General features: G+C 36.9%; 1 protein-coding gene across 2 annotated transcripts; it reads right to left on the bottom strand.

Annotated features, from left to right (window-relative positions):
- Positions 1-51,725: 51,725 nt before the first annotated feature.
- Positions 51,726-118,273, bottom strand: lrfn5a (leucine rich repeat and fibronectin type III domain containing 5a). 2 transcript variants are annotated; one of them, XM_059520008.1, is made up of 4 exons: positions 117,494-118,273; positions 70,134-70,236; positions 63,819-65,214; positions 51,726-53,370 (listed from the first exon to the last, which is right to left on the bottom strand). In XM_059520008.1, the coding sequence occupies exons 3-4, from the start codon at positions 65,204-65,206 to the stop codon at positions 52,386-52,388; spliced, it is 2,373 nt and encodes a 790-aa protein (XP_059375991.1). In that variant the 5' UTR covers positions 65,207-65,214; positions 70,134-70,236; positions 117,494-118,273; the 3' UTR covers positions 51,726-52,385. The 2 variants fall into 2 exon arrangements, with proteins under 2 accessions (XP_059375991.1, XP_059375990.1); XM_059520007.1 differs by lacking the exon at positions 70,134-70,236.
- Positions 118,274-144,179: the final 25,906 nt, after the last annotated feature.

The raw sequence follows: 144,179 nt of genomic DNA, 5'->3' as shown, positions 1-144,179 counted from the left end.
TGTGTCATTTCACCATTTTTTTTTTACACTTTTTACAAATGAATGCTTAAGTAGGCATTCACAAAATTATATTTTTAAATATTCATGTAATATTTAGCATGACAATATTAGCACTATTTACCAGTCAGAAATGTGATAAAAATGAGCTAATAATAAATGCAAAGAAAACAGAAGAGATTGTATTCGACCCAAAATGTATAGGTGACCATCGTCAAGTTAATTATATTATCCAGTCACAGACCTATAAGTATTTGGGCATTCACGTACATGGAAAGCACAAATTGAATGGGGTTGCACTCGTCTACAACAGATATTGTATTTCTTATGAAGGTATGTCGCTATGGAGTAAACAAGAATCTTATGGTGCTGTTTTATAAAGCTGTTTTATAAAGTATTGTTAGTTTTGGTATCACAGTATGGTTTGGTAACCTGTCAGCACAGTTTAAATATAAGTTGATGCAACTGTTATTGACAGCATGGAGAATAGTTGGGCATGACAAACATTTTAACATTTATGTAAGGAATGAGTTCTCAACCAGATAAAGAGGATTTTCGGGGGGATCATACTCATTTATTGTATTTACAGTATAAACTGCTTCCTTCTGGTAGAAGATATAGAATCCCAATGTGTGAGTTAAATTGATATAAGAATTATATTGTAACTGTATTGATGTGTTTATTTAACAAGATTTTATCTTGATCTTATTTTGAGGTTATCTTTTTATCATTGTTTTTATTGTTATTATTATCTGTTTATTATATGTCTGCAGCAACATGTAGTTCACAACAATTTTCAACTCAAGGACAATAAAGTATACTATTACTACTACTATTATATTTTATATTCAATATAATGTGAGTGCATGTATATATATATATATATATATATATATATATATATATATATATATATATATATATATATATTTAATTAAGAATAAGGTAAATCCTGAAAAAATACCTCAGTGCCTGATGGAGCCTTGTGTATACATCAGTAGCACAAGTGAGAGACCTTGGTAGTGAGAACTTTAGTTAGTGACTGTTTCCCTATGTGGTGCATGCAGAGATATAATGAGGGGGAGGCTTTAAGCAGCAGAGCCCTTGGCACGTTATACTCTGAACTGAGAATGTACTCTGCCTTCACACTGGTTCACACAGAGAGGTCTCTCTGCTTTCGCAAGCACAGATGCTTGTTTGTCTCCTTCAAGTCCAGCGGTTTGCATCTATGTCTCCTGCCACATATGCCCACCTACTGAGGGCCACCAGAGGGTGCAGGGAAAATCCACCGCCTCCACACAATTAAAGAGACATAATTAGAGTAAAGGGAGGTGATGGCGAAGGAAACAAATATTGATGATGACAGTGTTATTCCTTGAGATGACCAAATACACCAACTGTCTGCTGCTTTGCCCATAAACATATTCCTTATTATATATCAGTCTTAAACAGTGGGGCAATTAGAACAGTCTGTGCAACATATGCAGCACAAAACAGAAATCAGATAAAATATTAACAAACAATAAACATTATTTATTTAAAAAATAATATATATATATATATATATACATACCATCTAGATGCCTTTTGCTTTAATGATTTTGTGATTTTGCTACAAGGTAGAAGCTCATTTAAAACATATAGCATACAACATGTATTATGCATGCAGGCTTTTGTAAAAGCATTTTACATACTGCATATTTGTGTGTGTGTGTGTGTGTGTGTGTGTGTTTTAAAACAATATTATTCATAGCATTTTATTACTTTTATTTAGCAATTATCCATTAAATTATTCAAAGGTAACATTAAATATATTATAATAATTCAAAAGACTTCTATTTCAAATAGAGAAAGGCTACTCCAACCAAACGGCGGCACATGGTGGTGGAGGAGGTGCGCAACCAGGAGGAAGCAGCCAGGTGTGTCAAGGCTGTCTCCCAAGCCCAGCAAGGCCGCTGGATGAAGAGGGATGGCGTGGAGAGGAGAAAAATCACATGGAGTGAGATGTGGGGTATGGAGGCTAAGGTTCATCATCAGGGCCACATACGACGTCCTGCCCTCACCAACCAACCTACATCTCTGGTATGGAGAGGACCCAGCCTGTCCCCTGTGTGCAGCCCCAGCAACCCTCAAACACATCCTGGTGGGTTGCAAGACAAGACTAACTCAAGGAAGGTACACCTGGCACCACAACCAAGTGCTGAGGTGTTTGGCTGCCGAACTTGAGAACAAGAGGGTAACCACCAACGCCACGCCTCTAAATGCCCAAACTACCATCCCACGGAGAACAACCTTCATGCGGGAAGGGGAGAAACAGTGGACTAAGGCATCACTCCCAGACTCTGGCCCACTGAACGCAGCCCGGGATTGGGAAATGCGGGTAGACCTTAACCAGAGGCTCACCTTCCCACCCAAAATTGCAGCAACCAACCTGCGCCCAGACCTTGTCCTTTGGTCCAAGTCCTGCCGGCGTGTCTTCATCGTTGAAATGACTGTCCCATGGGAGGATGCCATCGACGAGGCATTCGAGCAGAAGAGGCTGCGATATGCCAACTTAGCAGCTGAAGCAGAGGGGCGGGGCTGGAACGTGAAGGTTTGGCCAGTGGAGGTGGGATGCAGAGGTTTTGTAGCCAGCTCTACCACAAGGCTCTTGAAGGAAGTAGGGATCAGAGGGCAGTCCCAACGGAGGGCAATCAAAGAACTTGCCACTGCAGCGGAACGGAGCAGTCACTGGCTGTGGCTGAAACGTATGGATGCAACATGAGCTGCCAAATGATTGCACGGTGCCACCACCGTGGGACACACACCCGGGTCTGATCAACCCGTGGTGGGCCAACCCCGGCAGAGGGTGTCTTGTGATAAGTGGTCGAAACACCCAATGAGGTCTGGCACACAACTGAAGATGTGTCGCACTGGTGGCACCATGAGATCTGTGCCAAATTTCACCCCACCCAAGATGACATCCCCATTCAATTGTTGTGCTGAAAGTTAGGGATCTTTAACAACCAGTCCTACTAAGAATCCTTAAATTATTCAAAAGTAACATTAAATATATTTTAATAATTCAAAAGACTTCTATTTCAAATAAATGCTGTTCTTTTGAGTTTTCTAGTCTGCAAAGAATCCTAAAAACAAGTATAATTTTCTATCAAAATATTAAGCAGTACAACCTTTTGCAATATCGATAATAAGAAACATTTTTGAGAACCAGATCTAGTTCTTGATTTGTTAAAAATCTCTCTCTCTCACACACACACACACGTGCGCACACACACACACACACACACACACGCAAAACGTGCAAAACTCCGCATTTGAACATTTGGCAAATACTTAAACTAATAACAAAACATACTTACAGTAGCTGATTCAGAAGCACCAGATTGTCATTGCAAAGTCAAAATTACCTCCTCCTCTAGGTTCAAGAAATCATTGTCCATTAACTGCATTGCTATTCTGTTGAAAGTAATCTTAAAGATTCCTAAATGCATCTACTTTTGCAAGGCCAAATAAAGGGCTTTTGCTTTCGTTTAGATACACACAGCATCTCCCTGACATGAGTGCTTTAGCACTAACTGTGGTTACTGAAAACATGCCTTCTTTCTTTGTGTGAACATTTGGGTGGTATTACGCAAATATTTCCACATAGTGACGTAGACGTGGGGGCGTGTTTGAATGAGCCGTTTTAGGGGGAGTGGCAGTCTTAACTTTGATAAAGAATATCTCTTTGGATTTGAGACTTTAGTCATTGCAACTTTAAAGATCTTCTTCATGCACCTAGAGCTTGTAACACTCCTAAGAGAAAGGAAAAATGAAAATTGCAAAACTGACTAAATCTAGTCTTTCCTAGCTATTAATGATGTACTGTATGCTGCTACTCTAAATATACAGGCATAAACAAGCTGGGAAAATATTGCTTGGTTGATAACAAATGCAGTCTTACCTAATCAAAGGCCTGTGTAGGTTGGAAATAATTTCTTCTTTGCCAACACCTCATGAACAGCATTTCACTCTTATAAATGTGCCATCACCTGTGACATGCCGTCATAATTTTGGCTTCCTTCCTTCACTATGTTTCATAACAAATTCATTATCTTAATTAAACCAACAAATGAAGGAAAATGCTGTAATAAGATATGAGGAAATATGAGTGAGTTATATAAGAGATGTAGCAAACTAGGAGGTTTGCTGCATGGTCCATTGATCTCATGTGGCGCTTGAGCGTGCTGCTTCTGTCCCTGAAGTTTTTTACTACAATAATGTTACATCACCAGGTCAAAGAAACAGCAGGAATGACTGCTGTGTAAGTGTTCACAGTGACCCCAGGAGCACTGATGCTTCCTTCATACTGTCTAAGCCATCAAGGGACACGAAAGTTTTCTTCTAAACTTTGTTTTCATGACAAGGATTTTTCTAAAAAGAGAAATTATTTTTCCTTTGCATTTTTTTTTAAGTTTTCCATATAAACATTGTAAAAATGATCCCCCTTCACAAGGATCCACCAAAACTACTAAAAATGATGCAATATGCATGCCAGGCCAGTAGCTTGCGATATCACTTTGTAAAGAACCACTATGTGCCTGTACATTATGTGCCTATGCATACCTATAGAGTGAACACATAATTCACATACACATATTACACATATTTCGTAATTTACACAGAGACAATAATGATGTAATTTCAAAAACTAGCTCTTTGAAACCCGTTTTTAAATTGCAGGCAGGAGTCATATAGCACCTTTGTACTTCGGACGTACCGAGTTCGAGTCCCGGCTCGTGGACTCTTCCCGATCCTGCCTCCCTCTCTTTCTCCCGCTTCGCTTCCTGTCTACATACTGTCCTATCATTATAAAGGCAAAATGCCAAAAAAACATCTTTAGGGACCAGTTCCAACTACTAACTAGTTGATTATTAGCATGCATACTACTAGCATATAGGCTTTTTATTAGTACTTATATATTCTGCATGACTATATTCTACTTCCTTAATTATAACCAATACCTAAACTTAACAACCACCTACTATTAATAAGTGGCAAATTAGAAGTTTATCAGGGCAAAATCCATAGTTACTAGTTAGTTAATAGTGAGAACTGGACCTTACCATAAAGTTTGACTAGTTTTGTGTTTTCAGGCCTCCAAAACAGGCCGTTGACGGATAAATGAATGGCCAAAACGCATAGAAGTTTTCCTTTTTTGTACAAAATGGTATCATGTATACACCCCAAAGAATGGGAGAAGGAAAGAGAGAGATTAATTTTTTTTTTTGGAACCTGAAAAACAACTAAAACAAAAACAACACATTTGCATTACTTTAATTGGTGTTAAAATATGTTTTTAAATTAAAAACACAGAAGAAAACAGTAATATTGTTAAATATTATTACAATTTAAAACAACTGTTTATATTATGATAATGTAGTTCATTCACATAATGCAAAGCTGAATTTTCAGCAGCCATTACTCCATAATTTAATTCTAATGTATTGTTTTCTTGATTGTGTCGTAGCTAGATAAATCAACTTTTAAAGTGGAGGAGATCATGCTTCCCATATGGATGTCTAATATAAAACCTGGGTCCTGCTGTAACCTGTCACATATATCTATCAGTATTGTATTTGACAGCATATACAGTCAGAAATCTTGCTTTCAATATTTTGTCACTCTTGGACAACATTCTACATCTTTGATTCCAGCTGGTCAGGCATTGCTTCCGTGAAAGAAAGAAAAAAGGTCAGAGAAGTGCTTCTATTTATTATTTAGTGTATGCTATTAGAAAACTTGCCCTAGTCCTCTCTGTAAATAATTGATGAACTGTTGTATAAGTTACAGTTAGCAGATTACCACCACTGGCATCGAACAGAGAAAGCCATAATGCTTTTATGGGGCTTAATTTCCACTGGATTATACATAATAGCTTCTTTTTTCAAGTAATTGAATTGAAGGATTTAACGGTAGCTCAAACTCCTGATTTCACATGAGTCTCTATGCAGATCAGTTAATTGTGACACAAAGGACAAATAGGGCAAAGCTTCATTCCAGATTCATGCTCAATTTAATCGAGAATTTTTTTTCTGTAACTTAAATAAAAAACAATTTTTGCCGATGTCAATATTTTTTAATTTTTAATGGTAATGTATTAAAAGTAGATTTCCTCCAGACTTACCTGCCCGAGGCGAATGAAATTTTAAATAAGCTCATGCATTATGCTTCCAATATCTCCACTCTCATTAATATTCATGATGCTCTATTGCACATGAACAAAGACGTTGACACTGCTTGGGAAAACTAGTCATAACTGAGCTGCAATTGTCACATTCAGAAAGTTAAATGGTAAATGTTGCATTTAGAGCCACAGGGTTTGCCGAGAGCATGGTAATAAACATCATATTACTCAATAAATCTGTTATGTTATGCCATAACTTAGTAAAAGTGTTAGCTGATTTATCTTGCCCCAGCTGACCTCACAGCCGTCAATCAAGATAAATTAGTTTTTCTCTTATTCCCCACTATATTTTAACCATTAACCATTTTTTTTTTTCACAACCTATGTAGTTTTGAGGGGGAAACTATTTGCAATAAGGGAATGGGGCAATTGAGATTTCAGCGTCCTAAAGAAACAAGGCTCTGATGCACTAATTTAAATGTCATGAGTCTCTTAACCCCGATGCGTCAGCCCTCAAGACTCGATGGGACATCGTCCCTCTCTGTGACATTTCATTGTCTGTTTGTGTCATGTGCAGGGTGAAATATCAGCACTAAAAATAGCCCGAATAAGAAGTGGACAGCTCTCAATAAGCATGCTCATTTCAAATTTAGCACGATTACCACATTTTAGGAGGAAAATGTATTATCATGCAATTATTAATTGTATTAAATGAACAGTTCACCAAAAAATAATTACTTGGCCATCAAAGATATAGAAGTTTTTTTTTTTATTAGAACACATTTGGAGAACTGTATTACATCACTTGTTCATTATTGGAACCTATGCATTGAATGGGTGCCATTAGAGTCAAACAGCTGATGAAAAAAATAATAATTATAATAATCCACACAAATTCAGTCCATCAATTAATATCTTGTGAAGAGCAAAACTGTTTTGTAAATAAAATAAAATAAATAAATAAATTATTAACACGTCTTAACTTTAAACCACTGTGTCTGACCAAAATACAAGTCCATAACCCACAATAACACTCCCTCCATTAACATCCCCTGTTCTTACATTCGAAACAAACAAAATCCACCAACATATGTGACCCTGGACCACAAAAAAAAAAAGTCTTATGTCACTGGGGTATATTTGTAGCAAAAGCCAAAAATATATTGTATGGGTCAAAATTATAGATTTTTCTTTTATGCCAAAAATCATTAGGATATTAAATTAAATTAAATTAAAAATTAAACTAAATTAAATTTATCAGACGCTTTTATCCAAAGCGACTTACAGTGCATTCGGGCTATCAATTTTATCTATCATGTGTTCCCGGGAAATCGAACCCCCAACCTTACGCTTGATAAAGCAATGCTCTACCAATTGAGCTACAGGAACACTAATAATATAATATAATATAATATAATATAATATAATATAATATAATATAATATAATATAATATAATATAATATAATATAATATAATATAATATAATATAATATAATATAATATAATATAATATAATATAATTAATATACATCAAGATATATTTTGTAAATTTCCTACCGTAAATATATTAAAACTTAATAATAATAATAAAATCAGTAATATGCATTGCTAAGAAATTCATTTGAACTATTTTAAGGTGATTTTCTCAATATTCTTTTGCACCCTCAGATTACAGATTTCAAATAATGGTATCTCGGCCAAATATTGCCTTATCTTTAAAAACCATACATCAATGGAAATCTTATTTATTTCAGATGATGTATAAATCTCAATTTCGAAAAAAAAGTTACCCTTATGACTTGTTTTGTGGTTCGGGGTCACATATTTGTTTAGAAAGGTTTAGGACTGTTTTCACTTGTAAAGAATGCTTAATCTGTGCATATTTCTCTCCTGATTCAGAAAAGATGACTTTTTCACAGGAGAAAGCAATATAATGGATAATATGGATTATTAAGATGTTTTTATCAGCTGTTTGGGCTCTCATTCTGATGGCATCCATTCACTGCAGATGATTCACTGGTAAGCAAGTGATGTAATGCTAAATTTCTCAAAATCTGATCAGATTAAGAAACAAATTTATCTACATCTTGGATGTCATGGAGGTGAGTACATTTTCAGCAAATTTGGATGAACTGTTCATTTAAAGTTCTAATGACATTTATTTATTTGTTTGTTTGTTTGTTCCTGCTTATTTTACACTAAAACCTAATATATATATATATATATATATATATATATATATATATATATATATATATATATATATATATATATAAGCATTTTCCAACTTTTAAGTTTCTAAACTAATTTTTTACGTAGTGTAATAGTCATTTTTACCGTAAAAGAAATTATATTTTTGTGACATGACCCGTTTAAATTAAGTTCAATCATCTTATAACTTCCCAACATCATCTTGTACAAGAAGTGCTAGGCTAGACACTTTTCTTGGCACAGAGATTGTCAGAGCTGCCCACACACACACACACACACACACACACACACACACACACACACACACACACACACACACACGCACACACACACACACACACACACACACACACACACACACAATTTCCTCCTATGTTGCCTTTGTAAATTTATACGCTCATCAGGGATACAATATTCTCACACAAAGTCCAAAATAACTCACTGGCATAACACATTAGAGCTTGCTCATGGGAAGGACAGTCATGTGTTGCTAATTTGGGGTCTTAATATGAGGTCTTGCTGATGATGCTGCAGGAACTGAAGGCTATAGGGAAATGGTGTGAATGAAGCGTTTCCAACTCACTTGCTGAGCAGAACTATAGCTCATTTGCAGTTTTCTGAGTATAAATGATGTGGCTTCAATATTAGGTGTTTGGAGAAGACAGCTGGTGACTGGGCAATGTGCATGTGTCATGAAGGAAGAAAGAATGAAGAGAATTCATCCCACATGCTTTAGTGAAACAAAAATGTTACCATGTTGTATCATGTGTGGGTGTGAGTTTGATTAAACCTTCCCAAAAAAAGGTAAAAATCATAATCATGTTCATAAAATTGCATACAAAATCAGCACTGACCTGACAACTTAATTAAGAGACATTATTTCCCAAGCATGCATGGTTATGCTTAGTGCATAGAGTATTTTTGAAAAACCAAAAGGCCTTATCTTCATCCTCCAAACTGTTCTTATTCCCTTTGAGGGTTTCCTCTAATGGAGTATTGCTTGAAAGCTGTCCAAACTTGTACAAATTGATTTTGCTTCAAGTAAGTATAAATGTCTGTATTAAAAGTAGATTATGTAACTCTATGAAGAACTGCAGATGTGCATTATTCGAAGACGTCCTGTAAGTGGATTTAAATAGATTGCTAAAATAGCTCCATTAATCATAAAGCCAAATATTATTTAGGTTAAAAACAGCACAGAGCCCAGGCAGCACTTGTTCGCCAATAAATCTCAACGATAATGCACTTGGTTCAAACCCAGAAGCTGTTCTCATCATTTCAGCATACAGCCCTTGTTAGTGGGCTATGTTTCTAATCAAGAATTTGATTTGATTTTCACAACAAAAAACATTTAAAAAAAAAAACAAAAAAAAAAACAAACAAACAAAAACAAACAAACAGTGTTATACATTTCACAAAAAGAATGTGATGGACAATTGCCGAAAAACCCTCAAGGGGCTTAATTAGTGGCAATCTCCATAGGAACAATTATATTTAACAAATTAAAAACATATTGTAAAACAATGTAAAATTGGATTTAAAGCACAAACCCATACGGAAAATTCAAACAACTTAGTAACAATAATTTTACTCTCTGTTTAAACTGTTCTTTAGAAACCTCAACAAATGATGGGGGAAGACTATTCCATACCTTTGACCCTCTGTATAATATACTAAACTGTGTTTGAGTCGTACGAGAGTAGGGAGGCCTAATAAGACGACTACTACGAGTCGGATACTGATGAAATTCATTATTAAGAATAAAAATATTACAAAAATGCTGAGGAAATAACTTTTTTATAGAGCTATAAACGAATAAAGCAATTTGAAGCTGATTCACTTGGTAAACACTAAGAATACTTGCCTGAGCAAACAGTGATTGGGAGGGGTGTCTACTATTTACACAAAATATTATTCTTAAAGCTCGCTTCTGAAGTCGAAAAATAGATTCTAGTTTAGTTGGGTGGGTACTAGCCCAAGCAACATTACAGTAATTGATATATGGATACAACATTGAATAATACAACATAATTGCAACTTTTTTGTTAATCAAATGCCGTATTTTTCCTAATATACCGACCACTTTGGCTATTTTTGTACTTATGGCACTAATTTGAGGTTTCCAAGATAAAGAGTCATCTAGTATAACGCCGAGGAAACAAGCAGATCTAACATTGTTAATGGAGATATTATCAATTTGAATTTTCATTGAAGATTTAAATGTGTTAGACTTAATACCAAACAATATGTAACTTGTTTTTTTTATGTTAAGTGACAATTTGTTGGACTTGAACCAAGTAGATAACTTGTCAAGTTCTTCATTAACTACTTTTATTAAGATTTCTGGATTTTTATGGGAATAAAATACACTTGTATCGTCTGCAAATAAAATTTTAGAAAGTTTATCTGAGACATTAGGGAGGTCATTAACATATAATAAAAATAACAAGGGACCCAAGATGGAACCCTGCGGTAAGCCGCACTGAAGGAGAAGGAAAGGGGATTCTGTCCCATTATAATTAACAGATTGATATCGGTCTGAAAGATAATTGGTGAACCAGAGTAGTGACTTGTTTCGTATACCATAATGTGAAAGTTTTTTTAACAGGATGGAATGGTCAACGGTATCAAATGCCTTTGAAAGATCCAGAAAAATACCTATAGTGTTTTCATTTCTATCTTTTGCTTTATATATCTCAGTCAAAAAATGGACAAGTGCCATGTAAGTGGAATGTTGTTTCCTAAAACCATACTGGTGTGCATATAAAATATTATTTTTGTCCAGATGTTTAATTAATCTTGAGTAAACAAGTTTTTCGAGAACTTTGGACAGGGCTGGTAACACAGAAATTGGTCTATAATTGTTAAAAATAGCATGGTCATCTTCTTTATAAACTGGTGTAATTTTCGCCATTTTCAACTCTACAGGTACAATTCCTTGGTCTAGGGAAAGATTATAAATATAAAGTAATGGTTTAATGATATCGGGATAAATTGCTTTTAATATTTTACTGTCAATCATATCATGTCCTGGTGAACAGTCTTTTAAATTGATAATTATATCTCTAATCTCATCCTCGGTAACAGAAGTAAAGTTAAAATCCTCAGACACTGGAAAATTCATGTATTCTAGTGGTCCAAAATGACTAGGTGGAATTTTAGAAGCCAATGTTGGACCTACATCAGAGAAAAAGACATTAAATCTTTTGGCAATTTGTTGCGGATCTGAAACAATAGAATCGTCAATCTTAAATTCATTTGGTAAATGCTTTTTAGAATGTGTTTTATTAAGAATACAGTTAATGGTTCTCCATAAAGAAGATGCATTATTTTTATATTCGACCAATTTCCTATTGTAATAATGGGTTTTTGCTCCTCTTATGACATGATTTAATCTGTTTCTATATTTTTTGAATTGCAATAGATGAAATGGAGTAGGACAAAGAATGTATTTTTTATATAATTTATTTTTGATTTTCATGGACTTTATGATAACTGGAGTTATCCACGGTTTGGACAATTTGCGCTTCAAAGGCACTGATTGGAGAGGAAAACACGAGTTGTAAACCTGAGTAACATTTTTTATAAACAATGAAAAGGCCTTCTGGGTATCTACTTTTTGATAAATTTCACTCCATGATATTTGCCTTACAGCGTGTCTGAAATTTATCAAATTTCTTTCACTAAAAATTCGTCTATATTTAACGTTTTGTATAGGGGGGCAATTTTCAGTCTCATCAGCAGTGATCAAAAATATGGGACAGTGATCAGCCACATCAATGCACAGGACACCGGATTTCATAGTCTTATTATACACATTAGTAAAAATATTATCTATACGAGTTGCTGAGGTATTAGTCACTCTGGTGGGAACTGAAATCATAGGATTAAAGCTATAAGAAGACAAAGTATCAGTAAATTCTTGAATTAACATATTTCCCTGACTATTTTCAATATTAATGTTAAAGTCACCCATTATGTAACAATTTTTCCTTTCATTAGAAATGATGTCCAGTACATTTGAGATGTCTGTAATAAATGCAGAGAGGTCACAATTAGGTGGTCTATAGATACATAAAATTATTGCTAATTTAGTTTCTACTGCTACTACTTCCGAAGAAGAATTAAAAAGCTTTTCAAAGTCACATCTTTCTTTATAATGTAGACTAGAATTGATAAACAGAGAAACCCCTCCACTCACCCTTCCCTCTCTACATCTAAAAATATGTTTGTAATCTTCTAAATGAAAATTCCCAGCTGTTTTGTCAGTCAGCCATGTTTCAGTAAGCCCTATCACATTAAAGGTATAATTTAGATTTTCAAGGCAAGTGGATAAACCCTCAAAGTTTTTAGACAAACTACGAACATTAATATGAAGGAAAGAAAGATATTTTTCAGTACTAAGAGAATTTGTCAGAGTTTTGAAAGTACTTTCACAATAGTATTCAGAGGTGCCAAAATAATTCTGTTGTAGTTGAAGAATATTATTTTGGTCTGGATCAGGAGAAATCATCATGCATGTGGACTAGATCAAAATAAATTGACATGCATGTACAATGAGAGGAATTATTTGAGCTTCACTGGTAGTTGCCATCTGATGTTATTGACGGGGTTTAACTATGAGCCGATCATAGCTAATAACAGCCAAGTTTTTTCCCTCTCTCTGGCCTCCTTCATAGCTGGAAACAGTTCGGCCCTCTTCTTCCTAATGCGATCAGAAAAATCTTCATTAACATAGACACCAGTGTTTTTGAGATGAGCTTTCGCCTTTGTGAGAATAAGTTCTTTGTCCTTGTAACGTAGAAATTTTACAACAATTGGTCTTGGTTTTGTGGTTATTTGCTGTTTCAAGTTTCCAATACGATGAGCTCTTTCAATTTCAATACATTTCGGATCAATTTTAAGCTTGTCATTAAAAAATTCCCTCACCTTCTTCTCAGAGTCTGGCCACGATTCAAATGCGTTATCCTGGGTTAAGCCATCAATTATCAGATTATTTCTGCGACTCTGGTTATCAAGGGAATCAATTTTTAAGGCAAGATCTTTCTCTTCAGAGTTAGTGCACAGTGAGGACAGTTGCTGCAATTGAGATTCAAATGAATCCACCTTCTTCTCCATTGCCCTAAGATCGTCAATTTGAGCTTGGGAGAACTGAAGGCTGGTCTTCACTTCCTGCACATCTTTAATGATCCCATCAATTCTGGTATTTACAGAATCCAGCATTGTTTTTGTAAAAGACAAGAAGCTTGATTCTTGTCTATCGAGCATATTAGTGTAAAATTTCCTTTGTTCTTCCAACATATCTTTCAAAATGTCCATAGTAACAAAGTCTTCTTCATTGTGAAGAGCTTTCTTACTGCTACTTCGTGACATGATTACCTGTTTTGTTGGATTATTGTGGATTGGAGAAAGGCCAGAGGCCTGGCCAGGTGATCCACTCAGGCAAGATCACTCAATAGGAAGAAGGCCCAGGCTGATTAGGATCCGTCAAATATCAGCTCTTTCAAAAACCATCCAGTTCTTTAAGTTCAGTAATCCTGTGTTTCAATAATCAAGGATTCAAGTGTTTCAAGAATTCAATAATCCTGTGTTTGTCGCAAAAAACTTCAGACTTCCACTTACTCTCCACCCATGGAGAATGACACCATATAAGCAGGTTCATGTAGAATCTTCAACACAGACACTTCAGAGCACTGAAAATCCATCATTAACAAAGTTCTACCCACTGTATCCCATCACTTGTGTTGTTTTATAAGATAAAAGTCTGCAGACTAAATCTGTAAATTCAAAGCACTGAAGAGTGCTTGTTAAAATAACGTGATGACACTTTCAGATCTTTTCAGTCTCAAGCGGCATGTCTATAGACTAGCTGTAGTCTGTCTGATCGTTATCATATATTGCACACAAAAATGTCAAACTTTTTTTATTTAAATAAATCAGTCTGCCTGGAAACAAAGTTATGTTTATGAGGTGCCAGTATTCCGTGGAAGAACTGTTCGCTGGATTAGGCAAAGTTTGTCAGGTTAGTGGCACATCACTTGGCTGGTCCCATAGTTTATCATAATGAACACTGTTAGCTATTCTCTGTTTCTCTTCAAGGCACCATTATTTATCTTTCCTTTTGTTATCCCTCATTCTGCTGGAGGTTGTCATGGAAATCGAACCAGACAAAGCTGCCAGACTGGGGTCCAGTGAAGGATTGTGGGAGCCTGAGGTTGAGCTCAAAGGAAATAAGCATCAGCAACATGACTGTGAGAGATGAATCTAAGATTTATTCTGGGAATCCCTCTGATGACAGTCATAATGGGCACACCAAGGAAGTGTGAAGCTGTTTTAATGGATGTATCGATCATTCCAACATAAATATATATGGAAAAAAAAAAAAAAAATGCAGACACATTTACCTAGGTCAGACAAAATTTTTAAGCAAATGTAAAAATTGGTTGAATGAGTGAGGAATTTCAGAATTTTTTTTTTTTTTTCCACACAGAGTCTCACAGAGTAATTGAATTAGCCCAAAATACATAAATAATAAAAAGTGGCATGTGACCAACATTATTTACATAAATATATACATATACAATGAAGTAGTTCCTGTGGCTCAGTGATAGAGCATTGTGTTAGCAGTGCTAAAGGTTGTGGGTTCAATTCCCAGGGAACACACCTACTGGTAAAAAAAAAATGCATAGCCTGAATGCACGGTAAGTCACTTGCATCTGCTAAATGTAAATATACATTAAATTAAATAATAATAATAAAAATTAGAAGCTTAAAGTAGAATCAAACCTCATTTTCTACAATACCTTCAATTCCATTCGTATTCAGTTCAGTTTAAATTCACTTTCTTTAGATTTTGTTTGTGGCTGTCAACAGTCACATCCCTGTGTAGGGAAGATGAGCTTTTTGATCAACTTTCATCATTAGACATCAATAACATCTAATTGCTTGAATTGCTAAATCTGCTCACATATAAATGCAGAGTAACCATATTTTCTGCATTTAAAAATATCACATTTTCCAGTGTACCACAGGCTACCGCAAATCACAAACGATATTCAGAAGCACCACTAAAGTGCATACATATCCCTTAGATGCCTCAAATGGCTCGGTAAATGTATGGTGAAGCTTGTAATAACAGTAATGAATGTTTTGAGTCAAAGTGGTCTGAAGTTCTGGTGGATAATAGCACCAGCTGCAGACAGCAGGGATTCTGGGTACAAAGATGTCTGTGATGAGCTTTTTTCTTCTGTGTTCTTCTAAGTTTTTAGTTAATGCAATAATTCAATCCATAAATAACTTTTAATTTGAAGAAAAGCCAAGTCGACACTTCAAAACTTCAGAACAAACATTCATAATCCTGTTGTAAACATAAAAAGTATAAAATCTGCAGGTTGAAAAGAAGGCTCTATTGTGGTTATAATGATGTGAAAAACGTGAGGCATAAATGGATAATCATTGCAAGTCATTAAGCACAGTTCAGACATTGCATTCATTTGATATCAGTACAAAAATCAGCTTTAAAAATCATGCAGTGTGACCCCGGAGAGCTTTTATTTCACTTTATTTGAATGCAGATTTGTCCGGGGATGGAAAATTCCATCACCGATTCATCTCGTTGATCCATGCACATTAATTAGGCACACTTGAGCTGAGCGCTGACTCCATTTTTTGCATCTCAACACCTTGTTTTGTAGACCAAAACTATAGTGCTATTCATGTAGCTCATAAGAGCAAGTTAGTGATTCAGATACATAATAAAACTCGTATTTAATGACTTATTTAATGAAAAGTATTGGCCTTGGAGAAGCAAATGCTTTGTAGTGCACTACAAGCATATTATATGTCAATATACGTCATACTAAAGCTTGTGGGTCTTTCTTTAAATATTAAGCGATTTTATAAAGACTGTACAAATTATTCTCAGTAAAACACCTGTAGTCGTGCTGTTTAAGTCCATTTTAACAAGCCCCCCGAGGGTATAAATTATTTGTAATACTACTATTCTAACTCAGAACTGCAGTTATGAACTTCATTTGGCAGTCATGGGGTTTTAACAGACCTTTGTGATTTAAACTGCAGGTTTGCATGCAGTATAAACCTTTCCGCAGGGGCTTGTCATGGTGCAGGGAGTATGTTTTTAACCTTCTTTTAGGTCTTCTATTGAAGTGGGATTATAAATGTAAGTTTGCTTGGTGTGAAATCTGTGCATGTTGCATTGCTTCCATTCAGTTAAAAGTCTTCACAAGACAATACTGTACATACTGTACTTTAACATGAAGACTTACGTGGTCATTTACAAGGAAATGACCGGGGATGTGGTCTGCATATCTGCTCTTAACTAATAAGAGGCCTTGTCATTGTAGATCTGCTCTCATAAAGTAATATCATTAAAATTGCATTAAGCCTCAGCTGCTTCTTTTAGACCTGTTTTGACATAATGTGATAGAACAGAGTACCATATTTTCCTGTTTCATGTATTTCCTGTATATCTTTTCACCCATCTGTCTATCGTTCGCTCTATTTATCATTCTAACATTCACTCTATCATCTGTCTGTCTGTCTGTTTGTCCCAATGTCCATTCATCGTGTCTGTCTATCCATCCATCCATCCATCGCTGTCTGTCTGTACTGTTAATTGCTATGCTAATGCTAATGCTGCTGAATATAAAACAGAAGACAGACTAATTTTAATACTCATGCTGCTTACAAGACAAAATCGAGGATTTGCATTTGAAGACAGTGTGTTTGTTTTCCCATCTACACGGTAATTAATGTTATGCTTTTTGAATTTCTAATTACTGTGATTTTCTCTGGCAGAGCGCAGAGAGAACTCTCTGACAGCTATCAGCATGTGCATTTTGGGAGGAAGGAGAATTTTTTGTTGTCATAGATCCAGAGAACATATACTGCATGCATAGACAAAAGATTGACAAACTTTTTGTCCGTTTTTTATCTATGTGCTGTTCGTAAGGGAATGCAGCTTGTTTGTTTAAGTGTTAAAAGAACTGGCAGGAAATCTTAGGTATTGAACATAATGGTGAAATACATCTGTCTTGAGAAGTCTTGAGAAAATATGAAGTTGTAATTATAAGATTCATCACATACATTGATAATAATGAGAAATGTTTCTTGAACACAAAATCAGCATATAAGAATGAATCGTTTTCTTAATAATTAAATATTTCACAGAATTTCTGAATGACACTGAAGACTGGAGTTATGTTGGTGAAAATTCAGCTTTGCATCAAGAATAAATTATATTTTAAAACATTTAAACTGAAAGCGTTTATGTAAAATTGTAATAATATTTCACAATATTTCAGTTTTTACTGTATTTTTGATCAACTAAACCCAGCTATGGTGAGCATAAGAAACGTCTTTATTTCTAAACAGTAGAGTGTATTAAATATAAATAAATACATTAATTACAGTATATACTGTATTCCTACTTTGAGAAATGACATGGGAAACACGTTTCTCATAGGTGAGCTAAAAAAAAAAATAGTTTATACATTTTACAATATTCAGTCTACTGTGTGCATTTTCTAATACCTTCACATGCAGGTGTTACATGCTTTACCTCACTAATAGTCTCCTTAATCAGAACATGGAACATGGCCTACTTGAGAAGTGAACAGGAACTGGATCAAGCCTCTAATAAGGAACCATGTTTGTGCCGTGGAGTGGCAATTGTTCACCATCCATCCCAGCCATGTCTTCACCTGCAGATTCTCCTGCCATTACAGGCCATTAATCTTCAGCAGGAGGTGCAGTGATCTTGAGCTAAATATAGCCATGAGTCTGTGGGTTTGTGCAGAGTTGCTGAATGACTGATCATTGGTTGTAGGATTTTTCCTCTGAAAGCTACACTTCTCTTTCTCTTATTCGGCCCATGGATCAGGCTTATGTTCAGGGCTTTCCTTATTTTCAAGTATGGCACATGGGATGATAGCCTTCACATCTTGTGGAGGGTGATTAAATTAGATAGTTGGATGTGTGAATGCTTCTGACATGTTTTATCGCTTTTTTCCAATAATGGTTTATGATTGATTTTAGTTCGTTATTGATAGTTCTTTCTTTCTATCTGTACTGTATTGTATGTATGTATATTTTTCTAAAATGTTTATATTTTTTCCTGTGATGAGATGTTGAGCTGTTTTTTTCTTCTTCTTCTATGCAATACAAATAAAATGCATTATTATAAATAGGTAATTAAGATGGACAAACCATTTTCATTTTTTCTTAATCATTTTTTTAGGTTCAGGTTTGTTAATCATATGTTTAGGTTCAGTAATTTCACTTGAAATGATGTTTTCATAGGAGCCTGATAAAAAATAAAATATAAATATATATAAAAAAAGAAATTTTCAAATGGACTTTAAGGTTTTTGCATCTTGTTTTCAATATATTATCCAAAATATTGTGTTTATTTGTTTTCTTTGAAAGATACAAAACATGTAGAATTAATTACTATAGCAATAGGTAATTAAGATGGACAAACCATTATCAGTTTCATCAATAATTTGGTAAAAAAAAATATGTATTTGTAGTAAGTTGCTGTATACCGTATATTCATACAATTTACGAAAATAAGTAAAATAAAAGGTAATTTTCCTTAACTAGTTTGAAAAATATATTAACATTTTTATACAATTAAAAAAAGGAAATGTAAAAATATATTTCCTTTCTTTCACATTTAATTGGATGGTTTTACAAACAGTGGGATAATTTATAGAATTTTCATCAGATCATCAATTAGTGTGTTTCCTATTAGAGATGCTATGTGTTTTCTTTATGGACTCTTTGTACTTCATCTAACATCCAGAACCACCTCTAGCATGCTCAAGCAACAACCTACCATTTTCAGAATATACTGTAAGCCCTATTTTAGCTAAGAGCTCTAGCTTGATTAGTTTATTGAAATTGTTTTACTGTTCTAGGAACTCACATTGAGAGCTGCCTGCTTTTGCACTCAGACATAAAATGTAAAGCTAATGGAAGGGCTATCAGATGTCAGAGGGTTTTAACCTGCCTGCTTCAGTCACCAGGGAACTGATTGTTATATTAATACAAAGCCGATTAAGTCTCCACCACTGGCCCCTCATGTAAAAAAAAAACCTGCCTGGCTTCAATGGCACCCTGATGTGATAGTATTACAGATGTATGCTGACCAGACCTTTGCTGTTTGTCTCTCTCTCTGTCTCATCTTTTCTCATTCTGTCTTCTGTCAAGGTCAGGTCTGTAGCTTGACACCTCTGCAGATCTTCCCGTCATCCACATGGGCCTTATTACAGAAACTGACATAACATGACAGAAAAGCTTTTTTTTTTTTTGACAAAATCAAAGCACTAGAATATGGAACAGGTAATAGAAAGTCATCAGATGGAAAGATCTGCATATATTAACACTGAAAAAACTGGCAAATCAGTGCATATATCGAATATCATATGATCTCATTCATGGCATTTGGTTTTGGCATGTGGAAAATTTAAATGCCAAATAGGACACTGTGTGAACCTGCGGAAATAGTTCTGGAGGGCAACTAACATTTGAAAAGTAATATTGTTGTAATTGTAATATTTTGCCATGCAATATTACTGTTATAGTGAAGTATCAGTATATTATTACAATTTAAAATATCTATTTTAAGTTACACTTTATTTTAAGTTGTCCTTGTTACAGTGTAATTATACATTTAAGAACTGATTAATATGAATTACTACAAACACGATATGCTTACTATACGGTAAGGTTTAGGGTTTGGATTAGCACTGCATGTAATTATGCATAATTTATTGTTATTATGATAGTAAGTACACGTAACGTGTAACAAGGACACCTTAAAATAAAGTGTTACCCTATTTTCAATATTCAGTGTCTCCGTGTCACATGATCCTGGTCATTATGCTGATTTGGTTCTTAAGAGACCTTTATTATTATCATCATCATCATCATCATTATTATTATTATCAATGTTAATCTATTAATCTGTCTATCTATCTATATGGAGGGAGAGAGAGAGAGAGCGAGAGAGAGAGAGAGAGAGAGAGAGAGAGAGATGTATGAAATAACTGTTAATATTTCAAATATTTCAAGCCTTTTAGACCATTCTTTGGAACTCTGGACCCTGTGCGACTGTTTGTACAGTATGACCCATACAATGTCCCAGCCCTGATGACAACAACAACCCTTGTATTCTTGGCATTGTACACACTGTTTACCAAGGACCTTTTTTATTTTTATTTTACTTTTTTTTTTGCAAAACAGGACACAGGCAACTCATAAAGTTAATAGTTAAAGGTGATTTGAGAGACAAACCACATTGGAAAGCATCTCTTTCCAACATGCACCCACTCACTTGTAGGACCTTCTTTCACTGTTCATTAACCTACTTTCATATGCACATCCATTCAGAAAAGCAATCTCAGGCCAAGATGGGAGAAAGAAAGGCGATTTCTTTGAAGGTCTGCTCTCAGTCTGAAGGTGGATGATTTTGCACACAATGCTCAAATCTCTGTGCTCCAGTGCCGCTGAATTAAATTCTGGAATCAGATGTTTTTATTTGAAACGAGCCTGTGCCCTCTGAAGATAAGAATGGACTTTTTCTTTCTTTCTAGTTCACTAGTCATGTGAACAGAAGATTAAGCTGTGTGTGAACAGTGTTTGTTGTCGAGTTAACTTTTAAAGAATTCTTGTGGGGAGTTTGCAATTAATTTGCACATGCATTTTATCTTAATTTAGCACCAATTTACGGAAAGAATTATGCAAATCATGCACCGACACTAACACACCCCAAAATTTAGAGCTGAATACAATTTGCACGGTGCAATTCCCAGTATCATAGGAGTACATTGTGAAGGATCACAGTCTGCCAGAATGATTGCCAGCATCTCTCCAATGCACAAAGTGCACTCAAATACACCACACATCTGGATATATGCCTGGTTATGTTGTCTTCTCCATCATTTGATCATCATTTGGTAAATCACTCTCACCATAATCATTATAAAATGTACATAAACATCTCTTTTAAATAAAATCATGTTTACCGCCTGCTTTCCGTGTGCTGTAACAGCATGGCATTAATTGCACGAGGACAAAAGCAATGAGTTTTGTGAGTACATTTTATAATGAGCCTAATTTACATATGAGTCGCGTTTACGCTAAATAATGACAGTAACTTAATTTACATATGGTGAGGCACTATTTCAGGGCATTTAGCACCTGGTTAAGTTAGACTGCGGCATGTTAGTAAACAAGACAAGAACATTTTTGTGCTAAAACAGTGCATACAAATGTTATTTAAGGGGGCATTTGCACAAAACCATTTTCAACAAAAATCTTTTTATGCGTTTTTGCTGTCCATTCTCTAAAGTGAGAATCTAAAGGGGTCTCTAAAGTGGTTAAATATGAGATATTATTAGTTTTGGGTAAATCTAACGGACAGTCTCATTAATCTATTATTCATTCAAGAGTTAATAGTTTGGCTGATGGCAAAATACCATCATGCTATATATTGTGTAACATTAATGCTGTATATCAGAGCGCTGCCTTTGTACTTTTGACTGAATTATCTAGCAATTTTTATGATGACTGTTGTTGTTGTTTATTGAATAATAGTTTTCAATGGTAAATGGTGTGTGTGTGTTTGTAATAGTGTTTTTAGTTACATTGACGAGATGGCGACAAGAGATAGTGACTGTTTTCGTGAGTGAGTCAGCATTGAAGACTTTTATATTGAAAGAGACTAAACGCTGTTGTAAAATAGGTTGTTATTTTTACTTTCAACAACAACTTGTAAGACGAAGTCAACAAATGCACTGAGCAGCATTGTCATCAGAAATAACCCTTAACAGATGAAAAAAAGAGTACAACAAAGATATTGCTTTTCTCCGCAGGCATTCAAACTGTTTCATTGTGAATATGAGATTGAGCTGTTGTATCAGATCTATTTCTTCTTAATTACTTTTAAAGTGATGTTTTGGAATTAGTAATGGAGGCTTGGGCTCAGATGTCAACTTGAGATTTGAATCTGTGGCAGAAGGAAGCAGTTCCACCCAAAAGAGGTATTTAAAAGACACTCCGTTGTTGTTTCATATGAATTTACACACTTTTTCCATTGAACTGTTGTATAAGTACAATTTCACACTCGTAGCCATGCACTATGGCTGTATATCAGCACTAGGTGATCACAGCCTTGCTGATATAAAACCATATCAAACTGCTACTCAAGTGATATTGCTCATATATACATATTAGTTTAATTAATTTGAATTATTATTAGTATTTATTTTTTTCAACAGAAATATTGGCAGCTGGCAGAAATAAAAAGTTTTCTATATTTTATTTCAGTTTAAATTTATTTTATTTCAGGTAATCAGTATGATTGTTTATTTATTTGTTTATTTTTGTTATAGGTTTAGCCAACTATAATAACCCTGGTACAACAAATGCGGTGCAGCTGTTTCATTAAAACATCAGGTTTCCATGTTTGCAATTAAAGATTGACGACTTGGAAATGTAATTTGTGCATCTACACAGACAAAAAACTGTCTGTTTATAAGAGAGCACGTAAACCGAAGCAGGTGTATTGATTATCTTTAATTTCTTAGTGTTAGTAGGAACATCTAGGGAAATAAGAAAATTCTTTAATGTGTTCCAGATCAATATGCTAATTATATTCCATTTGACATTCTATTAGGCGGCTATCAGTAGCCTTATGTAATGCACTCTACACTCCTCTAAATGACTGACCTTTCTTTTATGTCATTTATTGATCTTTTTAGCTGCAAGATGGCCAACAGAATCACATTTTCTGCTCATTTTTTTCCACCTCCCACTTATATTAATGTGTTTTGGTTTGAAGAGCCTCAATCAAGGAGTTAGAAACCAGCGTATGTTAACCCCAGCATTCACAAAGTACATAATAAACTGTAGAGTTATACAACAAGAAAGGACTATTGACAATGAATGAGAAGATGCAGTTGGTGGCTGAAAAGCCATTGACAGATGCCATTGATTGATTCCAGCACTTCCTGGCCTTGCGATCAAGTATCTGACCATGGGTGCAGTACTATGCCGTTAAGTGAGCGCTGCAAACCCGATGCTGTTGGAAATGCGACCCTTCCATGGCGCAACACGACCAAACTGAACATAATACCTCTGCGTCAAACACGGCCCAGATTACAGCAGGATCTTTAGAGATTCAATCATGTTTGCTAAAGGGCTGTGAGCAGAATGCACTAGATAAATCACAGAGAATATGATCCTGCAAAGACACACTCAAGGACAGCCGGCCACTTAATTATATGCATATCATTTTGTTTTAATGGTAGGCAGCAAAGTGTTTAAACTGTTTGCATTTTAATAGCATCTGTGTTGGAAGAGAAGATGAGCTGGAATGAATATCAGAGCGGTCTATTTTACAGCCCGTTCCTCAGGGGACATCCTCAGCCCAGCGGTATTTGTCATGCTCTGTATGGAGTTAGAGACTTTAAAATATGGAGCCAACTTCATTTGGGAGGGTTTATCCTTCAACTGAAATTGAATCATAGCGGCGCTTGTAGTAATGTAATCCACAGGTGTAAGCAGTATCATCTAACACCAAGCCTGAACAAACAACTTTTTTTGGTAACACTTCATAATATCTTAAATATTATAGTGCTGAATAGCTCAGCATTTTCAGTCCAATGTTCTGCCCTGAGTACTATACATATTCAATATACATATGAAGAATAATGATTTGCTAAACTTAATATAATTAAATTTGTTTATTATTATAATTAAGTGTTTATAATTATTTCATATATCATTAAGTGTTTATTTCCTTCCTTAATTTCATGATAAAATTAGATGTATAAATATAAAGCAAAATTATAAAATATAATTACATATAAAATATGCATTGTATGCATAATTTTCATATTTTTAATGGCATTATAATTGTGTTTTAACAAATGATAATATTGATTAAAAAAATAAAATAAAAAGTATTATAATTCTGAACAGCTCTGATGTAGTCCTGATGTATATTTAGGGATATTCATATAAAATATACAAACATAATGACTTAAAATATGTAAATTAATGTTTAATAATGATAAACATATATTATTAATATTATTATGTCATACATTATTAAAATTATTATTAAAAGTATTTATGACAAGTTATTTTCTTATTTTTATGAATTGTATTAAATCATTTTATATATTACAATATCATATTGATAGTATAAAAAATGAATAATACAAAATTAATAAAAGCTTTAAAGCATTTCCAGATTTTGCTGTGTAAAAAGCAATTACATAACTCTAACCATTAGAGCCACCACACTGATATACAAACTGCAGTATGAATATTGCAAGGAGATTATTGCAAAAGTAATTTCAATAGGGGCCATTATTTCTGTTATTCAGATACAATACAGCTTTTTCTTACTCACTGTTACATATGTCCTCAGTTATAAATAATGACCTTTATTTTCTCAAACACATCTCTTTTTTGTCAAGGTAATTCAAGCATCAAACCATTTACAATTTTTTTTTTTTTTTTTTACAAATTATGATATTTAAAATAATGTTAGTAAACAATTATGCTATCATATGCAATGTTGTCCATTGTCTGAATTTATTATGGTAGAAGCTACTTATATTAATAAACAATTTAATTGATGTTTGGATACAGATATGCATGTGTATGTCTCTGTTTATTTTTGATTATAGAATGTTGAATTTGTCTTTTCATAAACTTTCTGAATTGAATTATGATTTGTCAGTTTTTTTTAGCTGCTTATATTTAATTCAAAGCAGAATATGGGTCAAACTACTTTTATGTAATTATATTGTGTTGGTTTTTATTTATTTAGTACATAAACTTAATTGATGTGAAGACTCTTTTCATCAAAGACCAATTAGAAATGTAAACATTTTTAGTCAAAGACTGTACTGTTCAAAACTGTAAATATATAAATAAGTATTTTTACCCATTATATATTGTACTTTATGAAAATGGTGCTGTATTTCCATTTCTAAATTCTGAAAAACTCTTGTGTGCTGACCTTCGTCTATCATGCTCCTGGCATTTTATATTTTAGGCCATCATGATATAAAAGAAGAGGTGACTATAAATTATCTCTTGACCATGGGAGAAATTAAACTAAAAGCCAGCAGGAGAGCAGCAACAGCAACTCTCATTGCTCCTTAGTATCACAAGAGCAAATTATTTTTAAATTATTCAAAATACTGAAACAACAAAAGGCTGGCTCATCCCAACTCAGTGTTTCTGATACTAGATACTGCAGTCTATCAGGTCAATGACAAATTGCTAATAATTTGCATCGTCAACCTGTGCTGCAGAGCAAGAAGCTGGTTATAAGACAACTAAGCTGCAGTCACCTATAATTAGGCACTGGCAGTTCTTTTTTGTGTGTGGAGTTGAAATAGTGTTTTTTTAAGCGGCGAATAAAAGAATAATTGGACTTTGTATAATGAATATGTTGTGAAGTGAGTCTGTTAGTAGGTGGATGAGAGTGGGTGTACAGGGCTTTTGGCTTTAAATTGAATATCTACAAACGCAGCACATGTGATCGTTAGAATGAAGGCCGCAGAATATATTCGGATTTTAATTGATTCTGGACTCAAATGAGCTGAGCTGTGAGACAGAGTTTCAGGGCTCACTGATGTGTAGATTGTGTTCTCACTGCAGCTGCAATGGATTTACAGATAGTACTTTATAGGAATACAGTCCACTTTTTTTGTCACAAGATCAATTGGATATGTTATAAACTATTATCTAACATGACATTAACCTATAATTCAAAGCTGTTATAAACAGATCCTACAAATAGTGATTTTGGCCTGTCCCACCTGAGAGGTCTTGACCACCTTGACTGTAACTAAATATTAAAGGAATAATTCACACAAATTGAACATTTGCTGAAAATATACTCAATCTCAGGGCATCCTAGATGTAGATGTAGATATATTTGTTCATCAAAACAGAGAAATTATATCATTTACTCTCCAATGGATCCTCTGCAGTTAATGGTTAACATCAGAATGAGAGTCCAAGCAGCTGATAAAAACACCACAAAAATCCATAAACTCTGTAAGCAAAAAATCATGTCATCTATACATAACACTTCTTTCTACAGTGAAAAGATATGAGAAATATGCAGTTTTGCAAGTAAAAACAGTTCTAAACAAAAATGTTGTTGGATTTTGATGTGAAAGGCTTTTCCTTTGAGGAAGCATTATTATGGATTAAGGCTCATTGGTTTTGACCAGAAAAGAGAATTTAAGGATGAAAACATCTTAAAGATAGACATGTTTTTTTTCCAAACATGCAGTTTTTCACGTCATAATATGTTAATTGATAGACTGTAGTCAAATGGATTACGTGTGGATTATTTTGATGTTTTCATCAGCTGTTTGGAGAGCGTTCTGCCGGCACCCATTCACTGCAGAGGATCCACTGGTGAGCAAGTGATGTAATGCTAAAATTCTCCACATTTGTTCCAATAAAATGGATGGCCTAAGGGTGCATAAATATGTAAACATTATTAATAAATCAATACATTAAACATTAAACGAATCAAAATTAAGAGTTAAATACTTTATTTTATTTTATTTATTTTTTGCTAAGATAGAAAATTACAACTACACAAATATTGGTTTTAAACCAGATTTAGGCTATAAACAAAATGCAAAAAGAACAACAATTGTTTCTATCTGTATTATAATTGAATGTATGTAGAAATTAAAGCAGCTCACAAAAGTTGTTTTATGAGATTGTGTTGTATATGGCCTCCTGAGATGTACCCTCAAAGTTTCCTAAAGCAACTTCTTTCACTGAAACTTTGTTGAAAAAGAGAAAAATGAGCTGAAAATGCTTCATTATTTTTAAGAGCCCATACCATATTCATGCAAAGTGCCAGTTGGCTTGTGCAGTGATGTGCCAATCACTGACCATTGACCTTTTCCTCCCACACACATACACACTTACTCTCACCATGTGCTTAAGTTACTGACAGTGATAATTAGGCATTCACAATGCCTACTTGCCAATATAAACGTTGTCCTTATTGTAATAAATGTTATAAAAGAACTGTATAACCCAAAACAGCTGCTCTAACTATTCATCGTAAAATAGTATTCTGCATAGGACAGAATGACAAATTCTGAGTGATGATCATTGCTTTATCAGTGTCCTTAATAAATCATATGAACACCTGCTGTATTTTCAGACTGAATGTGATGGAGTATTTCTCAAGACGCAAACAAGATTATATATCACAGATCAATGTTATCATATGAAATACAATGAATTAAGACCAGCGTGCAACTTATTGTGTTCATAGAGCCCAAAACACAAGAAAAGTAACACTATGAGCAATATTTGCTTTGCTATCATCACTCTAATTCTTGTTTTGATGAAAGTTGTTATTATTATTTTAAGACTGACATATTACTGAGAGTGTTTAGTGGAAGCAATAATCACAGAGATGCTTTGTCAAATGTCATTGAAGCATTGAGAAGCAACACTGGATATCAATGAGGTGTTTCATCTAAAGGCCAACCATTACAGTATACAAGCTCCTTAAATGTTGCTATTGTTAGAAAAGCAGAGGCCTACCGAGGCACAGTAAGTGCTCTACCGAGGGTCACTTACCACATTTAGCCAAGCAGGAGATAGAATCTCCTGTAATATAGATCATCTATATTTATAAGCTCCATTAATACTAATATAACCAAAAATCAGGTTTATATTTTTAGAGCAGGACCCTGGAATTTAAACCCGGGTTATTGCACCGGAGAATGACACCTGTCATCACGGCGTAATAAGAACGAGCTTTAATAATTAATAGAGAAAGGTAAAATGTACTCACCCTTCACTGATATGGAATACATGAATGAGTGATGAGCTCCTTTCTCGCCTGTCCTTTCCTGTAGGACAAAGGTATACACATCATTTCAAATATTGGCTTTAATAACATCATTTTGATTATTATTGCCTCATTATTCTGCTTTACAGGCATCTCATGTTTTCATGAAGTTTTATAAAACAGCTCAAATAAAGATATCTGCAATACATTTCAGCTCTACTGCTACACTGTAATGCAAACTGTTCTCGGTTTCACACACACACACAATAAAAAAAAATAAATAAATAAAGGATGAGACACAGACCATCCTCATTCAATAAATGTCTTCAAATGACAGCTCAGAGATTAAAGGTCTAAGTAGTGAGGTTTAACATTATTTCCTATTAAAAGCACTGCAGGAAAACATTTTTATTTTTATATTCTATTTAATGTTTGGTTTGTTTTTGGATGAATGGTTGGATATGGCACTTCTGAACTCCTCCTAGAAACGCATTTGCATTTTTCTAGAGGAAGAAACACAGAGTGCATTTAAAACAATGGAATGGAATTCCATTACCATTACCATGGAGAAATGGAATTTAATTACCATTAGCTATTCATTTATTTGCTTTTCAAATCATTGGATAAAAATAAAATGTTAATTTTTCATCTACTACATGGACATTTGCATGACAGCATTGATAAAGTTTAGTAAGCATTTTCAGTAACAGATTCAGTCAGTTCATTGAGTCAAAGAATCGTCAAACCAGTAATGTGAGAGAAAATAATTTATTAAAAGAATGGGCTCAAATGGGTTATATGTTAATTAAACTAACTGTACTGCTCTCCTCAAGCTGTGTTTGTTTTTGTGACAACTAGACATGCAATTTATTTATTTATTTATTATTTCACCACAGACTTACATTCCCAACTCAGAGAAAAGATAATTTATTATGCCGTATTGCTGAACATTCAGTGCCACAGAAAACGTCTCGGTTACGTCTGTAACCTTGGTTCCCCGAGAAGGGAACGAAACGATGCGTCGATAACGCCTTGGGAACGCATACTGCGTGAGTGCGTATGAAGCATCCATGTCAACTAGTCCAATGGCGAGAGTAAGCGTAAGGAGTGACGTCATGACCAGGAATTGATAAAACCCCAACCGGAGCAACCGGTATTAGCTTCGACAGTGCCTCAGCAAGTCGATCACAGAAATGAAGGAATTATGGCAGGGAGACGTACTGTCTCGTTCCTTTCTCGGGGAACCAAGGTTACAGACGTAACCAAGACGTTCCCCATCGAGGGAGAGACGATGCGTCAATAACGCCTTGGAAACGAGAATACCCAATCCGCCATAATTACAAGTACCAGCCAGAAAGAACTAAGAATTCTTTCCTCAAGAATTAAAAAAGCTGACACCCGAATGTGAGTGGCGAGGACCAGCCTGCCGCATCACAGACATCCTGAAGAGAGGCCCCAGATAATAAGGCTCTAGAGGCCGCCATACTCCTAGTAGAATGAGCCCTGACCCCCAAAGGGCACGGTAGGTCAGAAGACTCATAGGCAAGATGGATAGCCCCAACTATCCACTTACTAAGTGTCTGTTTAGTGGCAGGAAGACCTAAACATTTCCTGGTCCGATGATGCAAACGGGGGAGGACAGAAAGCCTTAGGGACATATCCCTGCTTAGGGTAGAGAAATGCTTTGACCATCCCAGGTGCAAATTCAAGGCAGGTGGGAGAAACCGAGAGAGCCTGAAGGTCTCCGACTCTTTTAAGGGACGAAATAGCAAGAAGAAAAGTAGTCTTAAATGAGAGAAACTTCTCAGAGACTGAATCTAGGGGTTCAAAAGGAGCCCTAGAAAGGCCTTCTAAAACTATAGCAAGGTCCCAGGCCGGCACTCTAGTACGAGTTGCAGGTCTCAGCCTCAAGGTTCCACGAAGGAAACGAGAGATAAGAGGGTCTCGACCTAGAGATGCACCACACACCGGGGCGTGGAAAGCCGAAATGGCCGCCACGTAAACCTTTAAGGTGGATGGACATAGACCAGAAGTGAAGCGGTCTTGTAAAAACTCAAGAACTGAGCCAACAGAGCAGCGGACAGGGCCACACTGATGTTGGTAACACCAAGAAGAAAAAACATTCCATTTGAGTCTATAAAGTTTCCTTGTAGCTGTAGCTCTGGAGCTAAGAATGGTCTTCACAACCTCAGTTGAGAGACCACTCTCTATGAGTTGCGCCCCCTCAGAGGCCACACCCAAAGCTTCCAAATCTCTGGCCAGGGGTGAAATATAGTGCCCCCGGCCTGAGATAGAAGGTCTTTCCTGATCGGGATCTCCAAGGGAGGACTGTCGAGGAGATGAATCAGGTCCGCAAACCAGATTCGACTCGGCCAGTGTGGAGCTACGAGAAGTAGACTTACTCTGTCCTGACGGACTCTCTCCAGGACTCCTGGGAGCAGAGCAACAGGGGGAAAGGCGTACAGACGTAGCCTCGGCCACATCTGTACCATAGCGTCCAACCCCAGGGGGGCTGGATGAGTAAGGGAGAACCATAGTGGAGGGTGCGTCGTGTAATGAGACGCAAACAGATCCACTTCTGCTTGGCCATATAAATTCCCATATGAGCTCCACCACCTCGGGGTGAAGCCTCCATTCCCCTGGCCTCAGCACCTTCCTCGACAGGGTGTCTGCTCCAATATTCTGAGTCCCTGGTATATACACTGCCCTCAGAGAGCGTAATTTCCCCAGGGACCACAGTAGGATCTGGTGCGCTAATTTGCAGAGTGGGCGCGAGCGCAGACCCCCCCGATGGTTGATGTAAGGGACCACCTATGTATTGTCTGTGCAGACTAGCACATGATGGTCCCTCAGGTCTGGCAGGAAGTGCCTCAAAGCTTTGAAGACAGCCATCATCACCAGGCAGTTGATGTGCCAGGAGTGATGATGGCTCTCCCACAGACCCTGAGCTGAGCGGCCTTCCATTACAGCTCCCCAGCAGGTAAGGGAAGCATCTGTCTAGATAGTAACCCGATGACAAAGAGCTCCCAATACCGGACCCGGGGACAGGAACCAGTGTTCTCTCCATATGACCAAGGCGCGGAGACACCGCCACGTGATCTTGATCGTATAAAGTGGGTTTCCCCTTGGGGAGAACCCTCTGGTCCTGAGCCACCACTGTAAAGGTCTCATGCCCAGCAGGCCAAAGGGGATCACATTGTATGCTGCTGCCATGAGACCCAACAATCTCTCGAACTGTTTCACAGTGCGTGACTGGCCTAGCTTTAGCTCTGATGTGGCTGTGAGGATATTGGCTATACGAGCGGGTGAAAGAGTGGCTTGCATCATGACCGAATCCCATACCACCCCAAGAAAAGTGGTCCTCTGTAATGGAGATAGCACACTCTTCTTGGTATTGAGCCTCAAACCCAACTTCTGCATATGAGCGAGGAAGACATCTCGATGCCGGACCTCCAACTGTTCTGATTCCACTAAAATCAACCAGTCGTCCAAGTAATTCAGAATATGTATGCCCTGCAGCCTGAGTGGGACCAGAGCTGCATCTACGCACTTCATGAATGTGCGGGGTGAGAGAGCTAGACCGAAGGGAAGTACCCGATACTGGTATTCTTTTCCCCCTGAAAGAAAACCTTAGGAACTTCCTGTGCTGAGGGAGGATGGAGATATGGAAGTACGCATCTTTTAGGTCTATCGTGACGAACCAGTCCTCGGATCTGATTTGAGTCACGATCTATTTGAGTGTCAGCATCTTGAATTTAAATTTCTGAACTGTACGATTCAACACACGAAAATCTAAAATGGGACGCAGCCCTCCATCCTTTTTTGGAACAATGAAATAACGGCTGTAAAAACCCAATGCCCTGTCGGGAGGATACACCTGCTCTATAGCATTTTTCGCTAAAAGAGATTTTACTTCTTGCTCCATGACCAGAGCCTGCTCGAGATGCACTACTGTGAGCAACACTCCGTTGTAGCGTGGGGATGAGAACCGAACTGGATTCTGTAACCCTTCTCATACTATCTGCAGGACCCATTGAGATATATTTGGCAGACTTTTCTATTCTGTCAGACATTCTACTAAGGGAACCAGCCTCTCGAGGCTGGCCTCTGGTGCAATTTGAACAGCTAGTTCGGGGACCTGAAGCCGAAGCGCAGGAACCACCCGAGCTAACTGCTCTTGAACCCCCCTCAGAGGGAGCGAGCCTGACACAGCATCTGGGAGACACAACGCCAGAGACCCGCTGGAGACCGCTGCGCCCCGAGGCACCAAAGGTGGCGGGGTTGGCAGAACGGCCCCGTGAGAGCACCGAGACGGGACGGGCACCGTATACTGAGGTGTACACCGCACCGTCTCGGTTGGGGCTGCCCTCATAGGTCTGACCCATTTGGCGTCAGGACCTTTTCTTCTGAGCCGAAGCTTTCTTAGCGAGAAGAACGGTCCTCAGATCCGGCTCCTGCTTCGATTGCTTTGGCTGTGAGTGCTGGCTCGGTCCCCGTGATTTTTGAGGAGGAGCGCGAGACACAACACTCTCTTTTTGAAACACACGATATGAGGAGCATGATGGCTGGGGCTGCATTGCTCGTCCAGCAGCCTCAGGAGGATTAGATCGGCGAGGGAGAAAACTTTTAAAAGCTTCAGATTGCTTCTTATTTTCTAGAAATCTTTCAACCATTTCATTCACAGTATCACCAAACAGACCTTCATGAGAAATGGGAGCGTCTAAAAGAAAAGATCTATCTTTATCTTTAATATCTGAAAGATTAAGCCAAAGGTGTCTTTCTGTAGAAACCAAAGCAGCCATAGATCTACCAATAGCACGTGCTGTTTCTTTAGTCGCCCTAAGTGATAAATCCGTAGCCCGACGAAGTTCACGAATTTCGTCACGGCTGACTCCCTCACTGTTATCTAAATCCCCCAGCAGCTCAGCCTGATAAGCCTGAAGCAAAGCCACCGAGTGAAGGCAAGCTCCAGCCTGACCTGCTGCTGTGTAAGCTTTACCCACTAAATTAGATGTGATCTTTAAAGGCTTTGTGGGCAAAGTCGGGTTCTTAATAGATGATGCTGAACCAGTGGAAAGATAGCTCGCGAGCGTCTGTTCCGCCCGGGGCATCACTTCATTACCATAGTCTTTCAGCCCTCTTATATCAGAATAAATGCGCACTAGAGGGTTGAAAAGACGTGACGAATATGGCTTATTCCACGATCTAGACAGCTCACTGTGAAGATCAGGAAAAAATGGAAGACCCCGTGATGTAGGTGACGTATTAGAAGGCAGAAAACGCTCGTCTAATTTGCTTTTAGGACGAGCGCTCTGTTTGTCAGATAGCCAAGATATATGTAACTTATCTACAGCTCGTGTTAATACATCAACCAACTCCTCATATGCTGGGGAAAGAGATGGCGAATCCTCTTCCCCCCTGATTGTGTCACCTTCAATGCCCGTTACATCTAACTCCTCGGAGCTAGAGCAACGAAGCATTGGGCTCTCCCCCCGGGCGGAAGAAGCCGCAAGGCGGGCTTCCGACACCGGAGATCGAGCTATGGATCTCCCAGGTAAGGAAGGAGAAAGAGCCCTCGGACCCATCTCCAACCCCGCTGAGAGATCCATTTGCGAACCCCAGGAATGCATTCTCCGTTCTGCCTTGGCAGAAGCGGGTCCTGTACCCTGAGGAGCGCGAGGCTCGTCGCTCTTCTCATCAAAGAGTGACAAGCGGGAGCTGATACCGCATGCTCCGCTCCCAAACAAACTACACAAAGCTTTTGTGTATCCCCACCCGTTAAATAACGTGGCAAGGGAGAAACACACTGTTTGAATAGTTGTTTCGCCATGATATGAACTTGTACAAGACAACAGTAAATATGACAGACAGGTTTGACACAGATCGCTTGCTGAGGCACAGAAAGCTAACACCGGTTGCTCTGGTTGGGGTTTTTATCAATTCCTGGTCGTGACGTCACTCCTGACGCTCACTCTCGCCATTGGACTAGTTGACATGGATGCTTCAGACGCACTCACGCAGTATGCGTTCCCAAGGCGTTATCAACGCATCGCCTCCCTTGATGGGGAACACTGGCATAACCTATATGATATTCAAAAATGTAGGCCTATAAATGTAGGCCAAATTTATTTAGTTTTATACCGTTATTTCGGTCAACCCTTAATATAGTGTTGCTTTTAACATGGAATTTTAATGAATCTTTATGCTCTTTTTCTATACAACGACAGTTAATTATGAAAAAAAAATATGAAAAAAAAGCACCAGAAAAGCTTCTGAAGCAATACGATATTCAAGTAATTTCTTCGAACATAGGTTGCCTATAACTGTTCTGTAGAGAAGAATGAAAGTTGGCTTACATTTCACCACTGGTAGATATAGTAGGTTCAGTTTTTTTTTTCTATTTAATTTGTATCCTGAAAAGAATTTATCATTTAACCTGAAAGCTTTGGCTGGTGGTGTAAAAGTGGTGCATTAGAATTCACCGCACGTTTATTCTGTTTAAATGGATAGCTATTAAATGAACTGTCGCATTGTTCATTTTCACTCCTCTCGAAAAGTGAATGGGGCCACATTGTTGAGTTTTGTTTGGTGACAGAACAGAAACCATCAAATATTAGCTTGCCAACACTTATCTTCAGGTACTTTTATCACAAGCAGTAGCATTTAATGAGAGAGGAAAATTTGTTTCAACTGTGTGGCAGACATGAGTGATTTAATTTCAGATAATACACAGCTGGGATACTGCTGTAATCAACACCAAACACAAACATGGCCACAGAGCTCAGCGATTTTCCTAAACTGCTTTCTGATTCAAAGGGTCTCGACGCAGTGTTCACTGCTCCCCACATTGCAGGGCATATCTGCAGAAGTTTTATTCACCTGACAAAGCTTGTTCCTTTGAAACGCTGGTAATATCATGAAACAAAGACTCTGAGTCTTGAATAGGGATGGGAAGGGTTAAGGTTTTAACGGTATTACTACTCTTACCGATACTGCTTAACGGTCCGGTACTTTAACTGTATTATTTTCGGTACTTCGTGTTGTGTTACTTTGTGTTGTGTTAGGCAGTCAAAAACTTTGCTTTTCTCCGTCTGCACATAATGCACTTCTGAAAGATGCTTTGACCAATTGCTTGTGTTTCCGCCCTTACATGCAAAAATTTTGTTGCACTTATGACAACCAGCGTTGTCTGCATTAACTCTAGAAGTATAACCACACTTTGGAACGTTTTGCTGTCTCCGCCATCGTCACTCTTTGTATTAATTAGGGATGCGTATCGTTAAGGTTTTAACGGTATTACTACTCTTACCGATACTGCTTAACGGTCCGGTACTTTAACGGTATTATTTTCGGTACTTCGTGTTGTGTTACTTTGTGTTGTGTTAGGCAGTTGAAAACTTTGCATTTCTCCGTCTGCACATTAATGCACTTCTGAAAGATGATTTGACAGATTGCTTGTGTTTCCGCCCTTACATGCAAAAATTTTGTTGCACTTATGACAACCAGCATTGTCTGCATCAACTCTAGAAGTATAACCACACTTTGGAACGTTTTGCTGTCTACGCCATCGTCACTCTTTGTATTAAGAAGGAGTTTTCGTACTGTAAGGGGTCGGTCACATATCGCATCTAAAAACGCGTGGAAAACGCTAGGCACGCCGATTTCTGATTTTTTCCCCCCAAAGCCTTCGGCCACTTGCGCTCCTGAGGAGTCTGCCGTTGCTAAGCAACCATGACCTGCTCTCTCCATGAAGACGCGGAAATTTCAGCAATGGATAAATGGATTTGCAGCACTAAAAACTGCTTGCAGTAGCACTTCAGCTGTTCCTTCATCTTGGATGAGCTTTCAACGTTGTTACGGAAAAGGTGAGGAAGTTACATGACCTGCGGTGCGCTTGTGAACATTCTGAAAAGTTGAGATGTTTTTAACTCGATGCGGTGCGGACGCGCCTGGAAAAAACGAGCTTGTTGCACCGCGTGCGCGTCGCAACCGCGTCGCTTCCATTATGAGCGTGCATACCGCGCGCCTACATTTGAAATAATGAACTTGAGCGTGCAAAAGACGTGATATGTGAACGGCCCCTTATGCGTGTGTGTGCGCCGCGCTCGTTCTTGTTGTGTGTGTGTGTGTGTGACTGACAGACAGCCTCCGCGAAGCGCATGAGAGATCTCGCAGATTTCACAGACAAACGTCTTAATATGATCGCAAATTAGAAATGTTTGGTAAGATAAAATGTGCACGATAACATTATTAAGCAAATATCTTCGCCATCATCACTCCTTATTATTAAGCGGGAGTTTTCATACTGTTATGTATGGAGGAATTATTGAGTCAGATTTTAAACTAAATGTCTAAAACTAAAAGCCTTAAACCAAATATAAAAATCTAAATTTGAAACTTAAAGTCCAAGTCGAAAATTAATTTGGTATTTAGGATTGGGCATTTGGTATTTAGGATAGGGCATTTGGTATTTAGGATTGGGCATTTGGTATTTATGATAGGGCATTTTGTAATTAGGATTGGGCATTTTCTATTTAGGGTTGGGCATTTGGTCATTTAGCCATTTAGGATTTAGGATTGGGCATTTGGGGATTTAGGATTGGGAATTTGGGGATTTAGGATTGGGCATTTGAGGATTGAGGAGTGTATGCAAATTAGGAGGCGTGGCCCAAATACTGGAGGCTGGGTTTGAAATGGCTGGTGCGCAGAGGCACCTTATGGACAGCAGAGGGAGCTCCCAGTCTTAAGGAGCACACTGTAATGAAAGTAATGTAATTGTAATGTAATTCTGTTTCTGTAATGAAACCGAGCGAGTGAGCGGCTTGAGCGAGGACTGTGTGATAACTTCAATTTAATGACAGCTTTGTAACATATGTGGCCTCAAACACAAAGTCACCAGTGAAAGGAGGGCTATCGGTCTGACGACGAGAAAGCAGCAGACAGTGCAGCAGGTAAGATGTTAACATTAGCTACTAGTTATATAAGCTGATATTGCTAACATGCTTTAGTAGGGTATTATTATATTGGGACATGCTGTTTTGTTTTTTAAACTGCGGTTAACCCCTCTGACATTAGTAGATACACTCCTTTCACATTGCCACTAGATGGTCTTGTTTCTGCATGGTTTCATAATTTAGCCCTGGGGCCATTTTAATACTGGGTTTCGGTACCCATCCCTAGTCTTGAATAGCAAAGTTTGTCCATTTTTATAAAATTATATATAGGGATGGCGTTTTTGCACATTAATTTAATTACTGAAATATAATGCGACTAAAATATCTGAATGCATTTAACTCACCCACCCAGCTCACTCAGTGAATTATCCTACCCAGACAACACACCTTTCCAGCTTATGTCAGGCAGTCCAATTTTATATTTGCTGAAAACAGTTGTTTAATATTTTTTTCTAGAAACAATGATATAAAAAAAACTATTTGATGAATGTAAAGTGAAAAGTAAACAGCTTCTATTTGAAAAAGAAATCTTTATGAATATATTTACTGTCATGTTTGGCCAGTTTAATGCTTCCATGCTGAATAAAATTATTAATTGGTAGAGAAAATTAAGTCAATCAATATCAATAAATCAATAAATCAATCTTATTAACCCCAAATGTTTAAATGATGGTTTATATGCCTTTTCTTTTTTTAAGGCAAACTTTGTTTTATGTTAAAATGGTGGGCAACTGATCAGTGAATTTCAATATCTTATATATATGAGATATCAATCACAATCATATTGTTCCTGATGGTGTGTGAAAGAGTGTCTGGCTGAGCATAAGCACTTTGTTTAGGCATTACACTGAAGATGACCAAACGCCCCGTCAAATTCACTACACAGAGCAGATCAGAGCGTACCTTTCTTGTTGAATCCTTTCTTACATTCTTGAAAACTTTCACTCAATGAAAAATGACAAAGTCAATGACAATTTTTTTTTGATTGGTTTACCCCATGCAACATTTAATTTAACATTAAATGTTCATAAAAGTGCCTTCTGTATATTAAAATTAAAAAGGAGGAGGTCCAACCAGATATATTAGTTAATGGTGAAAAATTACAAATTGTACCAGATTTTAAGTATCTTGGATTGTAGTTCCTACAGTTTGTAGGGGATTATACTTTATATCTCTTAAATTTGTGGGGATTTTATTGTACATGTTATTATACTGATTGTTGTACATGTTATACATGTTGTCATTTGTTTTGGTATTCTCCTGCCCAGGGACAGCAGATGAAATTTAGCTCTGTAGCTACAGTAATTCTGTAGCAGTTTTTTGACTGTGCAGTGTCCATGTCAAATAATGAATTCAACAAAATAAGTAAATAAAACGTAATAATCCTTGTTTAAAATTACATGATGAGCACATTTGTGCACATAAAGTATGTATGATGTGGTGATACAGTACATTCTCCTTTAATTGGGTGCTAATGGAATATGCAAATGCCCAACTACAGTGTAAAATAAAAAGCCTATGTTTGTGAATTGAAACCTTTATGCTTTTATTTGAACATATCCACTTTGAGACTTATTCATACAGTCTATTAAAGTCATTGTTAATGAGGAAGCCATTTAATGGCAAAAAGTCACATTTAGGTTGGTTTTAGAACAGGACAAATGGACAATTATATTCAGTATAATGGACCTCTGGGGTTTCATTGAAAGCCATTACACTGGCTGAAGCAGCTCTGAGCTCCTAAAACTGAAGAGAAGGAGTCATTTGCATAATGCACACCTGCAGATCTTTTTTAATTTGTTTCAAAGTGCTTACTACCCCAAAAATACAACTTTTGAATGTAAAAGGGCTTTCCAAAAAAAAATTTCTCAAAGCTATGATTGAACCCAATTACTTATTAATAAGGCTCTTTTACAGCAACATTCTAACTGTGAATGGGAATTTTGTGTTCCCGTCACATCTTGTGATGATGAGCTTTGCTAAACAGACCCTCCCCATCCTTGAAGTTCTGAGAAACACAGAATAAATGATTTGAGGCCACTCAACAGGATTGTATCTCAAAGACTGCGAGAGAAAGTGACAGATCTATCATAATGAGATGTCCCTCTACAGTAGACTCCAGACCAAAATAGCATTCTTCCTGCCTTTGAGAGCCTCTTTCAAAAAGATGAAATAAGACATTTTAATTCATGTTTACATGGTACATGACATAATTTAGAAACTAATTACATTTCAGTATCAATTAACATTAAACAATGTTAAAATATCCTTTAAACTACCCTTTATTCCATCAACCATACCTTACAATGTGTATTTAATTTTATTGAATTTTACCAGTGTTGTGTCAGATTGCATTTATTTATTAGTTTTTTGTTTGTTTGTTTGTTTGTTTGTTTGTAGTTTATTTCTTATTACAATTTTTTTATTATTTTATATTTCATAATTTTTTATAATTTGTTTGTTTGTTTTGTTTTGAGAAATCTATGGAAGCCCACTTCTGCCACAAAATAATTAATAAATAAATGAATTAATACATTTGCAATTTTTTTATCTTACAATTTAGACTTTTTTTCACATCTCACAATTCTAATTTTTGTTTCTGCCACAGAACAAAAAATTTTAAAGGGTTATTGACCCTTTGCATGGAGTTTGATTGATGGGTGATCTGACCAGTCATAACACCAAGTCTTTATGTTGTGGTGGAAACATGCTTCCATATGAATCAGACTTGCTTTAAAGGGGTGCTATTATGCTTTTTCACCTTTTCAACTTTAGTTAGTCTATAATGTCTTGCATGCTTTTTAAAACATTTTCCTCCCTCCTTTGTCCTCCTCGTCCCCCTCCTTCATCAACTCTAACAGCTGACGACTTTGCCACGTTCTTCAAAATTAAAACCATTAGTGCACAACTTTCCCTGCCACAATCTGTCAAGCATATCTTACCAGCCAACATATACTTATTTACATCCTTCTCTTCACTGTCTGAGGCAGAAGTCTCCAAACTAATAATTTCTAATCATCCTACTACTTGTCCTCTTGATCCTATTCTATCTTATCTCCTTCAGTCCATTTCTCCTGCGGTTGTACCTGCACTCACTCACATCATTAATAATCTCTTCACACTGGTGTTTTCCTCTCAGCATTTGGACAGGCTTGTATAACCCCACTACTTAAGATGCCCACCCTTAACCTATCGCTTTTAGAGATCTACAGACCAGTTTCCCTTCTTCCTTTCATTGCAAAAACACTTGAACGAGTTGTGTTCAACCAAGTCTCTGCCTTTCTCACACAGAACAACCTTCTCGACAGCAACCAGTCTGGTTTCAGAAGTGGATTTTCAACTGAGACTGCCTTACTCTCAGTTGTTGAAGCCCTAAGACTGGCAAGAGCTAATTCCAAATTTTCAGTACTTATCTTGCTGTATCTGTCCGCTGCTTTTGACATGGTTAACCACCAGATCCTCCTGTCAACCATATTGGCAAAGGGCATCTCAGTAACCGCACTCCATGGTTTGAGTCTTACCACTCAGATAAGTCCTTCAAAGTGTCTTGGAGAGGTTAGGCTTACAAGTCGCAACATTTAACTATGGGGGTTCCTCAGGGCTCAGTTCTTGGACCACTTCTTTTCTCTGTATAAATGGCATCACTCATATCACTGCTATGCTGATGACACTCAACTCTACCTCTCATTCCACCCTGATGATCCAACGATAGCTGCTTGATCTCAGCTTGTCTAACAGACATTTCTTGCTGGATAAAGGACCATAACCTTACACTCAAACTTACCAAGACAGAACTGTTTGTGGTTCCAGCAAACCCATCGTTTCATCATCCAGTTAGGAACATAAAAACCAAAAACAGCCAGAAACCTTGGAGTTGTGATTGAGGATCTTTGGATGTTATTTGATTTTGATACTTTTTTTTAATAATCAGACCACATTGGTAAAACTGCCTGGTCCTGCAGACTTGCTTTATTCAACATCAAGGAGATCAGGGCCTTTCTTTCGGAACATACAGCACAACTCCTTGTTCAAGCTCTTGTTCTGTCCAGGCAGGAATATCGCAATGCTCTCTTGGCAGGTCTTCGAGACAGTTCTATCAAACCTTTACAATTAATCCAGAACGTGGCAGCAAGATTACTTTTCAATGAGCCAAAAACAATGCAAGTCACACCTCTGTTTATCAAGTTGCACTGGCTACTAATAGCTGCTTGCATAAAATTCAAGGCACATGCGCGTAATTTGCACGGGGGTTACGGGGGTCATGACCCCCCCAAAAATCAGATCCAGCTAATATAACCCCCCCCCAATATCATCACATCATTCAGATTAAAATAGATATGAAATATTCAGAATGAATACTTTTGTTCATTTTCTTTATTAATTTAATTTGCCAGCAAGAAAGATAGTATCATATTTTAAATAATCTGTAATGTACCCCCCGCCCACCGCACCGATTTGGTATTACCAAAGTCTCTGGTATTACCCAACCCGCTTTCTGTACCAAGTTTGTTCACTATTTTGCGCAGTCGATGGGATGAATGGTTGGAGAAAGCTGACGGAAAGATGAAAAGGACACTGAAAGGCAGCCAGACAACGATTTTTTATTGTTTGTCGACACCAGCCAAAAAAAAAGAAAAAAGAAAAAAAAAAGAAAAATGAAAAATCCTGACCAAACGGAGGTACCCTTAAGTTAGCTGTTAAGTTAGCTCAGCGTTTCTCAAAGTGTGGGGAATAGAAACATGACAAACAGGTTTTGTGCCCATCTTTTAAATTCCGTTATTTATTGACCATACACTCAAAACAAAGACACATTTAAATGTAAGCCTTGACGTTACTTAACCTCTTCACACGTAAGTTTAAAGGTATTTCAAGGCTACCGTTATTGATCGTAGTATCGCTTTATGGTTCCCATGGAGACGCGCCATTCATTGCTTGTCACACCGTAGCCACAATAGTGCTGAATGACTGATGATCTGCTTTTATTTCCTTTTTTATTCAAAATTTCACAAATGTGTTAGCTATAGCAGGATATATCTGATATTCCGATTGTCAAATATGTGCAAGTGGATGTGTTTTGTTGTTCAAACACCTTTATAACGATCGCATTACTTGAGCTGTATGCGCAACGTATTTTAGGTATCTATCTTATTAAAATACCTAAAAAAATACGTACATTATTAGGAATTTACCACCTCTGGTTCAATTTGAGATTATTTTTATTTTTGTTTGTTTGTTTGTTTTTTTGTTGTTCTTTTTGCATGGATTTTGCAAAGTGTCAAAATGAATCAAAGCACAACTAGGTTAATGTTAGTCCACACTTGTATTGATGTTATCAGAAGCTAAATGCAAACACAATTATTATTATTTTTTAATCTAATTTTGAGTCTTATTTCATGCAAAGTGATAATATAATTGCACTTTCATTTTCTTTATTTGAAATTTTTTAATGCTGTTATTTGATGTTAAGTTTTTAAAATGTGATGTTAATAAAATACATTTTAACAGTTAAACTTAAAGCCTAGTTTATTAACATTTTGTTGGGGTGATTGGGGACAGGTGGGGCTCGGAACCCTTTCCTACCTCTGAAGTGGGGAATGGCAGAAAAGTTTGAGAAACACTGAGTTAGCTGATGATTTGTTTTGTTAACTGGAGTTGGCTGGCTAGATGTTCGTTTGCCAGTGTCCTATGAGGTAAAGCCAGAGGGTGCCAGGGACTGTGTAGAACCAATGTCACTGAATTGTAACTGCTGTTTGCTCCAATACAGTCACCCGTTTTGGGGGGGATTGCATAATTAAATTATGCAAATTAGCATGTTACCTTTTACACAAGAAAATAATACAATAAATTAATAAATAAATAAATATGCCGCGAGTTTAACCCCCCCAATGGTAGACCCAAAGTTACGCCCTTGTCAAGGCATGAATGTTCGCCTACAAAACCATCATTGGCCCTGCTCCCATTTACCTAAATACATTAATTCAGACTTATGTGTCTTCTATAAGCTCACGTTTTGCAAGTGAACGTTGCTTTATTGTGACATCCCAAAGAGGCACAAAATCACTTTCACAGTAGACTGTAGACTTTTTCATTAACTGTTCCCTCCTGGTGGAATGACCTGCCCAACCCAATCTGAGTAGCTGAGTCCTTAGCCCTGTTCAAGAATTGGCTAAATACACATATCTTCCATCATTATTTGACCCTCTAACTCTAGCACTCTCTATATTAAATCTATACTTAGAAAATAAACTTCTAACACTAGCTTGCTCTATTCTTTTCTAGTCTATCTGTTTTATTTTATTATATAATAAATAAATAAAAAAACTTGCTACTGTACGTATACTGCATTAAGCTTACTGAGACATGTTATAGCACTTGCATATCATTGCTCTTTTGTTGATTTTGATTACTTCCATTGCCCTCTTTTGTAAGTCGCTTTGTATAAAAGTGTCTGCTAAATGACTGAATGTAATTGTAAATGTTAAAACATACAGATGTTTTAGATTTACCATGATAATACTAAGTTCACTTGTATCTGCAAAGCAAGTAGCCTTCCAACCTTTCATTCATTTGCACTCTGCATTGGAAAATTTACTATGACTTAATCTTTCAAAGCGTTCTCTAATCTATTGTATGCATTTACATGTATTCTGGCATGTTGACAGAAATCTGACACAGCAGGCAATAGTAAAATAATAAACATCAAGAAATTTCTGTCTACCCAAGTCATCACATTTAAAATGAGGTAGTCACAGTTAAAAGTGTTTTAAACTTCCAGAAAAACGATGACTGCATCTCTCATAACATTGCACTGAATTAAACCTTTTTTTTTTTTTTGCTGCAGCGAAATAATTATAATAATTATAATAATAATTGCTATTGCTATTCATTGATTTTCATTACATGTGAAATGTGTATTTTTTATTATTATTATTTTTTAATCTCATTATGGTCAATTATTATTATTTAATTTTTTATTATTATTGTTTAGGAATTTTGGTAGTTATTTTTATAAGTATTTCTTATTATTATATATTTTATTATTTATTTCAATAATTATACTTATTTTAAATATTTATTTAGTTGTATTTTATTAAAATATTTTCCAGTGTAATGACAGTTGCACTAGCAAACTGAAAATTATTAAATTGTTTAAATATTATTATTATTTGTATTATTATTATATCTGATTGTGGTAGCTGCACTAGCAACAACCAGATCAAGGGATTAACATAAATAAAAAACACTGAAAAAAAAAAAAAAAAAATAGTGAAGCATCTGCCACATGTGTAAATGCCTCTGACTTCAAAGAGGATAAAAGAATGGTAAATAACCTCAAGAAAATACCACATTATGCTTTCATCGATTTTTCGCACAGTGCTCAGCCTTTCATTTGGCTGACTTGACAAACAAATGTAAGGATAAAGAAACAGCTTTCTTATGAGTTATGGTCTCACATTGATCTCAGTATTTGAATGGATTTATCATCTTTTGCTTGTCTCCTAAAAGACGCAGCATGTCAATGATGGCCCGTTCCTCTTCATCAAGTGTGTATAGCTCATAGATAAACCCTGACCCTCAATAAATGTGTCTCTCCCTTGCTCAGTGTCAATTGTCTGACTAGAAAAAGGCTGGTGGTGTGTGATCGATAGCAGAAGTGGGAAATCAGCTCAGCCTGGCTGCATGTTTGAGCTGCATCTGGGGAAGCTGCAGTGACATTGATGGAGACCATTTGCTTTTGTAGCCACTTTGATGACTTGTGTTGCTCTTCTTAGCTCTAGCTGGTGGTTCATGTCTGGCTCTGAGGTAATGTGGAGGAATCTTCTGCGAGCCAGCCTTTGATCCGCTGCGGGGTTTGATAAGAGACTTTGACATTCATTCATGTTGTATATCTTTAAAGGGCACTAATGAAACACTTTCAGTCATGGCCTGTTTGGTTTTCTACAGCAGTTCCAAACATTCCTGTCAATATAGTATTTCACTCTGGATGAGCAAACTGCTGTGAAATAAATAAAAAGAAATAAAAAATACTCAACAATTGTAAGTCTAATAATTTTACTTATTTATTTATTTTTGTTTGTTTGTTTTATTTCAAGTGTTCATTTACTATATTTTATTATATTTTAAGTAATCAACAACATTTCTATGAATACAGTATTTCATACTGGGTGGCCAAACTGCTGAAATCTTCAAAAATAAAACTGACCTCCTGTAAGTATAATTGTTTTTTTTTTTATTATTATTTAAATAATAATATAATATAATATAATATAATATAATATAATATAATATAATATAATATAATATAATATAATATAATATAATAATTGTATTTTTTGATTTTAAATTTTATTGTAAATGTTTAAAATCTTGGCACCATCCTAACCAGGTGCGAAATCACAAAATGATCAGCAGTAAAGGCAATCTAAATATGTTCTAACCATCTGCAACTTCTGTCAATTTAATATTTCATGCTGGCTGGTCAAGCAGCTGTGACATGAACAAAGCAAAATTACTGTAAGTATTTTCTAGATTTTGTTTTATTAATTTATTTTTATATTATATATCTATATATATATATATATATTTTTTTTTTTTAAATGATCTTATTAATTGCAGAAATGTATCATGTTATAAAAATTGTCATACTTTTGGGTGGGCAATACATAGGTGGCCAAACTGCTGTGAAATAATAATAATAACAGCTTTCTAAAAAGAAAAGAAAAGAAAATGGACCGGTTCTATATAGTATATTATATAATTATTTTTCCCTTTTCATTTTCAACCATGTATTTGCTTATTTATTTTACTTTTTTATTATGTCGTTTTTAAATATTTATTTGTTTTTAAAATATATTTTATTAATTTGCAGAAGTTACAACCTTAACTGCATCCTAAACAGGAGCAACATGACAAAGTGACCAGAAGCACGTAAAGTTATCCTAACCATCTGCAACAGTTACACTTTATAATCATTTGCTTGTTTCTATTTCTGCACTGTCACTGACAGAATAACAACATTACTAGATACTGAATCTGCCTTGTCAGCACCTTTACTGAGAACATATTGTAACTGGATTGATCAGGCAACTTAAAGTCAAGTAAACAAGTTGTCTCCTCTGTGACAGATTTAAAACTGTAAACTATTAATTGCTATGTTCTGTATAGATACCAGACTCCTCTAGTGGTCCTAAAATAATAAGTGTGGTGATGTAACAGCACTGCAGCCTTCAGAGCCTCAGCTCTATGTGTGTCAGGAGATTCCTCATCAGATTCCTCACAGCAGTGTTAATGCCAATCAGTGGGTGTCAGGTTAATGTCAGGATTATTGACGATGTCAATCAAGATTGACAGTAATCCAGATGCGTTAGACATGCAGAAGCGTTGTGAATAAAGTGAAAGTGGCACACTGATATAGTCACTCACCAATGAGATGTACATCTGCAGGAATATTAGTCTGCTGCATCTCAAGACGTCTTTGACTCATCACTCTTCAAGTGAAAGAGCTCAACTCCCTCCACCTCATTAAAACTGTCTGCTAACTGATAACAACATCAAAATAAACTGCAGGGATCCGTATCATTGTTCTCATGTATCACTTCCAAATCCTTTCAGGACTTCAAGTTAAAGAACTAAAACACCATTTAGGACTGACCATTTCATTCATTTTAGCTGGAGTTTGCAACCTGGAAATTTACTAAATACAGTCATGAATGGAACATGGAAGAAAAAAAGTTCACCGAAGATGTAAATTCCCTTATCACAAAGCAGACGTTTGGCAAAATTTCCAATCCATTTGTTGTTGTTGTTTCTAATACAAATTATTCAGAAATGTTATCACAATTACAGCATTTTTTTCTAGTGATCCTTTCTAAGTAACTAAAATTGTTTAAAAATATAACACTTTTTACTTGAAATAAATACATTATGAATTATTCATAATTATTAATAATAGTAATTAACAGTTAGTTTAACTTGTACTAAAATAACTAAAACTAAAATTAACATTTGTAGAAAACTACAAAAAAAAAAAAAAAATCAACAAAAATTCCAAGTGTATAGTTTATACTAAAGTACAGAATTATTATGTACAGTACTTAAAATCTGAACACTTTTTTTTTCAAATAGACAGATATCCATTATCAGAAGAGAAGAAGGTTAATGAGAACAGCTAATCAGACATTCCAAAGTTCCTGTCAAACTATTTAATTGATTTTTTTTTAAAGATATTTTATTTATTTTAATATAATTTATGTTAATTTATTGAAAAATAATGCTATGGAATGAACAAAGGTATACCTGTGTTTGACCTACTGTACGTACATTATTTGTATTTTCTATTTTTTTTTTTTAATTCCATCTTGATTTGACAATTCTAATATTTTCCTTTACTTTTTGAACTTACAAACTTTTTGAACATGACTGCATTTCTGTGTTGAGGAACTGACAGTGCAACACCTCAGATGTCTGGCAGACTTAGCGTGGATCCTGCGTGTTCATGCTGAGGGTCTCTTTGAAGCACAGCACTCTCTCGCTTTTGATCCTTCCCTGATGTTTGCATCCCCCATTCCCTCCAAGCAAGAATAACTACGGTGGAGAAGAATGTGGTTATATTACGTTCTCCTTAAAGTGCAAATCAATGCTAATGGAAAGGAATCAGACCGCCTACACGTATCAATTCTCATTAGTCTTCCAGTTCTTTGGACACGACACACCAGACAAAAACCAAACTACTTTGCTGAAGTGTGCAAGAGGGGGCTTTTAAACCTCTCAGCCAAAGCTTTGGGGGAAATCATCAAATAGCAGCTTCTGGGTCGCAGCTGTACTAATTGAATGATGGCTAAATGGAAAATTTTTTTGCTTTGTCACTACAGTAAGTTTGTCTTTGCTTTCCAAAATGAAGTTTGTTTTTAATCAGAGATTACGATTCGTTGTTTAGACATGTAAATAACCTTGGCATATTTGATAAGGTACACTGGGAGTTTGGCTTGGGCTTCCCACTGATTAATTAATTCATTATTTATTTATTTTTTCAATAATTCACATCAGTGAAATGCACTAAACCCAGTACTTAATAAATGAAAATAATTAAGAACCAGGGACCAATAATGCTGGGTGTAAGATATAATCAAGGACACCTTAATTGCTAGAAAGTTTTTTCTTTTCTTTATTAAAGTTAGCAATGCATTCATCCAAGTCTAACAGAAACCCCTTGTCGCTCTTAGCAAGCATGTCATTAAAAACACTAAGGGCCAGATTTACTAACAACTTGCACCAGTGCAAACCCTTGTTGCCATTAAAAACAACCATCAGGATTTACTAAAGACATGCAGTGAAACATTAGCAATGTATTGAATGAATCATGCAAGGGGACTTACTGTGGTTTGTAATAGTTAATTTACTGGTATTCGCACCATTATTTAATGCTCAAGAAGCATGTCGTTACCCATTTTGCACTGGTGTTGTTATTTACAATTATACACAAAATGATTATTGTTAGCTCTGTTTGTTTGTGACCCTACGCTAATTTGCACTGCTCTTGGTAGTTTGCGCTAGTCATTATCTTTTTTCAAATTGTTAAAAAAAGTCTGAATTATGAGAACAAAACTTTTATATCCTATAGCAGAAACAAGCTTCCATACATTTTGCACCAAAATACAGATACAGAGTTCATCTTCTGTCCAGCAATATAGGACAGCAACAGTAGATTTAGAGGATTTCCAATCAAGCTTACACATTTGCCAATCATTTATCATAAGCCAGATCTATCTCTTCTCCTGGTTAAATGAAAACAGTTCATGAAAGCATGCTTTATTTTGTAAGGGAAAAAAACCCTGACATTTTCCTCTGTATAATTTTGCAATTATTTCAGTTTGGTGTGCAATGTATTAGCATTATTGCATGTGGCTGCCTATTTGCTATTTTCTTGTGTTAGGTATATTAGACGGCTGGATATAGACAGAGAGACTGACTTAGATTGTGTTTTGATCCAGTGAATCTCTAAATCAACTAATTTGATTTTTTAGCTCTCCGGCAGCTAGCAGAGATTACTGGGTGTTGGTGTATTTGTGATGAAACAAACTGCTGTCAAGGTTGGCTCATGTCAGAGATGCTGTGTAAAATGAATCCGACACAAACCTTGACATCATTTTCAATCTAACATTTTGTGATTGAACCAAAATACATAATTTTGTTCTTATGACGTCCAGAGTATATGTTTATGTGGGCTGAAAGGCTGTGTATCACGTTCTACTGTATTTTTTCTTTATTTGTAAAAATATTTTTTAAAAATTATCCAGACTTGAAGATTTCTTTTTTTTTAATTCCATATTTTGTACGCTTTTTGTGGAAATTAATTATCTGTCATGTTCCAAGTATAAGATTAAATATATAAGATCATGCACATCTGGCATTGCAAAGCCTAATCATGTTTGGTTTCAGAGAAGCTGTGAAATAAACTTATTTATTGCAAATAAAATGCAAGCATTTATTCATAAACCAAACAAAGGAAAATGAAACATCCCACATTTTCTAAAAACTACTCTGTATATTATAAAGACATCTGTTGGTTTTAATAATCCCCAAAGAGCAACCCATATTCAGGATAGTTTAGTTTAGTTTTAGTTAGTTTTGTTTAGTTTTTTTAATCCAATTTTCCAGTTTATATATATCACAGTGAATTATATATATATATAAATATATATATATATATATATATATATATATATATATATATATATATATATATATATATATATATATATATATATATATGTATATATATATATATATGTATGTATATATGTATATATATATATATATATATATACACATTTTTATTTACATTTTTTTTTCTCAAATCCATTACGTCATGTGTGACATTGGTTATCAACATGGCAAATCATTAAGCTAAAATCCAAAATGTAAATTTTCAAATAAAGTGATATCTTGTGGTGTAACCGATTCTGAGCCCTTTATGTATTATTAAATCTCCATTTACTTTGTGTAGCTGGCATAATTAATTGAATTAGCTTTCAGTATGCAATGATGTGCAACATTTTTTACTTTTCATTTACATTTATGTGCATATAGCAATTTGTAAACAACTTTATAAAATTAAGTTTATTATCATTATTTGGAAAGGACATATTTTTATATTGTATTCCAGTATAAAATTGTGATTTGTGCTCATTGTGCCAAAGTTGAGTACACGTTCTTGTGATTAACGATTGTGCTTTAATTTTCCCCTGCAGACTAGCTGCAGTTCTCTGTGTTCGTCTTTCCTCCTCCCTCTAATGAGCTGACACATGCCGATTAAAGACTCGTGACAGAAAAGTGGAGTGAGGGTTGTTAATAAGTCAGTGTCCTCTGCTAAATCTTGATGGCAGAGATACATGGGTGCTCTGACTTCTGAGTCTCTGTATTAGACAATAAATCTGAAGAAAGTCATAACGCATCTGAACCAGCCAGCCGGAATCCATACGTGGTCAAAGAGATCTTCCTAAAGCTACTTACCATTAAGAGTCTAGGGCTTAAAGGGGCCATAGCAAGGACAATTTTATTTTTAGTTTATAGATCTATTGTAAGGAACTGTTACCCTTCATATGAATGTCTAAGTTGTGTTTGAACTTTGAAAAGAGACATTTTACAGCCGTCAATCCACCTTGGCTTTTATTTTTATCAGAGACTTTAAGGATATTTCTTCACGTTTTAAACATTTTATTTTACTTACCTTGTGAAAAAAAGTGTCACCTCCCTATACAAATTGATGATGTCATTAACACAATACAAACATTTTTTGCACACATTCCCTTCACATCTTATTCGCCAGTGTGTAAATGATGTGATGCGTTGTCAACTTAATCATCTTATAATGCAGATGCTTTAATGAATGATGAACCATAGAGAATTAGGTTCTGTTACCAAGGTGATTATTTCCTCACATTATCCTTGAGCTGGATTGAAGCTCACACTGAGAGGATAACGCACTGAAAGCACCATCACACTACGATATCTGTAAACAATGTATATAGTAATTTTAATGGAAAATAATGCTGCAGTTTGTTGGGTAATATATAAGATATTTTACCGTATAAAAAGTGTATGACAAATTATATTGTGTAAAATGTTACTAGTTTAATTTTCAATTTTTAATTGTTTAAAAAATACTTAATTTATATTTAAGAATATGTACCGTTACAGTAAAGAAATGTGAAATGTGTTTTATTTATTTTTTTAAAGATATCTATTGCTATTCTGTTTAGTTTGGGGTTCATGCAAAGACCAATTTTGACAAAATTTGTAATAATGTGACTGATTTTTGAAGAAAATTTTTATGGTTCAAGCTGGATGAAACCACTCAATATAGCTGACACTCAATATATATGTGAATTGTAAATATGCAGGTTCTACAGTGTCATCCCATAAAATCTGAAACACAGGGGCATTATGGGGGATTTCAAAGGATTTGTAAATAACCTTCTAAGACTGCGTTCATAACAACACAAAAAGAATAGTTTTGTTTTTTTATTATTTTACACAACATAAGAACACAGCAGATGTTGCCTTTCTGTACATGGTTTTTTTATGCCTTAAAACAAAGGCAAAATCAACGTCACAGAAAAGAAAACGCTTTGATTTTTTAAAAAATATCAATTTAATAACAGGTCCCAGTATCAAGTCCTTATATAGTTGTTTTTTTTTCCTCTATAATATGCAGGAAATGTCATTTCCTTGAATAGAAAGGCTTTTTTGTGAAATCTCTTATGTTTCCTTCCATCCGTGTAACTGACACACAGCTCGTGTCCAGTAGGAGCCCCTGGTAAGAGGACACAGGAAGGCACCGATGCTTTCCTCTTACCGTAACACTCGGCGTGTGCAGTGAAGATGGAGGCATGTCTGTCTCGGATGATGGATCTTGCTCAGAGTGGCTCTCACACCTACCCTCAAGGCAAATATCCACATTAATCCATGGGTTTCCAGAAAACATTAATAAAAAGACAGCAGAAAATATGATTTGCGGATGGAAACAAAAGAAATGGTGCAAAACGTGCACATTCATTCGATCACACACATTTATATACTATGAGCTCCTATACACACCCTCACACACACACAAAAGCACGTACACAATGAGATGCAGGCACTCCATCATGTTTCCAGCAATCGTACATTCACACAGTGCTCTCTAGAATCCACTCTGAACTGGAAAATGCAGATTTCTCACTGTCTAGATTTGAGTTTGCCATTTGGACTAGCATTCCGTTCACGGACATACTCCGCTTGCAAAACACATTGCCCATCTTCTGCGAGCCAATGTAGCAGTGATGTTTCGAAAGGTTCTCGTTCAAAGAGTACCTGCGTTTAGCCCGTGCTCCTTCCACGGGCAGTGTCATATACTTGGACGAAGACGGACAAGCCCTCCTTAAAATCGGAGTGTCTTTGAAGCGGGATGGAGGGGGTGGAGGGGTTGGGACCGGCTGCTGAAGAGCGGTGGAGTTGTTGCGGTTGGTGTTTTGCGTCTCTGCATTCAGCAGTGACTCTACTTTGGGCTCGGTGCAGGCCACTGGGACAGGCTTTGGCGCTGGTTTGCGCTTTGGCTTAAGTGATCCTGAAGAGCCGGGAGTCGTCCAGCTTTGGCTTACCAGGGAAGTGGATGTGGAGCAGTCTGGGATGGAGGTTTCTGAGGTGTGGGTTTGGGAATCTGGAGGCGGAGGAAGAGGCACGGCGGAGCTCTGTTTACACCCCTCGCCCTCCTCCAAGCTCAAAGCACCTTGTTTGGACACAGACGGTGTGACAGTACAGCCCTGGGATTGTGCCCCGTTGGTTTGCGAGTGCACGTCGGTGACCAAGGTCCCCTTGGTGGAGTCGCCGCTGTTGCACACCTTGTAGCGGATCATGAGGATGATGATGAAGACGAGGACGGAGGCGACGATTATGCCCCCGATGATGATGATCATAGTGCCGCCCAAGAACTGGGATTGCATGAAGTGGCAGCGCAGATATTCAGATTCAGTGGTAAACTGCACGCAGCCCACAACCCGCGTAGCCGTCAGGGAGGTTATGCCGTCGTCGTAAATGGCCAGCACGCAGAGATCGTACTGCGTCCCGGCGGCCAGATTATTCACCAGGAAGTTTTTACTCGTTGGGGGAATCATTCTGTTGGGTGAAGAAGAGAACAGTGTTAGAATAATACATGATATGTTTCATTTATTAAACTGCCTTACACCTTTTTAACAACCTCAAGAGTGGTACCAGTTCCTGCAAAATTTTCATTTACATCTTTTTGAGCTCAGCAGTTGCCCTGAGAGAGTAATCTCCTACATATATGTATAAGGGGTGGGGAGTTGGTGGGTTTTAGGTACTGTAAACATTTCTACACTTTGTTTTTTTTTTTTGCCAATTCATGTACATACAGTAGACCTGCACTGTGACGAGATGAAAAGAAAAGAAAAGAAAAGAAAAGAAGATAAAAAATTTTTTTCTTTTGTGGATCATGGCATCATAATCCATAATTACATGTCATGTCACTGTCATATTATATACATACACTACAGTTCAAAGTTTAAGTGGTAAATAATTTTATAAAAGTTATAAATAATGTTTTGATGCATTTTAAAGAATCACCTCACCAAGGCTGCATTTAATTGACTAAATAAATACATTTGATTAAATACTAGGGCTGCCCTCGCCTAAAGATTTTTCTGGTCGACTTTTAGTTGTTAATTTTAAGCATTAGTCGACTATTAGTTGCACTTTTATTAATAAACCATATAATTCATAATAATGAGCATTTAATTTGCGTAAATAGTCTGATAAGCACTCAAGCGCATGCAAAATAGGCTTGCCACAGCATTTAATTATTATGTTTGTTAGGGAAAAACAGTAAGTACACTGCATTAATGTAATAATTTATTGATACATTAGTGCTGTCTGTTTTTGGTTTAAGAGATGAAATCAGTGACACTTACTCTTTTGTAACATTATAAATGTAATAATGCATCCTTGCTGAACAGACAGAATGAACTATTTAAAATAAAATAAAATAAAATCTAAATCTAATAAAATAAGGAGTTTAGAAATAAAATTTATAATAAAAATCACATTAAAAAATAAATAAAAATTAAGCAATATTTAATGACAAAAAAAAAAACTGGTATTACTTCAAGGGGTCCAGTGGTATGATTGTCATTTTGGTTTGTGTACAGAAATCAAAAACCCAGACAAATATATGATTTTCATAATCTAAGCAGAGAGGAGGATTAAAAAAAAGACTGCACATCGGAGGGCTCTACTGATAAATATGCTAATATTCAAGTAGGAAATTTTTATTAAATTTATTTTTTTTGCATCGGGCTCAGGCATGAAGCATGCAGAGTATGCATTATACTATACTGAGCATGTTACAATAAACACGTAAAACCAACTATGATATCAGGACTATCTCTTATCTCTACCATGTTTACTCTGCTGCAGGCATGTTTAATCACATAATCTAGAGAGCACAAATCTGAAGCCATGGTAAATCTGCTTCGGTGCTCTATGGAAGTCCTGCTGTACCTGCAGGAGCCTGGGGTCTGCTATCACTCTCTGAACCGTACGCTTCAAACGTGAACAATGGCATCTCTTATCATCCTTCCCCACGCGCCCCACCTGTCTCCTCTGCAGCCTGGCAAACATTCAGCTCATTCAGCCAGCTGAAAGAAGTGCTCTGTGATTTCCCATGCAAACCGACTGGATTTGGAGCACAAAGGTTCTCAGTAGAAGCTGCCTCGCGCCACAGCCGGTCAAAGTGTTTCAGTGGTGAGAGCGGCCGCCGTCGTACATACTAATGAATGAGCCAAGCATTTTAATTGCAGGGTTGCTCTGAGTAACTCAAAGTGTGTTTAATGGTGTCAAGAGGCTAGTTGCTAGGGTCACATTTCACAAAATAGCTGAAAATATTTGCATGGCTCTACTTTTTGAGTAACTACTAATTTTATGCAGTGAGATTTATATATATCGTATTTCTAGATGCTTCATTGTTAAATGTAACATCTAATTAGCTCTCTGCCTAGACTCTATTAGTGTCGCTACGTCTGGATAGCATAAGTTTCCTTTTTGTGGAGGAGTTTCTCGATACTAGCAGGCAGCTGGCACTGTGAACGCAAAGAAGTTGAAAAGTTTACAATGCTTGGCAATGACAACAAATACTGGGTTAAAAAAAAAAGGACAGAGAGATTTCAATTAAAGTGTACACAATCTTACACAAATTAAAAGCCAAGTGTTCAGCTAAATTCGTACTTGAGCGAAAGTAAAAAGTTTCCTCATTTAATTGTGCTTAATATTTAATAGTAGCCTCAAGAGTGCTACTTACTTGCCTTGTGAAAAAGACTGATGAAATCAGCAGGGGATTTCTCATTAAAGTAACTTTTGATGCTCAAACTGTGTAGAAGAGTCCTTTTTAGCACAGTTTTGTTGATGTTGTAGTTCTTTTTATACTGATCATTGATCATTTCAAGCCAGATTTACTTAGGGTTATATCATGCACTGTTTTAGATCAAAAACTACATTCATCCATATTTGTTCCCAATCACATTTTACACACACACACACACACACACACACACACACACACACACACACACACACACACACACACACACATATACATATATATGTGTGTGTGTGTACTTTGAAAGTCTAAATTAAATTAAAGGAACTAAACAGTGTGATTTTCTGCCTTAGAAATATAACGGAGTAACAGTCTTTAGTTTCGATAGAACATGAGAACATTTCTCCCATAAAATTAAGAAGCATAATTAACTCAAGTATTTTACACCTCTGAGACATCAACACATTTTCTGATGAGTAGTGAATTATGTACTTTGAAGATCTCAATGAAATTACAAGGATTAAAAAGTATAATTTTCTGCCTTATAAATGTAATTGAGTGAATTCACTTCCAATGGCACTTGAATAAAAAAAAAAAAAAATTAAGCAAAATTAAAAAATCTAAGGTCTCAAAAAATAATCAAAAATCATTTAAAAAAGAATACTGCTGATGCCCTTTTTTAAGTTGTGTGTGTGTGTGTGTTAGAAAAGGTACAATTATGAGTGGTGAAATTAGGGGTGGGTGATATGGAAAAAATATCATATGACATATTTTTCGAAATATCACGATTCACGATTTTATCACAATTCTTTGTCATGTTGGTTTTTACTATTTTGTAAGTTGTCTGAGCATTACAGCCAAACTAATTCACCTATTGTAAAGATAAGGTCTTTCAAGGTAACAAAAAAAAAGAAGAATGGCAGATATTTAGGCCAAAGAGGGGGCGAAAATAAAAATCTTTTTTCTTAATTTTAATAACAAAAATAAAAGAATGACAAAGATATACATTACAATTAGTAATGTGTACAACATAATATAAAACAAATAGTGCTTTATTTTCAGGTACAATAGGTGTATTAAGCAGGAGCATTGAAGAAATATAAAATTAAAACACTATATAAACTGATTCCTAAAGCAACTGTATTAAATTTCTTCAGTCAAGTGCAGTGAGTGATTTTTCTCATTATGTTTTGTTGTTTTAATAACGTTAAATAGTTCACCCAAAAATACAATTTTCTGTCAGCTGTCTGTCAATTCTGTCATAGTGTTTTATTTTTATACCAACATTTACTCACTCAAAAGTGGTGTAAACATAAATGCTATTTTGTGGAATGTCGAAAACCAAACAGTTACTGGTCCACAGGGACTTCCATAGTATTTTTTGCTACTACCAAATTCAATGTGGACCAGCAACTTTTTGTTAACCACATTCTTCAAAATATCTTATTTTGTGTTCAGCACAAGAAAGAAATTAATACAGGTTTGGGACAACATGACAGTGAGTAAATAATGACAGGAATTAAATGTTAGAGTGATCTATCCCTTGACAGCAATGACAGTATGCTGCATGTTTAATAGGCCTACTGTCCCTTTAAGACCTGCATGCATCTAATATACAGGCAAACATAAGTTTTTTCTCTTAACTGTTTACTTTCATTTTAGACATAAACCAACTTGAGTCTACATGTAAACCTTGTGTGTTTTGACAGAATTAGTGCAAAAGATAACTTAGTTCAATAATCAGGCGCTGTTTGACAGGTTTTAGCAAGCGCGCTTCGGTTGTATGCACCGCAGGTCAGACCAGCACGTGAATGAAACATTTAAAAGCACATGCAAATAATGAAAGAGTAACTTTACCGCCGAGTTAACACTGCTGTGAATGCATGTGTAACAAGTAACAGCTGTAACAAGTTCACGGCACTTTTCTGCAGCTTTATCGCAGAAACAAATTCCATTGGCCTTGTTTATGTTTATGTGGTGAAAATTCGATTATAGTCTATGTTTCACTGTGACTGTTCTGTTGCTAAATGTGTTAACTGAAAAGGGAGCACTTGATAACAACACGGGGTATCAGCCAGCTGCTTCTCTAGTAAAAAATAGGTGGAGATGTATCTGTAGTCTTTCTGTGGGCTTCATTTGTAAAAAGAGCTTCCCACACAATGTGCTCTGTACACAAATGATGAGGTAATGGCTTTGCTTCTGCAGTGTGTCTCATTGAACAGGAATGCTCATGGCCAGTGTGTGTTATTGTAATTAGCCGACTGTGGCTCATTTGCAGCAGCCCATTGAGATAAAGTCAGCCAAAAAATGAATCTCTTTTTGATTCCCCCAAGCGGGTCTGCAAAGAACGTAATTATGAGAATGTATTAATGAGTACAGAGTATGTGAAAGAAAGTACTGTTTGAGATAGCACTAAAACAGATTGGCTAACACACACAATGGTGACTGAATATTATCAATGATATAAACTAAAGTAATTATTCAGTTTTACACTTTAATACTTGATATACACCTTTGCTAATCTGAATCAAAGATGGTTCATGGATTGTCTTCCAAATGCCTAAAACCTCTTTCAAAAATCAAACCACACCTGGTAAAACCGGATTAGGCTAGTTTAAGCTGTTATAGAGAACACATGACAAACAGCACTATGTTATCAAACTCTCTTCTGTCTTCCAAACCCTCACTCTGTCCGCCATTAGTCAGTTAAAGAGACAGTACCATTTCCACTCACACTATTATGCTTAAATAAACAGGTTTTAATAAAACCATTTTGATTTACATTTTTTAGGAAATTAGTCTACAGATGCCTTATAGTTTGTCTCTGCATATCCTAGCAAAATCTTGGATAGAAAATATGTCCTGAAAAACTCTAAACATATCAAATATAAAAACTTTAAAAGTATAAACACTTAACACTGAAGTGTAGCATTATATAAAAAAAAAAGGCTAAAGGCTCAGATATGACGAATCCCAACCAAAAAAAGACAAAAACACTGCACAGTCTAAGCTAGGCTGCAAAAACTAATACACCAAAAAACACCAGCATTATTCATTTAAGAGAAAATTAGAAATGGATTTCTTTTCCACCATCTCACATGGAAAGAAAGCACAGCATTGATCCATCCATCCATTAGAACAACACAAACTGGTGATGGATTTTTGTGCTAATGAACTAAATATAAGATCCTTTTCTCAACTGGCCTATATAACACCTTGCTGTTGACTCAAAGGGCAAAAGTCAGTTCAATCATGCATCTGGACTGATTGTGTTTTTTTCAACTGCCCTTTAAACCAAATCGTTCCTTCTGCTTTTGCTGGTTGGTCTGAGAGTCTATTGTAAAATGTTTTTTTAAATTTCGATCTACAAACCACATACTGATATATCAGCCCATTTTTTAAATCTTTGTGCTGCATTACAGGTCCTTCTAAAAAAAATTGCATATTGTGATAAAGTTCATTATTTTCCATAATGTAATGATAAAAATTAAACTTTCATATATTTTAGATTCATTGCACACCAACTGAAATATTTCAGGTCTTTTATTGTTTTAATACTGATGATTTTGGCATACAGCTCATGAAAACCCAAAACTCCTATCTCAAAAAATTAGCATATCATGAAAAGGTTCTCTAAACAAGCTATTAACCTAATCATCTGAATCAACTAATTAACTCTAAACACCTGCAAAAGATTCCTGAGGCTTTTAAAAACTCCCAGTCTGGTTCATTACTCAAAACCGCAATCATGGGTAAGACTGCCGACCTGACTGCTGTCCAGAAGGCCATCATTGACACCCTCAAGCGAGAGGGTAAGACACAGAAAGAAATTTCTGAACGAATAGGCTGTTCCCAGAGTGCTGTATCAAGGCACCTCAGTGGGAAGTCTGTGGGAAGGAAAAAGTGTGGCAAAAAAAGCTGCACAACGAGAAGAGGTGACCGGACCCTGAGGAAGATTGTGGAGAAGGACCGATTCCAGACCTTGGGGGACCTGCGGAAGTAGTGGACTGAGTCTGGAGTAGAAACATCCAGAGAAAAACCGTGCACAGGCGTGTGCAGGAAATGGGCTACAGGTGCCGCATTCCCCAGGTCAAGCCACTTTTGAACCAAAAAACAGTGGCAGAAGCGCCTGACCTGGGCTACAGAGAAGCAGCACTGGACTTTTGGACAAATTTTGCATGTCATTCGGAAATCAAGGTGCCAGAGTCTGGAGGAAGACTGGGGAGAAGGAAATGCCAAAATACCTGAAGTCCAGTGTCAAGTACCCACAGTCAGTGATGGTTTGGGGGCCATGTCAGCTGCTGGTGTTGGTCCACTGTGTTGTATCAAGGGCAGGGTCAGTGCAGCTAGCTATCAGGAGATTTTGGAGCACTTCATGCTTCCATCTGCTGAAAAGCTTTATGGAGATGAAGATTTCATTTTTCAGCACGACCTGGCACCCCTGAACCCCATAGAGAATCTGTGGGATATTGTGAAGAGAAGGTTGAGAGACGCAAGACCCAACACTCTGGATGAGCTTAAGGCCGCTATCGAAGCATCCTGGGCCTCCATAACACCTCATCAGTGCCACAGGCTGATTGCCTCCATGCCACGCCGCATTGAAGCAGTCATTTCTGCAAAAGGATTCCCGACCAAGTATTGAGTTCATAACTGAACATAATTATTTGAAGGTTGACTTTTTTTGTATTAAAAACACTTTTCTTTTATTGGTCGGATGAAATATGCTAATTTTTTGAGACAGGCATTTTGGGTTTTCATGAGCTGTATCCCAAAATCATCAGTATTAAAACAATAAAAGACCTGAAATATTTCAGTTGGTGTGCAATGAATCTAAAATATATGAAAGTTTAATTTTTATCTTTACATTATGGAAAATAATGAACTTTATCACAATATGCTAATTTTTTGAGAAGGACCTGTATTTACACATAAAAAGTATGTCCAGAGCTGTACACATTTAGTGAAATACTGATGGATTTATTGGATGAAGCATTGATGGTTTTTACTTCACACTGCTATTGTATCAATTATGACCTAAAATTCAATCTGAAATGAGTTGCGTTTGAGAAGGGTCCAGCAGTTTCAATAGCTATGACCATTCTGTTTATAGATTTAAAACAATGTGATATCAAAAGTGGAATACTAATTTACTGTATCGTGCACACATTCTAATTAAGTTTAATCCTAAATTTTACTCTTTGGTCATTCACATTGGAAATAAGTATTCCTTGTTAAGCTAATTTTTCTTATTGGCTTTCTTAAATGATGGTGGTGGAGCCAGTAACACTGCAAAAATTGATTTTCTTTCTTAGTATTTTTGTCTCATTTTCTAGTATAAAGTAGTTGTTTCCCTTATAGTTGTTATTACTTGACAAATTAAATTACTTAAGATATTTTGTCTTGTTTTCTGAAAATATTATCCAAATTTTTTGTTTTTGCTAACAAAAAAATCTGAAAATAATAAAACTAAAATAATCTTAATTAAAAGGCTAAACAAGATTTTTCTTACCACCCTGGCAGATATTTTTACTTGTTTGAAGCAAAAACAGACTTTATAAAAACATGGACGTAGCGTCCATGACATCACCTGTATGTTTCTGAAGCACGTTTATAAAGCTCTTCAGCCGGCTATCGCCATCTTGGCACCACACGTCACTCCTGGATAATCGAAAATGGGCAAAGAAGTAGGAGCTGGTTGCTGAAACCACACCCACCTAGCTCGACGGTGGTGACAGCAGTGGCAATACACCTGTCACTCAAGTGTAGTGATGGGAAGTTCGGCTCTTTTCAGAGAGCCGGCCCTTTTGGCTCAGCTCCCAAAGAAGTGCCGGCTCTTTCGACTCCTGAATGGCTCTTAATTTAGGATTTTTTGTAGGCCTTTATTTTACCATATCTTTGCAAAAATTAATGGTTTGTGTGCAGGGCCGTATTAAGACAGTTTGGTGCCCCTGGGCACTATACCTCAAAAGCAACCCCCCCCCCCCTCAGACATAATTAAGGTGATTTCTCAAATGTTATTTTTTAACTTGTCCAACTACTGTATTTTTCGGACTAGAAGTCGCACCTAAGTATAATTCACATCAGTCCACTGGACTATAAGTCGCATTTATTTAGAACCAAGAACCTAGAGAAAACATTACCGTCTCCAGCCGCGAGAGGGCGCTCTATGTTTTTAGTGTAGACTACAGGAGCACTGAGCAGTATAGAGCGCCCTCTCGCGGCAGTAGACGGTAATGTTTAAACTTTAACTTCAATGGGAAACAGGTATCACTTCTGTGTCATTGTCGTCCTGAGCTCATTCTTCACTCGTTATAAAAAAAACTTTCGATCCCTGGAACATTTTGAATTGTAGCTAAACATCTAGCGTCCTTGTCTTTCTTTAACTTTCTTTTTGCAAAACCACTAAATTGACGTCTGTCCATTTTGATTCATTTTCTGTAGCCGTTAAAAAATGACACATTTGCGCGTACTTGTTGTGGACCAACTCAACTCTGACAGATTGGGGACGGAAGGGGGGGACTGATAGTGGTCATGTAATCTTTATTTATTTATAATTTATTAGTATTATTGTTGTTGTTAAGTTAGTGTACATAAACGAGTTATGTATGGTCTTTCAAGAATTTCAAGTTAATAATAAAACAATTTATGAAAAATATTTTTAAAGCTTGTGTCATGTGGTGCCCCCCTAGTTGTTGTGAATGGTTGGTGGCCCTGGGCACTGGCCCAAGTGCCCTTATGGATAATCCAGCTCTGTTTGTGTGTTGAAAACCCTTTCATGTGCAGTGTTTTTATGAGAATCCTTATAATTGCCTAATTTTGTGCATTTATTTTGTTACAAAACCATTATTTTGTTTAATATTTTAATCAAACATTTTATTGCACAAATTAACGACAAAACGGCAAATAAATCCACAGAACTAGAACCAAACTCAAGCAAACAGTATAAATGTCCTCAGTGAAGATTGGCATTCAAAAAAATCAGATGCCTCAGCTTTGATGGACTGATCATATTTCTTTTTTTCTGTGATTATCTGTCCTGTTTTTGAGAAGATTCTCTCTGAAGGAACTGATGTTGCCACAATACACAGTCTCCCCTCCATTAACGTTGTTACGACTCGTTAACTTGCAGTGGAGTGCCGCTTCACTTCATCCCCCTCTCTGTTTTTACATAATGTTATGATCCCATATACTCACATCTGATTGGCCGTGATGCGATTGCTGACCAATCAAAACAAAGTTCTGCCTTGAGCTAAGCAGCGAAAGGAAAAAAACTGGGAGCCGGCTCTCACTTGATGCGAGCCAGCTCTTCTGATTCACTACAAAGCATCGGCTCTCAGAGCCGCATCTTTTGCGCATGACCCATCACTACTCAAGTGGCCATCCCCATAATTATGCGGCTTAACATTATTTAAATGGATGAGTTATACAACAATTTACCCCCTCACAGACCAAAACCACTTTTTTGTACCAGGCTGTAAGCATATATATATATATATATATATATATATATAATTTTTTTTTTTTCTTTGTTTTTTTTTTTTTCTGCTGTAAAGTTGTGCGTTTTAACAAGGGGAACCTATGGGACCGACTCTCTTTTAGAGCCAGCCTCTAGCGTCCAGTCGATGAATTGCAGATTTAGTCACTTCTGTGTTGGTATCAAGAGAGAAGGTTGCTTTTTGATCAATAATAATAATAAAAAAAAACTAATTTGTATTTTATTTATTTATTTCATAAAACAAGAAATTATATCTTGAGTAATTTTACTCGTAAAGTAAACTCATCTTAATTCCAGAATTTGTATATATTTTTACTATAAAACAAGACACAAATACTAAGGGAAACATTTTTTTTTTGCAGTGAAAGCAAAACAAGCAAAAAAAACAAAACAAAAAAAAACAATGACTAACAACAACTGTTCAAAATCCACTTAAAAATGGATAAACATCTAGCTTACTTCCTTATAATATACTTTTCTAATAAACCAGCCATTGTATATTCCAAATACTCTTTCTTCTGTAAGTTGATTTGGTTAAAAGCATCTGCTAAACGCACATTTACATTTAGCTGACGCTTTTATCCAAAGCAACTTACAGTGCATTCAGGCTATATATATTTTTTTTTATTATTATTAGTATGCATGTTCCCTGGGAATTGAACCCATGACCTTTTGCGCTGCTAACTCTAATCACTGAGCAACAGGAACACAGGAAATGTAAAAGTAGGTATTTCTCACCTGTAAACAAGAGAGTCATCATAGGTTCCATTATACTGAATCTGAAACATGCGTATTCCAGGTATATTCCTCTGGAAGTTAAATTTGATGAGTGCTGTGGACGAGGTGGCTTCTGCCATAACCACCCTCTTATCGGAGCTGGTCTTGGCATCGCCAGTGTGGTTGCCGCCATTTGCTCCTGCCCTTGTCGAAGTGGAGATGTCAGAAGAGCCCGGGTCAGGCTCCTGGATGTTATTGGTGCTGTTGCTAATGTGTGGAAGCTTGATGATGATGAGCTCCACGGTCTGGTGGGCCTCCCCAGCGGGATTCGAGGAAATGCACGTGAAAGAGCCTGTGTCCTTTACTGTGCTTATTAGAATGTCCAACGTGCCATTGTTGTAAACCAGCGTGCGAGACGAGTTTGAAACCAACTTCCCATCGGGAGATATCCAGTGAATGGCAGGTTCTGGATCTCCCCTAGCTTTGCACTTTAAAGCAACCCGTTGGCCCTCCAGGACCCTCATCTCGTGAGAGTGGCGGGTTATGAGGGGCGGCTCACAAAGGAACTCCTCCTCCGGGATGGACCAGAAATAGCGTCCAGAAAGGTGCAAAGGTGAGGCGCAGGTCTCCAGGTCATCCTCGCGATTGAGCCGCCGAAGCCACAGAAGCTCACAGTTGCAGTGTAAAGGATTTCCTCCAAAGCTCAGAGCAAAAGAGGAGGGATTCATTATGCCAGATGTAGCCAGAACCTGCGCCCGCTGGAAAAGTGGGTCCGGTGGAAGCTTCTGGAGCTTGTTGGAGGTCACGTCCAAGCGGTTGAGTTTCTGTAGGAGGGAAAAAGTCCCCTCAGGAATGTATTCGATCATGTTGTGGTCCAGACTAAGAGTGTGTAGGCTGGTCATCTTTTGAATGGCCTCCCAGGGGATGGTCTCCAAGTTGTTGTAGGATAAGTCCAGTTCTTCGAGGGCTAGTAGGTCGTTAAAGGTTCCCATGTGGATGAGGGTCAGTTGGTTGTTGTTCAGAATCAGGTGATGCAGCTTAGACATGCCACTGAAGGTATCGTTGGTTATTCGCGTCAACCGGTTGTGGTCTAGATGCAAGGCTCGTAGGTTCTCCAAGTCCGCAAACGCATGTGGAGTGATGAAGCTTATTGTATTCCTTGACAAAGTAAGATCCACCAGCTTGGTCATGTTGGCCAAGTCTTTCCGTTTTATGCTGGTGACAAAGTTATCAGCTAGGCGGAGCTCCACGGTGTGCCTGTCGATGTTGGGCGGAACAAAGAGCAGTCCTTTTTTGGCACAGAGTGTTGCGAGGTTGGGGGATAAAACTTGACAGACGCAGCGCTTCGGACAGATCTGGGCCTTCACTGCCATTCCGATAACCAACAAGCAGACAAGCAGTTTTTCCATTTTTACACCTAGGGAAAGGAGAGAGAAAAAGATGAAGTGTGTGATTAATATACTACTGTGCCTTTGAATTACAATTTTAAGCAAAGTAGGCCTTAATTCATTTAGAGCAGAAATGGATTTGTAGATGTTTATCAAACACCAGTGCTTAGCGCAGCCAGAATGAATGTGATAACAGCAGGCCATTGGTTATCCTGCAGTCATATCAGGAAGTGTGATAAACAGTTAATCTTGCACAAACAAACAAAACCCTATGTCAGATATAAGATATCAGCAGTTTTGTAACACATCCGTAACATTCTCAAGTTCAAAATCATTGTAGCCAGATCCCAGATTTTGTCAGATCATTCCTCTGCAGCATTAATTAGGAACATTTCATGTGCTTTTGCAGACTAAAAAAAAAAAACTAAAAAAAAGGATTTTTTTTGTTTGACCAATGTATTAAGCATTTTTAGATACATTTAAAAACAGTCACATAGTTTCATGTATAAAGATCCATTTATACTGTGTGTAAAAAATAAAAAAATAAAATACAAGGATGATTTTATAAAGACAAAGTTTTTCCCCAAACTAAATTATTACCAAAACAACTGGTTAAATTATTACCTGGAAAATAAATTTTACTATTTTTGTTTTTACCCAATATTAAAATACAAAAGAAAGACAAGGCCAAAAGTAGCTTATAATAAGTGCTCATGGCAACACAGCTCAAAATAGATCGATGCAGTCTCTAAAGGAGTGTGGGTTTATTTCAGGCAAAACACATGGCTAACAAACGTCATGCACACTACAGGAACTATTTTAACTCCACTTTATTAACAGCAAATTAAGAAAAACATAAATTCTTTCTAAACCCAATATGCCCTTTTCATCTTCGATTTCAAGGGTTTTTAACACAACATCTTCCTTGTCTCACTTTCTCACACTTCTCCCCACGGTGTGATGCATTCTTTCCTAATGTAGAGTCCTTCACTCTCCATTAGAACTGTGTGGGTGCGCAGAAGAGCTGTTTCATAATGACAGTGTGTGTGAACAGGGAACGCTTTTGCAAGACCCTGACCCAGTGGGGGAACTGTATAATATTTAATTATATAATTATGCTGAGTTGAGTATGTAATGACACAATACGGGGTCTAACAACTCTGCACTCATAGAGAGTACTGCATTAAAATCAGCCATCATTAAATGGTAAGAGAAGCTGACATCAGACTATGAAATCATGAGGATCGGTCTGAGCATTAGTCCTGAAATGACCAGAAGAACCATGATCATTGATTATGTCATATTTCTAAATAGGATAGTATATCTCAAATATGATCATTTGTTATTGCTTATTTACCCTAATGTCATTCCATACAATGAAACTGAATAGTTATGAAGGGCTGTTACAGAATCATGTGCTATATTCAAAGCCTCAAAGACATAGGCTTTGAAAAATTTCCCTTCCATCACAATAGAAACAATACCAACATATAACATGTGCCTGCTTCCAATCAAGATACAAAATTCGTGAAAGGGAAGAAATGTGATGAAAGGGTAGATTTACTATAAACAATTAGCTTGTTTGTTTCATGCACATAACATTTTACCTTTATTTATGACACCTTTATTGTGCTTTCTAGTAATTTTTGGAGCTTTTGTTATATTATTATATCATAACAGTATTTATTATATACTATTAAAGTATGTGTTAATATTTTGAATTAGCTTTTATTTTTATATTTTCAGTTTTCATTTCGATTTTTTTTAAACTATTAGTAACCGTTTTATTATATATGATTTTGTATATTGAACTTTTTATATTTCTATTTAGCTTGAATTTATTTCAGACTTTATTCAGTCTGAGTAATTTTAGTAAGTAGTTAGCTGCCAAGACAATCTGAGATTTTATTTTGCATATTTGAAAAAAAAAATCTATATTTACAGTTAAATTCATCTTTATTTCTGATAATGAAAATCATAGTTTTAGTGTTTAGTCTGGTGTCAATATCCAGTCTAACATCAACTTTTGTGCTTCTCGGAAGAAAGATAACCATACAGGTTTGAAACAACACGAGAGTGTGTTTATTTTTGGGCATTCCTTTGAGTGTAAAAGATGATGTAAAGATGACATTTGAACATGGCTGGGCAAGATGAAATACCTCCTTGCTCTCATGTGAAAGACTCATCCAGTGAAACTATCTTCTGCACACAGTGAATCTCACAAGAGTACCACAGACCAGATGCTGCTGCCCAGTCACACAGCAAATGCAAAGATCGTGTTTTTTCCCACACTGCAAGTCTTCACTATTGATTTTCATTTCACCCTGCGGACAGGACAAAGCAGTGAGATTTGAGTGAGCAAGAGAGAAAGGGCAGGCAAAAAGAAAGAGCAAGAGAGACAGAGAGAAATGATACCGTAATGGAGACTGATGTGTTGTGCATATGAACAACAGGGAATAGTATGTAGAATGTATGATTCATGCCAGTGGATCTGATTCATGAGCCCTGACTCTTCACCAGTGCAGTAAAGCATAAGAGGCCTCGGCAGATGTGCATTAGGATTTGCCTCAAGATGAACTGAATAATGTATTCAAGCCACATGGTTATGCAATGATCTGTGTAGAAAAAATACTTTTTAGACTGCTTTATGAAGTAATAGGACACAATCCTTTTCGTATTATCTACAGTATATGGTCTAAAAACCTACACTGTATAGGAATCTAAAGCAAGTTGTTAAGGTGCTTGATCAGATAATTCCTAGTAGTTATCAGCAATTATCCAAGCCGCATTTTTACATCATTAAAGGTAAAAATTCTGCCCATTTTTCCGCCATTACCTGTGAAAATGACAACCTCATCACAGATGCTGATTGAACCTGTTTAGTTGTTTTGTGACAGATATTCAAAAAGAAAACCACAGATTAACTAAAACGTGTTCATGATCCTAGCTTACAACACCCAGAAATCTTCTCTTTCATCACCCTTCTTTATCATTTATGAATGCAGATTTGAGATTAAATAGAGACAAACTTCTGAACAATAGGCCTAATTATCCTGCATATTTCATGCTTCATTAAGGTCATCTAAGTGATAAAAAAATATTCTAAAAAGAAAGAAATGTTTTTTGACAAAATATCAGTCTAAAAAAAGAAAAAAACATTTTTTTTACTTTGTTCATCTTCCAATCCAGTTTGAATTCATGACTTCAGCATTTACATTTTAGAAGTTGTGATGAACGCTTCACAACTTTCACCTAAAATACTTTCAAATTAAAAACTTTTTACACGCTTTACCAAACGCACTTGTCCAATCCTTCTTTTCTGGCCACCCAAATCAACTCACTTTTCAAAAACAATTTACCTCACCACACAAGCGTGGCTTTCAATTGTTGAATCAGTTAAATTCTTAGCAGCATTTACAGTCATCGGCTGTATCCAAAATCTAATACTTGCCTAGTAAATAGTAGGCGAGACGCAGTACATGAAAATAGTTATATGTCTGAATTCACAAAGTATGTCCCAAGTCATGTACTACTTATGCACTATTCTAATCTGTTCTGTAGTATAAACAGTGTAATGTGTTCACAGTGAAAATTCCAACAAGGAAAAGCACCTGGATAATGCAAAAAAAATAAAAATAAAAATAATTAGTACTTCACACAGGCGTACTATATTGACTATACTGATAGAACATACATTTCTATGGCTACAAACCAATTACTGACTCAAAGGAAGTACCTAGTTGATTATTATGTGATTTTGGATGCAACCACAGTTTCACATCTTGTATACACTGATGACTTTTATTTTGGAATTGGATTCAGGTTTATAAACAGAATACTACCATGCTGCACACTGTTGCAATATGCATACTGTGCACAGTATGCACATTTTCTGTATGCACAGAATACCCATGTGACCCATTACATTTGCAACTGCATGGAATACTACACCCCACAATGCACCAGTGTAATGGATGAATCAGTAGCAATATCAGATGTGATGCACGTCTTTCTTGACTCATTCTATCAGAATGCTAAATGTTAAGACATGTTTAAATGAAAATCAAACTGCAAATCTACTGTCTATTCTTTACAAGAATTTAAGAGCTAACAATATAGAATTCTAAGAATATAGAATTGTAAGCCTGAGCATTATTTGAAGATGTATATTAATCTGCACTTCTTTGGCTAAATAAACCATGGGATCCGGTATCCTACATAATCTTCTAATCTTCTAATCTAATGAAACAACATCAGCAATCCCTCCCAAAATGCAATCTTAAGACCCACACACATACTGATGTAAAATATCACTGATCCCATTAAAATCCTTTTGAGTTATTTAAATACACCAAACAAAAAGTCACTTTGTATTATTCTAAATGACAAGTGACCACACTGAATATCAAGTAGATGATGTATGCACAACAAACTCTCATGAAAAGTATAATGATAGCTACTGTAATGAGGAAGCTGAAGAGTGCTGTCAGTCACTTTGACAGGAAGCATTTGCCATGCACTTCACTGTGAATAGCAGCCCCGAGACAAACACTCACTAATCAAGCATGTCTGAGAGAGTATGGGCGTTTCACCCCACCACAGCCCTTAATGAAGTGAGGCGCTCGGTTAAACCATCACACGTACGCCATGTAACCCTCTGTGGTTCTTTATGCAGGGGTTTGAATCTGCCTCAGTCCTGAGAGGGGAAACATTACAAACAACAATGTTCTAATGATCATATTAGATCAATACGATTTAATTTTATGATCAAGAGTGAGCAATACTAATGATTGCAATGTATTTAATCAATTTATAATGTATGATTGCCTTTCAACTATTTTTAGGTGTATAAAAAATCTTTACTGCTTGATATTTAAAAGCGGTATTTCTTATAATGTTTGAACATACAGTAAAAAGTAATTGTGACATTTAATCTCAAAATTCTGACCTTTTTCTATTTATCTATCCATCGGAACGTCCCATTACAGAAACAGGCTTCTGGATGCAGGAACCATGTATGTGTATTGTGTTTGTAACAACTGTGTGTTGACCTGAGAGAGACAGAGAGAATGAGAAAGACATGATGTACAAAATCCTATGATTATCATGAATCATTCATATGATAAAACATAAAAACTGCTACATAATTTACATTGGTTATATTTTACACACAATGCACACATGCATTTTTAAACGCCCTAAAAGGAGATGTTTTCCTCACTGAAAATGTTATCATAAATCATTTAAGACATATCAACACAGCAGAGATGCGGAGCTGGATTAAAAAAAAAATACATTAATTAATAAAAAAAGGAAAAAGAGAAAGATGTAAAACTCATTCAAAAAACTCTCACCAGACAGACATTTGGTGCTATGAGGGGGTCAGGTTTTAACCATTTAACCCTGCTGGTAGATGACATAACCGTAACAAATCACAAAGATTTATTTATAATAAAGAACATTTTGTCAGTGTATTTTTTTTCTGATTAAGAAGGTCTTTAATATCTGCATAAAAGTATAACAGACCTCTTTGATTGAATCCTCAATTACAGCATGATTACGGATGGACTAATGGATGATATCAAATTCTTACAATATATTTGCAATAATCTGATCTGAATTGTTTTTTCAAACCAAAGTAAAATCCATTTAAAGGTGATAGTTCACCTTTCTCTTATCATTTACTCACCCTCAATATATTTCAAATCTGTATGAGCTTTTAATTACACTTTGTTTTAAGGTGTCCTTGTTGCAATGTAATTGTACACTTACTGAGTAATATTAAATAACTACATGTACTTACTATATGTTTAGGGTTAGAATTAGGGTTTGGATTAGGATTGCTTGCATGTAATTATGCACAAGTCATTTTTATTAAAAAAAAGTAAGTACATGTTATGTGTGACAAGGACTCCTTAAAATAAAGTGTTACCAAGCTTCTTTCTTCTGTGGATCATAATGTGGATCATGAAATAATATATTTTGTGGGTAACAACAGTTGCTGGTCTCCATTTACTTCCATTGTGTTTTTCTCATACCATGCAAGTCAGTAGGTAACAGCAACTGTTCATACAGGTTTGGAACAATTTGAGGGATTTAAATTCTTCAAGTGAACTAAAAACTATTTTGTATAAAATGAAAACTATACAAAACAGGCATTATCAGGCATTACTCATTTCCATACATATTCTCCCACTTTTGCCTAAGTATAAAATGTTGTAACAGCTCAGCTCCCATTTCTTTAGGGTAAATTCTAGCTACATTTTATATTTACAGGTTCACCTGAGTTTGCACAGGCCAAGAATGAGAGCCATTTGCACATTTACTGTATTCCCAACACCACTAACCAAAATGTGGCACAATGTGAAATCCCATTTCTAGCCCATTTGCACTACGAACAGTGATGCACTGCAGATGTCAGCCTAAAGATGTTTTTGAAGAAAAATGAGGAGACTTTTGCTCCAGTGGCTGGGAGGGAGGCTCTACTTGTTCTGGAGGATGTAGATCCAGACAGCATTTTTTCCTCACGCTAAGTGATGGCAGCAGCATTTTTCAGGCTGCTTATTCAAGATTAATCAGCACCTAATGGCAAAACAGAGTGCTAAAATCTCCATAATAGAGAGAAGGGTGCAGACTAAGAGAGATGGATTGAAATACAGAAAGGGAAAAAAAGAAACATCAACACATCCGTAGTAGTTGCCTGGAGCAATGACCAGCCTCAGCATCACTCCCACTGACACACACGCACAGAAACACAATAAGACAGAATCCATACTAAACATCTCTCCTTACTGCATTCCCTCCATCCTTTTCTATCATTTCCTTCTGTCTAGCCCTTTCCCCTCAGCTCATCTTTTTGCTTCCTCCCCCACAGGAAAACAAAAACACAAATGAGATCTTTTTGAATATCTCAGGTATTTCTTCTAGACATCAAAAGAAGGATTTAGCTGATATCTGCTACAATTCAGATCTTTTCTTTGACATAAAGACCCTATAATATCTCTAAACTATGAAGTCAGCATGTATTTCAATAATCACATAGGAAAGAGAAATAAACAATTTTCTTTATTTTCTCAACAGTTTCTCCTAGATAGCAATAAGATTACATGCATATTTTGGAGTCTCCTGCTTGTCAGTTTCTTCTTCTGAGAGAAAATACCTCAGTAATCTCACATTTCCACAAGAGTTTCAGAAAAGATCAGTACAATCCCACACAAATCACGAATGATTTTAATACTGAAAGTTTTTAATATCTACATTTTTCATTCCAGGAGTTATGGAAGCCTTTTTCTACTTTTTTTCTCACACTTCTTTTCTTGCAATTCTGAGAAAACATTACGTCAAAATTATCAGAAATAAACTCAGAATTCTGAGAAGAAAAAAAAGTTGCATCAGTTTGTATCACAATTCTGTTTATATCTTGCAATTTGAACCCCTTTTCTCTGAAGTTTGAGACAAAAAAGGCAGAATTGTTAGGGGGGAAAAAATCAGATTTTTATTTTTTTATTATTACATTGTGAAAATGGGCTTCCATAGGATTGCTGTGAAATAAACTTTCATTAATTTGTAATCTGGAACAAATTATATAGCTATTAAAAAGTTTAACATTCTAGTCTTCAGCTTCTCAGATATTTATTCTAAGAAAAAGACCACATTAAAGGCAGGGTAGGTAAAAAATGTATAAACAACTTTCTTCCAAATTTGTTTAAACTTTCTATATATATCAATGCATAATTAAAATGTAAGTACTCTAATAAAAAGAGTATAAAAATCGAGTGACTCTAGACCGTTTAATCTGTATTAAACACAGCTCATTACTTCCATTCGGGACGAAACATAGGATTGGCTTAGGCAACTGTCACTCTCTCGCAACCATGGCAACCACCCTTTTGCCACACATGACCTGCCCACTTGCGCACGCACATTTGATTTGAGGAATTCAAGAGGCACGGATCCTAGGAATACCAAAACAATGGCAGAGAAACAGCAAGCAAAATTCACAGTACCGGCCTATGCAGTTAGTAAAGGCAAACCAGGCAAAAAAAGGAAGACAGTAACAGTACAAGAAAAGGCAATGAACAAAAAGTCTTTGGATAAACAAAGAAATAAAACACGAGGGGGGCTGAAAAGTGACTCCTTGATGGCTTTATTTCTGCTGGACAGGTAAATCTTTCTTTTTGTATTTTGATCATACATATTTTTTTGTTTATTTTTTCATGAAGCATGTGTCATTAGCACACGTAGCTGCGTAATATAGCTAACATAACATTACTTAGCGAGCCGTAGTAGAGACGATAAATAATGGGAGCCCAGAAGGGAGGGGGTGGAGTGAATGGAAAACAGTCGTGAGAGGTCTACAGACACTCGATTTTTATACTTTCTTTTTCAGAGTACTTACATTTTAATTATGTATTGATATATAAATAAAGTTTAAACAAATTTGGAAAAAAACTTTTTTTATACATTTTTTACCTACCCTGCCTTTAATCTCTACAAAATCTCAACAATTTCATAAACTGTGCATATTTACTATTAAACATATTTACTCAAAGCCAGTATGAACTTCTCCCCAAATCAAGCGTTTCTGTGCTACAGTATCTAAATACATTTTATAAGCAATACTCATGAATACTGTAAGTCAACATTTGTCTAATTTGAATATATTTTTGTCCCGTCCAAGAGTTACAGCAGAAACATCTGAGAAAAACAAAACTGACAACTAATGAGTAACAAAGAGCAACCTCTAAGTAACATGTTTCTCTGAGTGATTAATCAGGTTTTTTTTTTTTTTTGTCTCGTCTGCCATTGTATGAAAAGATGTGAAAATAAAGCAATATTGTACACCTCTTCCTGCTCTGCCAACCTTCCCCAATTTTCTGGAGTTCCGCTTTAGAGGAGCAATCATGAGAAATCTGTGCTCTGGAAAGATAGCCTATTGTTCAGCACTGATCAAACCCTGAGAAGGAAAAGACTGTGTGACTGTGTGTGCGTGTCAAAGACGGGAACAACAGCTCGACAGAAAGAGAGCTGGCACGCAGGTCACTTAATTGGAAGAGAAAATGAATTCGGCTTTGCATACGATGGGATGAATTTTAATAAAGCACATGAAGCTTGTGACACAGGACAGATCCTATCAGCGGAATCTCATTTCTCTTTTGGTCTCTGTGCAATGCCTGGCATCTGAGCATGAGCAGATGCATCTATGCCCAATTAACCTTTTAATGCCACCAGTTTATTATAAGTAGCATTAAAGTAAAGCTTTAATGTGGTTTTACCAAAGTAAGGGGGTACTGTTAGTACCAAAAAAACTCTTAATTTTCATAAAACACTGCTTTATAATGAGGGCCACCACTAATGATTTAAATATTCTATAAAAAATAACAAATCACAAGTAATCTAGTTTTCTATTATAATAAACAAATGAAAGACTACAGATATGAAAACCGCTCACCAATGACTCACAGATGAGAAATACTGCTCCTAATTTTAAATTCCTGTGAAATAATTATTTAGTTCATTATCCAATCTGTAGGATGTTTATGGTTGCTGAGCAACATACCAAATTAGATCATTCCTATTGAATTTAACTGATGAGTGGTCAAAGGTATGCATATATGAGCTAATGAAAACAGCTTCAAACATAGCTGATCCAATCAAAATTCAGAGCCAGAACTATAAATAAAATGGTTTTCTATTAAATTACTGTAAAAAGGGAATAGCCATGAAGCTGTAAGGACCAACCAATGAGAAATATTGGATTCAACTGAAGTTCAGTCACAGGTATGCATATATCAGCTTCAAAAACAGCTTCAAACCTGGCTGATACAATCAAAATTTAGAGCCAGAAGTATAATAAAATGGTTTTCTGTTATAGTATCATAAAATCTGATTAGTTATAAAGCTGTACGGACCAACCAATGAGAAATATTGGATTACTTGTGATGTGTCTCCTCTAGAGTTCTTCGAAGAGATCTCAACAGTGTCTAAAACTTTTAAGATCAGCCAAGATGGCAAAGTCTACTATCTAAAATCATAAAGAAAAAGAAAAAAGTTTTGCCATTCGTTTTATAGTTTTATACTCGTTAGTTCCAAAACATTTTCATAGTGATGCAATAGAAGAACCAACCATTCTTGCAATGGAAAGATTTCATCCTCAAAGAACCTTTCAGTTTTAAAAAGAAAAATGTTTTCTTAGAGCATTTTCAAATGTTCTTAAGAACATGTTATATTCTAATGAACCTCTTACCTCTATAAAGAACCTTTTGTGGAATGGAAAGGTTTTACACTTTTAAAAGATAAAGGCTTCAAAAGAATATTTTTTGCAATGATGATATAGAATAACAATTTTTGGTTCCCCAAATGAACCATTTTGAAAACCATTTAGAAAAATGTAAATAACCTTTTTCCACCATAAATAACCTTTTCTGCATTTGAAAGGTTTCATGGATGTTCAAGGTATTTAGAACTATCAATGCCTATAAGAACCTTTTTTAAAAAGTGTATGGATGTTAAAGGTTCATGGAACCACAGATGCCAATACAAACATTTACTGCACCTAACCACTTAGAAGCAAACAACACTTGAGCCAATGCTGTATGCCAAGCAACCTGAGACTCATCTTGACATGGCGACAAGCGTGTGCATGTGCATGCTGGCATATGTTAATAAGGTCTCTGTGTGGGATTATGTGTCTGATGACTGAAGCTCAGCGGGAGCTGTTCTGTTCTGTCTGGCTGTCAGTGTTTGACCCAGTGCATCCGTACACACACACAAACACACACCAACCAGAGCCCTTTTCTGGTGACTCTTTGGCTTCTCGCAGCCCCCTGTAGCCTGCCTCTCACAGCTCGTTAGAAGATCCTTCACCCCCCGCTGGGCTTCCGCCCACCTTGGCAGCTGATCACAACCGATGGAGAAAGCCAGCATCATCGGCTCAAGCCGGGAGAGGGGAGAGAAGCCGACGAGTGTGGAAAGAGAGAAAGGCCTCCAGATACTTATGCTGGAGTGCTACCACAACCCCATCGCTTTTGAAGCAGAGGACCCTGAACTCTTTGATCTGTAACAGAGCATCTGTAGCACCTCCACTGGGAAATGAGTGTGAAAAGATTGATAACCAGAAGGTGATAGGTTGAAATCCCTCTTCACCTTATTACCGTGACACTAGTCTCAGCCTCACTGACCGCCTGATGCATATTGCACACATAAATGGCAAAATCTCAAGCTCACTTCTGAGTGGCTGGATTCATTTTTACAAGTCATTTTTACAAAAAAAAAACAACACATTTATGGAAAAAAACAACAACTATCTAACTATTTGCCAAAGTTTGCCAGGATAGTGGTTCCAAATTTTGTAGACTAGAACATAGCCATTCCCATATTTCAATCAAAATAGTGTTGTCAAAAGTACCAACCGCAATACCAGTTGGTACTGAAATGTTTAAAACTTTTAATTTGCTTCTGTGTGAATGCTCAGTGAAGAGTGTAAAGTGATGAACATTGTAGCCAATCACAGTCAATATCTGTTGACTATGTGAACACAATGGCCAGTCAGCAATGCTTAAGAGTCTGTTCATCAGCGGCCCTAAATATTGGTAGAAATTTAATTTTTTATTATTTTAGTACCAACTGGTATCACGGTGGGTTTTTTAACAACACTATTTCAAAATATGAAAGCATTAATTGTTCAAAATTAAGACCAAGGGCCAGTTTTACTAAACAGGGCAAATAAGTGCAATTCCAAAACAGCGCAGATGGGCTTGGACATTTTTGCGGGTGATTTACTAACAACACACTAATTAAAGAACATGCAACTATTAATTTACATCTCGACCAACGCAATAGACCAAGCACAGTGCAAATTAAAGTACTTGCAAATAAAGAATAAAATAAACAATTTAGAAATAAAGGAGCCACAGTACGTTTAAATAACTGGAGGCCAAAAAATGAAGGGTTGCAGAATGTTCTGATAGACCTGGTATTGCATGACTCCTATTTGAGGGTTCCAAGTCGTCTTTTATTTCCTTGCAAAAATAATATGTTCGGATAACGTGTTCTTCTGGCATTCCAGATAAATTAGTAGCTGTGGAAAAAATCTTCTCCCTTCTACCACTCTCTCCATTTTCTCTGCAACAATTGAAGCCATTTCAAGCACAAAATAGTTTAAGACATGCTTTTTTGGGTGTTAAATGGCACAAACACCAGTAATTTGATGAGCCGAAATGCATTATTTGAATTGCATGATTTATCTGAATACTCTCCTCCCATAAATTTTGCATCTGAAAGGAATCTAAAAATGCATTTTCAATAAGGTCAGGCGCAAACATAGCTGTGTGCACACCTTTTCAGTGCTAAATTGTCACTTTGTGTCTTTAGTAAATCCTGAAAGTACTATTTTAAAGGCAAATGACACTGGGTTGGTGCAAGGCAAGCTGTTAGTAAAAATGACCCCAAAAGTCTTGGGACACTTTCTGTTCATCAAAGTTTGTGGAACATTTTTATTGATAACCAACTTTGTGAATTTATTTAAAAGGCTTCAGCATATCTAGCATAGCATTAGTTCTGGCAGGTCACGTTAGTCAAGCTCGCATCAGCTGGCTCTCTGCTGATCCCCATCTACCTATGGAATACGACACCTATGTAAAGCCCTATTCGGATGGGACTAGTTTTCTAATCTACATTTGAGTTTCGATTCTTACCACCTGACGTCTGCGATTTTCATGTACCAATTTGGATAAGACTAACATCTCCATGTTTATTACAGAGGTGGGAGGGTCTGTTTTATACATCTGGGTGTCACAGAGATCACACACTCTGTATGTGGGCATTGCGCATAGTCATTCGGATTGATTACCATTAGTATTATCACACAAACACCATGGTGAAGCTAAATGGCTAGTATAGCAAACAATGTTAATGTGTGGTTACTTTAGTTTAGTTAATGTTTTATTGTATTTTTATTTTATTTTATGTGTAGTTAAACCCATGTTTCATTTTCATAAAGGTACATCTGTAATTAAAACATTATGTAATTGAATGTGAAAATGAACATGAGTAATCTCACCTAACGGTGCTACAATAGCCAAGTCTAAGCAGTTTACATGATCTGGCTTTTGATTTTATTATTGTTATTATTGCAAATATATCAAACATAGGTGTGGTAAGACCATCTACGGTACTTCACGTTGGTCAAAACACACAAAGAAAAGCGTTGTTGCTTTAAACAGTAGTTAATTTTCTCTGGAATTTTTACAGAGGTTGTGTGAGAAAAACACAGATGTAGCAGATTCGGATGGGATTAAAATCAACAAGTACGTCTGTGAAACACAAATTTCTCTAACGACCCCCTGTAAAACTAGTCCTGTCTGAATAGGGCTTAAGCATTCATAAATAAATTCCCTCAGTATTATCAGCAGTTTTCGCATTGCATCATTGCATCAGTAGAGGCACTACTTAGTGTATTCTACCTGAGGTGTTTCATCGTATCATTCATCTTACAACATTTGAAGATATCTGCACAGACGATAGCATTCTCTCTTTCAACTTACACTGAGCAAAAGAGAGTGAAAAGATCTTAACATCTCATTAAATAAATGCTAATCGTTTTGTCTTATTAGTGTTATTCAGATACTTTTACTACATACAAAATAGCCATAATAAGTTAACTGCTGGATCTTTCGCACTCATCCGCAGTACAATCAGATATATGGCAGCCCTCACCATTATCAAAGGCAAAACGGCAATGGTAGATAAGATGAAAAGGGTTTGTAATGTGTGCTTTCCAACACACCACCCAGGGCTGAAATACTCTATCTGCCATTCTGTGTGCAATTAATGGGTGAGGCCTTCACTTTTTTTGGTGGCTTTAACCCACAAGTGCCCTAGACACTGTTCAATGTTATAAAGCAAAATAGCTTAAATTTTCATCAGTACTCATGATTGAGTCACATCAGTGAGTTTATGTAAGGGTTTCTGCTAATGTTATATAATTGACTCTAAGAGCCCTCGCTTTTGAAAATGCTTTGTGTCATCATAACCTCTGCTAAATCTGTTAAGCAGATGTATTTCAATTCCATCATAGATACAAAAATCTACTCCCCACTAAGAACCAAAATAGGCTCAATGCCAATAAACAGAGATGATTTTAATATTAATCGCGGGCAGCCATATCACCCTGGAGCCCAAGACCGGTTTCCCACTGAAGTTAAGCAGGGCTGAGCCTGGTCAGTACCTGGATGGGAGACCTCCTGGGTAAAACTAGGTTGCTGCTGCAAGAGGTGCTAGTGAGGCCAGCAGGGGGTGCTCACCCTGTGTTCTGTGTGGGTCCTAGCGCCCCACTGTAGTGGATGGGGACACTATACTGTCAACAAGCACCGTCCTTCGGATGAGACGTTAAACCGAGGTCCTGACTGTCTGTGGTCAGTAAAAATCCCAGGATGTCTTTCGAAAAAGAGTAGAGGTGTGACCTTGGCATCCTGGCTAAATTTTCCCATAGGTCTCTGACCATCATGGCCTCCTAGCAATCCCCATGTCTGCTGATTGGCTTCATCACTCTGTCTCCTCTCCACCAGTAAGCTGGTGTGTGGTGGGCGTTCTGGCGCACTATGGCTGCCGTTGCATCATCCAGGTGGATGCAAATCTGTCTTAGTAAATGATTATAAAATCTCATCTAACAGATCTGATCAAACTAAAATCCTGTAGAAATGCAGGGTTCTGAGAAAAAAAAGACATTACATTTAGATTCTGGGAATTTAATTTAAAAAAGTTTAATTTAAAACATTTTAATTTTAAAGGTGACATATTATGCCTCTTTTTACATTATGTAATATAAGTCTCTGGTGTCCCCAGTATGTGTCTGTAACGTTTCAGCTTAAAATAAAAACACAGATTATTTATTATATCATTTTGAAAATGCGCAGTTTTTCTTGCCTGTCTCTTTAAATGCAAATGAGCTGCTGCTTCCTGTCCCCTTTTTCAGTATAGAGCTGTGTCATTACAGCTCAGACGTGCTAAAATCATCTGTTTTGGTTCTGATTATCATGTTTATCAAGCTGAATTCATGCGTTTTTAACCATATTAGTTTAAGCTTCTGATATAGGGTTTCCTGAGTGCACACATTAAGCACATGAACAGAGAGCGGCTGTCACAGCATGTGAGTACTAAACTAAGTTCTTATTCACACACAAGTTTATATTAAAAACACACAAGTTACAAAAATGGTTGGTTATGTCTGTGAAGGTTTTAGATCTGTGTGGCATATTTTGTTGACCCTGGAACAACATTTTACTCAAAAAATGTAGTCTTGACCATATCCCTACACCTAAACCTAACCTTAACCATGAGTGATCCTTAAAATCCGAGGAAATGATAGATGAATGACACTGATGTAAAAGCACCTAACAGTGATTGTAACCGTAAACTTCACAAAATCTATAAAGTTGTTCTTCAAATCTGATTGGTTAATCACAATGTTGTTCCAGGGTCAACAAAGATGTTGTCCCAGGAACATAACTCACTTGGTAAAATCAGGTTCTGCGTAGATGCACTGGGAGACCTGATTATAGCACTTAAAAACCTGGAAAAGTCAGATTTTCAAGATATGTCACGTTTAAAAAAAAAAAGAACATTTCAGGGTATGCACTAGGTTGCTAATCTAATTAAAAGAAAAGATTTTTAACATTTAATCAAATTTTTTTTTACCTTATATTGAGTGATATTTATTTATTTATTTATTTTAATTTCAACTCAAGATTCTTATGCTGCAAATCTACCTGAAAAAAAAAAAAATGTAAAAGCATTTTCACTAGTGGGTCCAGAAGTTTGGATCCCACTGTATGTGGAAATAAAATAAAAAAGTCAAAAAAGAAAAGAAAAGAAAAAAAGTTAAATGTGAACATTGTAAATCATGTCAGAAACACTTCCAGGTCTTCGCTTTTGTAATGTTTGCAGGTGGGTGTGCTTGTTTGGCGTTTCACTTGAATGTACTTGCCATTAAAGTGTCTCTAAGTATGTAAAGTGAAGCAAGCATCTTATCTCTGAGCTTAGAGCTGGCATTCACAGTTGGGAAAGCTAGGCTTTTGGAAGATCAATAGTCCTCTCCCTTTCTCTCTCTCTCTTTGGCTTTACTCAGTCTTAAAATAAAAAAAATAAAAAAATACACCCAGTGAGGTGATTACCTCATGCATGAAGTTCACATCACCCTTTCAGCTAAGCAAAGCTTTATGGGATTACAGGAAAACACCAGTGGAAAACAGGAGGGTGAGTACAGGATAACTGTCTGTGCACCTCAAAGGAGAGGTTAAAGATAAGGGAATCGTCTTGTGTCGCCGATGACATTTGAGCTGATGCTGTTAGTTGCGAGTGTCCTCGCAAATATTTGCAAATATTATAACTTGGTCCAAGCCTTTGCAAAAGGTTGCTTCAGTTTGTCAATGCTTAAAGCAGTTTTTTTTTGTTTAGTTTTTTTTGAAGAGGGATATCAAAATATCTGCTTGACCGGAGTAATGGTGAAAAGGTCAGAAGGTAGATCTGGCTGTGATATTACAAAAATTACTGTACCAATATGGTCTAGTAAGGATTAGTTTTAACAAGGCACCCATGTCTAAAGACTGCCCACAGACTGTATGATGCAAAGTACACACAAAAATAACAAAAAGTTTATTGAAATCATAAGAGGTTATGCAAAAATCAATTGGCTGGCTGGCTCAAACAAAACTTTTGAAAGAGTATATGCATACCTTGAATGACAGAAGTGTAAGTCAAATGCATAAAATGTAAGTAACAATGAGATAGATAGAATAATAAAATAAAGTAGGAATATGGTCAACTGAATCATGCATTTTATAAAAGCCTAGATTAAGATATGTTATTTTTTTTTTCTCTTACCACAAAGTATTATTTTCTGAGAAATGTAACAAAATGTTATGCTTAAAAAGTGCAATGCACAAGAGAAAAATTATAATGTGTTAGATATCTCAATATCTTATTGTAAAAACCATATCCTGAAAAATATCTTATATTTTCAAATTGGAAAATGACAAAAATGCATACAGTATATACTGCAATAGTTTATATATTTCACAGTGTATAATAAGTGTTTTAGTGGAAAAAAAACTATTACATTAAGATATTCATGGGATTTATTCATTCTGACCACAAAGTCAACACATTTTCCACTAAACTGATATACCTCCATTTGAATGAAATACCACTTGGTTGCACATTGCTCTATTATTGTGGTATAATTGATTTTATATTTACTCATCCCTAAATCTCAAAGCGAACAGTAGTTGGTCATTTTAAAGCAATCAGCTGTGTTTAAGTGGGCAGATCTTGGCCCAGATAAGCCAGAATGTGGAGTAGACTTCATGCCAATAGTCAAAAGCTTTGGCTAGATCAAGCAGCTCTGGACTCTCTAATTGCTTCTCCTGACCTTCACCCCAGGAAATGTAAATAAGGAGAAACCTAATCGAAATCCACACCCAAATCCAGACCTAGAATGCCTCAAGGTGTGCCAGACCTAAAAAAAAAAAAAAAAAAAAAAAAAAACATCCTTATATAGACATACCACAGGGTAACAAGCTACCAAACCAAATGTTAATGATGCACAACAATAAAGAATTAAATTATTCAAATCCCAACAGCAACCACAACTGAAAGGGCTGTTGGTGGGATTTCAATTTCCTTTAAGTATAAATAAATTACACCGCCGTGCATGCAAAGACACAGGTGCACACCGAATAGATATGGTTTCACAGTATGACACAGATGAGGATGGCTAAATGTTAACAGACCAACATTTTTCCCAACATGCATTTGTTTGTTTGTTTGATTTGATCCCTAAATCTTCTTGTCTCACAAATGAGTGTTTGCAATGCAGGGGTCACATGGTTCCTCGCAGGTATGAGGACAGCTTAACCCAAAATGTCTCTGTGGAGTTGATCATTGCCATCTGTGTGTGAGCTGGTGTGGTTTGATGCACACCCTTCAGCTATCCGCACCACCCGTGAATAGACATTAAAACCTACAACAGATGGACACACCACAGCTCTGTCAAACAGAGGACAAGTAAACACACAAACCCGCGGTTTGGAGAAATAAGTGTAAATAAGCGCATAATGCAGCACACATTGTATGACAAAAGCGATGTCTTTCTGCAAGTTCATTACTTCTTGTTTCGCCTCAGTGTCTTGTCCTGCAAACTGGAAATCATACAACTCTACAAAGCATCCTATTGTGCTATAGTCTCCACACTCAATGTTTTTATTGCTATACTCTCAACAGTATAAAAAGACCCTTTCTTTGGATGTCTCCTTGTTTGTCTTTGAAGAGGACAGAACTGAACATGGGGGAGAAAATGAACAAATATCTGGTCTAAGCATGACTGGCACCGGCGTGTGTTTTTTCAGTGTCTGTTCCTTCCTATCCTTCTCTCCAGCAGGGCTCTGATCTCATTTGCCTCTCGGTATTGATTTTGCATTTAAGGATTAATGCAGAGACTAATGGACAATCAGTTGGAATAGCACCCCACCTCCCTCTCAGTCTTCTCGGTCTCAGAAGGAAGGGACTGCAGAGATCTACAATCAATTTGTTTTGCAGCAATGCTCGCTGTTGTTTTTGGCAAATCATTGGCTTGTCTTTATTTCTCAAAAGCTGAAATTTCAAGATGCTCCTCAAGCTCATCCTTTTTATCTGAGTTGGAGACTGGAACCAAAATATTTTATTGAAATATCAGAGAAATACCATAAGTATTTCAGTAAGAATAGGTGACACACAAATTAATATTTTGTCCAGTATTAACTTAGTATTATTTATATACTATTAATTTTGTTATGTTTCCGTAAGAAAGTTATCGACTCGCACAGTTAAAAGATTATTGCATTTTGGTCAGTTACTCTCAGCACAGGTACTGTATAAACTTTGTCAATTTTACAATGCAATACAGATACAATCTCTTTGTACAAAAATAGAAGCTTGAGCATTGTGCCGAAGATCTCTTTTTGTGTTTCTGTGAGGAAAATATAAAAATATAATAGTGTGGGAATGACATAAAGCAAATAATGACAACATGTTCATTTTGGGCTGTCATGCTCATTTCTCACTAAAAAGTGAGCATCATAAAAGGATTTAGAGATAAAATGATCCACTCTGGACTTTAGAGCTGATGATTTTGTCTATGCAGCTTTACACTTGTCATTTGTGCATTTATATATATTTTTTTAGACCGGGTTGGTTGAGCCGGCTGTCTCAGCTCCACTGGGTTCTCAGCACCTGTGTCTGATGCACCTGGGGTCTCTGCAGATGGAGTTTCTCCTTGCTCTCCCTGGTGGGGTTTCATCCTTCCGACTTTCCAGTTTGAATGTAAATCGCACTGCCCATGGCTATGTCTGGCTCCTGCGTCTCAAACATTCCCCACCGTTTCCCCTCTAGTTCTTCATCAGCAAAGTTTGGCTTCGAGGCAGAAGGTCGAGGCCTCTCTGATCAATGCTGCATGGAATGAGGGCGCTATTTCACTTTAAACCTGCCTTTGGCATTCACACATGCACTAACACACACACCTAAAGCCAACTGTGCTGGTGGTGCAGCTCAGGTCGCGCTCCCTCCTGCGATCCAAACTAAATGATGCATATCCCATTATTCAGAGAAGTAGGTCACAGTTTATATACCACTGGCTCACACAAAAAGCACAATATCTTGGCCATATCTGGGACACGGTGAAGGGACAAAAAACTGTTTGTTTAAGATTTCAAGCTTAAACCACTTACATTTGGTCTCTCAGAAGATTGAGAGGTCTGGCCAGGACAGGCCTCTAATATGTCAGTCTCAATTATGTCACAATGTCTGTCTTAGTGGTCCTGTTGTGAGAGCCACCAGTCACCATACCACACACTGACTAAGGGGTCGTTCAGATCACTTTTAAGGCACATTAGAGCCACTTGCCAAAAGCAAATTCACTGGCTGATTGTTCACCTACCGGTCTGAAAGCTCAAATACATTCAGAGAGTGCATCTCTGCTTACAAATACAAATGATGAGCTTTTTTCAGTTTTGATGCCAAGGACACTGTTCCTAAAATATATGTTCAGCTTTACATTTTCATGGATACAGCAGCATTATTTTAATATCACTGAGATAGTATTATAGTTTTTATTAGCTAACATTTTCAATTAATTTTTATTTTTATATTTTGTTTCAATTTCAATTTTAGTTTTTTTTTTTTTTTTTAGGTTTTTAGATTTTTCCTTTTTTATATCCCATATTGTTTGTATACATTTTTATTTAAGGTGTAGTTTTTTTGTAAAATTTAATTTAACTGTTTTATTTCAAATAATTGATTGTGTAATCATTTTAGTTATCTATAATAATCCTTATTTTTATTTTTTTTGGCTGCAAAAACTATATGTGTGTGTGTGTGTGTGTGTGTGTGTGTGTGTGTGTGCTTACAAATACTTTATATATTTATGTACGTTTATTTCTTGCGGCCAACAGAATTAAAATTAAATAATCACAATTAGTCATTCCATGACCTCCGAGGCTCCAACAAATCTTTAGAAACAAGAAAGAAACAGTGATAATGTAAAAGTAGCATATTTTTTCCCTTTTGTAATTATTGCAGTTTTAGTTAACTATAATAATTCTGATTTTATTTTTTATTTTGTTTGGCTGCAAGTCTTTAGAAACAGTAATATAATAAAAATATAATTTCCACCGGTGCTCTACCACCTTCTTCTGGAGCCCACTTTGAAACCCCCTGGTTTTGCTGCTTTCACTGAAGAGTTAGACCACATTAGTAACGATACAGTAGCTAATTACACTGCGATGTGAATGATGATGTGTTCAATTAATGTGTTGCTTCAATAACAACTAACCCTAGCACATCAAAACCCATCTCAAATAGTGACCACAGGGGAAAAAAACAGCACAAGGAGATCAAAAATCATAGGGCGTATTGATCAAGCTCAGCTCATTCAGCCTTTCTACAGTTGTATTTTTGACTCTGAATAGGCCACTCTGCTATGAAGTGCTGCCCATGATTAATATTGAAACTATTAAATAGCCCTTGGTCTGAGATGATGAATGATCCACATTCTGCTCACTTACCGATCCTGAATACGTATGAAAAGCCATCAAATTTAATGATGCTTTAGCATTCCCAAATGCAATACACACTGGGATTCCAGTCCACAAGAATACAACAATCCACCCTTTGTAAATCCTATAAAACATAGATTATGCTATGTTTGCTGACCGCATGTGGACAGTATTGCAGCCGTATTTCAAAAAGAATGGGTCCGCATGGATTTCAGCCACTGTGTGTGGAAATGCTGACGACAAAAAGCTAAAATCATTAGACACAGAAAAAAAAGAAAAGTAAAGAAAAAAAAAATCATAGGGGTATGTTCTCAAGAAGGCAAAACAAACAAATGCCACCCCCCTTAAGGGGCTTTGTCCTGTGGCTTTGTGCATTGCGGCTTCTTGATTATCGTAGTCTCTGTGTTTTCTGTGTAATAGCTCATGGTTTAGGGTAGACACATCTCAGTAATTATATGTATTGGTGTAGGTGTGTGTGTTGTGTGGGTGTCCCATCTGAAGAAACGCTCTATCACTATGGTAAGTCGTACATAACAGTCTGAGCGTCTGAGTCTGTCCAAATGTTTCAGATCATCACACATACACGTACATGTATGTGCACATATGTGGAACGAGGAAGGTATCATAGGACTCAGAACAAAGAAAAGCCTTAATCATCAATACGCTGCAGCTTCCTAATGATTTGCATCCTCTGAAGGTCAAGACAACAAGCTGCAAATTAGGGGTGATCGAGCCAACAAAGCACAATATGGAGAGTGGATGGCAATGAATGCACTCTAGGTTTATCCAGTAAATGTGAGGAGACAATTACAGGATCATTAGGATTTAATGATACAGATGATTTTGCCTGTACTTGTGTGGTAAAAAAACATATGGGGCTAGGAAAGATGACACTGGGGTGTATCTCCGACCTAGGAAAACTTTTGGTGAAAATCAATCAATCGTCAATAAACAATCAATAAATACAAAATGAAAATATATATATGTATATATATATATATATATATATATATATATATATATATATATATATATATATATATATATTTATATATATATACCAGAGATTAGTTAATTCTAATCCTCATGAGGATACATCCTCAAATAATAATAATAAAAAAATAAAAACACTATATAAAACTATATATAACACTAATAATGTTTTAAGCCAGATAAAATGGCAATACGAGTACTTGTACAATGACAATAAAGTCATTCATTCATTCATTCAAAAGTTGTTTCATAGGGTTTGATTTAAGTTTTATTAATGTGCAGTGATCCCAACGCATTAAAAAGTATGGATATTATTTCATTACATAACTAAATACGAAAAAGGGGCATTTATTTTAAAGAAAAGAAAAAATAAAGTTTGTTGGATCTAAAAGACCTTATAAAATAGCATTAAAAATGTAAACAAAAACCAACCAAACCAAAATTGTAATTAATTTTACGAATATCATTAAACAAAATTTGGAAAAAGTATGTATTTATTTTATAGAACAGTACAGTTTTCAATAAAAAATGGCATATTGTATTCATTCCTTACACACATACTGATATATTTCATGATTATTTCTTTTAATTTTGATGATTATAACTAAAACTAAGGAATATCCCAAATTCAGTATCTCAGAAAATTAGAATATAACTTAAGACCAATACAAAGAAAGGGTTTTTAGAAAGACTTGCAGCCAAACAAAATAAAAAATAAAATCAGGATTATTATAGTAAAACAAAAGGGAAAAAATATGCTACTTTTACATTATCACTGTTTCTTTCTGGTACAGGGATACCATGGTCCTTAAACCAGTTACTGGAAGCTTTGGCACTGTGTGCAGGTACCAAGTCCTGTTGGAAAATGAAATCTGCATCTCCATAAAGTTGGTCAGCAGCAGGAAGCATGAAGGACTCTAAAACTTCCTGGTATACGGCTGTGTTAACCTTGGACCTCAGAAAACACAGTGGACCAACACCAGCAGATGACATGGCACTGCAAACCATCACTGACTTTGTAAACTTTACACTGGACCTCAAGCAACGTGGACTGTGTGCCTCTCCTCTCTTCCTCCAGACTCTGGGACCCTGATATCCAAAGGAACGCAAAATTTACTTTACTCCGAGAACATAAGTTTGGACCACTCAGCAGCAGCCAAGTCTTTTATGAAGCGAGATGCTTCTGACGCTGTCTGTTGTTCAAGAGTGGCTTGACAAAAGGAATGCGACAGCTGAAACCCATGTCTTGCATACATCTGTCCGTAGTGGTTCTTGAAGCACTCACTCTAGCTGCAGTCCACTCTTTGTGAGTCTTCCCCACATTTTTGCATGGGTTTTGTTTCACAATCCTCTCCAGGGTGCGGTTATCCCTATTGCTTGTACACTTTTTTTCCACCACATCATTTCCTTTCCTTCGCCTCTCTATTAATGTGCTTGGACACATAGCTCTGTGAACTGCCAGCCTCTTTGGCAATGACCTTTTGTGTCTTGCCCTCCTTGTGCAAGGTGTCAATGATCGTCTTTTGGACAACTGTCAAGTCAGCAGTCTTCCCCATGATTGTGTAGCCTACAGAACTAGACTGAGAGACAATTTAAACGCTTTGCAGGTGTTTTGAGTTAATTAGCTGATTAGAGTGTGGCACCATATATACACACACACACACACACACACACACAAATACACACTCACAAATATACTCCAAATATAAGATAAAACACAGATATAGGGTGTATACACACTAGGAAAGTCTGCTAGTTCACTTGCTTTGTTCCGGACCAAATAATTTTTTTTTTTTTTTTCACTTTCACACTGCCCTTTTTGCAAGTGAACCAAAAATTGTAAACAAAACCACACGTGTGCTAAGGTCATCCATTCACTGGACAGAAATTCTCAAGCAAGGAAAAGCAGGGATTTCAAAAACAGGCTAATCATGTAGATTTTTCATAATGCAATTGTTATTATTTTACTGATTTTCTGTTATCAGCTACAAACACAATATGAAGAGACTTATGAACATCAGATGAGACAATGTCATCTATACGATGTTGTAACATGGATTTTGCGAAGATGAAGAATTGCTGCAAGACAATTTCGGGGAGAGCATGCTCATATTGTGCCTACCATGGCATGCTGACAATGGCACTGCGCAGAAGACTGATTAGGGTATAAAGAAATCGAAAGTGAAACTTAAAAAAACAGCGCGCATAGGAAAGCGATTGCAGGCTTTCGCAAGTGTCAGCTAACTGTAACCTGTAACCATCCCCGCCCCCACCGCACTCAACGCGATTGTGGAGACCACTCAAATCCCCTCTCCTTCATCCTTTCGCTGAACTTGCTGAACAATTCATTCATTGATCAATCTATTTTATGTGTCTTCTCCAGTAGCTGTGATATATAGGAATCTGCCCAAATGTAAATGAGGCAGTGTGTCTCTTTAGAGCTCCAGGTCGAATCACGACTCATTTTTCAATGGTTAGCAAATGTAGCGAACACAACACGTTCCCATAAGGCAACTCCAACTACGGGAGCCTGTTAACTCAAAAGGCGTAGAGCTTTGTGCAATTGGGTCAGATCGAGGTCAGATCATATTCACACTCCGAAGGGGGAACGAACCAGAGTTAGTTTCAATCGAACCAAATAAAGACAGGTGTGAATACACCCATAGTGTGAAATATGATGACAAAACATATTTGGATAAATATCGCTGCACAAAAAAAAATAATAATAATAATATATATATATATATATATATATATAAAGGAGGCATTTATTAGAAAAAAAAATAGAACAATTTTAACATTGCTCAAAAATATTGATAGGTCTTAGATAAACGTTAAAGGACAAAAGTAGATACAGCCTTCAAATGTAAGATATTTTTTAAAATTATTAAATAAATTAGCCTTATAAAAAAAGCGTTTGTTTAAAGAAAAACAGTATACTATTCATTATGAATAAAAAAGTAAAAAAAGTTTTCACAGAAAAAAAAACAAAGGTTAAAACGCAATTAATCCATTTAATGCGTTCCAAATTCATTGTAATTTGCTCAATTTAATAACATAAGTCTCCATTTAGATAAACAGGCATGTGTGATTGTGCATGTGTTACACTGAAACTTCTAAAGTGGGCAGACGGTCAGAGATTTTCAAGACAGTTTCCACAGTAACCAAGTCAGTAGCCATGAAGAGCAAAACCTTGAGTGGATTTCACTGAAACTTAAAGGAGCTATGTGGAGGTTTTTACTTGAAAAAAATCTTTAAGATAGAGTTTTCATTTGTACATGTATGAGCCAACCATAATGTAAAAAAAAGAATGACACATCGACTGTCCACCACGGTGGCTCGACTGTCCACCTCGACTGTCCACCACCACCTCTATCAGCCTGTAGGCTCAATTGTGTGTGGAGGAGTCGGGCCCGAATTGACTCAAAAAAATTCACAAAATGTGACGTCATGCGCGTTCTCGTCTACTTGGGCTTACAACCGTACGGCATGCCAGCCATTATAGTAAGCAGCGGCAATAGTGTTTTCAAATGGACTTCAAACGGTTAGAAATTTCAGAACCTACGCAATGCTCCTTTAACACTGCTTTTCCACGGAAGAAGGTTTTAGCTGCTTCTATTATGACAGAATTGTTCTAACCTTGATTTTATTCTCCAAAGGTGAAGTCACAGAGCAGTGCACTATCTTTATCTATACCTTATCTAAATTAAAAATGCAAAATCTGTATGTAAAGTGTCTGAAGCTGAAAGAACAGAAAAAGTTGTATAAGCCTATGAGGCAATACAAGCACTATAATGAAGCAATCAAGAAATAAGGTAATCAGCTGAGAAATTCAGAAAGTAGATCAAAGAGAGAATAAAAATGCAGAGAGAGTAAAATATAGGAGAGAAAGAAAGCCTGAGAGGAGACAAGAAAAGAACCTGAAGCCTTAAGACAATGCATACATTATAGCTCACCTTCGACGGGAAGTGTGACATCAAAGCTATGCTAATGCTCATAAACAGCTCAAAGTAATGAGACCGTCACATGCGATCTCTGTCACATACCACCAGAAAACACAGCAATCAAAAGTAAACACTTCAGTACCTCGCTACCATATTGCACCAATACATTTCACATGTGTTTAGCTAAACATTTGGAAACGTCTTGACATCTAAGAAAAATGCGGAAACCAAGCAAATGAAATGTTTTCTGCTGGGGAAGAAATAAACTGCAACACACAGATGCCACTCACATATCTCCACCTCAGTGGTTTCTTGTATGATCTGTGCATAATAAATAGTAAATCTTCAAGCGTGAAAGTAGTTACGACGCTTGGAATTCCTTTCACTTCTTTTTAATTACTAACCAAGATTAATCACTAGTCTCAGTATCAGGTCTGCCTAAAGTGTGTAATGCATATTGCTTACAAATATAATGTGTATAACAGTATCATATTGTGTAGATGCAACTTAAGTAGTTTTATTATAAATAAAAAAAATATATTAAATTTCAACACATTTATCATCAATACAGACATGATTTCTCATCAACATGCATGCAACTCAAAGTACAGATCAGAGTTTTTAAGTCATAATTTTGACTTTATAGTAGCATTCATGAGCATTCAACACATAAGTGCATTCTTCCCGACATGATTTGAGTTCCAGATACAAAGTTAATCTTTTCCACAATTGTAGCACTATTCATGTAGACATTATTTGAATGAGCCACAACTCAAATAGCAAGTTGATCTACTAGTGTAGAATCGAGTTCAGATTTTTCACATAAAAAACAAGCTATGGCTTGTCACTCAATTTAAATGTACTGTATTGTTCTTTTCCAAAAGTTGCAAACTGAACCAGACTTTATGCCCATAGTCAGAAATCTGTCCCTGTATGATCAATCATTACTCAGTTACTGTCTAATCAATTGTCATTAGCCATCAAGGTGCTGATGGGAAAAAATTAGGCCTGCAATCTATAAGTGCTGTAGGCTCTTTTAATTCACACCTGGCTGGTTGATTAGAAATTCCTCCTCACTCATATTCCCGGAGCCCTAACAAAGAGCCTCGTTAGCAGGGTTTAATTTGTGCCAGAACAAGCAGGGTTTGGATTTTTTTGTGGATTTCTCTGGAAAAAGATATGCTACTGCATGTTAAAAAACTAAGTTTTGTCTACTGCCAATCATTTGCAGCGTCAGCTGGGTTTTAATGGCAGATCTATCAGCGGTCTTTGTTCCACAACCTCATCATTTACAAATTAAGCACTGCTCATTAGCATGTGATAGCCATTTTATCCTCTAACAGAGCTTGGCTAACCTCTGGTAGTGTTTTGACAGACACATTTTCGGATCTCTAAATCCTCCCAGGTGCTCATTGTGTTCCGTGGCATCTCTAGAGATGGTGAGTGGCACCTCTGGAGTGACAGACGGCCTTTGCTCAGCTCATGAGTCTGCCTGCACTGGGACATAAACTCACGGTGACAGCCTCCATTCAGGCCTCCCAGGTGTCTCCTCTAAAACAGCTATTCAACCTTTCAGTTTCTTAATGAGAATCAACAAAGCATCAAAGCCTTTCTAAACTCCTGCTTCCTGTCTTTCACTAAATGAATGATTCTCTCTTTTTGCAGCACAATGGGAATGAATGTCAAACTATGCAAGCTATACACTCTTTATTGTGTTTGTAGTTGGCATTTCAAGTGTCCTGCAGTGTAATAACAGTGTAATATTTTACCTAAAATACTTTTAAATAACACATTATTAATTAATCACACCACTGCAGATTCATGTTTAAAATGACTATACTGCTAATATCACCGGTAAGTGTCGCTGTGAGGTAATTGTTGTTGTGCAATAACGCAAAGTAGCTTGAATTTCATATCTCAATCTATTTTAACTAAAAATAATTCTCTCTCTCTCTCTCACACACACACACAAACACACACACACACACACACACACAAACATGCAATCATTATAAGGTTAGTTCTAGTTAGTTGCGTGTGCATCTTCGGTGCAAAAATGTTGTTTACGGTCCTATTCTTATGTATAACTGTCACAAATTCACACAAGCATTTCCATTTTTGCATACAATTTTGTCCTGACAACCTGTGTTAAGTTTGAATCTTTACTGAATGAGTGCCGGTGTCATGAGAAATCGAGTCCCCCCTCTAAAATTTAGATTAAAGACATTAGCTGTTTTAAATGCCCGATCAAAAGTTGTCATGAAAGCTTGTTGTAGCTTGTTTTTTCAAGCTAAAATAATTTTGTAAATGCAACATACAGAATGTAATCTGTAAAAATAAAAACGAGAAATGTTTGATTTCACAACCCATAGCTTTGGTTATATACTATTGTATGAAACATGTAATTCAAAAGACTTTAATGGTCATTATAATGAAGTTTAAACAACATAAATCAAAGCTGAGTTTGCAGGAATTGTAATCAGGTGCTAAATAATACTTATTAAAAGTTTGTTGAGCCAACGGGATCACTCGGGGTCCTAAGCAGACCTGATTTTGAGGGGGGGACTCGATTTCTCATGACACCGGGATGCACGTCAGACAACCGGAAAAGGGAGACAATTAATAATCAGCGCAAAAACATTCATTGTGCTGAAATAATTCTGAGATTATTATATTTATATTATAGATTTATAATAATCGTTGAAAAATATAAAATAGTCGGAGTTAAATAAAAAATTGTCTATGATCTTTCAAGCTGTTTAATTGCACTCAGTGGGTGTTGAAGTGCATCAGTCCAAAAGAAGTGAAATAAAAAGCACGCATTCTTAATAAAAAGTGTCTCGCACAGCTACGGAAGGGTAAAAAAGTCCTCCTGTAGTGAATCGATGCATTTTTGTAAGAAAAACAACCATATTAAAAATCAATTTAATGTAGCTTGCACTCACTGTTGTACACAAAAGCACAAAAGGCCGTTGACGTATGAGGTCGGATTGCGAATATGCTGCTCAAAAGTAACGAATGCGGAAACGATCTCTCAAAACAAAACAATGGTTTCTAAGCAGAAGTACAAAATGAGGATTTTTTTAAAGAAGAATGTCAGAGGATTTTGATATAAGCCAAGAGGAGACAACAATACTCCAAACAATAGGAGTTTTTTTTATTTGTAAGGAAACTTCGCTATCTTTGCTCCTGTTAACAAATGTTGGTTTTCACGAGACTCACCGACCAAGGCCAAATTCGCTCTCCTCAGACATTTAGCCAACATATATCATAAGCTGTTATCTCATGCCATCCCATGGTAACTTGCACTTTCCAGAAAGTACCAAAAGTTAGTATTTTTTCAGATAAATAAGTAAAAATCCCAGAACCACACAGGTCACAACAACAGTGCTGTCGCCCTCATTAAACACGAGACTGAAATAGTTTGTGGTGTGTGATAAATCACTGGCTTATGAGAGAAAGCGGGGTGGTGGTGCATTTGTATTCCACCAGCTGTTGGCAGACTTCTATTTGCTTTGAGCCTCTCATGGCCATAGAGGGAGGGAGAGAGACTGCATTAAGCCATTATAGTCTGCCGTTCACCCTGAATACAGATGTGCATTCAGCCATTTCAGTCCATCACTTAGTGTCAAAATGCACAGGAGACAGAGGCCAGAGGAGGTAATCATATCCGCAATAAACGCACCTACCAAATCTTTATCTTCATCAGTTAGGCCAAGTGAAGTGCAATTAGGGTCTTCTGGTGTAGGACATATCGCCTTGCTGCTCTTTACAGTTTCTGCTTGTGTACAGCTGTAGATAAGCAACCATTTCCATTATCAAAAACTGGTGCAAGGATACAGCAAGAGCTTTAATGTGCTCTTAACACTTAAGTGAGTATATCAAGCATGCCGGGTGGTACTGTCTCATTTTATAGCTGCTGCAGACCTCTTTTATGGCTCAATATCTGCTTACTTTAGTAAGATCTGCTTACTGCAAGCCAAACCTGGCCAGCCATGTTTGCAGCAGGGTAGCTGTATCAGATGCCACCTACTGTATCAGAAGGTTTCGAACTATTTCAAAATGTTTAAATGTTTCAATGGTTTCAGTCTCTGTGAACCCATGAACCAGAGTCTATGGTTTTTACCTTATATCTGGTCCATTTTATACTTTTGTAAACATTATTAATAGGATGCAATGATATTATAAATACAGAAATATCATGATAGGAAAATTCTTGATATTATAGTGGTCACATGACGATATGAAATGATAGGTCTTCTGAGCAAAAAGTGTAGTTTTTAAATTTATATTAAAACTTCTTAATCTAAAATGCAAGTTGTGTTTTGGGCCATTTTTGGCACAGTACTGTATCTGTCAAATGAACTAAAACTGAAAGCACAATATGGCTTAATCCCTTCAGTCAGTTTACACTGCACATTTCGAAGTGTGCACTTCATTAAAGTAATCAGGGCTGTGCGATATGGGGAAAATATCCAATTGCGATTTTATTGTCAGATATTGCGATTGCGATTTTAAATTTGCAAAGTCAAGCTTCAGCTCAATATTGTCAGTAATATGCAGCACAGTATGAGTATCATTACCCTGCTGAAAAGAAAAAAAAAAAGGAAATTCCTACAGTTTCTATGAAACCATTACAAAATTCCTTTTTGTTTTTGGCATTATTCCAATAGGAATTACTGTTGTTCTATCCAATGCAATTCCCATTATAATTTATAACAATATACATTTTATATATATATATATATATATATATATATATATATATATATATATATATATATATATATATATAATATATATAAATATATATATAAATATATATATTTATATATATATTTTTTTTTTCAGCAGACAAGATTAAAATGGTATAAATAATTGTATAGAATTAACTTAGTTACTGAATTTCACTGGAAACATTTATTTTTTATACAAACAAAGAACTGTATTTCTTTAGTCAATTATTAAAGTATTACATGTTACAATGTATTTGGGATTTTAAGAGCAAGTGGAAAATGTGCTGAATGTTTCATTTCATTCAAGTGAAAATAGCAAGCAGTTAGACTGAATTTACATTCATTTTAAACGTGGAGCCAGGAGCGAGTCGATGCAGGTTGCGTGCTTGCATCCAGCCATACATACTGCCAGATGCACTTGTGGAGATTTTCGGTGCAGGCCCACGCGAGAATATAACCGAGCGTTACGAAACAGGCTGCGTGAGGGCGGCAAGTGTGAACGGCGGCTCGCCCGTGACGCGGGATTCGCGCCGTGTGGGGAAGAGAGGAATGAGTATGAGAAGCATTCAGAGACAAAGGCTGTGTGTGCGATCTTCTTAATTGGGAATAGCGAACATGCAATAAGGGATGCTCTTGATATGCATTGTGACGCAGCTCTTGTAAATTCTCTTTTTTGTTCGTTGTCTGTCTTTTCAAAGCTTAAGCTACATAACGTTTTTCTTTAGTTTAATTTAAATGAAATGTATGCATTTAGCAGACGCTTTTATCCAAAGCGATTTACAGTGCATTCAGGCTATCAATTTTTACCTATCATGTGTTCCCGGGGAAACGAACCCCCAAAATTGCAAAGCTCTACCAATTGAGCTACAGGAACTCATGAACGAGTCTATATTTCGTTCATTATCTGGCTCGGCTCTGTGTTCATCTTCAGTTCTCTCTTCACAGCAGTTCAGTCAGTGTACTGTTTGAGTAAATGAATTACTCCGGGATATTGGTTTGTTTGAACTCAGAGGGAGTGTCAGCCACATTAAAAAAGTTAACAGCTTAAGTCATTTGTGGATTAATGCGTATTGGAGACGCAAACCGTTTAAAATGATTCAGTTCGATTTGGTGAACTGGTTCAAAAAGATCCGGTTACATCGAATGATTCCTTCGCAAACCGGATATCACAAACTGCTTTGTTTTGAACTCTCTCACAACAGACACGGAGAAGACAATGCTGAATAAAGTCGTAGTTTTTGCTATTTTTGGACCAAAATGTATTTTCGATGCTTCAAAAAATTCTAACTGACCCTCTGATGTCACATGGACTACTTTGATGATGTTTTCCTTACCTTTCTGGACATGGACAGTATACTGTGCACACAGTTTCAATGGAGGGACTGAGAGCTCTCGGACTAAATCTAAAATATCTTAGATAAACTGATGTCTCACGGGTTTGGAACGACATGAGGGTGAGTTATTAATGACACAATTTAGATTTTTGGGTGAACTATCCCTTTAACACAGGAGTTAATGTTCACATTTATGAACACCGGTTAAAAGACGTGAAACTGCATTTTGGTCCATTTTGATTGACCTAAAGAATGAAGGCTGTATCATACAGTTGAGAAATTATGAGCTATATCACCACTTATCAACGCTAGGGTGTGTGACAATACACTTAGCTCACGAGATATACAGATACTTGGTTCACTAGAATGATACAATATTTTAATACTATTTTTAAGATTTTTTTAAATGACAAAATTAGGGCTGCACAATTAATTGAAATGGAATTGAAACCATTATTCGACATAAGCTTTGATTTTCATGCGTATCTTTCAGAGAAGCACAGTTCTGTGATCAACAGTAAATCTCCATCCGAAGGCCAGAGGGCGCTCTCGTGCTGAAAATCCAAATATGCCCCAAAAAAGAAACCACTGCAGCTGAATATACAGTACAGCCATTTTTAAAATCTAGATATTAAAGAACTGTTTATTCCCAGATACAGGGAATTAAAATAATCAATTCTAGAAGAAATAAAAGCATGACTTTTCAGTTTCAAAGTACTTTAAAGAAAGGTCTTCACTTTATCCAACGTTCCTAAATAGTAAAAACTCGATTTCAAATTTAAGTGCACTATCAAAACATTCGTCCAAGTTTTTTACACCTGATTCAACTGAAGAAGATCAAACGCTAGAATATACATGAGAAACGTTTGGAACTTCAGAAGAGCCAAACACAATGAACTCTGTTTTACTCTCATTTAGATTTAAAAAATTAAAAGACATCCAGGCTTTGACATCGGAAAGAAAGGCACAGAGGGAGTCTAAACCATTTTTATGCTTCAGTGGCAAATAAAGTTAAGCATCGTCTACATAGCAGTGACAGGACAAGCCATGCTTTACAAAAATAAAGGCTAAAAGAAGCATATATAAAGAGAACAATAAAGTGGACAAATTAGAGCCTTGGGGGACACCACAAGTCAGGGGCACCACCCTTGAATATTGTCCAATATTGATTGAGAAGCTTCTATTTTTAAGATATGTCTACAAAACCAACTTCAATGCCCACAACTTGTTCTAGCCAAGCAAGCAAGACCTCATGGTCAACTGTATCAAATGCCGCACTTATTAATAGTTCCAGTACTAGGGGTGTGATGGTTGCCGTGACAACCACGTTACGTCACGCACTAATACAAAGTTTTGTAAACAAGTGTAATAACAGTAATCGTTGCAAACTGTTTTATTTAGACTATAAGTCTATTTTAATTAATGACATCAAACAACATACACAGCATTTCCTTTAGATTGGCAGGTTTGAGCGTGGGAAAATACAGTTTATGCATTCAGCAAATTAACCTTTTTGTTGGACGATAGACCTTGTTGGGAATGCACTGCTTGCTTGGCAGTGGAACAATGAACCATGTCTTCACCAGACGCGACACCGCCGCATTGCAACATGCAACAGCTTTTGTCTGTCTAGTGTCTCCACAGGACATTTTAACTCTGTGTCAGTGCCTCATAAATAGGACGAGTCAGTTACTGTCAGGGATTTGTCGTGTCGTGCCGCATCCATCGCATCCATCACTGATTATAATGAGTATTTTGTCACGCTGCTCCGCTCGCGTCTATTAAACAGGGTGTATTTAGCTTTCTTATTTAGGCTACTCTGTTTAACTGTATTATTTATTTGATTTTTATTTTAGTGTTTTGCAGGCTGCGTATTCGGAAGTGCTATATAAATTTATAAAATATATTACATGCATGCACAGTTTTAAGGTAGCTTTAACTGCCTTTCTGGTAACTCCATGACTTAACTGACCACGACACTGCATGCAATAATAGTTTGCATTATAGTTTATTTCGTAGTTTGATATGAAAGGATACGCACAAAGGCAGAGCGAATTGGCGACTTGGGCATAGAACTGAAGAGCATGCACTGCAAGCACAGGAACGTTTCCGCGCTTGCTTTACTCATGCCTGGTGCTGAGCAAGCATCTGAAACATCTTATATATATATATATATATAAAAGATGTTTCAGATGCTTGCTATATATATATATATATATATATATCAACACCGTGGTGGTAAAAATCTGCCACCATCACAGCCCTAACCAGTACAACAGAGTCACCTGAGTCAGTGGCCTTTAAAACGTCATTTCACTAGGTCACGCTTACATATAATTAGCTGAGGTATGGTATCCCCCCTTCCCCGTCTATTTATAAAGTGAACTCAAAGTAAGGAGATGGGGTGGAGGAGGGATGCTGATAAACCGTCAATGGATAGAGGATTGATTACTTGATTATGGTCCACCTGTGTCGATTAGGCTAAGTATCTGACGCGCTCATCCCGAATCTTGTTAATAAAAACATCATTTAAAATGTTTACAAGTGCTGTCTGTCACTGTAGAGTGAAACTTTCTAAAACCACTTTCTAAAATGAGATTGACATGTTCGATCCAAATTTGACTTTTTAAAAGAGGTTTAACAATTGCATGCTCTAAACAGTCAGGTACAATTTGTCAGGAGAAAGCAGGCTGGATTCAGGTGCGGGTAAACTCAAGGATTTATTCACAAAGCGGAGACAGAGAAGAAAGAGTCACGCTCCACAGGTTTCACTCGCAGTGACAGGATGAACAGCAGATGAGTCACGTTTCACAGGATTCACTCGTAGTGACAGGATGAACAGCAGATGAGTCACGTTTCACAGGATTCACTCGTAGTGACAGGATGAACAGCAGATGAGTCACGTTTCACAGGATTCACTCGTAGTGACAGGATGAACAGCTGAAGCTACTAGGAGCTCTGGGCTTGTAAGAACTAGAGCAGAGAAATAAGCCAAACACACTGGAGCCTGAGGACAAGACACGACAGGGTGAGTACAAAGAACTGCTAGATGATCGGAGCTATAGGAACGAATAACAACAGTCTGACAATAGACAGAGAAACAGGGAATAATAAAGGGGAAAAAATTAGAAGGACATCGAGAACAGGTGGCGAGCAATTATGGTTAACAACGGGGAACAAGGGAGGCGGGGAAAACACAAACAGGCAGACGTGGTGAGCTGTCACCATCCCAACACACACACCCACACCAAAAAGACAGGTGATTAGCCCCGAGACCCAACAGTACCCCCCCTCCCAGGAGCGTCACCTGGCGCTCTAGGAAGGGGCCTACCTCGATGCCGCCGGAAGTCCTCAATCAACGAGCGGTCCAGAATGTCCCGGGACGGCACCCAACACCTCTCCTCTGGACCATACCCCTCCCAGTCCACAAGATACTGAAACCCCCTACCGCGGCGCCGCTCATCGAGTAATCTCTTAACCGTATAGGTAGGAGATCCATCCACAAGACGAGGGGGTGGGGGGGTGGGGCGACTGCAAGCAGGATTAAGGGGGGAAGAGAACACAGGCTTGACCCTGGAAACATGAAACACCGGGTGAACCCGACCAAGAGTAGGAGGGAGCTTGAGCCTGATCGCCACCGGACTAACCACCTTGGTGATGCGGAAAGGGCCAATGAATCTGGGTGCCAGCTTACGAGAAGGCGCCCGGAGAGGCAGATCCTTGGTAGAGAGCCAAACCCGTTGACCACACACATAGGTAGGAGGAGAGGACCGGCGACGATCAGCTGCAGCCTTGGTTCTGTCAGAGGCTTGGACCAAAATCCTCCTGACTCTCCCCCAGGTGCGACGGCAGCGCTGGACGAAAGCCAGGGCGGATGGAACCGCTGCGTCGGGTTCCTGTGATGGGAACAGAGGTGGATTATAACCAACAGCACACTCAAAAGGGGACATACCTGACGCGGCCGCAGGAAGGGTGTTATGGGCGTATTCTGCCCAGAAGAGCTGCTGACACCAGGAACTCGGATTGTTGGATGCTAGACAGCGGAGCATTCTTCCTAGATCCTGGTTGGCCCGTTCACACTGCCCATTGGTCTGAGGATGAAAACCAGATGACAGACTAGCAGAGGCCCCAATCTGTCTACAAAATTCCCTCCAGAACCGGGAGACGAACTGGGGACCCCTATCAGAAACCACATCCACCGGTAACCCGTGGAGACGGAAGACGTGATCCACCACCAGTTGGGCGGTCTCCCGGGCGGAGGGTAGCTTGGGCAGGGAAATAAAATGAACCGCTTTGGAAAAGCGATCCACCACCGTGAGAATTACAGTGTTTCCCTTCGACGGAGGAAGCCCAGAGACGAAATCAAGGGCAATGTGTGACCAAGGACGGGAAGGGATAGGGAGAGGATGCAGTAGACCATCAGGAGGGCGATTGACAGGCTTACTTTGGGCACATGTGGGGCAGGCCAACACAAACTGTCTAACATCTGCGGCCATAGTAGGCCACCAAAAACGCTGTCGGATGGCAGACAACGTTCTCCGAATACCTGGATGGCAGACTAACCTGGATGAGTGACCCCACTCAAGGACCTCAGAGCGCAGCACAGCCGGCACCAGCAACCTGCCCGCCGGACACTCTCCCGGCACCTGCACCCCTCGACCGGCCTCCTCAACTCGCTGCTCGATACCCCACGAAAGAGCCCCGACCACCACCCCCTCAGGAAGGATGGCCTCGGCCGCAAACTCCCCCCCCCGGAGCACCGAACAGGCGAGAGAGGGCATCAGGCTTGGTGTTCTTTGATCCCGGCCGGTACGAGAGGGTGAAATTGAATCTGGCAAAGAAGAGCGCCCAGCGGGCCTGACGCGAGCTCAGCCTCTTGGCCGAACGGATGTATTCTAGGTTCTTGTGATCCGTCCAGACCAGGAAGGGCTGCGCTGACCCCTCCAACCAATGACGCCACTCACCCAAGGCCAATCGTACCGCCAGCAGCTCTCTGTTGCCGATGTCATAGTTACGTTCTGCAGGGCTGAGACGACGAGAGAAGAATGCACAAGGATGAACCTTCCCATCATGGAGGGAACGCTGAGATAGAACTGCGCCAACCCCAACGTCAGAAGCATCAACCTCGACAATGAACTGGGCCTCCGGATCTGGAACCATCAGAATAGGTGCAGAGACAAAACGGGACTTTAAAATGTCAAAGGCTACCTGCGCTTCCCGGTTCCACCTGAAAGACACCTTAGTGGAGGTTAAGGCTGTCAGCGGTGCAGCTATCTGACCAAAATTCCGGATTTAACGCCGTTAGAAGTTGGCAAAACCCAGGAAACGCTGCAGAGCCTTCCGGGAGTCAGGGACCGGCCACTGGGCAACAGCTTCAATCTTAGCGGGATCAGGCTTGATCCCCTCCATAGAAATAATATGGCCAAGGAACGTAACAGACTCAGCGTGGAATTCGCACTTCTCCGCCTTGACAAACAACTGGTTCTCTAGTAACCGCTGGAGAACCCGTCTGACATGCTGGGTGTGTAATTGGAGAGAAGAAGAAAAAATCAAAATATCATCCAAATACACAAAGACAAATTGATTAATCATGTCACCCAACACGCTGTTGACGAGTCCCTGGAAAACGGCTGGAGCATTGGTCAGACCAAACGGAAGAACCAAGTACTCGTAGTGTCCCGAAGGGGTGTTAAATGCCGTCTTCCACTCATCCCCCTCCCGAATGCGCACCAAGTGGTAGGCGTTGCGCAGGTCTAACTTGGTGAAGACCCGAGCTCCCTGTAACAATTCAAAAGCAGAAGACATTAAAGGTGGGGGGTACCTGTTCTTGATAGTAATGTCATTCAAACCTCTGTAATCAATACAAGGGCGCAGGGAGCCGTCCTTCTTCTGAACAAAGAAAAACCCTGCACCAGCGGGAGAGGAGGAATGGCGGATGAGCCCAGCCTGAAGTGACTCACGTATGTACTTGTCCATGGCCTCTCTCTCTGGACCTGAAAGGGAATATAAACGACCCTTAGGCGGAGAAGAGCCCGGGAGGAGATCAATGGCACAGTCGTAGGGGCGATGCGGAGGTAGCGAGGTGGCCCGGGCCCTACTGAAGACCGCCCGAAGATCATGGTACTCCGCCAGAACACCAGTCAGGTCAGAGGGATCCTCCTGAGGAACACAAGACACAGAGACAGGACAAAAAGCAGCACCCAAACATGACACGTGACAAAACTGACTCCAGGCTAAAACAGAATTATAGACCCAATCAATGTGGGGATTGTGCTTGTGCAACCATGGGTGTCCCAGAACTAAAGGAGCCTTAGGGGAATCAATAATAAACAGTTCAATCCGCTCATGATGACTGCCAGCAATATGGAGGTCTATCTTGGGAGTGACGTGGGTGATGGTGGTAAGGGGACGGCCAGCTAATGACCATGCTGAAACGGGGCTAGCCAAAGGAACAAGCAGGATCTTCCAACGTTGAGCAGAGGCAGCATCAAGGAAGTTCCCCTCAGCCCCTGAGTCCACAAGGGCGAGTCCAGTGTGTGAATGACTCTAGAAGGAGAGTTGGAACGGCAGCTGAGTGCGTGTTGCAGGAGAGCTTGAGCTGAGAACCGTGCCCACCAGGACGCTCCGCCTCACTGGTGGACCCTGGCCCTTTAATGGGCACTGAAGGGCGAAGTGGCCTCCCTTGCCGCAGTATAGACACGCCCCCGACAACAGACGCTCCTGCTTCTGCTGTGGTGTAAGCCGTAGACGACCCAACTGCATGGGCTCCTCCTCCGAGGGCTGTCGGCTGGCTAAACTGGCTGAAGAGAACTCTAGGTGGCGCCACGGGGCGGGTGTTTGCCGTTGTTTGCGGCGCCGGCTGAGACGACCCTCAATGCGGAGCGCGAGACTAATGAGCCTATCCAATTCCCGCGGGAGCTCTATGGCCGCGAGCTCATCCGAAATGGCGAAATCCAACCCCTCAAGAAAACGAGCGCGCAGCGCGCTCTCATTCCAGCCGCATGCCGCATATAAAGTCTGGAACTGGATAGCATAGTCAGTCACGGAGCTCCTCCCCTGAGACAGTCGTGATAACTGGGCCGCCGCCTCGTCACCCTGAGCAGAGCGATCAAACAATTTGGCCATCTCTTGACTGAAAACCGCGAAAGTGGCACAACAGGGAGCCCGCGATCTCCAAACGGCGATACCCCATTCGCGGGCACGGCCCGAGAGGAGTGTAAGGACGTAAGCCACCTTGGTCTCTTCATTAGCGTAACGCCGGGGCTGCAGAGAAAACACCAGCGAGCATTGGGAGAGAAACGCTTGACAGGCGTTAGGATCGCCATCGTAGACCGGCGGATTGTTGGCATGGGGTTCGGACTCGTGTGACATACCGGTGTGAGGAACGTTGCCTCTTGCTGAAGATCGTCCACCCGTGTGAGGAGTTCGGAGACTCGGGCACTGAGAACTTCCACATCCAGCGCGGTGGTGTTGAGCTGAGTGGCATGCTGCCCGATCAACACTCCCTGTTGAGCGAGAGCCGCGCGAAGCGGACCAGATCCCGCTGAATCCATAATATGGTCAGACTGTTCTGTCAGGAGAAAGCAGGCTGGATTCAGGTGCGGGTAAACTCAAGGCTTTATTCACAAAGCGGAGACAGAGAAGAAAGAGTCACGCTCCACAGGTTTCACTCGCAGTGACAGGATGAACAGCAGATGAGTCACGTTTCAAAGGATTCACTCGTAGTGACAGGATGAACAGCAGATGAGTCACGTTTCACAGGATTCACTCGTAGTGACAGGATGAACAGCAGATGAGTCACGTTTCACAGGATTCACTCGTAGTGACAGGATGAACAGCTGAAGCTACTAGGAGCTCTGGGCTTGTAAGAACTAGAGCAGAGAAATAAGCCAAACACACTGGAGCCTGAGGACAAGACACGACAGGGTGAGTACAAAGAACTGCTAGATGATCGGAGCTATAGGAACGAATAACAACAGTCTGACAATAGACAGAGAAACACAGGGAATAATAAAGGGGAAAAAATTAGAAGGACATCGAGAACAGGTGGCGAGCAATTATGGTTAACAACGGGGAACAAGGGAGGCGGGGAAAACACAAACAGGCAGACGTGGTGAGCTGTCACCATCCCAGCACACACACCCACACCAAAAAGACAGGTGATTAGCCCCGAGACCCGACACAATTCCTGATTCTTGTATTTTGAATCTGATTATTTTGCTGAATGTGCTTTTGTGCTGGCACCTTGGCTGGTTTAGGACTGTTATGGATAAATAAAGATGACAATTAAACAGCCCATAGGTGGCAGCAAATCCCTGTTTTAATAAATGATTCATTGAATAATTCAAATTAAACATTCGTTCAAAACAGCAGATTCAATTACAAATGAAACAACTGAATGGATATGGAAGTAAAATAATGACTTATGTCTTTGAAACAAAAAAGCATGCTGCATAGCACTAACTGAAAAATAATGCATTGCATTAACAGTACTTGCATTTTAATGCCTTGAATTTCCAGGGCTTGCATTGTTAGGTCCTGAAATTGTATATAGTTGTTCATTTAAGCTGTGAATATTTCAATTGAAAATATTTCACACACCTTTTTATAATTAAAAAATCAATAATTCATATTCACGTTCCAGAATTCACTTCCAAAATATTAAATCGGTTAAAAAATACGATGTATAATATTCGACAGGCAAATTTCTTCAGTTTAAATTTTCAGAATATACCTAGATTGTTTTTAACTAATTTTTTTATGTTAATATAAATGTTAATATATGTTAATATAAATTGGTTGCATATTGTTAAAACTAATCATGGTATTGGTATCTTTGTGTGACTGTCGACTTTATAGATCAGTGGTAATGGAAATCAATTATAAAGAAAATGCAGCACATTGGATTCTTTTTGACCCAATTTGCTTGCCTGTATATAGTTTGCATAATTTTTTACAGTACCGAGTTCTGATTGGCCAATCACCATTATTTAGTTCATGAATTATTATAAGTAGAGAATTTTTATATTTAATTTGCATGATAAATTTGACAAAATACACATTATTGATCTAAAGGGGATGGTTTCAAAGGAGGGATGCTTTTTGTCATTTTTTCCACCAGGTGATGCCACCCGGAAACCCCCATCAAACAATCATGATTATCAGTTCAGTGCAGCTCAGAGTTGGATACTCACTGAGTTGGATACTCACTGATACTGATAACATTTCTATTTTGCCCATTTATGCAGACCTGAGTAAACAACTACGATGTGATAGTATGTCTTACTCCACTTTGTCATGTGAACCAATGCAATAATTTGATAGATTGCACAAGCATGCGGCACCCTGGACCAGATTAAGGCCATCCATGTTGTTGAGGCTCTTCCTCTATGTCTGTAATCTGATCAGTTCAGATAAAATCAGGTCTAACGCTCTGATGCACTCGCCAACAAAAAACACTTCCTTTCTTAGAACACAACACAAATATTTATCCCATTTTCACCTTGCGAATACAAGACTAATATTTGCAAACAGATTAGACAGGGGATTGGCATTGCTGAAAGGCCCTATAATAGAGATCAGAGAAAACAAATATGAAATATTTTCATATGCATGCGTATATAAATCATTCCAAGCCAGTTCTGTTTAGATGATGAGGCTTAAATAAGTGCAGTATGGATGCATGGGCTACTTTAAAGAGATAGCTTTGGTTAGCTAAGCTCTATTAATCTTGTTATGGATGACACAGGCTTTGCTCCATACAGAGGAAAGCAGAAGGTAGCGGTGATATGCTAATGAAGATGACAGCTAATGCACGCTGATGATTTATTTCTAGATCAGAGAGGCCTGATGAAGCTTCAGTCACCAAAGACTTTCAGTGGGACTGCAACAACAAACAACTGCGCAAAATATCAACACTCCTATAATCTTCTATGACTCCATCAGAATCATAAATGGTATGCTTTATTTATAATTGTATGGTCTACTCCATCACATTTATTAGAAGTCAGTGTTAACAGAGTACACAAATGTGGATGAAAAATCACAAGATTTCTCAAGAATATCCCCAAGGATTTTATTTTACCACATATTTAAAAAAATAAAATCTGGATATTATGCTCCATTTAAGTATCTGAATATCTGAAAATCTGAATATTACATTCCTGTACTAATATTTACATACTTTTTTTATATAAATGATATTTTAAGACAAACTGCACTGACATGAAAAGGCACACATATTTTCAAAGCAATTTGTTCTGCAATTTGTGAACAATATTGATACATTATAGCATCTTTGTAATTTAATTATTTTTGTTTAAATAGGCCTAACATTATTTTATACAGATGGCATTTGGGAAAGAAAAATATATATTGTGGCCACAAATTAAGAATTTTTAGTAAATAGTGGCAGTTTGTTCCCTTGATTTAGTAAATTGTGACAACATTCTACATTGTTCCTTCCTATTAATTAATTGAACAAATTACAAAAAAGCCATGATTTGTTAAAATTAAACAACTGATTAATAACTAAGACATGGGAATGTTTCATTATTTGCCTCAAACAACGATGGAACAATTTCTTAATTTGTAGAAATATTTTTAATTCATGGCCACGATAAATATATTTGTGTCCAAGTCATAATTCTAAACTTTAACCTAAACATATTGAACATGAATTAACATCAAAAGGTAGGCTATTTTATAAGAGAGCCTACAGTACAACAGTTTCAAACTGCGGAAAATGTGTAAAACTTGTAAACACACGTAATATACATTCACCTCATTTTGATGTAGGCTATATAGACCACAAACAAATTGAAATCTTTGTCAAAAAAATGTTTATTGCATGAATTTCAGGTGAGAAGAAAAAAAATAGGTACTGTTATACTGTTTTACTTGCATCCACCGCTAGGTGTCAATGCAACCTACAAATGAGAGACCGATTACTTTGCTTTCTTGGGTTGTCACTTTGAAAAAAATACTGTTTGATTTGAGTGACAAGTGTTCATCGAATCGATTGTAAAATCGATTTTTCATGTCTAGATGAATTTTATACAGCAAATAACACCAAATTTAGGTGAATCCACGGACAACAGGCAGGACGAATGTAAAGATTCAATATATTGGTAAAGACAAATATTTCTGATGATTTATTGGCGTGAAGTTACGTGCACAATGACAAACAGGAGTGCAACATTCTCGAAAAAAATATGCAGAGTGGACTGCCATAATACAAAAAAATTACTGCAGGCTTCAACATGGCTGTGTTTACGATTAGAAATGTCAACAACAACAACAAAAAATCGCATACGTAGGCGATTCTAGGCCAAATCTGTATCTGTATGCATGAGACTGTTTGAATACCAGCAGAATTCACATTTCTGTTGTAAAAAGAGAAACACTGTGCAGAAGTATTATTTGTTGTTATGCGTGTGTGTCCGAAGCTGCAGTTGCTGTGTGACGTGTGTCCCAAAAAAATCAATTTCCTATTTTCGTTTTCAAAACTTGTGTTGGTTGGTCCAATCGATTCGTGCAATAGATTTTCGAAGTTTTAGACTAGACGGGAGAAGGGATGGGAAAAGATCTGGGCACAGTTTTTCCCGAACTTCGTGCCAAGTTAAAGCGGTGTTGAGCTGTTTTAATGAAATTTGTCCTAAATTGACAGGGTCGGTCGGGTTACGGCAAACAAGAATATTTTTAAGTGTTCCTGCAGCTCAGTTGGTAGAGCAATGCGATATCAAGCCCAAGGTTGGGGGTTCGATTCCCCGGGAACACATGATAGATTAAAATTGATAGCCTGAATGCACTGTAAGTCGCTTTGGATAAAAGCATCTGCTAAATGCATAAATTTAATTTAATTTAATTTTAAGGATGGCCTCAGTTAAAATGTCTATGCATTCATACATGGTTACCAAGTTTTAATTATAATTAATAAAGTTCTATCATTAAATGATACGTGATTATACAGATTTCATATTATATATACATATATATCATATTTATAAGATTGTACTTTCAGGTATTTAAAAATCTGTGCCATTTAAAAAAAAAAAACTTAATGTTGTGGCAGTTTTTTCTCTGTGGTATTGAAAATGGTATTGAATATCGATATTTTTCAAGGTATCATATCGAAGTTTGAAATTCCAGTACCGTGACAACACTAATTTACAGTACATTTAGTCATTTAGCAGACACTTTTATCTAAAGCCACTTACAAATAAGGACAATGGAAGCAATCAAAAACAACAAAAAGAGAAATTATATATAAGTGCTATAACAAGTCTCAGTTATCTTAAACACAGTACACGTAGCAAGGGCTTTTAAATATTGTAATAAATAAAAAGAAAACAGATAGAATAGAAAAAGATTAGAGCAAACTAGTGTTAGAGGTCTTATATATATATATATATATATATATATATATATATATATATATATATATATATATATACTCAAATAATTGTAAAATAAATGAAAAGAAGATTAGAAAGGTAGTTAGATTTTTTTAAGAATAGAATTAGAATAGTGAGTGAGAATAGTGAGTGTTAAAGTTAGAGGGTCAAATAAAGATGGAAGAGATGTGTTTTAAGCCGATTCTTGAAGATGGCTAAGGACTCAGCTGCTCGGATTGAGTTGGGGAGGACATGCCACCAGGAGGGAACATTTAATTTAAAAGTCCGTAAAAGCAGAGGTGGAAAGTAACGAATTACATTTACTCGCGTTACTGTAATTGAGTAGCTTTTTTGTGTACTTCTACTTTTTTAAGTATTTTTTTATCTGTAATTTTACTTTTACTTAAGTATATTTTGTTTGAAGTATTGTACTTCGCTACATTTTAAAACACATTAATTACTTCCCTGGAAGCTATGTCAGTAAATAATGGGCAGGAGGGCAAACTGGCGCTAAAATCACAAGAAAGATGCAGACGGACAAAACAGGCGTTAGTGGTGCAGACACCGCTGAAAACGAAACCCCGTCATATTCTGAAGTTGAACTCAAGGAAATGAAGTGAACCCCTGGCCATATGTATACTCTATTATGCTGTGTATGCTGTGCTTGCCTAGGGAGACCAAACTAGCAGTTTATAAAATCTCGACAAGACATCAACCCCACGTAAGCATATAGAGGTGAGCTAAATAATTGCGTCATTGAATTGGTGGTTAAAATGATGCTTTGACATTTTAGCAAGAGGTTTTGCACAAATTAGCCAAAAAGACTGGTGCGGAGTGTGCGATTTATATCGTCTGCGATAATATCATAATTGTTGTTTTAATGATGTACGCGCGCATTTAGAGTGTTCTTTCACTGTGTGATTCAGTCTGTTGAAATGCATTTAGAATGAAATCAATCAAAATCATTTAGAATCAAAATCACACAAAGAATGCTGTCTTTTCCTCTAAAAATCATAATCACACACACACACACACACACACACACACACACATATATATATATATATAGATCAGTGGGGATTTCTTTAAGACTGCAAGGGAAGCTCAGCTTCCCCTCTAATGTAAAAAAAAAAAAAACGGTCAAATATTTACTATTGTGTATTATGTATTGTGTTAATCAGCTACATGTCGGCTGACTCGATTTTCTTCTCATACATTCCCGTAGCGTCATAGTGCATTTCCCTGTTGAAGCCGAGCGTCCATTGACTTCAATGGGGCTGCTTTGAACAGTTTTTTTCAGTGCTCCGAAGCTAGACGGTCATTGGATAAATGCTGCGATTATGTCCCGCCCACGGACGCTCAGCGTCTCTGGAGGTGAATGAAGACTGGGTTTCCGCGTGATGATTGGAGGATCTGTCGATCTCCTTTTGACTGACAGCGGTCTGCACCATAAGAAGTCGGTGAAGCTGTTTCACGCTCAGTCCCATGATCGCGGATTTCTCAAGTGTATTCGAAAGACAAACTGCGGCAATATTTCTTGATATTTGTAAAATGCAGAACCACCACAAAATTGAATTGGTAACTAAGACAGATTGAAAATGTGCACTCACACACACACACACACACACACACACACACACACACACACACACACACACACACACACACACACACTATAGCCATCTAGTGGTTAAAGTGATTTATTACAATTTTTAAACTGAATTTCCCCAAAAATGGGCTTACATTAAACCTTATAAAATTATCCATGGTATCCCCATGTATGAAAGTTAGAAATCTGGGTCTTTTATGAAGTGAATTTTACCTGAAATGCTTTTTTCTTTTTTTGTAAAAAAAAAGCCTATTTAAATAAATATATATTTATTTATAGAAATGTAAAAGATTTAAATCCTCCAAAAACTGTACAAAGTTTAGTAAAAACATAAATGAACAGAGTAAAATTATATTTGTAAAAAATTTAAATATTTTACTATTACAAAATGAAATGTTATTGTCTGGGGTCAAAAAGACCCCGAGTGTCACTACAAATGAAGACCATCAGAGGGTTATAATGTAGGCCGAAAATGAGCTTCCCCTCTTTGAAAGACCAGCAGCCGCCACTGATATAGATCAGTGAAAAAAAAAAAAAAAAAAAAAAAAAAATATATATATATATATATATATATATATATATATATATATATATATATACTACAAATGAAGACCATCAGAGGGTTATAATGTAGGCCGAAAATGAGCTTCCCCTCTTTGAAAGACCAGCAGCCGCCACTGATATAGATCAGTGAAAAAAAAAAAAAAAAAAAAAAAAAAAAAAAAAAAAAATATATATATATATATATATATATATATATATATTTTTTTTTTTTTTTTTTTTTTTTTTTTTTACAACAGGACAGTAAACTAAGAGACTTGCGTTTTAGACACCATATTGCCGGTTTTTGTTCTATTTCTACAACAAAAATTTATTCCAAACACAGCCACCAAAGCAAAATTTTGCGTCTCTGAGCAACATGACAGTGTTTCGTTTCTGAATGAATCAACCATTTAAATGATTTGGTTCAATCGCAATGACTCACTTATTAACAGTGACTTGCTGACACATACTGGCCATTTTAATTTCACATTTAAAGTATCTTTTGATTTTTTTTTTTATAATTAAGTTTTTATAATTTCAAATGAGTATTCAACATTTTATGTCTGGCATATCAAAACATTATTCATGCATTTGTAACTGCAGGTTAAATGCATTCTTGTCCTGCACTAAACAGTGTGTAAATACATCTAAATGCCACGTCCGATGAAGCTTTTGCATTTCCTCTGTATTGAAAAGATGAGTTTGTTGATACTGATTTGCCTGGTAACAGCCCAAATGTTTTATTATTCTAAATAACTGATTCCTTTAATTAAAAACTACTAGTTTGAGATTAATAGGCCTATCCCAGGGGTGTCAAACTCAGTTCCCGGAGGGCCATAGCCATAGTTTAGTTCTAACCCTGCTCCAGCACACATATCATGTAGTTTTCAAATAAACCTAAATGATTAGATTAGCTGGATCAGGTGTGTTTAATTAGGGTTAAATCTAAACTGTGCAGGACTGTGGCCTGGAACTGAGTTTGACACTCTTGGCCTGTCCCATTTTTGACTCCCTCCCACTGTTTAAAATGTAACTAAGTAATTTTTACTCTGAGTAAATTTTAAATGAGCTACTTTTTACTTTTACTTGAGTTGATTTTTTAGACTGGTACTTTTACTTGTACTTAAGTAAAATTTCATTAATGTAATGGTACTTTTACTTGAGTAGAATATTTTTGTACTCTTTCCACCTCTGCGTAAAAGTGACTTTGTGCTTCTTTGGGATGGCACAATCAAGCGACGTTCGCTTGCAGAACGCAAGCTTCTAGAGGGCACATAAGTCTGAAGTAATAAATTTAGGTAAATGGGAGCAGGGCCAGTGGTGGTTTTGTAGGCAAACATCAATGCCTTGAATTTTATGCAAGCAGCTATTGGTAGCCAGTGCAAATTGATAAACAGTGGTGTGACGTATTCTTTTCGGCTCATTAAAAATTAATCTTGCTGCCGTGTTCTGGATTAATTGTAAAGGTTTGATAGAACTGGTTGGAAGACCTGCCAAGAGAGCATTGCAATAGTCCAGCCTGGACAGAACGAGAGCTTGAACAAGGAGTTGTGCAGTATGTTCCGAAAGAAAGGGCTTTTATGAAACCATTTAGACAAAAAAGGTTCTTCTATGGCATTGTGAAGCAGCTTTAATTTTTGTATATGACAACATTTACAGGATGCATTGAGGAGGAGCCCAAACTACACTCAGTGGCCTAATGATGCTTATGCTCCATGATATTGGTACAGATTCTGTGTAATAAACAATGTGTGACTGTATATTTCAAGCTGGAAAGTACATTTAGTTCCCACTCTAAGTTTCCCAGGTTATCTACAGGATAGATTAAAATGCTGATAAAGTCAAGAAAAGATGAGACATAAACACATGACAGTATGATTGAGATGTTAAAATGTAAAATAAAATAAAAGAAATAAAACAATTCTGTGGCACCTTAAAAAACCATTTGATGTTTTTTTAATAGGAGACAATGGCTCTTTATTAGATTTTTTTGTTTGGATCTCTGTGATATTATTAGATTAGAAAACTCATCTTTTGTCACTTCCTCTTGTTTCTAGTGATTTATTCCCTATTTTACCCTTGGTGGCCAGATCATTTTTCTACGTACAAATCTCGGTAGACCACATCGACCACCATCCCGTATAACAGTGCTGCAGACAAAGAACAACACACATTCACTGTGAACACAGAAGAAAGCCTCCATTCCCCAACACATACACAGAACTAATGGCATTATAGCCTCATTGGCCTTTGTACCCAGAATCTATTTCTATACACAGCTGTCAGTTTTCTCTTGCTTAAAGCAGTAGGGTGGCAAGATCAAAACAAGGCAATGGTGCCTCAGTGACAGCTCATTATCACAGACAAACACCCCCTAAAGTGACTCCCACTCGAACCTCTGCCATTTTACCTCTCCGCTTCTCCTGTCACTCTGACAACAACCACACTCTCCCCATCTCTGAACGCCAGCACTCCCGAATCCAGCATTCAGAACGTTTAGAGCTGATCATGACCTCAATGTGGCTGTTTTGTGATTTTATGCAGCTTCGATAATCTGGCTGTTTTGACTGGAATTGTTTCAGTTTAAGTCTCTCGCCAAATGTTTTCTGAATGCCTGCCCTAAAGCTTTTTACATCCCAGTGACTCTGTCCTCTGTGACTCAAAAATAGCTTCACAGCATCTGCAGAAACACTGCAAGGTTGTTTTAACCTGTGCGGACCTGTAATAAAATAATAACCTAGGGGGTCTGAGTTGTAACTTTTTAGTATTGGCAAACATCTTGAGCGGTCATCTGCTGTTTATCTCAAAGTTGGAAGTAAGGTCATGATGTGAACTAAAGGTTGAGAATTGACGTCATATCCAGTATCTAATCTATTTTGACATGTTTACATTCATCTCTTTGGGACACAGATCTATTGTGTTTAATTCTATTGTTTTAGCTGACATAACTCATGCACAACAGCTGGCCACCCAGGCCTGCAAATACTCCATACCAGTTAGAGTAGATACAGTGTACAATCTTCCACAGAAAACAACATGGATGATTGACTCACATAAATAATTCAACCTTGTAGTCTATGACATCAAACAAAGTCACAAAAGCTAGATAAATAAATATAGGATTATTCATTACTCAACCAAACACATATACTCTACCAGTCAAACATTTGAAATAGGTACTGTTTTTTTTTTTTAAATTTGAAGGAAGTTTTTTATACTCACCAAGGCTACATGTATTTGATAAAATATAATTACAATATAACAGATTTCTATTTGAAAATAACATAAGATGGAAAAGCTGAGTTTTCAACAGCCATTACGCCAGTCTTCAGAGTCACATGATCCTGCTAATTTGGTGCTCAATTATGTTATATTATATTACATTAGTTATTACTGCTGCAATAGAACAGCATTTATTAGAAATCTTTTTTTTCTTAATTTAAAAAATTATTATGTTTTGTTGTTTTGTTTTTTGTTTTTCATAGAAAATAATATTTCACAATATTCCAATATTTTATTGTATTTTTGATCAAATAAATGCAGCCTTGTTAAGTATAAGAGACTTCTTTCAAAAGCATAAAAAAAATCCTTAATTCCATTATTTCGACCAGTAGTGTACATAGCTTCCAATTTTCTTTTAATTCTATATTTGGAGCAGGAAATTCAGAGGAACAAACCAGATACATCGCTGCTTCTCCAGACATCCGTAAACAGCAGAATATTAGGTTTCACCATCTCAGCACAGTTACCATGTATCCTAATTACTCACATGCAAAGAACCACTGTATGACTGAAACGATCTTAACAACATCGGTCTCAAAAATGCAGCTTATAGTTTACTGCACTACTATAATTCACATTATCCAGCCTGCTAGTTGCATCATTTCAAAGAAAGCTCGGTTTTACTCAGAACTGCAAAATAACTCAATGAGTGTGATAATCCTTTTTACCCTTTCCAATTCCTTACTCAAACAGTCACGCAAGCTGTGGGAATCATTGCGCTCTTGCTGGCTTCTTGGCTTCATCTCATCATATCAAGGGTCTAAGCTCAGCAAGAGTAATTAAACAAGTCTGAAGGACTTACTGGCAGCCTGGCACCACATTCAACACAACAGACAGCCACAGGAGTTTTAGGATCGGTCCACAGTGCTGGAAAACATGCTAATTCCGATGTTATGTAAAGAAGGGAAATCAATGCTGCACATTTTGCACACGCTAAATACATTCAAACATAAGGTCTACATACAAGCAGTTCCTCAAAACTATTACATATTAAATGTGCAGTTTGTTAGAAGTACTGTAACATAAATACCCTATTACAAAGTATTCTTCCTTATATATGGTCTTGTCAGAATGATAAAACCATAGTTTCCCACACCCATATCCAAAAAGACTGCACTCGGCCCTTAGAGCTGCTGTGTGAGCCATAAATTGAATTATAGCACCACCAGCCAGTGGAAGAGGTGCTGCAGTTCAGTTACCCATCTACACCCTGTGAAAAAACACTAAAACACTGCAGCCAAAAATATAAAGCATTTTCATATCAAACAATATATCTTATATGTTGGTGTTTTATAAACTTAGAAACAACAATATACTGTAGTAAATTGCATTTCATTTCAAGTAATTCAATATAAATTTAGCATTTTTGTCAAAGTAACTGATGGAATTTGACTCAGCTTAAAATAAATTTGTATGGTATATTATTTTGAATTTAGATATAAAACATAATTTTGAAAAAGATTATAATTGATATTTTAAATAAAGTAATAAAATGTATGGATTTGAAAGAAATTCTAAAAGCTCAAGAGCATCACAAAATAAAGCATGCAGGATATACATTACTGTTTTGTTAATTTAACATTTTTTGGTTATAGAAAGGTTAATGAAGACTGATTATGACATTTCATACTGCTGTACATGCTTCAGGTGTATGGTAAATGACGATAAAACCTAAATAACAATGACAAGAATCCGTCTAAAAAAAAAAAAACCTCAATGTAGGTGTTCAGAATAATCAAACAGAGCTGCACACATCATCTAAATAACCCATTTTTTATTTATTTTCTCCTACAGCCTTTAATATTAACCCAGCATGCTTGAAATGTATAATTAAAACCATTTGCTAAAAGATGAAACTACAAATATTTCTCTTGCCTATTTGATCACGCACAAAATTCATTTTTAGGGAAAAACACAATATGAAATGCAAGTTCCAAACGCTCCAGTGAATGCAAGTACGACTTTTATAGGGAAAAAATTACATGAAATCTGAATGTACATACTGGGATACGCCTCCTATATCATCGACTGGATCTGTCCCAATTCTGAAGACTTACTTCATTGCTTCTGCTAGTCAATAGCTCACAAATAAACCCTCATGACACATAGAATGAAACTCTTAATGTCACCATCACTTATAACAGAGCAGATTACGGATATGGATGCATATGAAAGAATGGATTTCAATCTAGTCTTTCAACACAACCCCCTCCACCGCCCAACAACCACACAACCACATACACACAATCTCATCCATCCCATTATCCCATTGTCCCTCCAGATACTCTGAAAAGAGAACCGGACTCTCGGCACAGATTCCTCAAGGAGATCAAGAAGGGACAGTTCAATGTTAAAAGCCATACAATATTCAGACTGAAAAGTTTACCTAGCAGAAGGAACGCCAGTCCGGCTTGAAGCACCGAGGGTCAGAGGAACCGAATCTTCTCACTTGTCATTTTTTCCCATGTTGTGCTCCACTGGATTCACACTAAATTCAAAGGTGCGTGCGATATGAAGGCATCCAACTCCCCAAAGCACATATCCAAAGCCACTAAAATCCAATAAGGTTTTTTTTCTCCTTTCGACGTAACGGACAAATATCCCGAAAAACGTACCCTGAGGGACAGTCAAATTCCTACGCAATGTGCCCGACGCCCCTCAAGAAAGCCAAGTACTTGTTTTCCCCTCAGATACTCGGAAGCTCGTGCCATTCTCCTCCCGCCCGTCGACGCACCTCGCTCGAGCGCGAGCTTTCGTCCGCATTAAACCCGAGAAGTCAAATCAAATCTCAACAGAGACCTTCTCACCACCGCACTTTTACAAGTAACGTTACTTCCTCCCCGTTTAATCCACACAATCACTGACCGACTGCCTTCCGCGCCAACCTCCCATCCAAAGGGTACCAAAAGTGTCTTCTCAGACAGCGTACACTCTCCACGCGCGACTGAAGATGGATTAATAACTCAAAATGTCTCCGATAAGTCGCTATAACACACATAAGATGCTGGAAATTTAAAGGGAGGTCTAATTAATTGCACATGAAGCGGGAAGAGCGAGCAAATGCATCAAAACAGGTCGAGCTGTTTAAACAAACTAATTTTGCACCAGCCAGCCGCTGCCTGGGATCATCCGTATAACGACGGCTGTGCTCTCTCTCCTGCTGTTCGGATTGGGAGAGAGAAAGCAGGACGTCATCAAGGATTGGCTCAGATTGACGCTCGCAATACTTGATACGTGTGTCACTCTGCGCCTCTCAGCGAGAAGTGTTGTTGATTTAAGGCTCGAAGACAACGGAAAAGGTAAAGAAAACCACGGATTATGGCAAGCTGCTTTAGCGTTTATTGCTTAGGACAAAGTATCGATTATTACTTTTTTAGCCAATAAATTAACCAGTACTACGACTAAGGCTTTTTTAATTTCACAGGCTTATTTTTATTAGATAGGCTACTACTGAAGGGTTAGTTCACCCAAAAATGAAAATTCTGTCATTAATTACTCTCGTACCCTCATGTCGTTCCGAAACCATAAGACCTTTGCTCATCTTCGGAAAGCAAATTAACATTTTTGATTAAATCTGAGATCTATCAGACCCTGCATAGACAGAAATGCTACTGCAATGTTCCCAATCCCAGAAATGTAAAAGGAAAAGTTTACATTTATAAGAACATGTGTGCATGCTGAACATAAACAACGCTGATTACGTTGATTTCATTGATGGACTGTTTTATCAATGTCCTCCTTAATATGTTTCTGGGACGGGGAACATTGCAGTTGTGCTGCTGTCTATGCAGGGTCAAAGAGCTCTTAGATTTCATCAAAAATATCTTAATTTGTGTTCCAAAGATGAACAAATGTCTTATGGGTTTGGAACGACATGAGGGTGAGTAATTAATAACAGAATTTACATTTTGGGGTGAGCTATCCCTTTAAGGTGTGGTCACATTTATGTTGAATGGCGAAATTTTGTAGATTGAATCCAGTCATTGCAATAGAGAGTGATGGGTAGTTAAATTTTTTCCCCCACAGATTTCGCTCATGTTCATTGGTGTCAATGGTTCTACGATCAACTTAAGCTTACAATGCTTTTGGGAAACACAGCCCAACTTAAATATCCACACTGAAAAAGGAGCATGAGGTTTATCTGTCAATCAGATGCATGTGAATGTTGTGTTCATTATAGCAAGAGTAAGCTCCTTTACCATTTTCTTTCAGAATCATCTTTGGTCCAATTAATTTTTACACTGATGTATACCAATTTTTACTAGTCACTTATCTCATGTTACTTGTAACTTATCTAACTAATTAAAAAATGATTTATACTTGGCATGATGATATGTCAGAATGGCTACTCTACAGCTAAATTAAACCTTTCATGCATGAATTATTACAACTTCCGTCAAGATTATTTTTCCTTTTTTTTTTAATTGCTCTTACGGCTTGAAAAAACAAGATTTGAACTTTTCTTTTATTTGACACATTTAATTCTAATACAGCACTGACACAATAATACTGTATGTATTTAACAAATCAAATAATAAAATGATATAAAATCATGTGAAAGTTGTACATTTTATACAAAAAATATATAAGGGCAAGTGAGAGTGGATAGATGATTTAGATTTTCACTTTTTTCACTATTTTTTTTTTCTTCATTTGTCACATTCTAAAATCAATTCTTCGAAAAATATAACAATAATATGACTCCTTAGATAGAAGGGAAGGATGGATATTCTGAAGCACCTTGGCATTTCTGACTGGTCTCAGACATCTTAGTTTAGAGAAAAATACAACAACAACACAAACAACAGTTTACCACTAGGTGGCAGTTTATAAGATGGTGCACTAGTGACCACTCTGGTGGCTGATGTGCAAATATGCCATGTTCAGGGGCGCTTTAAGATATCCAGAGGCCCCTGGGCTACAGCATTATGGTAGGCCCCCCTCCCAAGTTTTTTTTTACAGATTACAGGTATGATTTAAACACCATAAATTACAGAAAATATAAATTAATCATCATCAGTAGATTGAAACAAACGTTGGCATAAATGTGAGATGTTTGATGCTAGGCCCCTAGGCTTCAGCCCCTTAAAGCCCAATACGCCCATGCATATGTGTAAAAACGGTCCACTTTAGTGACCCATATGCATGAAAGTGTTAAATTTTTAACTGTAAATATCAGTGGAAATAATTGTAGGATAGATCTACTTGTAGGATAGATCAGTAGCAAAAATGCTTTTTTCAGACTACTTTAATAAAACTAGAAAATGAGAATAATCCGTTTTAAACGTTCATCCGGCTTGCCATACATGGAAAGGTTACTGTCTGTCAGTGGCCACTGTTAAACGCAAAACTCCCAGTCCCGTTTACGGAAACCCAGCAGATGGTCGGGATTAAGAGCGAACCTTTCGTGCTCCGCGTGCAGGAATGCTCCACGCAGTGAATGCAGTGACGCCAGTGAATGGTGCTGCACCTGATTAAGCTATAAAGATTTGAGATGCTGCCGCTGAAATACCCCTTCCACACTCGTTTTGTGTTGTGTGGGACAGGAGATCGATTACTTACGATCATACCAAGCGTCAATGCTGCATTTACCTCTGCGTCAAGAGTGCACTCATTACATATTGCTTGACATGTCAGCTGTCGATATAGATGCAACTCTTGCATTTATTTTTAAAACATTGTGAGTTAATGGCCATCAAAAGCTATGTCTTTATGACTATTACTAGGTTTCCTACAGGCGAGTATGTATACAGGTCTAATTGCTGCTACAAATATAAATACTCTCCACAAACCACTTAATTGGGGTTTGTGTGGTGAAAGGGTTTTTATGGTGATTCAGACCATGGACAGCGATTTCTGCAGTTTTTGTTCTTGAGACCACAAATAGTTCCCGACTGTTTTAATGTGGGGAAAAAAGAAATGAATAATAATAATAAAATATATAAAAACATACATAATACTAAGAATAATATATAATAATAATAATTATATCAAATTATAAGTTTTTATATGTTTTGATGTAATATTTTTGGTAATATTTTTATTTATTATTATGTATATATATATATATGTATTAATATATGTATTATATATGTATATACATGTGAAATTTATATATATATATATATATATATAAATTTCACGTGAAATATTTACTATACACTATTATGATAGTCCAATAGCAAAGGAATAAATAGCCTACTTTGTGTGTATATGCATCATAAACCAAATGTATTTGTTGGACAAAAAAAAAAAAACACTGAATTACCCATCCCCACCCACAAAGAGTTGTCTACAGTGTTTGAACTTTTCCTTTGACGGCACATTTCAAAGTAATCTCACACTGAGATGTTTTAATGTGGGGAAAAAAGAAATGAATAATAATAATAAAATATATAAAAACATACATAATACTAAGAATAATATATAATAATAATAATTATATTAAATTATAAGTTTTTATATGTTTTGATGTAATATTTTTGGTAATAAAAATATACATTTTATATTTTTATTTATTATTATGTATATATATATATATGTATTAATATATGTATTATATATGTATATACATGTGAAATTTATATATATATATATATATATATATATATATATACATTTCACGTGAAATATTTACTATACACTATTATGATAGTCCAGTAGCAAAGGAATAAATAGCCTACTTTGTGTGTATATGCATCATAAACCAAATGTATTTGTTGGACAAAAAAAAAAACACTGAATTACCCATCCCCACCCACAAAGAGTTGTCTACAGTGTTTGAACTTTTCCTTTGACGGCACATTTCAAAGTAATCTCACACTGAGTTCCTCGTGGAACAGTCTATGAATCGTAAATTATACATACTTTTACATAAGACCACCTAGCGTTCATTAAAACCATTTGTACATGCTTGAAAAGAGTTTGGCAAGTATTTGACTTTTTCACTCTGTTGATTGCCTGGGCAATTTACTGTTCATTTTGTCATCAGCTCACTCCATAAAATAATGACCAGTTGTTTCCTTTCACTCAGTGTAACTGCATGCAAGTAGAACATATCATTAAAATGGCTTTATGGGCTGGATCAATTTATTTTCAAAGCACAGCGTGCGTGCAAGAGGTCTGTTAAGATGGGGGAGCTGTTGCACTGAACACTATATTGCTATGTATTATTCAGTCCAGCAGTTCCAGTACAGTCATTTATTGAAGCAAGGTGAAAGACGTTATGCTTTCTCTACAGGGTGAATTACAAAATGGCCATGAAATCTCCTTATTTGTATTCTTTTTATCACCTTTCATTGTGGGTGTTCTCTTTCCAGTGTAAACAATTCCACTCAGCATTAACCAGCCCATCAGCATCCACCCTGCAAAATAAAGTACCCCCCCCCCCCCCCCCCCCCAGCTGATCATCCCATAATCAAACTCTTTTTTAGCTGAATTAGCACTTACTTTATTTTGCTCTTTTTTTATCATAGGCCTCAATGATCTGAGCTTATGCACATCCATTTTTGAGTGAAGAAAAGCATTATTAGCGGATATTTTTCGGCAATGTTTACACAAAAACTGAAGTGCATAAGCTCAGATCAATGAGGCCATGATCAATCAATTCCAAAAAGACCCATGCTAATAGGAAGAAAACAAGTTGACAAAAATATTTTATCCAAGATTTGTAGATAATATAGGATAATAGTAGTTTTAAAAGCAATTTTTAAAATGCCGGTCATTTCTGACCACAATCACCACATTAAGTAAAGGATTTTCAGCACAAGGGTTAAAATCTCACCTGTGCATGAAATGGTAAAAACACAGTTCTCATTTAATTATCAGCTCTCTACAAAGCACAAACTTAGTAAGAAACATCTTCCCCATAATCCCGGGTGTCTTCTGCTGAGTCTCTTTTAAAATGACAAATACACACACGCATGACCTGCACTCTTTCGTGCTATCTTGTCACATCAACAGAGGGAATGAAACACCTTTGCTGTAGCCCCTGAGGGACACTTTCACACTGCCGATTTGAGCTTCTGTTCTCTTGAGACTGCCTCTCTTGTAATCATGCTATGCGTCTGCACAATACAATATTCTGTTTTTAGAAAGACAGGGAGATAATGCTAATGACTCTGATGGAGTGTAACTAGCTGTAATTTTATGCAGTATGAATAGAACAAAAAAGTACACAGCCTAAAATGAGGATTTCTTTCTTTATATTCTTTACTTTCTTTTCTTTCTGTTTGAAATGCTAATCCTGTGCATTGCTCCTGGATCTACAGTATCTATCTATCTATCTATCTATCTATCTATCTATCTATCTATCTATCTATCTATCTATCTATCTTGTGCTTATGGGAGAGGGGTCTTGCTGGGCATGAAATGTTACTATGAAACTATCATTGCGTCACTATAGCATCAGGACTAAGAAAGGGTTTTATATCATAAGTACAGATGCATTGGAAGTGCATCTGTGTGTGTGTGTGTGTGTGTGTGTGTGTGTGGGTGTGTGTGTGTGTGTGTGTGTGTGTGTGTGTGTTCAAGTTCAGCGTGTGTGACAGGTCATGTGCTTTCTGATTGAGGGTGCTATTTGTTCTCTGTGACACAGAAACTATTTTGTTCTATTTCCTTCATGTGCTGAAAATTCCTTCAAGTCTCGGCCCACCTGCTGGTTACCTTCCCCTTCACACAGCCTGCAGAGAGCAACCAGGCAGAAATCTCCCTGAGTCACATCATCTCCTCCTCAGCCCTCCGGCTCAGCCGCTGTCCAAGACAAGCAGAAAAAAGAGCTCAAGCAAAACGAGTAATGACCTGGGGATTTATTTTTTTTGGCAGCAGTCTCATTTACAGCAGGTTAAATAAGTATTGAACACATCACCATTTTTCTCAGTAAATATATTACTAAAGGTGCTGCTGACATGAAATTTTCACCAGATGTCTGTAACAACCCAACTAATCCATACATTCAAAGAAAACAATACAAATAAGTTCAGAAATTAAGTTCTGTGTAATTAAATGGAATGACCCAAGGATAAAGTTTTGAAATCGCTTACTGAAATTTATTTAATATTTCCTACAAAAGACCTCTAATAAGATTTTCTGTTGGATTCAAGTCAGGCGATTGGCTGGGCCATTCTAGCAGCTTTACTTTTTATTTCTCTGAAACCTAATGAGAGTTTCCTTGGCTGTGTGTTTTTGGGATCATTGTCTCGCTTGTTATGTCCACCCTCATTGCATCTTCATCATGCTGGTAGATGGCATTCATCCTTTCTTCAATCATTAAAATTTTGCCAGTGCTACACCATGATGTTTTGGGGTGATGTGCCATTTGACCTCCAAACATAGTGTGTGTTATGGCATCCAAAGAGTACAATTTGTGTCTCATCGTGCCAGAGTCTCCCAGTATTTCACTAAAAGTCGTACAGCAAATTTTAAACAAGCTTCAACATGCTTTGTCTTCAGCAACAGAGCCTTGTGTGGTGAGCGTGCATACAGTACGTGCATTACTTATTGTACTTATTTTCTTTGATATAATTGTACATGCTAATTCCAGGTCTTTCTGAAGTACTGCACAAGTGACCCTTGGTTCTTGGGCAACTCTTCTGATAATTATTTTCACTCCTCTGTTAGAAAGAAGTTTATGGTGAAATTATGTTCTTTCCACTTCCAGATTATGGCCCCAACTATGCTCACTGGATCATTCAGAAGTATAGAAATCCTTCTGTAACCAATGACATCAGTATGTTTTGTAACAATAAGGTTGCAAATATCTTGAGAAAGCTCTTTGCTTTTAGCCATTATGAAATGTTTCTTGTGTGGCACGTTGGTCATGAGACACCTTTTTTATAGGCCATCAGTTGGACCTGAACCAGCTAATATTAATTTACTCTGACAAGGGGCAGGATTGCTTTCTAATTACTGATATATTTCAGCTGGTGTCTTGGCTTTTCATGCCTTTTTGCACCTCCCTTTCTTCATGTGTTCATTACTTTTTCCTGTGTCATTCTACTTTATTACACAGAACTTAATTTCTGAACTTATTTGTTTTTGCTTTCTTTGTATGTATGGATTACTTGGATTGTCACCGACATCTGGCGAAAATTTCGTGTCAACAGCACCTTTAGAAATACATTTACTGAGAAAAATGGTGATCTGTTCAAAACTTATTTTACTCGCTGTATACTTTGCGCTGTCATGTTGATTGTGTCCTGCAGACCAAACATCTTTAGCACAGTCTAATTATTGGCCACAAGTGGTAAAGTATGGCAGGTATTTACATACTGATGAGTAAGCAAATATGATATACGCACACACATTTGAGCATTAGCAGCAGTATTACTAATTGGAAAAGAAGCAGACAATAATGCGCTTCTGTTAAGGTAGTCAACTACACATTCAAGAAAGAACAGCAAATAAAAAACTAATTGTCTGAAATAAAAAATGTATTCTATACTCATCATTAAATTGCTGTGAAATTAAAAAAAGAGAAAACATAGAGATGAAGAATCTCAGCCAATCCAACTAAAGAGCAAAACCAATTTTAGTCATGCTTTTATGGCTGCAATTGTTCAACAACAACAATCTTTAAGGTTTGTCTTTCAGTCTGTCCAATCCATCCATCTATACTGTACATATTTGATGAAAACAGTATTTTCTTGTAAAATGTACTGCAACAATCTTTGCTTTATATACAACTTTGAATAAAATATACCAAACCAGTGATACAGTGTCCACAATTAAAATTTTGTTACTCCTACCAAAATTAATTGTTTAAATTACATATTTCTCGCCGATGATTTAAATTGCATTGATTCAAATCATATATTGAAGCAATGGCTAAAAATGGCTATATATATATATATATATATATATATATATATATATATATATATATATATATATATATATATATATATATATATATATATATATATATATATATATTCTTTAATTATTCTTATTTAAAAAATCTTTAATCATCCCTAAAATTGAGTTAGAAGTTATTACAAGATTGGCAAATAACTCATAATTCATATTTTAATCTGACATGAATGAAAACAAGACACCTAGACGTCCTACAGTGTAGATCATCTTTTTCAGAATTTGTTGAACAATTACATTTTTATAGAAAGACTATTTTCAGTGTTTTGTCTGTGAATTGATCAACATGTAGTTCTGTACTTGTTCTATCACTCATAGTTTTGTCTTTGTTTGGTAAATCAAATATGGTCTGCTTGAGAGACATAAGTGGGAAAAACAATGGCTTTGGGAATGTTTGTTGTTGTTGTTGTTGTTTTTGTATATAGAATATATTTGTTCCTGACCTGGAATGGCACAATATTGTCAAACAGTTTGGTAGATTAGGAGCTGCCCCGGGGTTGTTACTAAGATGCCTATTGTTCGAACTGACTTCAAGTGCTGTATATCCATAAGCAAGCATCAGAACTGTGTGTTGTATTTCTTCACATACTGCTTGTGGCAGAAGGTCTTATCATTTTGTCTGGTTAGCAGGGGGCAGCTGATATTACCATGCAGATGAGTGCTGGCAGGATGGAGGCAATCTGTTCGCCCTCAGTCAAAGAGGAGTCTCAACACCTGCTTGAGTTCCCTGCTCCTCCTCTCTATCTGCTCTTCGCTGCATGTCATGTCTGGGGTTCTTCACCGCCCCTTTATAATTGGATCTTGCTCTGTAATTTTCTCCCCCTGCAACCATTATTTTGTAGGAGCTGTGTGAACAAATGTAAAAAGAATTTACCAGTTGGAAAGTACAAGAGAAAAAGGAGATGTACTTTCAGGCTCTGTATTTCCCACTCTCTGAGTCTTCCCTTGCGGGGTGTACTGGAGGGATTTGTGTAAAGAGAGCAAGCTCAGTAGTTCTTAAGAAATAAAGAGACAGGCACCTGGTTGTGCTAGAACGATTCCCGTGGGGCTTTAGGGATCATGTAGCGAATGTCTCTGCTGTTTGGACAGGTTCTTCTGGGTTTATGTTGTTTCACATGGGTGGACATTAGTCTCAGCCTCAGACGGGCATGACAACCGTATGATATGTATTGTACACAAAACTGGCAGTCACTTTCTCAATTTGGTAAGCTTAAATCTGATTGGCTGACTTTTTGAAACTTTACGCAGAGTAGCAAAGTGCTTTATTATCAGTTTGTCTGGAAATAAAACACATTGCCTGATTGATATAAATATCCGTATTGAATTCAGTTGGTCAGGAGGTTGAACTAGAATTTAAATTGGAATAGAAAAAAAGATATATTTACTGAACTGTAATTCAAGAAAATCAGTATAGCTACTTAAGTGTTCTTCCACCTGGTCTACAAAAGCTGTTTTATTAAAAAAGGTGAAATCTTATCATATGAAAAACCTTATCAATCAAAGATTCAAATTTTATCCAGACACACTTTAGTTTTATAGTAAAAAAAATAATAATAGCCAGGAAGTTGAATCTGAATTTGAATTGGAATGACAACAAGATAAATTCAACACAGGTAAGACACACTTAGAACTGTATGAAGATCAATTTTTTTATTAATTATGATGAAATATATAAACTACTTTTCTAAAATATATCTATCTATTCTATATCTAAAAAAAACTATTTATCTGTTTGTCCAGCCAACATTACAATTTTATCTAGGCAAATTTTACTTTTCTTGTACAGTTAAATTTCTTTGAACTTCAATTAATTCCACTTATACTTTTTTACTTTCAGACTGCAAAATAGGATGCTGTTTGTTATCAATTCAAATATAATTGAAATTCAGGAACTTGGTTGGAATTTAAAAAGTATTTTCATTTCAATTCTGAATCTATTTCATAATCTCACCCTAAACAACTTAAAAACATTACAAGCTGTTGCATTAATATGGTTATATATATATATATATATATATGTGTTGTGGACTAGAACTTATACTAGTTGAACATTTTAATATATGATGATGATATTATCTTAAGTCCCAGATGTAATTCAAAAGTGAGGGCTTAGAACTGCTGCACAGAATTAAACAGCCCCATACTGCATTGCTGATTTACTATAGCTGACTGTGACACAGTTTTGTTGTAACTTCCAACTCCCTGTCTAGCAAAAAGCTTAAACTCAATCCTATATTGGATTGTAACCACAGAATGCATGCAGAAGCATTTGGTGAAGAAACGTAAGCCTTAGTTCTAAAGCCATCCATATAACAAAGGCAATGAGCATGCCTACTGAGGCTGCTAGATAAGTCAGGCAGCAATCTATTGATGCACGGCATTGCAGGGGAGGATGCATCTGTGGTGATTTTTAAGGTCACGACTGCATCGTTCTGCTATTCTGTTTATATGAATAAACAAAAACTATATATCAAGCTGTCACGTTCACTATAAAAAGCCACAACAGTTTCCTGCTGTTTCAAAAGCCCCAGCCAATGTCCCAGTTCATCTCTGAAAAAGAAAAATTACTTTGACTAGGGCACCATCCATGTTTCAAACACAATGCTCAAGACTTGGCTCAGTTATCCCCTAATACAATCAAAAATAAAGGTTTAGAGCCATATGGGTTCCTAAAAGAACTGTTCAGTAAACAGTTACTCAAAAAATTAAAGTTCCAAAAGGTTTTCAGAGCAATGCCATAGAAAAAAAACAAACTTTTTTCTTAGGTTGAGGAACATTTTAATAATCTAAAGAACCCTAGTCCACTTTAAAGAACCTAGTTTGCACTGGAAAGGTTGGGGATGTTAAAGGTTCTTAGTGGAACCATCAATGCCAATGAAGAACCTTAATTTTTTAAGAATGTAGCGTTGAAGAACTTTTTAATAATCTAAAGCAGTGATTCCCAACCCTGTTCCTCAAGGCACACCAACACAACATGTTTTGCACATTCCCTTATCTGACCCATTCATTTTAGGTGGGTCTTGGATTCTTTACTAACAATGATGAGTTGAATTAGAAAAAGTTTTAAAATGTGTTATGTTGGTGGGCTCCTGGAGCAGGGTTGTGAAACACAATTCTAAAGAACCCTTTTCTGGCAATGGAAATGTTCCATGAACATGAAAGTTTCCAAAAATGAAAGAAACCAAAAATGCCATTACACTCCTAAAAATAAAGATTTTAAATGGGTGTTTTTGAAATGATGCCATTTTACCATTTTGGGTTCACCAAAGAACCTTTCAATGACCAGGTATGAAAAGAACCATGTTTTTCTTAGAGTGAAGAACATTTCAATGGTCCTGAAAACTTTTTTTTTTCACTTTAAAGACCCTTTTTTGGAATAAAAAAATTTATATGGATGTTAAAGGTTCTACATGGAACCATCAATGGCAATAAAAAACTTTTTATTTTTAGGAGTTTTTAGAAGTATATAGTATTTTGTGATCTCAAATAAATCCAGTTAAAATACAATTATAGTCAACTCAAGCTCAAAATTCTCCCATTTCCACTAGAAAATAACAAATGGAATGTCATTTTAGTTTGCCAGCATCTTGGAAATCACATCCAATTTACACTTGTCACTGGATGTGATGTTTAACAAGTTTGATGTCTAACACTGAGCACCATTCCTGTGATTATTTATACAAGTCTAAGAATTCCATGTTCTGAAATGTCTCAAACATAGCAATATATGGCAAATGTCAAACCACATATCTTCTATGCCAGCTGAGATGAAAGGGAATAGCTTTGCTAGGTATTATATGGACCTCCTAGGATAGTAATCCTTCTGCGATGGATAATGGAGGATAATGTTTTTAGGAGCTTATGGAGCAGATCTTGCAGCTACACTCTGGAAATAAGAACAGGAAGAGAGAACATTTATTTTCACCAGTGAAAAGTGATATATCATGGCATTAGATTGGAGGGAAGTCTGAGCACAGTAGCTCAAAATGCAGCCCTCCTCCTCCACCTCGCTAAACATCTACCCCCCTTTGAGAAGAATGGAGTCAAGGATTGCATTGTTAAGGTAACCTTCCTGAATCTCTACGAAGCTGAGGCTGATCAGCTTGTGGTTTGGTGCTGTGTGAGGTGTGGAGTGGGGAATAAAGCATTAGCGGGAGGTGAAATAGTAAAGAGGTTTTGTGATGCAATGATATCATGGATAAACTGACACAGCAGGTCAGTTCTGCTTTGTAAAAGTGTTTAGATACTCAACACAGTGAAAACATGAGCATTAGAGCACACTGAAAACGACTCATTTAAAGGTATCTGAGTTATTTTAGGATGATGTCACTCTTTTTGTGCACACACAAGCACTCAAAGTCACTAAAATGTACAAAATCAACATAATAAAAATAAACCCTATGTACACTTTAAGAAAAGTCAGTGAAAAATGTACAGTGTTAATATTTTACATAGTTATTTTTTTACAGGTGTGAACATGTGCAATTTTCGAGGCATAAAATATTCCGGTTCCAGACCTGGAATCTTTACTACCATGTTAAAAAAACAAACAAACAAACAAAAAAACTTCCACAGCGATACTTTTATCAATGTAATGGATAAACAGTCTGAGACAAACAAATCAATGGCAAACTTACTTGATCTGAATGGGATTAATAAGTAATTTACAGTCTTTGTTTCTTTATTTATGAAAAAAATGAAATATATTTATATTTATCTTTCTGTCTGTCCAATGCAATCAGTGTTTATCTAGTGGAAACCTTAAGTATGCTAGAGCCACACTTTACCCATGAATATTAATGAGATCCTGTTGATTATTTAAATTGCTGTGCCAACATATAGCAGAAGGAGACCATCTGATGTGACACGGTGGAAAGGAGGTTCCTGTGATGGGCCCACACTCATAAGTCCAAAGTTAGTAAAGAATGTGTGTGATGGGGCCTTGACATGCCCAATCTGCATAGCTTAGCCTGCCTCTCTGACCTAAAATGTTTACAGAACAGATCAGTTTGCTATTCTCCTTGGAATAAATGCCTGATTAATCCAGTGATCGGCTCCAGACTCCAGCACCACGTCAGTGAATAAACGCACACACAAGCTCAGACACACACAAACTCATCCTCAAATGCAAATACGTAGAACCGATTCGCCAACTATTAGCTTTCACCTTAGAGAAGACATATACTCTAATGAGTTCAGTCAACAGCTTCCCTTTATTGCCTGCTGATTTTCGTTTTTCCTGTTTTGGAAACATCCTCCAATGGTCTTTAAAGCATTACTTTATTCCAGTTTTATATCCATGCAAGAATGAGGAGTCAAGAACTCTATTTATGCACGGTATTCTGCTTTATGCTAAGCCTGTGTGCGGCAGTTTCACAGATGGATTTATCTGGATCAAAACAGGGCCATCTACGAGTACTTGAGCACACAGTTTTAAATGTACAAGATACTAGCAAACAGAGTCCAAAAAAAGAGCATACTAAGCCTACTGAAATGAAGCAGTACATTATACAAACCACAATCCACTGCAGTCCAGTTCAGGCAAGGATTTATCTGTCTATCTGTTTTCCTGCCTATCTGTCTGTATGCTATCTATCTATCTATCTATCTATCTATCTATCTATCTATCTATCTATCTATCTATCTATCTATCTGTATGTCTGTCTGTCTGTCTGTCTGTCAAAAGTTAATAATCCATCTTTCATTTCAGGGTGTAAAAATAATATAATCCTCAATGCACATTAATAACAACAATGTAGCCGACCTCTTAGTTCACACCTTTCTGAATGTAAGTGAAATTTCATTCAAAGGTGAGGGGAACATGACCACTGTACAAAATGAGCAGGAATCAGAGCGTGTAGGTTATCTCAGGATGACACAGTCTGGCACCCACAGAATGGCAGAGCTCTCAGCACCAGTCCTCACTCGCTCACCTCTGGAGGAAAAACAAAAGACCTCCCGCTAATGAGCAGCACAGGTGACAGGAGAGACAGAGCGAGTCAGAAATAGAGACAGACTGCGTATGTGTACTGTCACGTATGTGTGAATGAGAGAGCGGGCAGGAAACACACACAGCCACCTGCCACTCGATGCTGCAGTTGAAGCCGTAATGAAGCATACAAACTGTCATGCTCTTGTAGTCTGATAAACACACTGACTGAACAGCAGTGACAGTCCCAGCTCTCCCGTGAACCCTCTCAGCCTGGGACACAGCCACAAAATAGTACTAGGGAGTGTCTTGATGTGTAAAAATTACTGTACACAATTAAAATAATAGATAATACTGAAGGATAGTAAGACCAGTTGCAGTTGTAAATGATTTGGTTAAGTAAATGATTCAGTGACTCACTCATAAAGCACGGTAAGATAATCCTTTTCACCTACTGGCATAATGTTATAATCTGCAAAAAGACCCAATGAATGAAACAGTAAACAATTATATACACAACAGGACCATTTATTATGAAAGTCTTAAGACAGTTACATGACAGACGAAAATAAATATAGGTTAGTTGACATTATCTTTACACTGTACTGTGACTTTATTCTTCCTTTTTTTTTTTTTTTTTTTTTACACTTGTATTTCTCTCATTGTACCAGGTGTACATTATCACCTCCAAATGTCTCGGATATCCGGATTTATTCCGGCAGGAGGTCTAGCAATGCTGACTCTTCTGTATACTTCCTGGCTTTCAGTGGGTTATGCTTATGTGTGTCTAGGTGCATATGTGTGTATGGCTCCAACACGATGTGCTTTTTGGCAGAGTGAGGTGGGAAACAGCTGCCGTCTCACCTGCCGAGAGACTCTGCACTCATTCGTAAACTTGTGAAACCAAGCAGAAAAGAAAAAAAATGCATGCCCTTATGTGATGGTAAAACACATGATAGGGGAGCAAAGACAGGATATCAGAAGTTGTTCTTTATCATACACACAAAAATAACAGTCCAAGTGTCCAAGCACATCAGGGAGCTCCGGATTTGATTTCCACCTGACTGACACTAGTCGCATTCAACAAATATCTTCCGTTATCCACCATCTTTCTTTCCTGAAAGAAATGACTGCTTTCATTCACCAATGATGAATTAAACTGATGATTTTTATTTATTAACTTCCTTTTCATTAAAGCCTTAAAGATAAAAATAAGAAATTATTATTGATCTCCAAATCAACATATTAAATTATTGCTGAAGAATTGTGACACTGAAGATGGCTGAATAATGGCTTATTCAAATTCAGCATCACATAAATAAATTCTTAAAGAAATAAATGCATTTTGCATGACATTTCCTTTACATCTATTTATACTGAACATATTGTTCTTCCATTTGGAATTTAATAGAATGTACTTATGAATTACATGCAATTCTCCGGATGTATAATATGGACTGTACCATATGAAACAGCTTTTAAGATTTATCACAATGACTGCTTCTACAACTTTTTTTAGTCAAAGCCTGTTGAGCTTGAGATGACATGTCCTAAATGCTGCATGACGGCTGCACAATTATGAGATTTTGTAATATGGAGTCCCATGTGGATTATAGAAAATTTAAGATGTGGACGAATAGCCAGAGAGCAGAGAAAGCTTGTGTGCACATGTCAGACAGAGAGAGGAATTTTACAACCCACTTTTGAAGATTGTAATTCGACAAAGCGGGAGCTCTGGGAAGAATCATTCATTCACATCCACCCTATAGTCCACCTTTCACAAGCCATATTCTCCCTCGTTCTCCATTTCAGGTGCTGACGAATGTCCCTGGCAGTTGCTGAAGCAGATAGTGCCCTGCTTTTCTGCACGCCAGATAACTTTACCTAAAACTGGGTGCCATGCCCAGGACATTTAGCTGCCAAAACACTGATTAGCTCTCTCAGGCGTTCAGATGAATGGGCAGGTGCATTAGACATTAGGGCACCTCAAGCTTTACAGTCAGGTCTCAGAGAGTGAACAAGCATGATTAGGCATAGTATAGTCAATATTTCCTTTACCACCATCTTCATAGATCACCTTCTTAAATTACCACCTTCTTAGAATTCAGACATTCAGACAACTTTTGAATAGCCTTCAGTGGAATGTTGTACCAGAAAATCAAAACATCTCCCAGTTGTTGCAGAGATGTTAAAAAATGAATCTGCTTCTCACTCTTCTCTCCAAAATGATGGATGTTCACATTATTTTGTCCAGCCGCTATCCATGTGCACTGCAATGTCTGTGAGAACAGAAGTGGAGATTCAGTCATTGCTGGTATTCAGCCTCTCAGACCTATGACTCAGCAATGCTTAATAATGTGTCTGTTCACTAAATGCATCATTACTGACAATTTAATGTGAAAGCTGCCTCTACATATTATCATGAACTTATGACCTTTAGCATTTGTGAACAGAGAGGTCGAAATTGCCCTTTAATGCAAAACAGGTTTTACCGAGAATCGATCTACAGTAGAAGGTATTTCATCTTTTAAGACAACATGTAGAGCATTTAAACTTTAAAATGAGATGGAGTAAAGCAGCAAATTCCATACTTATTATTATTCTTTTTATTTCTTGATTAGATTGTGACGCATATGCAAGAATTATATTGCTTAATGTTGTTCACCCACAAGAATAAAAAGTATAATTCCTTTATTACAGTACAAAACAATTATTTTTGATACATCCAAGTTCAAAAGAATAGCATTAATTTGAAATATTTGATTTCTTTTTATAAATATCTTTTAATAAATAATGTGTCCTTGCTGAATAAAAGTAGGCCTGCATGTTTCTTAAAAAATATATATCTTTCTTATGAATGGCAGTGTATATTATGAATAGAACATTCTGCAGCATAGAGTGTCAATACAGTAAATGTTGCTCATTTTAAAGTGCCAGGACCGACTGACGCAGCACATGTATATGCTTCAAAATACATATCTGCTGCGTCAGTTCAAGCACTTCAACTAATGTGCAGTTTCACTTCAGATATAGTGGCTACATGCACTTTTGGTTAATTATAGTGATGCACAACAGCAATCCAGAACAGTCCCCACAGCTCCCCCACCCCCTCCTTTATTTCCAACAATGAGGAACATTTGTGTGGTTATATTATTATATTACAGTGCAATAAAAAGCAAGTGTAAGGGTTTGAAATTTTTACAAACTCAATTTTTTTTAAGGGTACTTTAGAAGGCAGCTTACTAGGATTGAGTGCTAATAACTGAACACCTCAGCTGGCTCTAGCATTGGCAGGTTGTCTTCCTGGAGATGAAAACATTTATTCAAAGGTGACAGGGTAGAGGTGACATTATTATCGGGGAAGGCTGCGCTAAACAGCTTTCTTGGTCTCTGAGACAATCTGCCAATCACAAAGGGATTTTTAAGGCTTATGATACAAACAAGTGCTCATGTTCTTTAAGTGCTGCGGCTGGCTTTGATTTTCTCATTCTACGCTTTGACCTCACAGCCCTCCGCACCCTTGCATATGACCTCCAAGACTTCATTAGACAGTAGTTGTTGATTTGTGACTTTCTGGATGCTATAAAAGCAATAAACCATGAGAGACAGTGATTTACCTCTGTTCAGGTGTGTTGTTAGGCCCAATATGAAGCGGATTTACCTCCTTAACCATGGAAAAAGCACTGGAGCAGATGGCTTATTGCTTTTGCAGAATCCAAAAAGGCACAAATCAAGAACAAGATAACCGCGATAACCAATATGACTGACACGGATGTTCAATAAACAAACACATTAAATGTCAATATGCTCAAGAATCAGGAGTTTAAGTCATCATGAAATTAAAATAGACACCAAAAAATCATCATGAAAATTGACTCACCTTCAGACCATCTAAGATGCAAATGAATTTCTTCATCAGAACAGATTTGGAGAAATGTATCTTTGCTGTGCATTATTTGCTCATTGATGGATCTTATGCAAATGGGTGCCGTCAGAATGAGAGCCCAAAAAGATGATTAAAAACGTCATAATAATCCACAAATGATCCAAATGACTCCAAGTCCATAAATTAAAGTTTTGTGAAGTGAAAAGCTGGGTGTTCGTTTATAAACAGATTCATAGGAAAGACCTTTTTAATTATCATAAAGACTGTTGCTTCTGGCTAAAATATGAGTCCATAATGAGTCCATAAAATCAGTCCATAATGTCCATAATGTTGCTAAGGGGTGGTGTTGGCACAGTGGATAAGACACATTCCTTTGGTGTGAGAGACCCGGGTTCGAATCCCCTGTGAGACACCAATGTGTCCCTGAGCAAGACACTTAACCCCTAGTTGCTCCAGAGGCTTGGGACCTCTGACATATATAGCAAGTGTAAGTCGCTTTGGATAAAAGCGTCAGGTAAATATAAAATGTTTTCTTCAGTGAAAAATCCATCTGGCCTGAACCACGAGAGAAATATGCACAAATCAAGCACTGTTTACAAGCAAAAATAGTCATAAACATGTAAATGGATTTTGATGTGAAAGGACAACACTAGATGGAGTTTTTCACTAGAGGATGCACTATAATCGATTATGGCCTAATGCTTTAGCCAAAAGCAATATTTTGAAGTTAAAACATCTTGATATTAACTGATTGACAGTTGTTGTGATCACTTGTGGATTATTGTGGTGCTTTTATCAGCTGTTTGGACTGTCATTCTGGCACCCATCTGCATTTTGATATGAGGGTGAATAAATTTTCAGCAAATTTGCATTTTGGGTGAACTATCCCTTTAATATACATTTTTCCTGTGCTATTCCAAAGAAAAAAATGGTCAATGTGTTTGTACAATACTCAATCTTTTTATTTAAAAAAAGTACAATAATTTGCCCCATCTGTGAAATTACTTGACACCACTTGACATTACTTAACATTAACAAATAATATAATTAATCCTTTGCATAGATTCGCAGTTCATATTTTGTCTGTGTGTGTGGGGGCAGTGTGTGTTGTCTGAAAGGACACGTCTCGTTGATTGTTTGAGGGTTTCCAGTAAATCCGGCCGCTCTGTGTTCAGCTGTAGCCACTGGCTGCTCTTCTCTGCAGCATCTGTTCCTGTCACATACTGTAATCTTCCATGCAACGCTGACCTTACCCCATCCACACGAACACTGGCCAGAGAGGAGCTGCAGTCTAGAGGGAATCTGGTAGCAAGTGCATGGAGAGTCAGATCCAAAGCTCTCCTTCCCCTGAGGTCTCCTGGAAAACCTGGCATCAAAAATCTATGTTATTTCAGCTTGTTTGTATCTCATGTTGCATACAATACTGTTCAAAAGCCTGGGGTTACTGTCAATTTTTTTTTTTTCTGAAAGAAATTAATACTTTTATTCAGCAAGGATGCATTAAATTGATTTAAAGTAACAGTAAGGACATTTTTAATGTTACAAAATATTTTATTTCAAATGCTGTTCTTTTGAACTATATATATATATATATAATCCTTTAAAAATGTATCATGGTTTTCATAAAAGCCTAACAGTACTTCATATGAGAATTTTCTCTCTTTTTGGAACTTAATGAATGTAAAACAAAATATTCATAACAAATGAGTCTGGCATCAGTGCGAAAACAGCTGCTTCACATTAGATATCACTGGAGATGAAAACAAAAACACTCAACAACTAATTTATATAAAAAAATGGACAGTTATACAACTGTAAACACTGTATAACAATACATCAATCCTCTTTTTTGTGATCTACAGTAAACTATAACAGCATTCAGGTTCAGAATGACATCAAGGTGAGTAAATTAAATAACAGAATTTTCAAAGTTGAAAGATTATTGTTCTAGAGGTTTTTTACAGGTGCACAGATTGTATTTTAATGTATAAATCAACCATTACAAAGTCCTTGAAAAAATAACAGACTACAGTTTTCACCAAATGATCCCTGAAAATCACAATGTTTGGTCTAGATACTGAATATAGTGGTACATATTTTATTTCCATGAATAAATATAAAAATATAGATGCACGCAAGGGATGGTAAATATACCTAGCACAAAGTCAACATGAGGTTTTGAAGAACAAGCACGCAACCTTCAATCCCATCCTCCCTCCAGAAACTTCAAAATAATCAATCCACATAAAAAAATTATTATGAGGTGAACAATGTACGTGTTATGAACCTCCTGTATATTTTCAGCGGAGACTCGTGCAGAACACTGACGAGCAGAAAGTGAACTGTTTGTTGCTCATGTCATGTCACAAGAAAGCTATCTGTAATGACTTCAGACATTTCTGCCAAAGCAGCCTTTTTTTGTTTGTTTTTTGTCTACAACTAACAGTCTGTAATATATATGGAAAATTCTGTCTTTGTTTTTTGTTTTGCTTTCTTTTTTTCCTCCTTTTATATTTTGCATTCTGTATAGTATTAATAGTAATCTACATACAGTATCTTATGACAATAATAGTTCTGATACTCTTTCTTCTGTGGAACACAAAAGTAGATATGTTGACAAATGACTCAGTATTTTCTAAATACAGTAAAATGTCACATTACCTCCACAGTAGAAAAAAAGCCATATAAAAGGTCTACATCACATCCCTAAAACAAAAGAAAAAAAATGCCCATGCCAATTATCCCTTTAAAGCAGCTAATTGATTACATATAATTGGATTCATATGATGCTCATGTGGATGATGCAGGCTCAAGTCCAGCCTGTGTCCAGATTGCCATGCTAAAACTAGCTTTAAAATTGCTTGGTAATAACTTTTGGTAAACAACTTCAAAATAATTAGGCTACAGTCAAGTTACTCTTAAATAAGCTATGAACTAAATCACATCACAGGAAATAGGAAGTTTCCGATGGCACGTGAAGACAGCAGAGAAGTGCTTGCTCAGCACAGTGGAGTGCATTGTTTTGTTAACTTTGTGGTTTATTATTTTTAGTCTTATGGGACGGAGTAACACACGTCTCTCTCACAATATATTGCTGTACACATCTATCGCTTTTGCCACTCAGAAATATTCACACAATCATGCACCACGTATCAGAAGATCTGCGCTCCGGTGCGGTTAGCGCCCACACTGACTGATCTATATATAACTGAACCACGCTCTTGCCCACCTCTTCCAACCGAGCCAGGAACTGCTAAATGGAACGATCACACTAGTCAAATGAACCAGGCTTTGGGGGTCAAACGCACTCCATCACGGTTAAGATTGCCTAGTGTGAGCACACCCCTAATTATTCTCCTGCATCCCGCACACACAAGTCTCTACCCGCCTATCAAGTGTTGTCCCGCGCTGCACTCTGCTGCATTGGGTCCCACGATCGTGCAGGTCTACACTCGGACGATGCCTGTTATATCAAGTCAAATGTTATGATCGAGGTTCTGGACCATGAGCATAACTTGTTTTTCTATAACAAACTATAAAATATTTTCTATAAAAACGTTAATGTCCTGGCATTGACAAATAGCTTGTTTTACATTGAATCTAATTACATCAATGTTATAAGTTAAGATTTACAATAAATTTTAACTGCTGCCTACTATGTAAAAGGAATACTGCTGTAAAGAAGCACCTTATTTGTTTAAAGTGTTTGCAAACCAAATGTGACCCTGGACCACAACCAGTCTTAAGTGTCAATTGCATAAATAAGCTTTCCATTGATGTATGGTTTATTAGGATCGGACAATATTTGGCCGAGATACAACTATTTAAAAATCGGGAATCTGAGGGTGATATTCTGGGAAAATCACCTTTGAATTTGTCCAAATGTATTCTCAGCAATGCATATTACAAATCAAAAATTTACTTGTGATATATATACAGTAGGGAATCTACAAAATATGTTCATGGACCATGATCTTTACTTATATCCTAATGATTTTTGCCATAAAAGAAAAATGTATAATTTTGACCAATACAATGTATTTTTGGCTATTGCTAAAAGTATACCCCAGCGACTTAAGACTGGTTTTGTGGTCCAAATTGGCAAATCGTTGGATTTTAATCGATTTTTTTTTATGATCCACTGTATCTTTAAAGGAAACATACATACTGTGCATGTGAACGGTAGTTAACCCAGCTTTCCATGGACATCAAGATGGGTGGACATCAAGACCAAGCTTTTTCAGCTGCTATTGGGCCTGTGAAAATCGAAATGGCAGGGCAAGTTGACACTCTGCACCAAGGCCGCGTGTTGGGCATGTGAGTGAGAGGAGAAGCTGCAATGCAGACACACTCTGTTTGTTTTTAGGATTAATGTCCTGTCTCGGCAGGACTCATGTTTGCACAGCCATCGAATGAGTGAGGGAGTGAGAGACAGAGAGAGAGAGGACATGCGGTACAAAGGAAGCTACAGTCCATGTGCCTTCCATAAAATACTCTCACCTGCGCTCAGTTGAGAGGAAAATCCTCTAGAGTATTCCAGGTGTCTGAGGCAGAGGTCTGACACAGGCAAGGATGAGGACAAACTCGAGCTGCATGGCAATGATGCTGATATGAGTATCACACACTGTCTGGAATGGGAATACAGAGACCGGAGCTGGCTGAGGACGATGCGTGGATGGACCTGCATATGTGAATATGGGGTTGGCAGGCTGGTTTGCAGGCCTCTGAAGCTCAAATAATGGGGTCAAGAGCTCGCTGGCTATTGAGGTTATGGGTTAGAGCAGCCTTGCTATCTGGACTCTCATTTTAGCACATGTATTAGAACAGAAATGACACAATCTGCCTCAGTTACATTGGTTTGTTCAGAGCTGGTATAATGATCTGATGACGTTATTAAATGGGAAAAGCTCTTACCCAAGAATTTGAATTTAATTTCCTTTCAAGGCAGAGCTGGGTTTAACAGTATTCCCGATGAAAAGACCAGTTAGGACTGGTTTGGTGCTAATCTAGTGTGGTCTTTCTGTTTAAAGTGGTAGACAGATGAAAAACTTGTTATGCGAGTTAAAAATGTAATTCACTGCTGGCAAAATGGGATTTTATTAAAACCTGGCCAACATATAATACATACATACATACATACATACATATATATATATATATATATATATATATATATATATATATATATATACACACACACACACATCAAAAGTCATCCAGAGCAGGATGAAGAAAAATGTCACATTAATATAAGACAAATACAAATAAATAAAGGGATATCTGGGTGCAGATAACAGAGAAATAGTGCACATTTTTATAACAAGTGGTCATAAAAATAAATGTGGTACTATATTATATGTCATATTCAAAGACATACAATATAATGAAATTAAGTCATTCAGAAGAAGGATATAAAATTTTATGGCTCTTTTAGTGAAGTTTAACAGTCTCAATCCTCCTGTAATTTCATTATATTCAAAAAGCAGTCATAAAAATGTGACTTTATGTCCACTACATAAGAATGCAAAAGTCATACAGATTTGAAACCACATTAGGGAGTAAATAATAACTATTTAAATTTTGGGTAAACTATTGATTTACAGGATACGGTTGCTCATTTTCAACCAGCTTATGAATTTATTTACTCAATCCATTTGACGTCTTCTGTGGAAAACAAAAAGATAAACATTTTAAGACTACTTTTTGAATATATAAACAGTATTGGGCCTGTTAAAGAGCACAAAAATAATAATAATAAAAATAAGACTTGTACAGTATGCTACTACTATTTTAAATGACTTCCTTTTCAGTTTAAATTTCATTGCATGACTTCAAATGACTTCGAATATAGTGCAAAAGCTGTATGAACCACTTATGGTATTTTTATGGTGAGTTCTTCATCTTAATAATATGTTGAATAATATGTTGAATTTTGGACCCAAGATGGGATCCTGGTTTCCTGGGATCCTGGTTTTCTTGTGTGCCCATCAGGCTCCCTAACTACTGTAGATTAACCAGCAAGATGTTCTTGTGGTCAATAACCTTCAACAGTTAATTCTGCTGGAATAGCATATCTATGCTGATGCACAAGCAAAACCAGCATAAACCTGCTTGGACCATCATGGAAACTCATTTTCAGCAAGGTATGTTTTAATACACACCATGAATAATTTGAAAAGTGAGCAGAGACACGTACCTCCCTTTTGGAAATGTTGCATTTGGTTTCTCGCCTTCCAATTCCATCTTCAAAACAATGCTGCGGATATTCATAAAATTAAACCTGAAGGTCCTTGCCGCACACTCTCAACTCCCATCTGCATCTGCCGGTGACAATATGTGAGAACTACAAGCCATGAAATGAAATAATAAAGGCATGTGGCCTTCAAGACAGGCTTGTTAAGAGCACATTTCACAAATTTGCACCGGTACTAGCACATTATTTCTGTCCAAACCCGTCCAAAATGCTTGCTAACCTATTTTTGATCACATCAAGAGCAACATGCATTATGTGTGACAGTGCATTGCTTTTACAGAGCCGGCATCTTCATTTACTTTGCCACATCTTAATGTTTGTTTCTAAGCTACAAAATACAGTCCTCAAATAACACGGGACCAACACAAAAAATCAAGGTCGTTTCTTCCACCACTTTGAGCCTGCTGTCTATAACCAGTTAAAGGCATGCAAACTATCACATTAAAGAGTTTGTGTGCTCTGTGCATCTTTAAAAAGGTTAGGCATTTAATAATAAATAAGTTGGACTTCAGGCTTTATCGGCACACGTCGTCCTTGACTAGCTCTTTTGTATCTCTTGATTGTAATCATTCACCTGCCCTTCACTGAAACTTCAGAAAAATCAACCATGATATAATAGATGCGGTGCTAAAGGGTACTGCTTGTAAATGGATCAAAAGAGGGGAGTAGCAACCATTTTAACTTTGAGGACATGTCACCCCCTCCCATTTTGTGACAATAATCATATTGAGAAAAAAAATAAAAAATTTGTTGCGTAAAAGTTTCATATCAAACCAAAGCCTTTGTTGGAAAAGTTGTTTGGAAAAAAAAGAAAAAGAAAATGCACAACTTCATTTTAGTTAATTATAATTTATATAACTATACATGCAGTATATAAATTAGGGCAGTGTATATAAATATAATTTATTTTAATAATCGATTATAGGCCTAATGAATTACCAATTAATTAATAATCAAACCTAAAACTAAGGGGAGTGCAAGAATAATTTTAATTATTAAAATGTTTAATATGGAATTGTAATATTCAATATAAATTTATTTTAAAAAAATATAATATAATAAATAAACACTAAATTACTAATCTAACTTATTTAAAAATGCCAAATAATTTACAAAATTATTAAAAATAATTTAACTTTAAAAATAAAAATAGGAGTTGTACAACATTTAAACTTGAATCTTACTTCTTATTTTTAATTTCATATGTACTTTGCAACTTATACATGAAATCTTAAGTAAATACGGCAATATGTACACTATGATTTACATCAAGCACTAACATAGTGCTTGAGAGACAGAGACTTACATGAGAAAGACTGAAGATTGAAACACTTTGAAAAAATGCTAATGTTTTAGCAGTTATGTTAAATGATGTTTTATTAACAAGATTCGGGAGGATACTCAGATACTTAGCCTAATCAACACAGGTGGACCATAATCAAGTAATCAATCCCATAGTATAAATATCGCTGACTTACCTCTATCCATTGACGGTTTATCAGCATCCCTCCTCCACCCCATCTCCTCACTTTGAGTTCACTTTATAAATAGACGGGGAAGGCGGGGGTACTCTAGGTTCGGGCCATTCCCGAGCTCGGAGCCCTTCCCCGGAGAGCACGCCAAATACCCATACCATACCTCAGCTAATTATATGTAAGCGTGAACTCGTGAAATGTAGTTTAAAACTGGACTGCACTTCATAGCTCTCTTAAAATACAGGAATGTGTAATATGACTAGCACCCGCATGCTTTCAACAAATTACTTCATGTAAGACTACTGCATGATTTATATTCATCACACGGGTTGATAAGGGTTAACATTTGTTCCTCCTGTTTCAGATCGGTCCTACATTCCTGAATGAAAACACTGACAGGAGTGTGAGAACATAAAGCTGCAATAGGAATGTATCACGCTGAGTTCACATAATACTTTGAGTTCAATTCATCTTACCTCTCTCCCTCATCATATCGGCTCCTCAGAGACAGAGTTCATGCTTGATAGATACTTCTTTAAACAAGATGCCTCAAATCCCAGTCTGAGGGGCTTCACCAAAATCAAATGGACTTCATGTTGGTAGTAAGTTCATAGCATTTAATGGATTAGACTAGAGACGTGACATCCAGCCAAGCATGGT

This window comes from Carassius carassius, chromosome 32 (genome assembly GCF_963082965.1).
Source record: "Carassius carassius chromosome 32, fCarCar2.1, whole genome shotgun sequence".
NCBI lineage: Eukaryota > Metazoa > Chordata > Actinopteri > Cypriniformes > Cyprinidae > Carassius > Carassius carassius.
The sequence above is the reverse complement of the archived record's forward strand: the minus strand, read 5'-3'. Positions and strand labels throughout refer to the sequence as shown.

What these genes read in the sequence shown, in the direction of transcription:
- lrfn5a (XM_059520008.1), bottom strand. Translation starts at nt 65,206, where the DNA reads ATGGAAAAACTGCTTGTCTGCTTGTTGGTTATCGGAATGGCAGTGAAG. An exon ending in GATGACTCTCTTGTTTACAG is followed by an intron (nt 53,371 to 63,818) that starts GTGAGAAATACC and finishes TTCACCCAACAG; the next exon opens with AATGATTCCCCCAACGAGTA.